The following is a 144179-nucleotide window of genomic DNA, read 5'->3' on the forward strand; positions in this document are numbered from 1 at the left end:
TTTAGCGCCCTAGGCGCATGGCCATTTCGCCGCCCTGCGCACTGGTCCCCGGCTCCAGTGGAGCTGCCGCAGCCGTGCCTGCGGGAGGTCCACCGGAGCCGCAGGAGCACCGGACCGTCAGCAGGAATGCCTGGAGCAGCTCCACCGGAGCCGCGGGACCAGGGGACCCTCCGCAGGCACAACTGTGGAAGGTCCACCGGAGCCGCCTGCCGCCCCCCTCCCAGCAAAATGCTGCCCCCCAATAATCCTGGCACCTTAGGCGATTGCCTAGGCCGCCTAAATGGAAGCGCTGGCCCTGGGAATAAGTTTCTAGGACACCCTACTGTCTCTTTCAGGGCAAGCTGCAGGGATGATTTGTTTCACTGGGGCTATGTCTACACTACAGCTTGTGGCAGCCATAGCCTCGGCCTTTGAAGAGACAGGGAGGAGTTGAAGTAGGGGTGGTATTGGTACAGGCGTGAGCTGACTGAACTGTGTACTTGGTTTGGTAATTGTATTATTCCTATTACTGTAGTGCCCAGGAGCCCTGGTGATGGACAGACCCCATTGTGCAAGACTCTGTACAAACCAGAACAAAGAGATCCCCAAAGAGCTTACAACTTAACTATAAAAGGGACAACAGGTGGATACAGACAGATATATAGAATAAAAGGAAACGGAGACAATATTGGTCAGCATGGTAGACAGGATGTTAGTGACTGTGTACATTTTATTATTCTAAATCAAAAGGTAAAATATATAAAAAGTAGGAGAACCAAGAGCCAGATTTAAAGCTTAAGTTTCACCTGCTCTGCGCCACTGACAACACAAAGGCATAAAACCATCTTAACAGGTGGTTTAAGCAGAGATTGCATCACCAAAGTAGTACAAAGTAGCTGAAGTTTACCAATAAATCTGGCCCCAAGTGTTTTCCTGATGGAGTTCTAAAATTTATTCTTCTCTCGTCATTCCTACTGCTAAAACCCTTGTCCATGCCTTTGGTCATCTTTCATTTTGACTAGTTCAACCTCTTTCTGACCTCATTGTCAAGACCTTCCAAAAAGCTAAAAAAAAATCATCTGCTGCTTGGATCATGTTACTCCTCTGATCAAATCCCTTCACGGGCTTCCTCTCTTCATGCATTAAGTTCAAGACATTTGGCCCAAACTGTTTCCAAATGCATGAATAAGAGATTCTCTTATCCAAAAAACATCATAAGCTCACTTAGCCTGACCTTTTGATTTCATCTGGTTATAGTACCTGGTGCACAGTTCTCTTGAAGTTGTATAGTCATTTAGCTGTAAACACTAACACTATTTTTAAAAAATTGCTGCACTTAAGTTACAAGCACTGGAACAAATTCTGATACCCTTACTCAGACTGAATAGTACCTGAGTTCCATAGCAGTCCCACTGAAGTCAAGGGAACCACTCTGGAGTAAAGTGCTACTCCATGAGAGTTAGGATAACAAGCCACAAATGGAGCATGTTTTGTTAAAAATGGAAGAATTTTTGCAATCTAATTTACATTTTCAGAAGTGATCAAAAATCATGAGTCAGCCCCCCAAAATCTTGAGACTGGCTTTAAAATCAGGGAGGTGTTTTTTTTGTTTTTTGTTTTTTTTTTAAAGACTACATTTGGGGTTTTCTATTAGCTCCTGGTTTTTGAGGCTTTAAATCTGGACTGAGGTCATATTTTCAAGCTTTTTTCCACAGTCATGATGGCTAGTTGGTTTTGGTTTTGTTTTTTTTTTAAATGAAAGCTGAGATTCTTACATATTCATGTGATGTCAGGAACTAGGGCTTTAAGAAACGCATTAAATATTGCTAGACTTGTATTAAAATTATGAGAGCTGTTAACAAGGCTGTCATGGTTGAGGACAACTGCACCTGCATTCCCCCTCAGTGGTGCAGCAAAGGCATCCCCACTCTTATGCTTCTGGTCCCCAGCTGTGGCCTCTCTTTGGTGGAGACACATCTCTCTCCCTTCCAACCAGGGTATGTCCAGTCTGCACAGTTCCCTGACTGAACTGTGATATCAAAAGACAGGCTAACTAAGCAAGCTTCTTTTACCTTCTCTTCAGAGATGGTACACTGTAATTGCCACCATTAGAAATTACCACATAGCTTTTTCTACACAAGCCCATTTTATTCTTTGGTAGCAACATTACAGAGAAAACATTCTAAAAACAACAAAAGAACCTGCACGCATGCTAATAAGCCCAGAGATCACATCAACTCTTACCTACATGGGCTCTGGCCAGTAAGCAGTCCTTTAAAACCCCACACAGGTGTTTTCATGTGGCTTCAAGTTCATAACATCCTTTGCCCAGAACAAAAACCATGATGACACTGAGTCACTCATTTATCCAGTTAAGGCCTTTGAAGAGACCAGGAATAGGTAACCAGTCAGACAATGGTTTTCTGCTCAAGGCTCAGCTTTAAAAGAATGGATTCATAGATGGGTCATTTGCATTCCTCTCATCACAAGTATTTCCTAGGAAATCCCCTTCACAGGTATTGTCCCAAGAAGTCCTCTGAAATTCCTAAAGCTTCCTAGATCGCATTAATTGTGTCTTTCTCCTAAGGAAGTTGTACACAATCCCACAACACTACATAAACATTTCCATGTCTAATACAATGGATTCTTAAAGCACTTAATTTAGTAAATTTTAACTTAATTTCATAAGAGTTGTCCACGATATTGTCATATTTGTCACAACTGCATTACACCATTTACCATATGTTGTCTGCTTACCTTTTTCTATTTCACTCAGCATGGACTGTAAAACACAACTGACCATCTTTTGTCCCCCCTACCCCTCCTAGGAGTAGTTCCACTGATTTAAATAAGACTACTCACAAAAATAAGCTAAAGCGCCTGTATATGTATATGCAGGACCAGGGACTATATTAGTATTATTTGTGTTTCACACATAATGCTGTCTGAGGTTACTTTACCCTATAAAAATGTTTGGTTAAAGACCACTCAATGTCATCTTCCCCTCACTCCTTCCTGCCAAGGGAAAAGAGCAACTTGTCAGAGCTGGTTGAAAAACAGATTACAGAAAATACTTAACATTTTTGTAAAAAGTGAATTTTGTGTGCATTTGATATAAGAAAATAATTTCCCCCCTTCCTCCGCTTACAGTGGCAAAATGGAAAAAAAGGAAGTTGAAGGGAGAAGTGACAGGGGAGGGAGAGAAATTTAAAAAAATTGTCCTTGTTTTTGAAAACCAAAATCAGAAAGTGTTTTTTCTGATGAAAAACTAAAACAAATATTCTCTGGCAAAATTTCCATTTTGTCAAAACGCTATTTTTTCATTGAAATATTGTTTTGATTAAACAAATTTCAACCAACTCTACTTGTCATGTTTGAAAACCTCATGCAGTAAGGGCAGCCAACTGGAAAGCATGGAATGGAATTCAGCACATCTTAGGGGAGGATTTCAATGAAGCCACCAGGGGGAAACATTTAAAGATCCATATGTTTGTTTGGCATAAAACCAAGTTACATTAAATGCTACCACTATTTAGCAACACAAATTTACTCACATTGTGTTTACATGAGGACTAATTTCTTTGCTAGGAATATTGCTGATGTTTATGTAAGTTTATTCTAATGAAAACAGTATTTTCCAAACTAAGAACAAATGCATACTGGTAGCTTTACAGTGGCTTAACCAAAGTACTGGTAGTGCTTCAAAATGGAAATTTATACAATATGCATGCTCCCCAATGCTGCACGTGCTAAGTGTAGTAAGAAGCACCACTAAATCTCTTATAATACAGGTAGATTGCCAATGCAGAGATTAGGTACAATGAAAAGTTTTTGGAGTCAGGGGAATTACAAACAATTATAACCTTGGGAGCCTGCTGGATCTGAGAGTGCTTTTTAAGAAAATCTAGTGTGTGTGTGTCCAGTTCTCTTATGCACTGGACTGTGATATGAAACTGCCTCATCTATCATGACAAGCTCCAGAAATCAAGTAGATTGTCACTCATTGCCAGTATGGACTGAACATCAACACACCAAAGTTCAGATGTGAAAGTTAAAGGCATTTATATAATCCAGAAATCCACATGCCACAACCTAGCTTCCCAATAAGGCTGCCAAATACTTTCACATATACAAATAAATTACTGATTGAATTGTACTATAAAAAAATAGCACATCTTACAGATTTCACTTACTAATTCCACGTGGTCTGGTATTAATCAGACGCTTTCAGAAACCGTATTTCCTTCGTGGGGAAAGTGCTGTTCTTCCAAGAAGGTCACCTTCAGTGTTTCAGATGTGTACATTTTTTCTTACAGAAGCATCTTTTTAAAAACACATTTGAGAAAGAGCCAAAGATGACTTAATGATGCACTTACTCAGACCTCTGCAAATTGTCTATTTTCTGGGACAGACTTCTGCATACAAATGTGTTTTGGCATTTGTAACCGTGGTATTATCAGTCTTTTCTTTTCATCAAGACAATTCTGACTTCTGGTTGTGAGTCACACTAAATTATAAGGACAAATGGAATTGGAGAATTCATCATTTCCAAAGAAATGTATGCCAGCACAACATTAAAAGATACTGAAAGCCTCTTGCTTTTCCTTCGATCAGGTCAACTCTCACTGAAGTTATTTGAAGTAAGCGGGTAGTGTGGCTACCCGTGTTGTCACTGAATGTATCACAGGTAAGTTTACCCAATTGGCCTTATAGGGTATAGCTACACTGCAATAAAACACCTGTGTCTGGCCCATGTCAGCTAACTGAGCTTTGCGGGGCTCAGGCTGCAGGGCTATAAAATTGCAGTGTAGACATTCCGGCTTGGGCTGGAGCCTGGGCCTGAATGTCTATGTTGCACGTGTATAGCCCTGCAGCCCAAGATCAGCTGACATGGGCCACCCACAGGTGTTTTGTTGCAGTGTAGATATACCCAGAGTGTCTCATAACACAGCAAAGCCACTACAGTTCCAAAGCACAGATGAAAAGGGGTGGATGCCAGGAGCCTATGCTGAGGGGTAATCTGTGCTATATAGACTGCAGAGTATGGCTACATATTGTCACCAAGTGTGGCTATGCACAGTAGTTTTTTTCAGGGTGTGATTAGTATGGAGGATCTGCTTCTAAAGGAGACCTCCAAACCTTTCCATTCTCCCAAACATGCAGGAAACCAGGAGGGCCAAAGAGGTACTTCCATCCCCCTAAGGTAGAGTAGAGGCTGTGGAATGCTCTGGTCCCACTGCACAGCCTGGGAAGAGAACAATTCTGCCTCCCTTCACTCCGCACTGAGTTACCCAATACTCAGATGAGTGAGAGTTTGATCCTGCTTCAATACAAGTCAATGGAAAAACTCCTATTAACTTTAATAGTGAAGGATCAAGCCTCTACTGAGACTGGGTACTGGGGGCTGGATTTGGAGCAGTAGAGGCTTGATTTATACAGCTATATATTAGGAATAAGGCTATGATTTCGTCACGGAATCTGTGACTTCCAGAGACCTCCGTGACTTGAGCGTTAGTGCCTAGGAGCTGCAGGGTCTCCCCTGCCGCCTGGGAACAGTGGAGGCCCCTGAGCTCTCAGCCACAGTGAGCGGCAGGTGTGCCCCACAGCTCCTGGCTGCTTCGGGTTCCCGGAGTCACCATGGGTCGCCGGGGTGCCCCGGCGGTGGTGTGGGGACCCTGCAGCTTCTCATTTTGTCAAGCATATTTTTAGTAAAAGTCACAGATAAAATTCACAGAAGCCCATGACCTTCTTTATTGCCTATGACTTACTAAAAATAGCCTTAGTTAGGAACAATTCTATCAAAGTCAACAGAGTCATATCAATGAGAGAGCAGGAAGCAGCCTCAGTGTCAGCCTATGGACAACACAACTCAGTTATATTCATCATTCATTGATCATTCTGGCATTCAGTTAATAAAGGACGAAGTTGTCTCACAAAGTGATCTGAAGGTGGGCACTGGTGTTTTTGTTGTTTAATATAAATGAGGTTTGTTCTTGAACTATATTAACCAGCAAATTAATGATTTAACTTAAATTTAATAACCACCAAAACTAACGATAGAAGCAATGCCCTTGTCAAACTGCAGAAACCCTCTTATAACACTTTAAAAAACAACAATCAAAAACCAAAATCTAATAGGTGGAAACATTACAGTTCTAACTATACAGCACGTTACTAAAACACTTCATTTGCATTTTTTATATAACTGTGAATACTGTTGACAAATATGGTCAAGATTACTTTGGGTATCACTGATCCACATAACTAAGGCCTTGCTTACCTACATAAGGAATTTTACAGAAAAATTCCCATTAGTGCTAGTACTATTTCAGCCTGGGACATCATCAGTGAGTACCGTAGGCTCTGATTGAAGTCAGTGGGACTATTCACATTCTTAACATCAGGCATGTGCTTAAGTATCTTGCTGAATAGGGGCCCTAGTGTAGATACACCTTCCACAGTTGACCATGACCAGTCAAAAGAGCAGCGGGTTTAAGTAGCAAAAACTGGCCTGTCTCATCTAGACTGGTGCTCTCTCAGGTAGCAGAACCAGAGGGAATCTGTTTATAAAATTCTCTAACGTAGACATGGCCTACACTAGTGAAGGAATGTGCAGGGCTCACATGGAGATGTCTCAAACTGTGTCTGACAATTATATCTTTTCACTACAGTCTGATTGTCTAAAGTTCCAGGATTAAGACAGCGATTGATAGCTCAATTCTTCTGGCACAATGGAACTCTCTTCAGTGAGTAAAGCTCAACTGTTCAGGAGACAAGGCTTTCTCAGGGGCTGGTCTGACCTTGTAAAATGTACTCCTCTGAGAACTAAGGACCATTACAAACCTCACCACCTTCTGTGGCAAGCGCAAGTAACTTTTCTTTGAGCATTCTTTCTCCAACATACATATAGCAACACATATATTTATATTTAAAAACCCCCAAATATACACACTACCAAAACAAGACACTCCATTGCACATGCTTCTTCCTTTGGGGAGAGGATGAGAGAACAAACAACACATGACGGATGTGTAGTCATGTGGCTTAATGCACTACTGGAAGGCACTTGGATACTATAATGACATGCCTGGTATAAAAAGCTATATAGAACAGAACGTGCAGATGGCTACCATCTTACACTGTGCCAAGTGCCTTCAGCTACATTAACAAGTGTACCAGTAGGTGATCAATTATCCTATTATTTCTCCTTATTCTTGCATTTCATTTAAAATAAAAAGTCGTTTCAAGGAGCTCATGCTATATAGTCTGCCACAACAAAATACAGCCCCTATACAAAGCAGTGAAAAGATCAAATACTTTTACCTATATTAACTCTAGTCACTGCATTTTTAATTTTTATTATTTTTAATCCCATGTTACCTGGATTATTTGGATCTGCTCTTCCATGTCTGTTCCCAGGACCCTGGCTGCCTTTACAGATGCCATTTGTGGTCCAATAGGGATGTTTAATTCTCACTGTCTCATTTTCTCACAATCAGTACTAAGAGCCAGCAACCAGTGCAGGCTGGGATTTCAAAGGAGCCTATGGGAATTAAGTTTTCAAATCCTATCCCATTTCAGTGGGATTTGGGCCCATAATTCACTTTGGCTCCTTTGAAAATCCCTGCTGTCACTTTCCCAAGTTTATTTTTATTCATCTTCTCTCTCCTTACCCTACCCCTTCCCTTTAAAATGCTGTGTGGGAGAAGCTCGGAGTTGTGTGTCAAAAGGGAGCCAGATGCTTGCTGTTCCAATCCAGCCAATGTTAGCAGCACTTAAAGAGTAGGTAGGGCATAAGATAAGGGAGTTACAGCTAAAATACACAGGCTTAAAAAAAAAAAGTTCTATTTTCCTTCACCTAGAAAATGGAGGGAGAGGGTTTGTTTTTTTGTTTTACTTAGTGACTCAGTCCTTGTTTTGCATCATTAGGCTTTGGTGTCTGGCTTGGACAAAAAAGCCTAACTGCCCAATCAAAGCCTGGCTTTGAACCACCAATATACCCTGAGCCACACTGTAATCATTTATATATGCAAGAATCCTGCATGGTAGTGTCTCTCCTGTGGCGAATTGTCTCAAACACCTAGATCAGGGGTAGGCAACCTATGGCGTGCGTGCCGAAGGAACCACGCGAGTTGATTTTCAGTGGCACTCACACTGCCTGGGTCCTGGCCACCGGTCTGGGGGGCTCTGCATTTTAATATAATTTTAAATTAAGTTTCTTAAACATTTTAAAAACCTTATTTACTTTGCATACAATAGTTTAGTTATATATTATAGACTTATAGAAAGAGACCTTCTAAAAAGGTTAAGATCTATTACTGGCACGTGAAACCTTAACTTAGAGTGAATAAATGAAGACTCGGCACACCACTTCTGAAAGGTTGCCGACCCCTGACCTAGACTGTTGTGCAGTCAGTTGGACTACTCCAGGTGCTCATCCCCTCAATCTGTCAGGGAAAGTTTAGCATATTGGCACAGTGTATATTAAGTAGCACTGCTTTTCCCTCTGTCCTGTAGTAAGGGAGGCCCACTGGATGCATAGTTCCTGCGGGAGTCGTGCTATCTGTGGGTGGACATGAAAGCGTGGGATGGGCAGTAGCAAACACAAGGGATATCTGTGCAGATGTCAGAGAATCTGCAAATTGAAAACAGCCCCTCCAGATTATTTTGGGGACAAACTACCCATAAACTGCATGAACCACTTGTAGGGTTTCCTTTCCAGTCCGCATGTGAAGCCGTAGCTAGCCATCTCATGAACTTGAGTTAATCTACATTAATCTTAGATACAGAGGAATAGATTTATCAAACACTGATACAGAGGAAACTATCACAGAAAACGGAAGGTTCAATTTCTCTTCAGACAGGACATTTTCTAACATCTCTCCCAGCTGTCCTCCTTTGCTTTCCTGGAGAGTCATCTTTGACCAGAAAACAGATACCTACTACCTGCCCCCATCCATGTCTTCACAGTTTTCTGGCTAACATAATTCCAACAGATCCCCATTTCCACGCTTTGCCATCTGGATCTCATCTTTGTGCATGGAACTTCTATTCACCCACTTGGCTCCCTTCATCTGCACAGACCTGTTAAATGGTTTTAAAGATGATTTACTACCAAACCTTGAGTGTTATGATTTAACAGGAGAGATTAATTTAAGTGCAGAACTTATAATTTTGATATTAAAAATAAGGTTACCAGTCATTTTTGGCTTCCCAGGTTTATCAGCTGATTTCAGGTTTATTTGTGACTGTTCTCTGGTTCCAAGTGTCTGCAGCAGCATGCCAGTTAGTCAGGAAGTATTGCAGTTCATAGCACCAATCTATTCACAAATTTTAAACCTCTTTTAAATACAAATTTATAATGGCAGATTAAAAACAAAACACACATTTGTGCTTTGTTTCCAAGCAGCACAGAAAACATTTACTGAGCCCAGAGTAAGCCTAGTTTAAATGAATTTTCTTTTGTTCACTGAATTATGAACCTTACCAAAGAAGCAGCAAGCTCCAGCAGGTATCAGGAACCTGAACAGTTAAATCCATTCAGTCATTTTTCATATTTTCCAAATATAGTTACTACTATAGTGTGGTCATGAAACAGCAGCTGTGGTCTACAATCACCCCTTGGTTACTATCCCAGTAACTAATATCCAACATACTCCCTCAGTCAAAGGGTCTGATATTACCTCTGACATCTCCTCTCACTGCAATCCACCATCATCACAGCAGTCTTGTTCTTTCATTCATGCCTCAACCTCAGCTAAACACTGGCCAGGAGGGCCTAACCACACTGTCCAAGTCAAGCCTTTAACACGTTACTTGTATCCCCCTCCCTGTGCCCGTTTGTCTGTAATCTTCAGAAAGTACTGTAAGATCTGTAATCTTCAGAAAGTACTTCTTAGAGCACCTGTTCCATAAAGATTTTCTGAAAATTAATATTTCCAGAGTTTTTAGATTATTGGATGATTCATGACCCTTTTGTACCATAAAGACTGATTAACATAAAACCATTTCCAGGTTGTGTGTAAATCATAACATATCTATTCGGGAGTTGGATAACACTTATCTACTTCACAGGTGTGATGATAGTTAAAGAGTAGAAATGGGCACAAAATCTATATCCAAACATCTTCCAAAATTTAGTGAAATCCAGATCTGGATCTGACCTTCACAGTTGGTCTCTAATCTGCATAATGGAACTAAACAAAACTCCAGATCCACTATGGTGTTTAATAAAGGGAACTAAAGTAGTCCACTGATATTACAAAGAAAAGATAGGGACAAGAACCAGGATTCATTTTGTAACTATTCCTATTCTCACCATATTTGTTCCAATTTCTTTGAGCTGCTCTGGGATGTCATTAAAAAGCCATAATGGCAGGATGAAAAGAGCTTGTCATCTCTCTTCATCTCACTGCACCTGTCGCCATAATGAGTTACCACCCAATGTTAGTGCTTAAATTCCCATGACAGCAACTGTAGTAAGAGCAGAAAATGGTACAAAAACCAAACTGATGCATCGTCATTACACTTTTAAGAAACTACTTGTCACAGGTTGTAATTATGGGTCTGCTAAGGCCATGTTAGCTCAGCTGCTTCAGCACACACCTGTTTCAACTTAATCTGCGATAATTAGGAAACGTAGGGCAGCAAAGAAAAAAGCTTTTCAGTTACTATTTCAAATAGTAAAGTTTGTGTGCCATTTAAAGTTCTGTTTTTCAGAACAGACTGCTGACTTGCTAATGCCAATGAAATGAAATAATGCAAAATATTTTTAGCAGCAGGAAGTTGTTACTTGCTACTGCCAATTACATGCCTTGTACTTTAATACTGACACTTTTTTCCTTCACTTACTCTTCAAGATAGGTAAAATCTGGCTTAGGGCTAAACACACAAGGGTAGAAAGAAACCTCTCAGCCCCATGGAGTTGGCTGACTCCCCTGAAGTCATAGCCAATACTGGCAGGGATTACTGTGACAGAGCATACAACAGTGTCCTAAATCTGCTCTTCAACAAAGGGGGAAGGAGGGATTAAGCAAGAGACTTGGATGTACTGACTTTGGCAACACAAATACCTTGTCAAGCCAATAAAGCTATTGAATTTGGGGAGGGGGAATTGGGGCAAAGTGGAAAATACAAAGGAAAAAATGAAATAAGAATAGATTTATCAAACACTGACACAGGGTTGAATATAAATAATGAGGACACGAGGTTTCTTTATATCACAATCATTGTTATTTACAGCTCTTTTAAATGCAAACTGAGGACTCAAGCGTCTCCATCTTTTAGTTTAAAATGTGATCCTGCAGGTTCCAAAATAGTTGACACAAATATAAGTCTCTACAAACGCTCTTCCCAAAGAATTTTCTTCTCCAAAAACAGGGTATATTTAAGAACTATTATGGCATCTTTCACTGCATTATTCCCTATACCTAAAAAAAACAAAACAAAAACAAACCAAATACAGCTTTAACAGCTATTCCAAAACTAGATTTCTAAATATCACTACAGTGATAGTAACAACAAGCATCAGTGCTGAAGCTAAACTTCTCATTTTAACACAAACCTTAATGATTTCTGTGAAGTGCAGTACAACCCTGTACATGTGTGTTTCACTTTACATACTGTAAAGTTATGCACACGCTTAAGTCTTTGCAGGAATGGCACCATAATTTTTTCCTCAAATGTAACTTGCCTTATATTACACACTGCTACGTTTGTAGACTGTAAAGTTATTTTTAACTTTTTAAAAAAAATTACAGATTTTTCCATCTTGGAACAAAAACAGGATGATCTGGAAACTCATGGAACAATATATATTAAAAGTTTTGAAGATAGTTTGGCCCATCTATAAATGGTTTTAATACTCTCCGTATCTTCCACAGAATGTTGTAGCTTCATGTTTTGCATACTGGACAGTAAAAACATAGTAAGTATCAGTAGTTTATCATCATCCGAACTAGGTTGTAAGAAAGTTGTATGTAAGTGTCTATATGAAGCTGGATTTGTATTTACGAAATAGATGATGCACCCTTAGAGCCTGTCTAGATGAACAGTTAATGTGATGCAGGCTAGTGTGCAGAAGACACACCCTAGTTTTCCACGCACTAACTGTCTATGTGGACCATGCTGCCATGTACTAACCATTCACTGTGCACTTTGATCTACTCCTGTTTCAAAGCAGGGAAGTAGAGAGGAGGCAGGATTCACACGGACACTTCGTGTGTGGCAAGCTGGGTTGTAGATTTACCTCATACTAGCCTGCTGTACATTAACTGTTAGTGCAGGCAAGTCCTTGCCGTACATAAACATGTTATTTTGAAATGTTAAGTTAATTTCATTTATTTATTTGACATTGCTGTCTCCACAGGCAATTTCTTTAGAATCCAGGAGCTCAATTTTTCCAGTTCAGTTTTGTGTAACTCATGATTAAGATTTGGAAAACTATGAAAAGATGTTGCTACTCCTAATGAGTTTAACATCTTGTTGGTCTCTTCACCCCACGAGTGCAGAACTAACTCATCAGCTGTTCCATGACACTGAAATAATTCAGGAAGGACACTTTCATTTTTCTGTAAAGCCTAGATGGGGGAAGAAAGAAAGAGTTCAAATATGGATTTTAAAAGATGCAAATGTTGAACAGATATATAAAAAGTTTATATATGGAATTCCAATAGGCTAAACAAGCCCCACTTACAACTGCAAAAATCTACATGCAGCGTTTGATCCTGCTCCACAAAACCTGAATAGAAGGATTCATGTTGACCTGAATACGGCAGAATGGAACCCGTGACCTTTATAATCTGATACACATTCTCAAAGAATACGTACAATAATTAAAGATGCCATGTAACTAATCTAAATGGAGTGACAACAAATAATTTGATTGCCTAATGTGCCACTGCGCACTTGGCATACTTTGCACAGTGTAATAGCAGTAAGACTGCAAAAGTAAACAAATAAACAATGTGTAAAAATAAAAGTAGTTTTCAAGCCTTTAGTCCCTGATATTTTGCTTATCCATGTTCTCAGTGCAGGTCATTCCCTGGGGTTAATGACCACCTGGAGTTAATCAATTCCACTCCCCAGGAAATGCCGTGCTTCAATTGTTTTTGCCTAATTATCAGTTTTTGCCTAATTATCAGTTTATCTTTTTAGGTGGAATTTGTATGCGCTCCAAAAGGTATTTGTAAAAAAGACTGGCATTTACTCACCTGGTAAACAGCAGATGTCTTATTGAGAAAGCTAGAAAGAGCAAAGACTCCAGCCACATCTTGATGATACCTGTATGCTAAATGCATTGCCATGCCACCTCCCATTGAAAAACCTCCTACAACGTGACAAAAAAAAAAAAAAAAAAAAAAAGACACTGGGATTTAGTTATGTCTTGCTAATTTAACATCTGACTTGATTATTTTCAGAATTATATTTTGGAAAAATATATATATATATAAAACAAACTAAGATTCAGTTAGAAAGCTGTATAGTCAAAAAGAGGAGGAAAAATTAATAAACCAGAATGGTTCTATTTCATAATCCGCTCATGTAATGGCTGTTTGGACATTGTAGGTGTGTTTTATACACAATGCAAAGCAGAATTCCATGCTGTGGGTAGGGTTGTCAACTCCATTTCTTCAGGTGACTTTTCATACTTTGTTAGTCTAGCACTGATGAAGGATGACAGCATATCACCATCACTGTACACAATCAATTATTCACACCGCTGGACCACCATGCCAGGCAGACTGAGATCCTCTCTTTTTTCACAGGAGAGATATGGTATGGGCAGTGCAGCTAGACAAGCTGAAACATTCTCCCCACAATGTGCCCTATCCCTAGTCTAACGAATCACTTTGAAGGGTAAGTGAATTGATTACTCTCTCTACTCATTCAATCCTCGTCTATCTTTTGAGAGCAATAACTAGGCTGCCACCAGCATTTTCTTTTTTTTTTTTTAAGATGACAGATACTTGCCTGTTAGGAAATTGACTCTATGACCATCATGTTACTTTCCATGTACACAATGTAGATGGTATTTTATTAATGTATCCAGCTAATAGAGGACATTAGAAGTGAAGCACTTAGCTGGAATGACTGTCCTGTTGAAAACTCTCCCAGTGCACAGACATAAGCTGACAGAGAATGGTTATGACTTAGGCTTAATTAAGCCTTTTACTTTTACATAGTTTGCTTATTCGGTGGTGCATCTGGGTTTCATCAAGTAGTTTGACTGGTGCTAAAAATAGATGTGAAATTCTGAGTTTTGAACTTTTTAAACACAAAAGGTGCTGAATATAGATTAGAGGAAAATTAAATGCAGTATGATTTTGACTGGGGCTTTTAAAGGCAGAATGGCAGGTTGATGTCATAGTCCATCCACTGGGTTGACCCAGCTCCACTCTACTTCTGCCCTGAACAGCATTTACACAAAGCTACTAGTGTAGAATTTCTGTAAAGACACTGCACTGAGCATCAACGTAACTCTGCATTGTATAATTTAGGTACTGTGGGCTTGATTGACCACATGTTATGATAGTGTATCCCAAGGCACAGGGCAGAAAAATCTGTCTGAGGGTAAGAGCAGCAATGGTGAGATGACTACAGGGGACCAGTGCTACATCAAAAGTGTGAGGCCCTAGCAGGGGGAAAAGGAAACAGCCAACATGCCAGGGGATGCATAGATAGGTGTGGGCAGGGGTGGAGGAGACCAGAACGCAACTTCAACCTGCACCTTGTACCACCCCAGCTGAAACCCCCAGGAGAGAACCAGTGCAAATACTGCCTGGTCTTCTCCAGCAAGAAATTTCCTTTTGGGCACAGGATCTCCCACATCTGTTTATCACACAAAATGCTAAAGTTCAAAGGCAAAACCGAGGACTCAAAAGACCACCACAGAAAAAACCTCAACTATAAATGCAGGTTTATGGATACAGGGAGGGAGAGAGACACACACACACACTCTGAACATTTAGGTAAAATGTTACAACTACCCAAAACTCACTTCTGTAAAACAGCAATCTGTCTTGGCTGAAGTGTGCTTTATTCTCTCTAGCGAGATCCAATTGCTTCTCACCCACTTCCTCATGCCACTCAGGCATGCCATCTTCCAAACTCATAAAAATAGTGTATTACACTCCAAAAGGTTATTTTATGTGTTTATATCCATACATATATACATATAAATACACACACTATACACACAGATACACATTGTCCATATGTAAATGTAAGCACATTTTTATGTTTTAGAATCTAGACAAACATGTGCATTGAAAAGCCATTACTACTTTGTAAATGATTTAATCTAAAATTTTGCACCCGGTTAGTCACACTCTGGCAAGACTATCTGCAATTACTCACCAGCAGTCTTTGACAATGCAATCACCTTCTGTGTAGAAGAATATTAGGTAATGGTGCTTTCATGTGGCTCGTAGTACTATGAGAAAATTTAATACAAAGGGCTAGTTCTTTGAATTCAGTTTTCCATGGGAAAATCTGCACTTTATCACTCAATACCACAGTAGCGTCTGGGTAAATAATATATTGTAAATGCTTCGCAGACAGTGATTTCAATGAGTATTTATACATGAAGGCAAAATATTATGATTCCAAAAGGATAATATTTCAATGTATGTCTAAGTTTGACATAATACATAAAACACATGTTCATTCAAGGAGTTATTTTTTAAAAGACTTGAAATATTAAAACGAAACAAAAAATCAAATATACAGTTGTTACAGAAAATAAGATCTCAAACGACACAACTTACAAGATACAAACAAACAGAGACGATAACTACATGCAAGTTTAAGTACTAATTATCTCAATATAAGGAAAGATAGCATGGAACATGCAAGACTTACAACATTACTAACCAGATTCTGTTGTGAGTATCAATCAAGATCAATGATGCAAGTTCAGATATTTTAATCTTAGACGTCCAGACCATTCCACTCCCAAGGAGTACATGGAATGCCATTAAAATATTAGAATTTAACAATAGGTTCCACATAAAAAACATATGCAAGTATCACAGATTTTCCCTTATAATTACAATTCGAGAGAGCTGTGGTTAGTGCTTTGCAACAGTTAGTAAATGTCGGCTTTATAATGGATTCTGCTGCATGTCAAGAACAGTGATCAAAAAGCAATATACTCTCCTGTGGCCCTGATTCAGCGAAGTACTTAACTGTGTGCCCTAACTTTACACATACAAGTAATCCTATTGACATCAAAGGGGTGACTCACTAGGGATGTAAAATGTTAACCAGTTAACCAATAAGCATGAGTCTTATCGGTAAGGTATTCCGGTTAACATTTAAACTCTGCTGTGGGACTCTACTTCCGGCCCCCCATGCCCAAGGCTCTGCGTGAGGCCAGCAGCTGGGACACCAGACGTGCAATACTGGCAGTGGAGCCTAACAGCTAAACGTTTAACCAGTATAATTTTAATAGTTTAAACATTTACTTTTTAAAAATGCTATTTACATCCCTATGATGCACATGCTTAAAATTAGGCCAACACCGATTAGGCCCCACTTCAACAAGGCTTCTCCAAAATGAGCACTTGAGATAATACACCGAAACCTGCTCTGATGGGACTGAAGTCTGCTTCTGTAATAGGTCTGCTACCCATATGCGTCCTCTCTGAAACAGAGAGAAGGATATGGATAAAGTGAACTTTTAGGACACACTGCCCATGTGGAGGAAACTGCTTGTCCTTGAAATAGCTAGTTGTGAGCTTTCAGCTGAAATAGGAATCCTTCACAGCCTCACTTTCCAAACAAAGAACCTGAAACAAGGTTGAGCTCTGCATGTGTGATACCCATGCTAAAAGCAAGAGATTTAAAGCAGGCTGTTCTCTAGAATCTCAAGTGCAGTACAGAGTAACTCAATCACTCAAGTGCATGGTGACATAACTTGGGAGGAGTAGGCAGAGACTGTGCTTCCTATAAATATTTTATTCCCTCTCAAAGAAGATTAAATCCCAACAACTGCTGCCATGTTTCTGTGGCAAGTAAATACATTCTTCCATATACAGTTTATAAAAGGACTTTAGGATTTTTCATAATGAGCTGTTCTGTCTAAATGTAAGATCTTCAGACTCGATTCCCCTTAAACCTTTTAATTTCAGTGAGGCTACTCCAAATCGACACCCGTGAGATAAGAATCAGAACCATATGTGAAGTAAAATCTGTTGTTTCAACCACTATGCTTAAACCCAGGAATCGACCAGTTTGCTTACTGTAATACTTCAGTTATATTCATTTCTTTGCATTACTCACGACCCACTATTCACTCAAACAACGGTTTGGGTCTCAAATCTGTAAATGAATGCTTAATTTCGTGACTCAGAATGAAGGATGCCTTATCTAAGGTCTCTCTTACAAGTGCTCTGTGTACCAGCCAGCATGTTAACAATTTATCTTCTGATTTCCCTTGTTACATTGTGTTTTTGATTTCCTATCCCTGACTTCAAAATGTTCAGTTCTTTGCGTCTTAGAAAGTGGAAGAATATATTTTTAATCAGTCATGAAGACTGTACCCCATAATGGGTTCTAGGGGTTCTGTCTCACTAACAGTTTTCTGAAAATGGAAAATGTACTAATAAATTTATTGTAGAAAATAATTTTAGATTTACACTAGAATGGACAAGGTGGCCAGTTAGGTTTTTCCATCTAGCTTTAACGTGTTCAAAGCCACTTGGCTGGAAACTATTCTACAGACCAATCGACCCATACTGGTCAGACCAGTGGCCCACCTAGACTTACAGTATCCTGTCTTCCAACAGTGACCAATGCCAAGTGCTTCAGAGGGAATGAACAGAACAGGTAATCATCAAGCGTTCCCTAATATTCAACTTAAACATTCCCTTTATTTCACCAAGTTACTCCAAATTTAGCATCATAAATAATTCTGCCCTTCCTCCTTGATGTTTCAGTGCTCTGTAGCACTAAAGCCTAGATTCTTCTCTCTCTTACTGGTGTAAATCATGAGTTGCTTCCCTGAGTCATAATCACACTGGTGTAACTCCCTTTGATCTAAGTGAGAGGAGAACCAGGCCCTTAATCATCACTTAGCCAAACAATACATATTCAGCTTTTTAGAATCTTTCCTCATTAGTCGGGCCCCTCTTTGATAATTTTTCCTGCTCTTCCCTGAATTTCTTCAAGTTAATCAATATATCTCTGACAATGAAGTGGCCAGAAATGAACATAATATTCCATATGTAGTCCACCAGCATGGTATGAGGAGAGACAATTACCTGCTTGACCATTTTACTGCCATGATGCACTGTATATTCAGGTCTAATTTTCTGTCCACTCTTTCAACATTACTGATTCCCGGATGTATCCTTTCCACTGAATATCTGAGGTTAGGATAATTATTTCTCAGAAGTATTAGCTAATATTTTTCCAAACTGATGTTCATTTTGTTATTTTCTGCCCATCTTTCTGCCCTCTCTAGGGATGATTTAGGTAATTTCTCTTTCCCTGTTGGTGAATGCAACAAAATATCCTAACAAGTGACCTGCAAAGAGACTCATGTGCTCATTACTTCCTTCTATCAAATCAATATTTCCATAAGCATAAACACACTACAATATCCCACCTAGACAATTCCCCCAACCTGTTACAGTTTGCCTTGAGCCGAACAGCAAATACCAAGTAAGTACTAAGTACAAAAGCATATAATGAGCATATGGCCACTAGCTGAACTGCAAGAGTGGGTGTGGCAGGAGAGAAAGTGCCTTGACAAGACAACATAACGATGGCCTATTATTGTACATATGAACAGTTACTGTGCCCCAGAACTAATAGGGCACATGATTGAATATTACAACAGCAGATGAATATTAATGGGATTCCATACAAAGAACTTCATGAACATAACTGTCTTTTGTCAGGTCTCCAGGGCAAGGACTTTGTCTCCTTGTTTATCTGTAAGGCGCTGCTACATAACTCCCATGCCCACCTCCTAGCAATACAGAAATGTACAGTTTAGAATCCACCGCAGTTCTGTCCTGTTTACTGTTCAATAATTTCTTAATGCCTTTACAAGAATAAATGCAGCTTCCTTTTAGTAGCCAAACACTTTCTCTTTTTACAAATTGGGAGCATGAATAAATTTGTTGTCCAGGTTTCTCTCCTGACAAAACACTCGAGTAACATGACGTTTTCAGCAAACAACTAAGTGGCACAAGTTCATACGTAAAAAAGTATCACTTTTACAATAAAAATGTAGTATTGTTTCATGTTGGAACTCAAAGAAATTTTGCCACATTTTCACCTGATATGAAAAACACATTTTCATGACTATAATTTTTAAAGTTCATTGGCAGAAAAGTAAAGACTAGCAAGAAAGTGTCCATTTGTCTTTCATCTGATCATTTTATTACAACTATGGTTTAACCCCTATTTCTGTATGCCTTTATGAAGATGAGACCATAGATGTGGTACTGGGAAGATATCTGTTAAACGTAACAAGACTAATCTCTTACTGCTGATGACCAGTCCACACAGACAGACCTCTGCAACCATTTACTTCAATGGGGCTGTGCATGGGTGTAGGGATTTGCTCTCACTGATCAGCTGGCAGGATTGAGGGTCAGCCCTGTAACAGTTAATTAAATGTGCTTTTGCTGCTTAGTTTATACCAGCCCTCCAGATGAAATAAGCTATACTAGAAAAAGAACTTTTCCCTCCCTGCATTTACACTTCAGCTTTTACTAGTATAAAAGTGTTAAAAACAATCCCACCACCACTACCTTCCCGCATCGCACATTGTTATATCGGCAAAAGTTTCTAGTGTAGACCTGGCCAAGCACATGGCAATGGCTTGAAACTATAAAAGAAATTCTTCTGCTAATAGGAATTTTAAACAGTGGAACAATATTGCCAAGGGAGGTTTTTGTGGCCTTACTTAACAGTTCAGATAAAAACCTCCATTCATTTCCACCTTTCCAGCCCCATGCACCAACTTTGCGCCCTATGAGTCTCCAAATCTCCCTCACAACCCCACATTTTAAAATCTGTATCTCATTCACATCTTGTACCTTTTTCCATGCAGCTTCGTCACTTGTGAGGTTGTCTCCCTCCTTGTAAGCACCAAACCACCTTTGCTTTTTTCAAGCTTCCTCCTAAAAAATGGTACCTCTTATTCTGGGTTGCCTTTCAGAAATGATCCACTAACTAATACAAGCTTGAACTGTCATCTAGTACGTCTGTACCATATTGTGTCTCCCATTTTGGCCCTAATCTCAAAGACACTTATGAGCATGAATAGTTCCATTTCAACTGGGCTACATTTGAAGGATCAGTATTTACATGCAGCAGAGACTATCTTCATGTAAATCTCTATGAACCTGAGCACCCAGTTGGCACTAAAATAAAATTAAAACAAACAATAGTAAGAGCTGGTTGAAATATTTTGAAAATTGAAAATATATAAAAAAAATTGATGTGTGTAATTTCATACCCTCCCCCGTTTCTTTTTAAGCCAGCACTAATAATAAAACATTAGTATACAGAATAATGTTGCATGCCAACTGCAAAATGACCCAGAAGGTTTTTTCCAGTCCTAGCATCAATGATTGCATGAGTTTATGGAAATGCTCCAACAATGGGGACACTGAAAGGTACATGGCAAGCTGGTGATCCAAATGCTAGAACAGATTCAGGATTGCTTATGACCATCTGGTTGGTAGTGCCCAAGTATTATGAAATCCATATTCTATTTGCTCAAAGCAACACTGACAAATTTGAGAATTGGTCCGAATTCAACATAATGAAATTCAACAACAGTAAGTGCAAAGTACTACATTTAGGGAGGGGGAAAAAAATCAAATGCATAACTGCAATATGGGAAATAACTGGTGAAAAGGATCTGAGGGTCACAAATTTGAATATGAATCAACAGTGTGATGAGTCATGAAAAAGTTTAATATCATCCTGGGATGTGTTAATGGAGTGTTGTTTGAAAGACATGGGAAATAATTATTCTGCTCTACTCAGCACTGGTGAGGCCTCAGTTGGAGCACTATGTTCAATTGCGGGCACCGCACTTCAGGAAAGACGTGGACAAACTGCAGAGGGTCCAGAGGAGAGCAACAAAAATGATCAGAGGTTTAGAAAACCTGACCTCTGGGAAAACGTTAAAAACAAACAAACAAACAAAATCCACCCCCAAAACCTGGGCATGTTTAGTCCTGAGAAAAAGATACTGAGGGGGAATCTGGTCTCAGGTCTTCAAATACATTAAGGACTGTCATCACTTGTTTCCCATGTCCACTGAAAACAGGACAACAAGTAATGGACTTCATCTGTAGCAAGAGAGATTTAGGTCAGATATTAGAAAAAAAACTGTCTTACTATAAGAGTAATTAAGCTCTGGAATAGACTTCCAAGGGAAGTAGCGGAATCCCCACAATTAAAAGTTTTAAAGAATAATTTGGACAAACACCTGTCAAGGATAGTCTACGATGCCCATTATATCTGATCAATAATAAATACACATTTTAAAAAATTAGTTGTGCTATAAAGACATGAACATGGCTGAACTGAGTAACTGCTGATTTTACTGCTGTAACCCTTGTCCTTCCTTACTCCAACCCTTCCCTGCTTCCTAAGCCTGGTCCCTGTACCACAAATATCTAACTTAGATAGGGTGACCAGGTGTCCAGTTTTCAATCCTGGTAGCACCGGTCAGCACCACTGACCGGGTCATTGACTGTCTGGTTGGCGGCACTATGCAGGGAACCACAGCCAATGGGAAATGCGAGGGCGGCACTTGTGGATGGGGCAGTGCGCAGAGCTGCCTGGCCACGTCTCTGCATAGGAGCCGGAGAAGGGACATGTTGTTGCTTCTGCGAACTGCTTGAGGTGAGTGCCGCCTAGAGCCTGCATCCCTGACCCACTCCCTGGCCTCAACCATCTGTCCCAGCCCTGATCCCCTTCCTGCTCTCTGAACCCCTCAGTCCCAGCCTGGAGCGCCCTCCTGCACCCCAACCCCCTCATCCCCAGTCCCACCCCTGAGTCTGCATCTCAAGCCAGAGCCCTCACATGCATCCCATGCCCCAACCCCCTGCCCCAGCCCAGAGCACACTCCTGCATTCCGAAGCCCTCAGCCCCAGCCCAGAGCACCTCAAATCCCTCAGCTCTAGCCCCACATCAGAGCCTGCACCCCAACCCCCTGCCACAGCCTGGAGCCCCCTCCCGCACCCTGAACCCCTCATTTCTGGCTCCACCCAGGAACCTGCACCCCCAGCCCACACCCCTTCCCACACCCCAACCCCCTGCCTCAGCCCGGAGCCCCCTCCCATATGCCAAACTCCTCGACTCCACCCCCCCACAGCCTGGCGCACTCTCCTGCACTCCAAACCTCTCATCCCTGGTGGAACCCCCAGCCCTCACCCCCTCCCACATCCCAGCCTCGAGCCAGCCCGGTGAAAATGAGTGCGTGAGGGTGGGGAGAGCGAGCAACAGAGGGAGGGGGAGATGGAGTGAGTGGGGGTGGGACATGGACAAAGCCTCAGGTGGGGCAAAGGAGTTCGGTTTTGTGCGAGTAGAAAGTCGGCAACCCTAAACTTAGAATGCAAATCTTTCAAGACCTATGTCTTTCTTTGTGTACTGTAAAAAAACTAGCAGATTTCCGGGTGCTGTAAAAATAAAACAATCAGCAAAGACAAAGCAATTGAAGTATATGATCTTGTGGCAGACATTATTAGCCACTGCTATCCATTGCTGGCACATCTATTTGACATTTCTAATGTTCACAGAGATAGGATGAAGGAAGACGAGAAGAATAGGAAAAGATGGGAATATGACCAGTGACAAATATAAAAGCTGGGTCACAAAAAACCTTCACCCCAAAACATAAGTAAAAGGATCATTTAAATCAGTACTTACCAAACTTGACAAAAAAGCATTTACATTACAACAAACTGAGTTAACGTATGGGGAAGGAGGACTGATAGTACTGGTCTGAGTCACTCATTTCTTAGGTATAATTTAGATAACCCACACAGCCACATACTAGATGCTACATGCACACACACATGCACACTAAGTTCTACTTCATCATCTTTGCATTCAGATACTACAGGAATGGGCAGTAGCACACAACCCTAAATTTACCTCTGGAGAGCTCTGTAGTAAGTGTCCTTACATGAAAGACAACATACTTCATCTTCCAATAATTACAAAAGATGCAAGATGAAAGAACTTGGAGGCTGGAGACATAAAAAGCCATGGCTGTAGGTGAAGTTGTTTGCCCAGCATGTTTTAGTGATTTATTGTTGATTTTTCATCTCTCAGTACTTACAATGCCTTCTTTCTTTGGGATGTCTAGTGCCAAGATATTTCTTCCCCCATCCCATTTTCACACATACTGAGAGGGATGACTATGCCAATATTTACAAGAGATGCAACCCTTTCATGTTACTTCCACCATGGTCCAGTAGCTATGTAAGAAGTCTAGTAATAAACAAAAAAGTCGTTGTCTCTCTCATGTTATTGTTATAGTACAAGGGGTCAGGAATCATGCATGTGTTTTCTGGCACATGATCAAGTCTACAGGACTGTTATTGAAAGTTTATTTTCACTGGCTGCTTATACAAGTGACTACAGGTGGCAAAGACCAACGTGCTTGGATCAGCATTTCTGTGGTATACAAAAAGTGACCTGTAAAACTAGGAAAGTAGTAGTAAATCAAGGGGGGGGGTGTCAGCATTTGCTTAGGTATCCAATCATCATAACTGAACTTTAGAGCAGGCTTCAACATTGACACCTCATTTTTAAATCCAAGGATCTTTTTTAAATTCACACAGAACCAGGGCGCTTATACTACAGTGGTGGGTGTAGTATAAAAACCTAGATATAAACAGAATAAAAATTATTCTTAAGTGTTCTAAATTTCATCATGATTTGCATATTTTAGGATCTGCCTAATTTGGCATTAAACACAGAAGTGTATAATATAACAATAGTCACATTTGACCAGTTTTAACATTCCTTTGTATTTTTAATATCCATATAATTCTACTTCTGAGGTTATTTTTAACCAGTAACAGCAAGACTCAACAATAAGAAATCAATGTATGCACACAACTGAAGGTGGAGGGGGGGCATTTGGCAAGAAAATGGCTTTCATTTTCAAGTTCTGGATTGGGTTATACTACACAACAATCGAATAAATCCTCTCTTTCTTTTAAAACATATGAAAAAATTCCTTGATGGTGCTCTTTAAGTTGGAAATCTTGCTGCCTTTGTAAGACTGGCTGTGATGCCTTGAGACCAACTTCTGAAAACTTTTTCTTAAGGAATAAGAAGTATGGGCTGTATACAGCCTTCAGTTGGTGCATGGAACTCCCACAGAACTTGCAACACACTTTACATCAAGTATCAAAAGACATATGTATTTAAAACTGTTAAACTTAGACTGTATATTTGAAAATGAGGATGTGATTAATATTAAGGAAGCTGTTCTTCTGATGTTTAGGAATTAGATTGAGGTGAAGAGGGAGGAGTGGCTATACACTACTCAGGTTCCACCTTCAGGCCAGGAACAGCTGGATGCTTTCTTTAAAATGATGTAGCGAAATGGTTAACAGTGTTGATCATTAAGCCATCATCATTAGGTATCATCGAGATGAATGGTTTAGGCCACGATTCTTCTAGGAACAAATGCTCCTATTGTATCAACAAACCCCAACTCTGTGTAAAACTTGAATCAGAGTAGGAAAGACAGTCACCCTCCAGAGGACCATGATGAAAATGTTAGGTTCTCCCTTTCCATTCCTGGAGTTCCTGTCTCATTTATCCTCCTTTCTTTCAGACTGCCCTCCTGTCCCACTCTACACAGCTGTCAGTTTCCACCCACTTTCTGTCCTAATTTTTACACCTGGCTCTCCCTCCCTTCATAATTTCCGACCTTCATTCTCAACCTGCAACTTCCACACTGACATGCCACCTGACCCCTCATCCTCCTTTGACCTTCACCACTGAATTAAATCCCACTCACTAAAATATCTACTCCCTCAACTTTGTCTTCAGAAACCACGGCTCCTCTGTTCCTTCAACATCAGCGTTCCCACACCTTGACTATCACCTCATTTTCTTCAGCACCCACTTGTCCATCCATCCAGCCTGTGCTGCTTTCAGCCTATTGCCATCGACGACTTATCTGCCAAGTCTCACTCTCTCCATCATTGACTCAGTTGTCTAATCCCCCCACTCCTCCTTTCTACAAAGATGTCCTACTAATTTGCCACATTGCTCACCACCACCACCATTCAATTTCCCATCATCTGCGCCGCTGAACACCTCTAGAGAAAGTCTCCTGAGTAACAATGGCTTCCTCCACTATAAGCTTGCTCTCTTTGACTTCCTTGTCAAAGAGCACTCTACCTCTGCCCACGTCATATCCACGAATCAGCTGTCTGTTCACAACCAGATCCCCTCTTAAAATGCTCTCCCCCATCCAGGTAGAATGTTGCTGGCATTTCCAAAGAGATGGTTGACCAGGTCTGATGTGACTTCCCGCTCCCTTCTCCTCCCATCGCCCTTTATCCCCAGGGAATTCTTCACATCGGTGCAGTCCTTATTTGTCCTCTTAGTGTCCAGAAGCCCAACTGAGATCAGGGTCCTATTGCGCTAGGCACAATACATGCACTTAGCAAGAGAACATCTCTCAAACACCTTGCAATCTACATAGACAAGACAGACGAAAGATGGGAGAAAAGACAATTTTCAATTAATTATAGAGAATTTAAACACAGAGGCTGGAACTTTCAAAAGAGGCTAACGGATTGAGACAACTAACCTCAATTACTTCCTTAGATGATTTCCCAGATTTAAAGTGTGTCTCAGACCCTGCAATCTCACTACTTCTATTTTCCTGAGGTCAAAGGGAAAATCTAGCAGCAGAATGAGTCTGTATGTGGAACATCTCCACCCCACTCCCAGAAAAAAAAACAACACCTGCTCTTCTTCAGCAGTTTCTAGGCCTGCAGGTATAACACAGGAAAGCCAGATCAAAGAGACTGTACTGACAGCCATTCAAAATAATGCATTCTACAGCCAGGGCAATGAGCCGCCAAGGAAAAATAAACAGACCTTCAAAGAGCAAGACAGGGCTTGTTATAACCTTATTCCCAGATCTGGACCTTAGCGTCCAAAATATGGGGGTTAGCATGAAAACCTCCAAGCTTAGTCACCAGCTTGGACCTGGTACCTGCTGCCACCACCCAAAAAATTAGAGTGTTTTGGGGCACTCTGGTCCCACTGAAAAACCTTCCCTGGGGACCCCAAGACCCAAATCCCTTGAGTCTCACAACAAAGGGAAATAATCCTTTTTCCCTTCCCCCCTCCAGGTGCTCCTGGAGAGATACACAGACACAAGCTCTGTGAAACTACACAGAGACTCCCCCCTCTCTGTTCCCAATTCTGGAAACAAAAAGTACTTTCCTATTCCCCCCAGTGGGAATGCAAAATCAGGCTAGCAATCCAACACACACAGATCTCCCTTGATTTCTTCCTCCCACCAATTCCCTGGTGAGTACAGACTCAATTTTCCTGAAGTAAAGAAAAACTCCAACAGGTCTTAAAAGAAAGCTTTATATAAAAAAGAAAGAAAAAATACAAATGTTCTCTCTGTATTAAGATGACACAATACAGGGCAATTTCTTAAAAGAATATTGAATAAACAGCCTTATTCAAAAAGAATACAAATCACAGCACTCCAGCACTTATATTCATGCAAATACCAAAGAAAAGAAACCATAGAACTTACTATCTGATCTCTTTGTCCTTACACTTAGAAACAGAAGACTAGAAAATAGAACTACTTCTCCAAAGCTCAGAGGAAGCAGGCAGGCAGACAAAAGACTCAGACACCCAATTCCCTCCACCCAAAGTTGAAAAAATCCGGTTTCCTGATTGGTTCTCTGGTCAGGTGTTTCAGGTGAAAGAGACATTAACCCTTAGCTATCTGTTTATGACACGCCCCCCAAATTGCAGACAGTGGGGAAGCTCACTGGCGGCAATTTCCTTCTAGAACTTGAAAATAAACAGATCAATACAACACATGCACCTTTACATATACTACTAAGTATATAACTAACAGACTTTTACATGTTAAGAACACTTTTTAACTACTGGATTCTGGGAAACTGTCACGGGAGAGTGCATCAGCAACTTTGTTAGAAGCTCCTGTGATGTGTTGAATTTCAAAATCAAAATCTTGGAGAGCTAAACTCCAACGAAGAAGTTTCTTGTTGTTCCCCTTGGCAGTATGAAGCCACTTTAGTGCAGCATGGTCAGTTTGTAGTTGGAACCGCCGTCCCCAAACATATGGGCGTAGCTTTTCCAGGGCGTACACAATGGCATAGCATTCCTTTTCACTGACTGACCAGTGACTTTCCCTCTCAGACAGTTTCTTGCTGAGAAACACGACAGGATGGAAGTTGTGATCTGTTGCTTCCTGCATGAGCACTGCTCCTATACCACGCTCAGATGCATCTGTGGTTACTAGGAATGGTTTGTCAAAATCCGGGGCCCTGAGTACAGGGTCAGACATGAGCGTTGCCTTAAGCTGGGTAAAGGCTTTTTGACACTCATTAGTCCACTTAACGGCATTTGGCTGGGTCTTTTTGGTTAGGTCGGTCAATGGGGCAGCGATTTGGCTGTAGTGTGGTACAAATCGCCTGTAGTATCCGGCCAAGCCTAAGAAGGATTGGACCTGTTTCTTTGACCTTGGGACAGGCCACTTTTGGATAGCATCCACTTTGGCCTGTAGGGGGTTTATGGTTCCTCGACCCACCTGGTGCCCCAGGTAAGTCACTCTGTTTTGGCCTATTTGACACTTTTTGGCCTTAACAGTTAGTCCTGCCTGCCTGATGCGCTCAAAGACCTTTTCCAGGTGGAGTAGGTGTTCGGGCCAGGAGTCTGAAAAAATGGCCACATCATCGAGGTAGGCAACTGCAAATTCTCCCAGTCCAGCTAGTAGACCGTCTACCAGCCTCTGGAAGGTGGCGGGTGCATTTCGAAGGCCGAAAGGAAGGACATTGAATTCATACACCCCCGCATGGGTGACGAATGCTGACCTCTCCTTGGCAGGTTCATCTAGCGGTACTTGCCAGTACCCCTTGGTTAAGTCTATTGTAGAGATGAACTGGGCACGTCCCAACTTCTCCAATAGCTCATCGGTACGTGGCATTGGATAGTTGTCCGGACGAGTTACCGCATTTAGCTTACGGTAGTCCACGCAAAAGCGTATTTCCCCATCTGGTTTGGGTACTAGAACCACTGGAGATGCCCATGCACTGGTAGATGGGCGGATTATACCCATCTGTAGCATGTTCTGGATCTCCCGTTCTATAGCAGCTTGGGCATGAGGAGACACCCGGTAGGGTGGGGTTCTGATTGGGTGAGCATTACCTGTATCAATGGAGTGGTATGCCCGTTCAGTCCGTCCTGGGGTGGCTGAGAACAATGGGGCGAAGCTAGTGCACAGCTCCTTGATTTGTTGCCGCTGCAGACGTTCCAGGGTGGTTGAGAGGTTCACCTCTTCCACGCCACCGTCTTTTTTCCCGTCGTAGTAGACACCGTCAGGCCACTCAGCATCATCTCCCTGGACTGTAAACTGACAAACCTGTAAGTCTCTGGAATAGAAAGGCTTGAGAGAATTAACATGGTACACTTTAGGCTTTAGTGAGGAATTGGGAAATGCTATGAGGTAGTTCACAGCTCCCAGGCGCTCTTGGACCGTGAATGGCCCTTCCCATGATGCTTCCATCTTATGGGCCTGTTGCGCCTTCAAGACCATAACCTGGTCTCCTACCTTGAAGGAACGTTCTCTGGCATGTCTTTCATACCAGGCCTTTTGCTCTTCTTGAGCATGCTTTAGGTTCTCTCTAGCAAGGGCTAAAGAGTGTCGGAGGGTGCTTTGTAGGTTGCTTACAAAGTCCAGAATGTTAGTTCCTGGAGAAGGCGTAAACCCCTCCCATTGCTGCTTCACCAACTGTAATGGCCCCTTAACCTCGTGACCATACACAAGTTCAAATGGTGAAAACCCTAAACTGGGATGTGGTACAGCCCTGTAGGCAAACAGCAACTGCTGCAACACTAGGTCCCAATTATTGGAGAATTCGTTGATGAATTTTCGTATCATGGCTCCCAAAGTTCCATTGAACCTTTCCACCAGGCCATTGGTTTGATGGTGGTACGGGGTGGCAACCAAGTGATTCACCCCATGAGTTTCCCACAGTTTTTCCATGGTCCCTGCCAGGAAATTAGACCCTGAATCTGTAAGGATGTCGGAGGGCCAACCTACCCTGGCAAAGATGTCTGTTAGGGCCAGGCACACAGTGTTAGCCCTGGTGTTGCCTAGAGCTACTGCTTCTGGCCATCGGGTAGCAAAGTCCACTAAAGTCAGTACATACTGCTTTCCTCTGGGCGTCTTTTTTGGGAAAGGGCCCAGAATATCCACAGCTACTCGCTGAAATGGGACCTCAATTATGGGAAGTGGCTGGAGAGGGACCTTGACCTGGTCTTGAGGCTTACCCACTCTTTGGCATACCTCACAAGACCGGACATACTTGGCAACATCCTTGCCCATCCCCGCCCAGTGGAAGGACTTCCCCAACCGGTCCTTGGTTCTGTTCACCCCAGCATGGCCACTGGGATGATCATGGGCTAAGCTTAAGAGCTTCTCCCGGTACTTAGTTGGAACCACCAACTGTTTTTGCGGCTGCCATTCTTCCCGGTGTCCACCAGAAAGAATTTCCTTGTATAAAAGTCCTTGGTCTATAACAAACCGGGATCGATTAGAAGAGCTGAGAGGCGGTGGGGTGCTCCGTGCCGCCGCCCACGCTTTCTGAAGGCTGTCATCTGCTTCCTGCTCAGCCTGGAACTGTTCCCTTGAGGCTGGGGTCACCAGTTCTTCCTCAGACTGTGGACTTGGGCTTGGTCCCTCTGGAAGCGATGTAGGTGATGGGGTTGTTTCCGTTGCTGGTGAACCGCTTTCCGCTGGTGCACCTGAGGGTATTTCAGGCTCTGGCTGAGCCTTTTGGGTATGGCTGTCTTTTGCTTCTGCCAGTTCTGGCTTGCTGGCGCCCTCTGGCGTTGAGTTTGAAGATGTGGTTGCACTTGCTGGTGCTGGTTGCTGTTCCAGTTCCGGGCCTGGGACTGGAGATGCTGTGGCTGTTTCAGTGGTAGGCATGGAATCCGGGTCCACTGCCTCTGTCTGGGTCTCTGGTAACACAGACGGGGCTTCTGTGGACGGCTCAGGAACAGGAATGGGTCTGGAAGCTTGCCTGGTTTGGCTACGTGTAACCATTCCCACTCTCTTGGCCCGCCTCACCTGGTTGGCCAAGTCTTCCCCTAGTAGCATGGGGATAGGATAATTGTCATAGACTGCAAAAGTCCACATTCCTGACCAGCCTTTGTACTGGACAGGCAGTTCAGCTGTAGGCAAGTCTACAGCTTGTGACATGAAGGGGTAAATTGTAACTTTGGCCTTTGGGTTGATGAATTTGGGGTCAACGAAGGATTGGTGGATAGCTGACACTTGTGCCCCCGTGTCTCTCCACGCAGTAACCTTCTTTCCGCCCACTCTCAAATTTTCCCTTCGCTCCAAGGGTATTTGAGAGGCATCTGGGCCTGGGGATCTTTGGTGTGATGGTGGTGTAATGAATTGCACTCGCATGGTGTTCTTGGGACAGTTGGCCTTGATATGTCCCGGTTTATTACACTTAAAGCATCTTCCATCTGATGGGTCACTGGGCCGAGGTGAGTTACTGGAGACTGGTGAGGTTGAAGAGTAGGGTATCTGTGGCTTTACTTGGGTGGTATGTAGGGTCTTTGGCTGTCCTCGGTTGTAGGGTTTATGGTCTGTGTGCCCCCTGGGGTAATCGTTCCCCTTGACAGTAGCTTTTTTGCTTTCTGCCAGTTCCATCCATTTGGCTCCAATCTCCCCCGCCTCAGCGATATTTTTGGGATTTCTATCTTGTATGTACCGTGTGATGTCTTCAGGAACACCATCCAAGAACTGCTCCATTTGTATGAGGAGGTTCAGTTCTTCCAAGGTTTGAATGTTGTTTCCTGTTAACCAGGCCTCATAGTTTTTTTGCAATGTAGTAGGCGTGTTTGGGAAATGACACCTCTGGTTTCCACTTTTGGGTTCTGAAGCGCCAACGGGCATGATCTGGGGTTATCCCCATCCTGTATCTGGCCTTGGTTTGAAAAAGTTTATAGTCATTCATTTGCGGCTTGGGCATTTCAGCTGCCACCTCTGCTAAAGGTCCACTGAGGTGTGGCCTTAATTCTACCATGTACTGGTCTTCGGGGATGCTGTACCCAAGACAGGCTCTTTCAAAATTTTCCAAGAAGGCCTCGGTGTCATCACCTGCCTTGTAGGTGGGAAATTTCCTGTGCTGTGGAGCAATAATTGGCGCCGGGTTGTTAGGGTTGGCCGGCACATGCAGCCCAGCTTTTGCCAACTCCAGTTCATGTTTTCTCTGTTTTTCCTTCTCTTCATTCTCTTTTTGTTGTTTTTCCATTTCTTTTTGTTGTTTTTCCATTTCTTTTTGGTGTTTTTCCATGTCTCGGCGGTGGGCCGCCTCATCTTCTGCTTGTTTCCTTCGGTAGGCCACCTCTTCTTCTTCTAGTTTTCTTTTGTGTGCTGCCTCTTGGGCTGCCTGTTCTCTTTGGAAGGCTGCCAGTTTGATGCTTTCTTCCTTTTCTTTTATCTCCATCTCTTTTTGTTTTATTTCCAGTTGTCGCCTGTGTTCAGCTTCTTTTAATTGGTCTTCGGCCTCCATTTTTGTCCTGGTAGACATGGTTCCTGTTTTCTTGTGTTGGGGTGCCCTCCGGTGTTTCTCTTTTGAACTGCAGGCTCTGTTGCCTCCTGAAGTCTGCCTAGCAACAGTGCTTTTTTCCCCTTTCTCTCTCTAGCTAATGTTCAATTAAGGGAAACCAGAAAAACCACTTTATTTGCATGCATATAAGTGCTGGTACTTGCCTCCTAATGGGAGGGCTATTGCATGACAAAAGACCCTTAACAGTTTCTTGCTTAACATGCAAGGCACACACTGCCAGAGAGAGCAGAAAAAAAAATTCTCTCTGGTTCCCTTTTAAAACCAAACTGTTTCTCTCTGCTAAAAAGCCCTTAGCAGAGAAAAGAAAAATATAATATTCCTACTGGCTTCTGGATTCTGTCTATATCCCGCCACTGCCACTCATGTTATAACCTTATTCCCAGATCTGGACCTTAGCGTCCAAAATATGGGGGTTAGCATGAAAACCTCCAAGCTTAGTCACCAGCTTGGACCTGGTACCTGCTGCCACCACCCAAAAAATTAGAGTGTTTTGGGGCACTCTGGTCCCACTGAAAAACCTTCCCTGGGGACCCCAAGACCCAAATCCCTTGAGTCTCACAACAAAGGGAAATAATCCTTTTTCCCTTCCCCCCTCCAGGTGCTCCTGGAGAGATACACAGACACAAGCTCTGTGAAACTACACAGAGACTCCCCACTCTCTGTTCCCAATTCTGGAAACAAAAAGTACTTTCCTATTCCCCCCAGAGGGAATGCAAAATCAGGCTAGCAATCCAACACACACAGATCTCCCTTGATTTCTTCCTCCCACCAATTCCCTGGTGAGTACAGACTCAATTTTCCTGAAGTAAAGAAAAACTCCAACAGGTCTTAAAAGAAAGCTTTATATAAAAAGAAAGAAAAAATACAAATGTTCTCTCTGTATTAAGATGACACAATACAGGGCAATTTCTTAAAAGAATATTGAATAAACAGCCTTATTCAAAAAGAATACAAATCACAGCACTCCAGCACTTATATTCATGCAAATACCAAAGAAAAGAAACCATAGAACTTACTATCTGATCTCTTTGTCCTTACACTTAGAAACAGAAGACTAGAAAATAGAACTACTTCTCCAAAGCTCAGAGGAAGCAGGCAGGCAGACAAAAGACTCAGACACCCAATTCCCTCCACCCAAAGTTGAAAAAATCCGGTTTCCTGATTGGTTCTCTGGTCAGGTGTTTCAGGTGAAAGAGACATTAACCCTTAGCTATCTGTTTATGACAGGGCTGGGCCAAGAATATATGAAGGCTGAATGATCCTGGCTCCACTGCTTAGGACCTCAATGGCAAAAGTCAGTTGCCCATGACATCAGAAGTTCCCACATTAAAAGTTTATTCCAACCTGAAATATTTAGTCATGTAAGAATAGAACAAGGAGTCAGGCATTCCTGAGTTCTAATTCCATCTCTGACTTATGCTACTCCTGGGGCCTCAACCTCTCTGCTTCAATTTCCTCAACTGTAAAATAGGCCTGATACAGCACGTTCCTTGAGCGTGCTTGAAGATTAGTAGATATTTGTACAATGTTCTGAAGATGTAATTATCTAGATAAGGGCTAAATATGATGAGTAAATGCATTTGTTACCAAGTTCTACCATTACTGAACGTTTCACAGGACTTTTGTTTTTTCATGACTGAACTCTTCCGAAGCAACCACAGCAGTAGAGAGGATACAGTGTGCAACAATTTGTGTTGTCTAGATCAGTGCTTCTGAAAACCGGTCTGCTGCTTGTTCAGGGAAAGCCCCTGGTAGGCTGGGCTGGTTTATTTACCTGCAGTGTCCGCAGGTTCAGCCGATCGCGGCTCCCACTGGCCATTGTTTGCCACTCCAGGCCAATGGGGGCTGTGGGAAGGGCGGCCAGCCCATCCCTTGGCCCATGCTGCTTTCCGCAGCCCCCATTGGCCTGGAGCAGCCAGTGGGAGCCGCGATTGGCTGAATCTACGGACGCGGCAGGTAAACAAACCAGCCCGGCCCACTAGGGGCTGTCCCTGAACAAACAGCGGAGCGACTTTGAGAACCACTGGTAGATGCTTATTGAAATAAGAAACTACACTTCTTTTGAGAGAACTCAAGATTTACATTCTTCAGAAGCCCTCTAAATATGAAGAGACCAGATAGAAATAGCTAAGTAAGAACAGGCTAGACATTGTTGACTGGTATTTAAATTCCAATGATAAATGAGCAGCTCAAAAAAACAACACCTTACGTTTAATTTGATGGGACAGAGGACCCAGTGAGCCAAATGCTGCATACATTTGCACTCACAGCACCTCAATGAATTCAAAGCAGTTTCAAGGGCGTCAGTCTAATTTGACCTACTGAGGGCTAGATCATGCAATGCACTGAGTGCTCTCAACTCTGAATGAAGGTCAATTGAGACCATGTGCAGGGATTGCTTGTCAAACTTGCAGGATAGACTCCAATGGGAACCCAATGCGAGAGGCTCTCTCATAAGGTATAAACATAAAAAAACCCTTACCTAAAATTATCCTGTTCTTGCTGATGCCATTTTTAACTTCATCATCAATCACGTTTGTAAGCACCTGACACATTGAGTCAATGGTTTCAATATGTTCTGGACACTCATTAGAGATCTTCCATCTGTCAAACCACACAGTGGAGAGGGATCCTCTCATAGGTGTATACGGTCTGGGGGAAAAGAAAAGGAAGATTGATTAAAAATGTATGAGAACAAAGGCATTCGGTATAACCATGGTAAACAACAGAGAATTTGGTGACTGACTGAAAAAGAAGAAAAGGAATCAATTAATTGTCTCTCAATTCTAAATGTGACTAATTTAAACGTTATTTACCACTAGTTATACAAAGTCTCTTTGTTCATCAAGGACTATCCTTAAAGGGTGAGGACATTTAGAAAACTGTTTAAAATACAAATGCAAGTTTCAATCAGCACACGGTCATGGCTGCATAGTTTCATATACTAAGTCTTTTAGAGCACAAGCTTGTCAACAGATCTGCAGGTGTGACTCCTATTCCTCAGCATACTTCCTGTTGAAATAAATGGGAGTAGGGGATCAATACATGCTGACCTATTTTCTATGGGTTGCAAGATCCTCAGGTCACATACTATGTGCGTGTCTTGGGGAGGGGGAGTTCTGATTTTATATGAGGAATAAGGCTGAGATTTTTTCAAAACCACCTTCAGAATTCAGAGGCACAATTCCTATTGAAAGTGGTGGGAGGGTTTTTTGGTTTTTTTATTAATCTTCTAGGCACCTATGGAAATATCAGTCTGTGTGAGTGTCCGTAGGAAAGAGAAAATGAGGGAGTGGTGAGAGACAGTTTATCTTAATTCAGATAACTTCATAAATAAGGCTTAAAAACACAACTTTGCTTACCTTGTCAGCGTGCAGATTGAAATTAGAGATGTAATTATACCATTCTTTACAATAAGGTAGTTAGTGTCAGATTAGTATCACAAATACCTTACATAAGCTGTCCAAAACTCAAATAATCAAGAGAGTTGCAATTCAAAGGAGACACTTTTTTTATGATGATGATGATGAATTGGCCCCTAAAATCCCCAGAAAGATGATCTAATTGTCTTACAATGGTAACAATTCAATACAAACGTACTGCACTGAGGTCAGTGTTTCATGTCAAGGGGGTCAAAACTAAGATCCCTAAAATCCTTAATTGCTATGTTTAATCAGGGGGCACATTTTTCACTCTAAACTTAAACTCAGAAAAGCTCAGATCAGATTACAATAGTTGCCTACAAACAGACAGCCTTTGATAAATTTGTCTGGCTGGGAACCCACTGAAAATGAAAATGAAGCCTTCAGTCTTCTATCTGGATTTTCTCACTACTAAGGTTTAAACAAAATACCACTACCAATCCCAAAAATGCTTAATGAAGCAGCAAATTCTGCCCTTATTTATACCACGGGGTTAGCACATATGTGAAGCAGAAGGGTCTATTTCTAAACCAGAGAGACCACTGCATCAGAACATGTAACAGGCAGTATATTATGTATTTGTATTACTATGGCACCCCAGAACCCCAGTTATGGACCAAGACCCCATTGTGCTAGCCACTATATAAACACAGAACAAAAAGACAAGTCTCTGACTCAAACAGCTTACAATCTAAGTATAGAGGATAACAAGGTGATAAGTAATAGCCAACATCGATTTGTCAAGAACAAATCATGCTAAACCAACCTACTTTCTTTCTTTGACAAGGTTACTGGCATAGTGCATGGGGGGAAGCAGCAGACATGATTTATCTTTATTTTAGTAAAGCTTTTGACACTGTCGCCGGGTGGAGGTGGCACTTGGGCTTCAGTTTCAACCCTGGTTCCCAGCAAGTATAATGCTGGCCCTGGAGACCCCATTAAAATAGGGTTGTGAACCACTTTGGGGTCCCAACCCACAGTTTGAGAACCGCTGGTCTAGAGAAAAGAAGACTGGGCCAGGGGGGAGGCTGATAACAGTTTTCAAATGTGTTAAGGGCTGTTCTAAAGAGATTGTGATCAATTGTTGTCACTTCCACTTAAATTGGACAAGCAATGGGCTCAATTTGCAGCCAGGAAGATTTAGGTTAGATATTAGGAAAAACTTTGATTATAGGGATAGCTAAGCACTGAAACAGACTTCCAGTGGAGGTTGTGGAATCCCTGCCCATGAAGGTTTTAAAGAACAGGTTAGACAAACACCTGTCATGGATGGTCTAGATTTACTTGGTCCTTCTTCAGTGCAGGGGGATGGACTAGATGACTTCTCAAGGTCTCTTCCAGCCCTTATATTTCTGTGATTCTATAAGAGAAGAGACTACATTTTCAAATGAACTCCCACAGGAAAATGATAAAAGACAAAGCACCCCATCACAAAGTGATACCTCCATACCTGACCTCTCAGTCTTAATCCTCAAAGCAAATCTGCACAACACTTTCAAAAGATAATCCCTAAAATCTTAAATTCATAACTCTGCTAGACACCATAGGTGCTGACTTCGTGAGTGCCCTGGGGCTGGGGCACCCACAGGGAAAATATGGTGGGTACTGAGCATCCACCGGCAGCCCACTTATCAGCACTTCCCCCTCCCTTCCAATGCCTCCTGCGTCCCAGCAGGCCCCACCAATCAGCCCCTCACCATGCCTCCCGCCCGCTGCAATCAGCTGTTTTGCGGCATTCAGGAGGCTGGAGAGAAAAGGGGAAGAGCGAGGACCTGGTGCGCTCAGGGGAGGGGACCGAACACGGTGGGAAGAGGCGAGGCGGGGGTGGAATGGGGGCAGGCCTGTGGCCTTGAGGGAAGGGGTGGAGTGAGGGTGAGGCCTGGGGCACAGCCGGGGGTCGAGCACCCCTGGCACAATGGAAAGTCGGTGCCTGTGCTACACACTAAAAATCATGAACAGAATAGGGACACTGGATTTATGGCTTATTACAACAACCTGTCCCACTACTAATCCCTCTTTCTTTGTCCTATGACTGCAGGTGTGTTAACAGACCACACCACCTTAAATGGTCCCTTAGACTATGTGCTAACTACCTATGCTAAACAATCTGTTCCATCTTGTATTTAGCTGTGATGCTTCGAGTACCTTTGCCAGACCTGAAGAAGAGCTCTGAGTAGCTCGAAACCTTGTCTGTCTCCTCAACAGAAGTTGGTCCAATAAAAGATATGACCTCACCCACCTTGTCTTTCGGATAGGCAGACAGACAGATGCAGGAATATAACATGTCTATACAACCCAGATCTAAGCACTGATTCAGGAAAGCACGTTTGAGTTCCACAGCCTTTAAGTTGCTTAATTCAAAGTTAATCATGTATTTAAAGAAATATTGCTATTAAACACATCTCTTACCAGGCCTTAGTTTGGATTTCAAAGGATAAATAGTGATTGTTTATTAAACTAAAGGAAAGTCAGAAAACAGTATCCAATACACAAAAGAAGCTCAACTGAAATCTGTTTAACAAATTTTGTTCTCTTTCTTTCTTCCACTAGGGACTTCACCATTGCTACTGATTTTACATGGAAGGCACTCAGATACTATGAGGAGGTGTAGCAGTATAAAATAATTAAGGATAGATATTATCCAAGTACTGGTTATAGGCCCTCTCTCAAAAACCTTGGCATCAGTGCTCATGGTAAGCACTGCTATTGACAATGGAGCAAATGCCAAGAGACTTCAGCTCCTAGAACCAATGGATTAATACATATAAGTAATTTCAATAGGTTGTTAGGAAAAAAAAAACATTTACAAGTTTTAAAAAAGAGCTTTGTCCTACAGTAACAGGATTGCCCCAGCATTTACATGGAAAAAGTATGCGTGGATATTGCTGAAATATCCACAATACATTTAGTGGTATACAGCTTTGCAAGAGAAACTATCAGATACTTAAAAACATAAAAGAAACAAAACCAAACCACACAACACAGCACCTTTTATTTGACTTTTCCCTATACTGTTTGCGGGCATAACAAACCTTTCAAAGTTGGAAATATGTCCTCACCCCCTTTGGTCTCCCTCATCTGGCAAATGCTTTAATTTGTCAGTGTAGTGATCCCTTGCTCTTAAGTTGGGAGGGAGGCCACTCCGCCTCACTGCAGCAGGCAGGGCCAAGCAGCTTGTAGCCTCCTAGCAGGGACAAACAACCATTAACTGTCTGGAGCTCTAGCCCCGTTGGGCAGTGCAGTAAGCAGTCTTTAACCCAGAGTCTCCCAGCTACGGCTGACACCAATCAAGAGTCTAGGGCTCTGGTCTTCTAGGCAGGGCAGAGTAAAAGCAATCTCTAGCCCACAGCTTCCTGACTTGGGCAGACAGCAATGAACAGTCTATAAGGGAAGCTCTGGCCTTCTGGGCGGGGCGGAGCAGGGAGCAGACTTTTGCCTAAGCGGAGTGTCCCAGGAGTCAGTCCTGGGGCAGGTTTTGTATATCATCTTCATTAATGATCTGGATGATGGGATGGACTGCACCCTCAGCAAGTTTGCGGATGACACTACACTGGGGGGAAAAGTAGATATGCTGGAGGGTAGGGATAGGGTCCAGAGGGACCTAGACAAATTAGAAGATTGTGCCAAAAGAAATCTGATGAGGTTCAACAAGGACAAATGCAGAGTCCTGCTCATAGGAAGAATCCCAAGCATTGCTACAGGCTGGGGACCGACTGGATAAGTGGCAGTTCTGCAGAAAAGGACCTCGGGATTACCGTAGATGAGCAGCTAGATAGGAGTCAACAGTGTGCCCTTGTTGCCAAGAAGGTTAACAGCATATTGGGCTGTGTTAGTAGGAGCACTGCCAGATCAAGGGAAATGATTATTCACATCTATTCAGCACTGGTGAGGCCACATCTGGAGTATTGCATCCAGTTTTTAGAGCCCCCCCACTACAGAAAGGATGTGGGCAAATTGGAGCGAGTCCAGCAGAGGGCAACGAAAATGATTAGGGGGCTGGGGCACATGATTTATGGGGAGAGGCTGAGGGAACTGGGGTTATTTAGTCTGCAGAAGAGTGTGGGGGGGGGATTTGATAGCAGCCTTCAGCTACCTGAAGGGGGGTTCCAAAGAGGATGGAGCTAGGCTGTTCTCAGTGGTGGCAGATGACAGAACAAGGAGCAATGGTCTCAAGTTGCAGTGGGGGAGGTGTAGGTTGGATATTAGGAAACATTATTTCACTAGGAGGCTGGTGAAGCACTGGAATGGGTTACCTAGGGAGGTGGTGGAATCTCCATCCTTAAAGGTTTTAAAGGCCCAGCTTGACAAAGCCCTGCCTGGGATGATTTAGTTGAGGTTGGTCCTGCTTTGAGCAGGGGGTTGGACTAGATGACCTCCTGGGATCTCTTCCAATCCTAATCTTCTATGATTCCTGGCTAAGGAAGCCAACGCACACAGAGTCTAGGCCCCCAGTCTCTTTGCTGGGGCAAGCCACAAACAAAGCACAGGCCTTCTGGCTTAGGGGTGAATAGACCACAAGACCAAAGGTGGGGTTGGCAGCAGAAGGGTAAGAGGACCTGGGCCCACCCTACTCCACCAAGTCCCAGCCAAGGGCTCTAAACAGTGACGAAACTTGAGCAAAGTCTGGTTTCCGTGGGCTCCTTCCTACCCCATTCCAGGTGCAGGGTTCCATAATCCAAAGGTGCTCCATCTCCTCAAGGTACAGGGCTGATGGCAGTCCTGACAATTCATGCCCCGGATTTCTCCTCCGGGGGCGGGGTGCTGCACAGTGCAGTTTCAATTCCAGAGTGCCGCAGTGGGCTGGAGATATCTGCCTCCTTCCATGGGTCCCACTCAACGTTATCCTTCCTGCCCCACCTTGGTACTTCTGTTGAGGAGGATCTGGCTCCTCTCACCAGGCGGAGTGTAGTGGTTCCTCGTTCTCAAGTCCGGAGGGAGGCCACTATGCCTCACTACATTCACAATCAGGAATTACAGCCTTGCAGTTAAAGAATGGTGGTTATGAATCAGGAGAACTGGATTCCATTCTAGATTCTGCCACAGACTATCTGGGTGACCATGGGCAACACACTGAAACTCTCTATGCCTTTATCACCCAATCTCTGGAGTTGAGATAATGCCACTTACCTATATGACAGAAGTGTCGGCAGGCTAAATTAACTGATCTTTGAAGAAACGTGCATTGAGATCCTGAAATGAAAGGTGCTATAGATGCAAGGCATTCATTATTTCCCCATGCAGCCTCAAAAATCCCTAATTTTGATAATGCCATGAACAGAAATGTGAATAACTGTGAGAAATCAGTCACATATCTGCAAGCCACTCCACTTTTAACTCTCTTTTCACAATGACTGTGTTGTTGTACAGGTACCTGACATGACCAAACCATAGGCTGAAGACATGAGCAGATTTTTGTGTCATTAAACCAGAATGGCAAAAACATATAATACATTATTATTATTAATTCTCTTATCATAGTGCCTCGGGGTCACAATCCAGCACCCCGTTGAGCTAGGTGCTGTGCATACAAAGAACAAAGAGAGCTCACAATCTAAGTATAGGACTAGGGACAACAGATGGATATAGGCAGAATGATGGGGAACTACAAAGAAACTATGAAATATTTTAATATATTATATATGTTTGCTACAACTGAAGATGGATTTAAAATTAAAGATTTAGAATCATGGTAAAATCCATAATGTAATATGACTGTACAGTCGATCAAACCTGGGATTAAGGACTTTAAGTGCAATCTTTATAAATCGCCAATGAAGGAGATGGGAGATTGATCCATTTAAAGAGCACAGGAGCAGCCCCTCAAACGGACTGCCAGAATACTTTCAGTTGTCACAAAGATGTCCTCACAACTAAATTGAATTTCTAAGAAATACAATAAAAAATAACTCACATAAAAGAATCTTACTTTTCAGTTTTAACAATACAACCTACTGGCACATCTGTTTTAGTCATTCACCTTGTTCCTTAAATAAATCCCTTTATTAACTAGTATAATACAACTCAGACATTACCACTGTAAACAAATATGTTTGGCACGGAACTATCTGCACAGCTCCAAGAATAGAGCACAAAATTTTTTCTTTGTGGTTTAATTGTCTGAAAAAATGACCCCTATGTTACAGTAACATGAGGAGGTTGCCCTGAAATGTACAAAAAAAACCAAGGAAATTTATAGTGTACTGAAAATTCAGTTCAACACTGATCCTCACCCGACATCACTGCAACAAGGCTCTGAAGCAAAGCAGCTCCATGCCTGCAAGCTGTGTGATCAGTTAAGGACAGCATCGGACCACATTGTCTGTCTTAACTTTAGAATTTCTTGCCTTTGAGAGTCTAAATCAAACCCTTACCATTACTCCCAACAGATTTTTGTGGTTCATGGGTTTTTTTTTAAAATGGCTTTAAAAGTAAAGGCTCCATGTCCCTATAATCTGTTTTTGAAACTCTCTGAATACAAATTTATGGTCCACTAGCAAAATGTGTTTTAAAATGTGGATTTACTTTCTGTACTGATTTTTTTTAAACAGAAGTTATATGAAGTACTTTGGAGCACATGAAAGACTCAACTCTTTAAAAGAAAAAAGCTTCCTCCTGGGCAATTCAACCTCAAAACTCTGGCTTGTTTAAAGAACATAGTCTACCTCTCTCTCTCCCTCCTCCCTCCAAAACAAGCATTAGAAATGCAACATTATACAAGCTGAACTAACTCTAAACACTAAAAAATGGGAGAGAGATAAACAGTGCTAAGGAACACCAGGCACCCCGTAAATGGAATCTTCAAAATGCTTCCAAATGTCTTCACATCTCGCCTGCATTGTTTTGTCTGAATGGATTATTAAGGAATTGTTTTAAGTGTGCTTGTTCAGGGGAATATATTAGGGACTGAATCTATGCTAATCCATAATTTCAAGATAAGAATTCAAAATAGCACACAGGGATCCAGGACTCTGAACGTATGTATAAAAAAGAAATGCATTACGAAAACCTGTGACTGACTGTACCCACAGCGACTCATTTTATTCATTTATATTTTTATTTAAATACAAAGGTAGTTATGCAGATTAAGGGCCAAATTCAAAGGTAATGCATGAAGAAGTGTAAATCAGACATCCTTTAAGTAATTTAGAAATACTTTAGTAATGTGTAAATCTAAGTTGGTGTAATTTATACATCAATGTAGAAAACGTAAGTGAAAGCAGGGAGGTAATTTACACCTTTTCCAGCACTCTGGAGAGTAGATTACACCAATTTAGACTCTAATTTATGCCACTTTAGGTATCACCTTTAAATTGGTCCTGCAAAATGTCACTTGGAAAATAGTTTTAACATAAAAATAACTCAGTACTATTGGTACTGTATTGATTAGTTAATAAATAATTGTACTCGTACAACATAAAACTCAAGATGATATGAGAACATCAATCAGCAAAAGCTTAGTTATAGCAAGAAGGTGGATGCCTCAGGTAAGCAGGGTAAGATGATATATCACTCATTTTAAATTTTCCTTTCTGCTGGTACAGAAGTGCAGTCCAGTCATGGATTGCCGGCTGCACTCTCTGTGTGACTAGCAGTCTGCTGATGAAATCTCACATGCTACAAACCCAGCTAGAAAACTGGAGCTGGCCTGGAAAGGGCAAGTACTAGCTATACCTTTTTCAGAAGTTTTTTAAATGCTGTACTGAGAGCTTGCTGATGTGCTACATGGCATGGGAGCTGGGAATCTGTTGTGAAGCTAAGAACCCTGTACAAAGAAAGAGAAAGGTAAACTTAAAGTTAGTAATAGGCTCATTCTCCGCCCGTCTCCTTTATTCTGATTGGGGCTTTGTACAAGCATTCTAATGCTGGATTTTTGTTGGTTTACATTTATATTCAAGAAAGATCATGCATGTCAGGCAACAGAGCAGAGTGCCAGATGAAAGTGTTTAAAGCTCTAGGGTGAAATCCGGGTAGTGTTGAAGTCAATGGATGTTTTCCCATTGATTTCAACAAAGTCAGATTTCATCCCAGTGCCAAATTTTTTGCTGGTGCAATTTGATCCATTGCAGTAATTTCCAGCAGCAGAGAATTTGGCACATTGTTTATTTTTACTTATTTAAATTCAGATAAAACTATCTACTTGAACCTTACGATGAGTAACTTCATGAGAAAAGAAAAAACCTTTTTATTGCCCTTTTCCCCCTAGTTTAACTTTTTAAACTATTTAGGATGAGTTATGCAAACCCTTACACTCAGGAATAAAGGCACTTAATGCATACAAGGGCTTGCAGGATTAGATTCTCTGTTTAATAAACTTGGTTAAAAAAAAACTACACATTACTCCTGTATCAAAATCCTAAAGCCCAGGGTATATTCATGCCAAATTTATAAGTCCTTCAAAAATGGGATTTATTTTAGAAACATGGACACAAACACATTATTATTGTTAACAGGGCAGCCTTACGGTGTCATACTGCACCAATAGTTACTGCGTTAGATGTGTGTCAGGAGAAGTTCAAGAAAATGAGACCTGAAAGTATACTTAAACAAAAGGGGGAAAGAAAAAATTGCCTATATACATATCCAATTTTCAAACACTTCTAAACTAGGACCCCTCACCATTAGCCATGACTCATGCATGCTGTTCCACAGAACTCAGTGGGCCAGATTCTGATTGGTTCTATTAGTGCAATCTATACTGGAATTGCTCTGGATTTACACCAGTGTAAATGTGAGTAGAATGGGTCAGTTGGAGTAGTTATGTAGCAAGTATTTAGAAGGCTATAGGTATTTTTGTTGGGGGAGGGGTGAATCCTATTACCTTGCACAGAACTCCTGACAATTCTAGTGATTGCATCTTTTTTCCACTGGGTGTAATTTTTGCCTGAGAGCAAGGGGACACATTTATATATATTTTTTTAAAAATCACTCTTATTTTAGACTAGACATCACACAATATTGAAAAAGGAGGAAAAAGCCTTTAATCTCATTTTTGCAAATTGTTGCTGTTTCACAGCTAATCTCTGCTAATGACTGGAAGATCCACTGCACAATAATTAATACTATGAATTAGTGAATTTTTTTTTAAGTCAAGGATAGCACATAAAAATTGTTTAGCTTTAATTGCATGAGAATCCTTCTTACCCTACCAGTAAATGTTTGACAGTACAGTCTGTAAACGTATTGACATTTTAATAATTTGAGGCTTAACTGGGACACTATGGAACCCAGGTGCAACACTCCTTTTGAAGTCAGAACGGAATACACTTAGGCAGGGAAAAAAATCAAAGGCACAACTACAAAAGGGGCAATAACTGGTAATCCTGTTAAAAAGGATTGGGGGTTATCGTGGATCACAAACTGAATGAATCAACAATGAAATACAGTTGCAGAAAAGGCTAATATCATTCTGGGATGTATTAACAGGAGCGTCATATGTAATTGCCCCGCGTTACCCAGCACTAGTGAGGCCTCAGCCTGTCTCCAATTCTGGGTGCGACTCTTGGAAAGATGAGGAGAAACTGGAGTGTGTCCAGAGGAGGGCAACAATAACAATAAAAAGTTTCGAAAACCTGACCAATGAGGACAGGTTAAAAAAATGGGCATGTTTAGTATTGAGAAAAGAAGACTAAGAACAGTCTTCAACTATGTGAAGGGCTGTTATAAAGAGGACAGAGACTGTTCTCCACATCCCCTGGAAGTAGGACAAGAAGTAATCAGCTTAATTGGCAGCAAGGGAGATTTAGGTTAAATATGAGGCAAAACTTTTTGCTTATAAGTATAAACACTTGGATAGGCTTCCAACGGAGGTTGTGGAATCCTCGTCAGCAGAAGTTTTTAAGAACAGGTCTGACAAACCACCTGTCAGGGATGGTCTAGGTATACTTGGTCTTTCCTCAGATCCAGGGGATGGACCAGATGACCTCTCAAGGACCCTTCCAGCCCTACAATGCTGTGATTCTATAACACAGACCTATGTACCACTTAAGTCTCACTCATAACTTAAAATAAAATGTAAGTGGGACTTTAAGTGGTGCTGCACAGACCTCATACAGACCCTCTGAAAAGTGGTGAATTAATCTTTAAATATTTACTTGTAAGTGGAGCGAGGCCATTAGGAATTTTTGGCAAGTGTTATGTGGTTTGGAGGCAATTAGTGGGCCAATGTCTGCTCTTAAATATCTGCAGCAGTTTAAATCCCATATAACTCCATTGTAGTATCTTTTAGAGGTAGTGGAAAAACAGATTAAGTCTATAGGATGCTATACTGGAGTTATTCGGGATTTATATCATTGCAACAAAGCACCATTCTGCCCAGCAAGTTTTATACCATAGTATTATTTTATTGTTTTGGATGTTTCGATCTGCAAAGCACATCAATTTTAAAAATGTCTACACAACTGTAGTATTTACTATTTGAGTTCAAATGGCCTTCTCAGAGACCACCTCCTTCCGAGTGTCCTGCTATTGGTGACTGTAGACCTACTGTCAGTTTGCTGAATGAATATGACCAGGGACATACCAGAAACTCTATCTGGAGCACTGGAAGGCACTTCTAAGGCCTGGTCTACACGGGGGGTGGGGAGGGGTGTCGATGTAAGATACGCAACTTCAGCTACGGGAATAGCGTAGCTGAAGTCAACATATCTTATTTCGACTTACCTCCCATCCTCACGGCGTGGGATCGATGGCCACGGCTCCCCCGTCAACTCCGCTTCCGCCTCTCGCCCTGGTGGAGTTCCGGAGTCGAGGGGAGCACGTTCGGGGATCGATTTATCACATCTAGATAAGATGTGATAAATCGATCTCCGACAGATCGATAGCTACCCACCAATCCGGTGGGTACTCTGGATGTACCCTAAGCCATGCTCTGAAGTTCAGAATGGCAGCTTTCCAGAACTGGTGACAAACAAGGTAGAAGGGATTGGCAGATGACATAGGGGCTCAACAGGCTAATCACAATGAAAGAACCTAATATTTACAATGAGAAAAACATAACAAAAGCTTTAAAATAAATAATGTAACATACATCTCAAACCAACATAACTTGAGAAACAACATGAATAATGCTGCAACAGCAGAATTCTTACCTATTCCCAAGCTGGAGATAATAGGTTTCCCCCTGCACTAGGAAAAAGTTGAAATGAAGAGAAATGGGAGGAAGAATGCCACTAGAGTATAGATAAAGGAACAAGGAACCTGAGACAGAACCCTTATTATACACTGCTTTTCCTCCCTCAAGGTACCAGTTGGAAAAGATGCATTCACTGTATGCATGTATTTCATATGAGTATGTTATCCTGAATGTTAAAATGTTCACGTACTTGCAGCACATAAACAGCAAAGGATACATGAGAAACTAAATGAAAAGACATTCAATTTGCAAAAATATGCTTTCTCCATGCTGCAGAATAGTGGTATAGTGTAAATTCCAAGATAGGTCTTGATATCTATGTGGTCAGAATAAAGGTAAACAGCTTAACAATATCTGAAATTCGTCTATGCGTCCATCAAAATTCCACTTCTACAAGGCTCTTTTGTTTTAAATTTATGAATGAGGTTAGGGCTCATGAAACTGAGGGATTAATAACATTTGCTTGAGCCAAACATAGTACGGATAGGCACGGTGCATGCTCCCCCATACTGCTCTGCCAATCCATCTCAATCTTGACCTGCAACACTCCTGCTGCTTTTCCAACCCTAGGCTTCTCACAAGCAGAGACTGCTGCCAGTGTAGCTGAATGGTGCCAAACTGTCTGGGGGTTTTGTGATGCGGCCAAATGGGGACTAGTATGAAATGAAACTCACCTCTACTCATAAGCAAAGTGAAGATTTCAACCCAGGTGAAAGGCTGGAAGGCTAGCCCGCAGCACTGAACAGCCTTTTAGCAGCCATAAACTTCCAACAGAGGAAGGACAGGATATTTTGCAAAATGTGTAACACTGAAACTATACAGAGCGATCGGTTGGCCATGAGAAGATATGCTAGTGGATGTCAAAAACATCCACAAAATAGTCCAAATTGTATATTTATAGTTTACTTTCTGACTTACAATGGGAAAGACTGTCAGAAGGGAATGCTAGACAGCACAAAGAATCTTTGACCTAGATTTTTCAAGAGAATTATAAAGGTAAAGTATATTTCTTAAAACAAGTGGAGCCTCAATAGTTTTAATTTTACCACGTTAGCTGCTGCAATGCCAATTTAAACTATCACTTTCAATTTTTTTTTTTTAAAGGCTAAACTGGGTGGTATTCAGTTCCCCTGATTTAGATATTCAATAGAAACCGAATGTTTAAGTCATAGTAGTAGCAGTGAAACAGTATTTAAAGCTGCAGCCATGCTGACCCAAATAACGAAGGAAAAAAAGGAAACCCTTTTCCTTTAAAACTGTGAGTGCTGACGTGGCTTTAAGTATTGCATCAGCTACTAGGGCTACAATTTAAACCCTTGGTTTTTAATTAAAGCATGTGCATCAACATTATTGGGGAGAAATCCTAATTCAACCGTGTTTAACAATTTAAATCTGGCTACAGAGACATCAATGTTGGAAGAACGCTAAAAAAGAAGTTAATTGAATGATCCATTAAAATAAAACAATCATCTTTTTCCATATTTTAAGCTCATAGAGATACAACAAAATGTTTCTACGAAAAGGGAAAACTAAAACCAGAAACTTGTAAAATGATTTGGCCTCAGCTACGTTTGTACCTTCTAGAATCCATCCCATTAATCTCCCACACACACACGCGCTCTTCTTCACAGCCATTACGAAATTATCCACTTCTTATTTTATTAAATTAGGGTTTTATAAATGCATGCATTTCTTTCACATTAATAAACAGGAGGCCACATGCTCTCTATTAGCAGAGCATGTTAGTATGTCAGAAAGTAGTTTTAGATCTACATATATAAAAATATTTTCATCTTTTGAAAAGGAATAATGCAAGAACAGACTGAGGTCTTAGACTAACCATGGACTAAGTAGCTCACTCTGGGACCTGGCAGCTACTGCACTGCCCTTATCAAATTTAGTACAATTTAATGTCAGGAACAAAAGCTGAACAGGAACATGGCTGAAGTACTTGTCATTGGAAGGGTTTGTTATGTTTTTTAAAAGAACATTAAAATGAGGCCCTGCATCTCACCAGTATTCGGAGCCAATCAAAAAAATCTAGTGCCACATCAGTAATGACTGAAGCTATTATTGGATGACTGTTTGGTAGTACATTCCCACTTCTTAAAGGACAAGTGACCAATTAAAAAAAGTCCAACATCCACTAATTGGCAGCCATCTTGGTAGTCACAACATATACATCAAGGAATGAGGGTCAAATCCTGCAAGGTGCTCAGTGCCCTCAACTGGTGTCTTCAGTCAACTTTTTCATTCAAGTATCAGAGGGATAGCCGTGTTAGCCCACGTCCACACTACAGGGTAAAATCGATGTTATTAAAATCGATTTTATAAAGCAGGCTTTATAAAATCGATTTTGCGCGTCCACACTAGGGCTACTTACATCGATGTTGAGCGTCCATGTTCCCTGGCGTCCATGTTTTCCCTGAGCGTTGCACTCTGGGTACCTATCCCACAGTTCCTGCACGGGTCCCTGCCCTTTGGAATTATGGGTTACTAGCCCAGTGCATGATGGGATCAAAGTCCCCGTCCTGGGTGGTTCTGGGTACAGCCCCCCCCCCCCTTCCTGTAAACGGCACACAGTCAGTTCGCGCTGTTTTTACTGGCTGCAGTGAGGGAAACGCCATTTTGCAGCAAGCATGGATCCAGGTCTGCTCTTGTCCTTGATCGCGAATGCTGTAAATAATTCACGCATTCTCGTTCTATCACTGCTGACCCATGATGCAGAAGTGCAAGAGAGAATGCTTGAATGTGGGGACGACAGCGATGACGAACTGGAGAACGAGTTTTCTGACACCCCGGGCCCCTGCACGTTGGAGCTCCTGACGGTTATGGGTGAGGTTCTACCCGTTCCGCGCCACTTTTGGGCACGGGAAACAAGCACTGACTGGTGGGACCGCATAGTCCTGCAGGTGTGGGACGATTCGCAGTGGCTGCGGAACTTTCGCATGCGTAAGAGCACTTTCTTTGAACTTTGTGACTCGCTTTCTCCTGTCCTGAAGCGGCATAACACCAGGATGAGACCAGCCCTCACAGTGGAAAAGCGAGTGGCAATAGCCATATGGAAGCTTGCAACGCCAGACAGCTACCGGTCAGTCGGGAATCAATTTGGAGTGGGCAAATCTACTGTTGGGGCTGCTGTGCTGGAAGTATCCAAAGCAATCATTAAGCTGCTGCTTCGAAAGGTTGTGACTCTGGGAAACGTGCAGGCCATTGTGGATGGCTTTGCTGCAATGGGATTCCCTAACTGTGGGGGGGCCATAGATGGAACCCACATCCCTATTTTGGCACCGGAACACCAGGGTGCCCAGTACATTAACCGCAAGGGGTACTTTTCGATGGTTCTGCAAGCCCTGGTGGATCACAAGGGACGTTTCACCAACATCCACGTGGGATGGCCAGGAAGGGTTCACGACGCACGTGTCTTCAGGAGCACTACACTGTTTAAACGGCTGCAGCAAGGGACCTACTTCCCTGATCAGAGAATAACAGTTGGAGATGTCCAAATGCCTATAGTTATCCTTGGGGACCCAGCCTACCCCTTGATGCCCTGGCTAATGAAGCCATACACAGGCAGCCTTGACAGTGCTCAGGAGTTGTTTAATTACAGGCTGAGCAAGTGCAGAATGGTGGTAGAATGTGCATTTGGCAGGCTTAAGGCGAGATGGCGAACGCTTCTCACTCGCTCAGATCTTAGCCAAACCAATATCCCCTTTGTCATTGCTGCTTGCTGTGTGCTCCACAATCTCTGTGAGAGCAAGGGGGAGGCCTTTATAGCGGGGTGGGAGACTGAGGTAAACCACCTGGCCGCTGATTATGCGCAGCCGGACACCAGGGCAATTAGAAGATCTCACCAGGATGCTGTGCGCATCAGAGAAGCACTGAAAAGTAGCTTCCTCATGGGCCAGGGTACAGTTTGACTGCTGATTTTCCTTTCAATTGATTGCTGCCCTCCCCGTCTATGCGGTGTTGCTGCTGCAAGATACTTTGCCTGCAGCATTCCTCAATTGCTTGCTTAGTTTACTTGCGAGAGCTGTCCATTGGAAAACATATAATTCTGTATTTCCCAATTATTACCTACCTCCACCATTAGCTGCTTCCGTCTGCTGCTAGGCACAGGACCTGCAACCTTCCTTAACTGCTTTTTTATTGAAAATAAAGTTATTACTATGTGTTACAAGAATTGTGTTCTTTATTTAAAAACAGATCGTTTCATCAATCAAGCATCATGCTTGTTGTTACAATACTGTGCTTGAAATTTCATAACTCAGCGCTCTATGGGGGACGGAGCGAGGGAGGTTTGGAGGAAGGGGGAGGGAGGTTTGAAAGAAGAAAGTGCATCAGAGTAGACAGAACAAGAATTCTCATGGACCAGGGTACGGTATGGCTGCTTTCTTTGTTTTCCCTTTATTACCCATATCCCCAATTGTCAAATCCTGATGCTGATAACGAGCTTCCGTGCAGCTTTCCAAAGCTGCTTGCTTCAGTTCATTACCAAACTACAGTCACACTTCCTTAATAGCATGACCTGAGAGTAAAAATAGGCAAAGGTGCCATGGGAGAAGTTTGGATCATTAGAGGAGGGAAAAAACAGGACACAAAGGGCTTTTCAATCTAATGAAAGCCTTCTGGTTGGAGTGTCCGCAGCAGTGGAGGGGGCTGGTGTAGAGAGCCTTCCCCCACGCGTTCTTACACGCCTGGTTCTGGAAGGTGTGGGACAGGGTGAGTACTGAGGGAGGTTATACACGGGCTGTAGGGGCATTCTGAAACCACGGAGCTCTTGCAGCATATCACGGAGGATGTCAGTCTGATCACGAAGAAGATCCAGAGTTGCTGCTCGCCAGCGCTGATCTTCCTGCCACCTGACATCATTTTTGGCGTCCCTCCTGTCTTCGCGTTGGTCCCTCCTGTCTTCGCGTTGACTGGCAGCCTCCCTGTACTTTGCGACCAATTGCTTCCAGTCTCCCTGCTGAGCTCTCTCTGTACGGGTCACTGCCATAATTTCGGTGAACATGTCCTCACGCGTCCTCCTTTTCCTCAATCTTCTTATGATACCCCCCCCACGTGGATGAGAAGCGAGAGGGAGGCTGGAGAAATGTGCAGCTGTGTGTGGGGGGGTGGGGTTTGGAAAGAGTGATAAAAGAATCATGAGACACATTTCACACAACCATTCATACAGTCTTTCTCCTCACTGACCTGTGCCTGTTACCGAACCTTGAACATTTTACTTTACCACAAGGTCACCTTAGGATTCCTTTAATACTTATTGCTTGTGGCTGAGGACAGAGAGTTCTGCTCAGACGCAGGTCAGGGAAGCACACAGACCTTGTCCGGAGAAAATGGGAAGTTAATAATGGCTAGTAATCCCTGTAGTAGATTGTACTGGTAATCAAGCTGCTCTCCTTCCCTGCTTTGCTCTCGCCTTCCCCGAACAAGCAGGTCTCCTTGCCTGCGGTTTGCTGGGTGGTTCGTGGAACGGGAGAGCAAACCGCGGCAAGGCTGCTCTCCTTCCCTGCTTTGCTCTCGCCTTCCCCGAACAAGCAGGTCTCCTTGCCTGCGGTTTGCTGGGTGGTTCGTGGAACGGGAGAGCAAACCGCGGCAAGGCTGCTCTCCTTCCCTGCTTTGCTCTCGCCTTCCCCGAACAAGCAGGTCTCCTTGCCTGCGGTTTGCTGGGTGGTTCGTGGAACGGGAGAGCAAACCGCGGCAAGGCTGCTCTCCTTCCCTGCTTTGCTCTCGCCTTCCCCGAACAAGCAGGTCTCCTTGCCTGCGGTTTGCTGGGTGGTTCGTGGAACGGGAGAGCAAACCGCGGCAAGGCTGCTCTCCTTCCCTGCTTTGCTCTCGCATTCCCCGAACAAGCAGGATGGAGACTTTTCTAAAAACCACCTCATGGGTCAGTGTTTTAGGAAACGTAAGAAAAATTACACTCACCAGAGGACGGTCCCTCAGCTTCATTTTCTGGAGTACTGCCTTGAGATGGCTGGCAGGGAACCTCAGTAAGGGTGAGGAAAAGATCCTGGCTGTTTGGGGGGATAAAATGCTCTGTGCTCTCTGCTGGAGCCTCCTCCTCTTGGTCCTCATCATCCTGATCATCGCCATCAAATAAATCTTCTGTAGTTGCAGGAATCACGACGCCCACCTCTGAATCAACAGACAAGGGGGGGTTCGTCGTTGCGCTGTTCCCCAATATTGCGTTAAGCTCGTCGTAGAACCGGCATGTTTTGGGGGCAGAGCCTGACCTGCCCTTTGCTGCTTTGGTCTTCTGATACGCCTGTCTGAGCTCTTTCACTTTCACTCGGCACTGTAACGAGTCCCTGGTATGTCCCCTCTCCCGCATGGCATTAGAAATTTTTTCAAAGGTTTTCTCATTTCTTCTGCTCGAGCGCAGTTCTGAAAGCACCGACTCTTCTCCCCATACAGCTATCAGATCCTGTAACTCCTGTGTGCTCCATGCTGGAGCTCTTTTCCTATTTTCAGGAGACTGCATTGTTCTCTCTGCTGCTGAGAGCTCCACGCTGTGCAAGCAGGAAATGGAATTTCAAAGTTCCCGGGGCTTTTCCTGTTTACCTGGCCAGCAGAAGAGTACCTTTACCTGTGTAGAGCGGCCACTAGAGCACTGTGGGATACGTCCCGGAGGCCATTAACTTCGATGGCCGTCCACACTATCATAAAATCGATTTTAAAAAATCGATTTTGGGGTTACTCCTCTCGTTTTGATGGAGTTCCAAAATCGATTTTAGGGACCCTTAAAATCGATTTTATGCACTCTGTAGTGTGGACGGTTACAGCTTAAAATCGATTTAAAGCTCTTAAAATCGATTTAAAGCTCTAGTCTGGACCTGGCCTTAGTCTGGATCTGTAAAAGCAGCAAAGAGTCCTGTGGCACCTTATAGACTAACAGACGTTTTGGAGCATGAGCTTTCATGGGTGAATACCCACTTCGTCAGATGCATGTACCCAGAAGCCTCCTACTGCAAGACAAACCCAAGAAAGAAACCAACAGGACTCCACTGGCCATCACATACAGTCCCCAGCTAAAACCTCTCCAACGCATCATCAGGGACCTACAACCCATCCTGGACAATGATCCCACACTTTCACAGGCCTGGGTGGCAGGCCAGTCCTCGCCCACAGGCAACCTGCCAACCTGAAACATATTCTCACCAGTAACTGCACACCGCACCATAGGAACTCTAGCTCAGGAACCAATCCATGCAACAAACCTCGAGGCCAACTCTGCCCACATATCTACACCAGCGACACCATCACAGGACCTAACCAGATTAGCCACACCATCACCGGTTCATTCACCTGCACGTCCACCAATGTAATATACGCCATCATATGCCAGCAGTGCCCCTCTGCTATGTACATCAGCCAAACTGGACAGTCGCTACGGAAAAGGATAAACGGACACAAATCAGATATTAGGAATGGCAATATACAAAAACCTGTAGGAGAACACTTCAACCTCCCTGGCCACACTATAGCAGACCTTAAGGTGGCCATCCTGCAGCAAAAAAACTTCAGGACCAGACTTCAGAGAGAAACTGCTGAGCTTCAGTTCATCTGCAAATTTGACACCATCAGCTCAGGATTAAACAAAGACTGTGAATGGCTTGCCAATTACAAAATCAGTTTCTCCTCCCTTGGTTTTCACACCTCAACTGCTAGAACAGGGTCTCATCCTCCCTGATTGAACTACCTCATTATCTCTAGCTTGCCTGCATATATATACCTGCCCCTGGAAATTTCAACTACATGCATCTGACGAAGTGGGTATTCACCCATGAAAGCTCATGCTCCAAAACGTCTGTTAGTCTATAAGGTGCCACAGGACTCTTTGCTTCTTCATTCAAATGACTTTTATATTTAAACATCTTCTGATATCAACATGTCTATTGACACCTGAAGCCAGAAAGCAGTTTAGGCCCACAGCACCTCAAATGAAATACCATTGTATCTTCTGGGGTAAGGATGTACAAGGAAGTTGCTGTCCATGTTAAACCTGTTCTAGGGACGGAAGGCCTTCAGGGTGGTTAATCTAATTCCTTATACCACAATTATTTCCATATATGTACATATATTTTAAAGTAAAACAAATTTTAAAATTATACTTTGTTTTTAGCAATTGAGTGCCAGCCATATTATACAGACTTTTTTTTTTAAAGCAGGCAACTCAGATATTAGAAGGCAGTCAGCTTCCATTACAGAAGTGTAATAATAATAATAATAATAAAAGATAATCTTTCTCCGGGATTTTTAAACCTTCTATAGAATAACAAAGTTAGACCCCTTCTACAGACTGGCTAAAAACAATTATAAAAACTGATATAATTTATTTAGCATCTTATTGCTTTCATCCCTATTATATAAGGCTTTTCCCTGAAGAATTTTACTCTTGGGGGAATTCTACCACTGTGCAGCAGAAAATTCCCCCCACCCTGCAGATTCTCTTTACTTTCTGCAGAAAATGGTTTCTGTGGGGAAGCAAAGAGAAGCTGCATCAGTGCTCACTCACCCCTTCCCAGCAGCTCGGACATGTCTGTTTGGGCAGCCGAGAGAGTGGAAAATCACTGGGGGGTGGGAGGTCTGGGGATGCCTCCCCTTCCACCTCCCTCTTCCCTTCCTTGCACAGAGCTGCAGGTGCTGGGTTAGATCAACCCCCAGAAACTTTGCCAGCTGCAGAAGCTCTACACAGTGTGTGTGTGTGGGAGGGGCGGGGTGAGAGGCTCAGAGGGGGGGCTGGCTGGGGGCGGGGGGGCTGGATGCACAGGAGTTGGGCAGACAGGGGGAGCAGTGCCCTGTACAGTGATTCCTCCCCCCTCATCTGTGCACCCAGAGCCCCTTGCACTCAGAACCCCCCCACTGAGCCCACTGAACTTCCACCCTGCTAAGCCTCACCCCCCGCATCAGGAGCCCGCCGCATCCAGAAACCCCTCCCCAAGCCCCCACTCTGCTGAGCCTCACCCCCTGCATCAGGAGCTCCCACACCCAGACCCCCACCCCACTGAACCCCAACCAGCTGCACCTGAGCCTCCCACCAAGTCCCACTCCCCTAGCCTTCCCACCCCTAAGCACCTTCGCTAGGACTCCCCTGCAGAGTCCCATTCCCCCTGCACCTAGTACCCAGCACTGAGCCCCTGTGCATCCAGATTCCTCCCCATACCCAGACTCCCCACAAGCCACCTGCACCCAGACTGTGCCACACAGAACCCTGGTATTCTTGAGGGAATTCTGTGCCAAAAAATTAAAAAAATTAAAATTTGTAAAGTTCTGCAAAATAACACAGTAATACAACAACAGTGTAATCACACCATCTTCAATTATTTTGGTAATTTATTTCAAAATACTTGTCAGCAAACAATTGAAAATGGTGTGATTGTGTTATTTTAAACAAATACAATACACAGATTTTTGCAGGATTTTAAAATATTTTGCGCAGAATTTTCAATGTTTTGGTGCAGAATTCCCTAAGGAGTAGAGTTTGCCTTGTATCATTCCTCAATCAACAGTAAATCATTTTATATTTTAAAACCTAACCAAGCAGGATGAATATGTTTTTAGGATTTTATTCTGGAGTATGTTCTTTGGTTGCTCTAAAGGAGCTCAATCTCTGATAGTTAGAGTTAAGGGTGATAGGAGTGAGTTAAGCCCCAATATCTCCTATAGGAAATAGGAAGGGAAAAAACAATTATTTCAGTGCTGGAATAAAACAAATTTAAAAAAAAATTCCATGACAGCATGATAAAAATTATACCAGTTCTACTCCTTGTCAGGTCCCTTAAAAATTCAGGCAACATTTATAGACATGCCTAACTTCTGAAGCTTCTTTTTGCTTTTAATCATTTGGGTCAAAACTGCCAATAAGCATTATGCTCTGATGCACAACTGTGGATTGCTAACCTGCACAGAACTACATGGATGTCAACAGAGCTCCACTCAGACACAACCATCCCCTCATAGGTTATCAACCACAGCATCAGGACCTTAGTATACTTGGATACGTACTATCGGATAATTTAAGGCCTGATTTTCAGAGATACTGAAAACCTTAACTGATGCTCAGTACTACAAAAAAAAAATGTAATTAATTAAAAAAAATCAGGCCATATATTTAGGTTCCTAAATATGAATGGAGGAGCCTAACATTTGTCACTCCAATTTGATATTTTTGGTCCTGATTTTTCTTTTCTATGGAAAGAGGGAAAAGAAATCATTACAGACTTTACAAAGTGTATAACATGCATTAGATTTAAACACCAAAATAACTTTTGCTTGGCCAATATAGGTTTTTGTTGTTATTTACATTGCAACCAGTAAAGCATACTTTTACAAACTTCCTCTGTTTGTACATAGCTCCAAACGGTGGCAAGCATTACTGTACTTAAGTGCATCTGTTTTATTTCACTGTGTCAGTTAATGGTGCTTAACAGGAACAAGGGGGCTGTAAAGCAATATTCTATAATGTACTTCTCAGTTACCAATCAAAGACAAATGCACTACAGGTATTTTTCTTTGGATACATCCCTTTCACACAAGGAGAACAAGATGGAAAAATCATGCTAAAAGCTGCAAAGTTGAATCAAATCATGCTTGACCTCAGTTTGCTTTGGAAAAGAATAAGGAGAGTAAACTTGACTGAAACAGGGCAACTATTTATTCATACCTTTTACATTACAATCTAGAATCTTTCTTTACATGTCATCTTTATTGATACCTTTCAAGTTGTGTGCAAGTAAAAAATAGCTCCTTGGAAAATCATAACATGTACTGATTAATCATGTATAATGTTACCTATAGCTGTAGTTATCTACAAAAATAAAATAATAGGTCAAGATTGTGGCTTTGGACACGCTGGAATGGGAAAGTGGAACTTTAGTGGCCAAATAGATGTGGCCTGAGGCATTTTGCCCACCTAGGACACACATAGAAAGGCTGAAGGAAGAACATTACAGAAGTTAATTCTAGCAAACCTGCATCTATTGCCAATATTCATGCAGAGGATGGAGCCTTTTGGGCCCCATGGATAACACTAGCTGCACACTTAGCCTAGTTGTCAGGGGAGCAATATGTTGTTTGAATAAAATCATGCCCATAGTGGAGCTGACCTATTGAACTACCTCCCTTAAATCCCTCCATAAAACACAATTCTTCCACAAAGATTTTCAGCAATGGCCTGTGCAAGTTTTCTCCACAACTCCGAGTTGCTCTCATCCATGGACAATGAGTCAGTTATGTTGCATGCATAATAACTAGACTGTAAACTCCTTGGGTCAAGGACTGTTTCTATATAGATATGTGATGAGCCAAACAAAATCTTGACTGTCTTTTTGTCCTGTGTTTGTCCAGAACCTAGCACAATGCGATACTGGCCCATGGTTAGAGTTCCTAGCAGGTGCTACCATAATACAAATTATTATTATTAATACTTGTTTTTGTACCACCTGAACCAATTCAATGAAAACTCTCTCAAACTTCTGGTCCTTGAAAGTCTACATGAGACATCACAAACCCCACCCCATATACATATTTAGGACAAAAGCTTTCAAACATTGGTACCTAAAATTCATACCTCAATCCATATTTAGGCCCAAAAAATACACATATGCTTCAGTCTCACTGACTTCAATGGAAGTGCTTTCCTGAATCAGGTCATCAGATACTCAGATAAGTGGCCTGATTTTTCAGAGGTGTTTGGCTTATCTCTGAAAATCAAGCCATTTATTTGGATAGTTAAATATGGATTTAAATGCCTAGCTTTAGGCAGTCAAGACTGAACATGCTGGCTCTGGCTTGTAAGCTCCTCAGGGCAAATACCATTAGCTCCCTCTATTTCCTGTATATATACACTCTGAAGCACATTGTGGCACTTTACTGTGACGAAACAAATAATAATGGGGTTTGCAAATGCAGGCACCTGTGATGAGGAAGCTGGACTCAATTTTTATTGAATTCTGTGTCCATTTATTCTAAATTAAAAACCAAAGCAACCTTGAGATTGAAATGTTTTAATTTCCAGTGCTGTCACCAATAGCTGAAGATGATGCTTTCATTGCTCCTAACTATATATTTACTACACAGCAAATTCTCCTACCAGTCACACAGGACTATTGTTCTTCAGAACCAAAGTGTGATATTACGTATAGCGAAGTGTTTGGTTAGTTCTGGTAATAGATTTATGGGAACAATTATAGGTATGGAGGTAGTCTAGAGTATGATTTAATAAAACATGGTTATAACATGTCAGAGAAAAGTCTCTATCTATATTATTCTTGTGAATAATTCAATTGTAATGCGGACAGGGCTTTAATGTGAATTGGAAGAGTATGTCCTACATAAAATTTCATGCATTTAAAAATAGGGTCCTCTGGTTGCAAAGCATTATTGAGCTTCAAGTATCAACAAAAAAAAGTACAGAAAGAATTGCAAAAACAAAGCATTACCTCTACCCAAAGGTATAAGAATATTTTCACAACAATGATTTTGTCAGAAGATTAGAGGAATTTGGTCTTAGTAATAAAAGGCATTGCACAATACCTGGCAGGAGCTGTTGGATAAATTACTTTTATATGCTGGAAAACCAAATCCTGATTCAGAATTTGTTTGATCCATGCTCTTACTCCTGGGCCAGTGTCACCTGCATAATACAAACACACAGGAAATGATATTCCATGTATTTATAGGTAGCACCATATAATGCCAAAAATGTTTATACCTGAAATTCACTTCATTTACAAACTCAATCCTGCAAGCTGCTCAGCAACTTCTAAAAGTACTAAGAATCCTCAACCTTCTTTGAAAACAGGAAGTACTCAACACCTCTCTGATCACACTCTTAAGGGGGCTACATACTATTGCTTTTATAAACATTTTGCTACAGCACTACTGCCATTGATTTCCCAATTGGCCACAAAAATCTTGTGTCCTCCTTATAACCTAGATAATTATCCACTAATAATAAAGTGATAAAAAAAACCCACAGGGGAATGCAAGAAAATTCCAAGTAAAAAAAAACAAACCAAAAAGCTTGTCAGTTGGTGTCCTCATTTAAAAAAATGCATCTTATTATTTTCATTTTTTAAAAATTACAAAGGTTTAAATGAACAGTCCTCAGAATGTAGTTGAAAATAACAACAGTATAATTAAATGTGATGTTTTTATTAGAAATAGACTAACTAAAATCTCAGATCCAAATTCCCCTGAACTCTTGGTAAAAAGGAGTTCAAAATATGAACCTAGATCCAAACATCTGGCTCCTAGAATTATGACAGGCTGATCAAAATCCTAAATCCAAACCAGTCCGTTTCTTAGAGTTGGCTGAGATCAGGGTCTGAATTTTGTAGCTCCGGCCAACATCCAACAACAGTTTAGTCCGTGATCCTACAAACAGGTCCACATGTGTGGATCCTTGCAGATTCAATGTTTTCAAAGTGCCTTACAAACATCAAACATTCATTTTTTCCTCCTTTAAAGCTCTTATCTTCAGTGAACATCTGCAGTGTTCTCAATGAATAACTCGCGTTTTGCCCCTAACCTATCCAACTCTCATCCAAACACACAAAAATGTCTAACTTGAGTTAAGTGTTTCTTTAAATTGGAGCCAGCTGACCAGTCAGGGAAGTGGGATGAAGCTCTAGGGGTACTGACACTCCAGCAAATAAAGCAATGGAGAAGCAGCATCTTGAGTTACAGAAACTGATCAGTGGCTAATCCAATCACTCTGTGCTACTTATCCATATCACTGTGTACTTGAAGTATTGTTTTACAGTCTAGTCATTCTCAATGGAACCAGGCTAACCTGAGTGAGATAACTCCAGTGTATTCACTCAAGGTAACAGTTGCAGTGAAGACAAGCCCTTGCCTGGAAAAGGCTTTTTATTGCTTTAGGTTTCAACAAAGAAAGCTCCCGAGACACTATTTACAAAATAAAATGTAAATAAATACTACTGAGATTATGCTTCAGTTAATGAATGGAAGACAAAAGGACCCTGTCCTGCCACTGCTTACTGCCAAGCACAAAATGTACTATGAATAGCCCTATTTATGTCAAATCACAAATAACTCACAGTAGTAAGTGCTAGCCTCAATAGTAAGTCTTTCCAGGATTGGGCCCAAAAATTGTACACTGTTTATTTTGACTTTGCCATTAAAAAAAAATCTATATACAAATTAAAGACATAACTAGGAACCCGTTGTGAATTTACTCCTGCAAACATGCTCATGAGTAACTTTAATCATGTGACTAGTTAGGCTGGAATCAAAGCAAATCTAGTTTTCAATAGTCAAATTTGGAAGAGATGGGTTTTCTAAGATGCACTATTAAAAAAAATACTTTTAAAAGCTTGAAAATAAAATTCCTTTCCCTACAAATATCTGTCCTTCATTAGAGAACATAAGCCTTGATTCTGCAAATCAAAATTAGGCATGCGTGCTTATAAGCATTTGCAGGATTGGGGCCATAGATCTTTATATGTTTTCTTTGTGATACAGGAGATATCATCATTATCTCCCCTTTCTCTACTGACATTTCAGCTTTGAGTGTCAGCAGGAGCATGCATAAAGCTGGGAATCAGGGCTTGTACACACTACCACTTATGTCAGCATAACTTATTTTGGTCAGGGGTGTGAATAAGCTTCAGTTCCCCGAGCGGCTTAAGTTACACCGACCTAAGCTCCGGTGTGGACAGCACTATGTTGGCAGGAGAACACAGCTACTGCCTCTCACAAACATGATTTTATTATGCTGACGGGAGAGCTCTCTCCCATCGGCATAGAGCATCTTCTAGTGTAGACTAGCGGCTACAGTGCTTCAAGTCTGTTCGAAGAGCTTGCAGAAGCCTTGTTAGTTAAGAGACTTTGACCCTCACATACCAACTGTCATCATTGCCCTAACAATGTCATAATTACCAGGGCTCCCATTTGAATGCAACTAATTTCTGTTATGTAAAAAGCACACATCAAAAAGGACTGGACTTCAGACATTTTTACATACTATTTTAACACTATCTTGTCTTCTGAACAGTACTATGAAGAATGAATAATGCACAACCAATTCAGTTTCAGGGACCTATTTCAAAGCCTGTAGCTAAAATCAGCTAGCTGTGGTACCGATTGCTACCTTTTCCTTTTAAAATAAAAACACAAGTTTTAATTTCCCTTTCCACCATGAGTGTCCAAACTTCTCCGACCCTCCATGTCTCTCTCAGACACATACACAGAGTTGAGTATCTGTCTACAAAATGATTACAGATTTAAGGCCTGACTCCAGACCACTGCTCTTCTTGCTGAACTACTATGTTGCTTGATGCCAACACTGGATTTACTGCATGGGGAGTTCTCCGCTACCTTCCCATTCAATCTGGGGTCAACTCGTCATCTTATTACAATTAACTGGTGGCAACCATTAAGAAAAAAAATGGATTCATGGGATTGCCACTCAGCTGTTGCTCTGTCCGGAGGACATCAATGCAGTGTAACATGCCAGCCCATACTAAAATAATGGACTACCCTTGCTTTGGAACCCACTCTGCAGAACTGTTAAATAAAACCAGATAAAAGAGCACTCTTACTTTTCCTTACAGCTCCATTGTAAATATTATGAATAGAGTTATAACAAAAATGAAAAATTGTACAGTTCTTAAACCATTTATGGAATCAACTTCTAACCATAATCTTCCCCCACTTCTACAAAATAAGAGGAAATTATTTCCTTCAGCATTAAAGTATTAGAGTTAACAGGAGAAGCTGAGCATATTGTATTAACTCCCCTTCATTTGTATGCTTTGTGAAATCAAAACAGTTTGACAGTCCTGGTTTAATAAACTAAATTCAAACTGGATTATAAAAATAAAAACACATATGAATACTTTGTCAAATCAAATATAAACATCATGCTTATACACATATCAGTAAAAAAAACTTTAAGAGATCTAATTCAAGCACTGACAGATGCCTGTAGACACAACAGGATGAATTCCTAAAGCCTTAATCCAGCAAATACTTATGCATACCCTTAATTAATTAGAGACAGTCAATTTCAAGATTACACTTCCACTTGATGTTATTTTTTTAACCTAATGTTGTTACAAACAACACCTGAAATGACTATAACTTATAATGGAGGAAATTATTTTTTCGGTTTGTTCACTCTGTGCAATTAAAAAGCATTTTTGTATAGTCAGTTTAAACGTTTCACCTGTCTGGTCAGGTAGGAACTGGGTTGGGGATTTCAGAAACATTTACATGATACAGGAGCACCAGTCCCACTGATTTAGGGACTTTTGAAAACGTTACCCCGTTCCTGTAAACTTTTTGTGCACATAATTTTTTACTTATGAAGGTGATCCCCTGCATGAATTCAGTTATCCATATACTTAAGCCTTGTCTAGCCTAGGATAAATATTATATTTGCTAACACATGTTGAACTGGTCAAGTTAAAGCTGAGGAGGAGCCTCAGCTTTATGTATATATATTAAAATACATCCCACCTTGTCTACACTAGACTTTTAAAATGCATCAGTTAGGATGTTAGCTACCGCACTTTTTATCCTAGTCTAGACATGGCCTAAGTGTCTGCAGGATTTGTAGCCTTAGTTTCCCTGTTATTTGTGTGCAGACTGCAGCAGGGGAGAGAGAAAAACATTTTTGAAAGGGGAGGAAATTGTGTGCGTAAAACCACAAAAACTAGCATGGGAATTTGGGAGCAGATACAGAACCTCAAACTCATTTTAACTCAGTTTTTTAAATTGTCTAGATTTCAAACTGACAAGAGTCCCTCTACTGCCCCTACTGCCATTTTACAGGTGGAGAATGAGGCATGGTGAGGTCAGGGGTGTGATTTTGAGCCCTTACTCACTGCAGCCATGTCATTAAACGTAGGGGTGCCACTCACATCAGCAAAGCCCTGAGCCTCCAGCCTAAATTCAAGATGGTCCGTACTTCTGCACTAACCACTGCTGGACAACACACCCCTAAGGCCCGAACTCAGCCACCTCCCTGCAGATAGGGCAGGGCCCCCGAGGCTCGCCCCAGCCCAGCGGCCCCCACCCATGCAGAGTGGGGCAGGCTCCCCGGGCTGGCCCCAGCCTAGCGCCCCCCTGCAAGTGCCTGGGGACACAGCGCCTTGAGGCCTGCACCTGAGCCGTGCAGCAGGATCACCGAGGCGCGGTGCCTGCCCGCCGGGGACACAACGCTCCGCTGCAGCGCGACGCTGCCCGCCATGGCCGCGGCTCCCCTCTGCCAAGCGCAGGACGGGCCCTGCTTCCCGTCCCGCGCCTGCGCGGCTCGCTCGCTGTCTATCTCCGCCCCGCGTGGAGCTGGGGCGGCCGCGCGCCAGGCTGCGGGTTGTACGTGAGGCGCGCGCCGGGCTGTGGGAGGCTTGAGGCCGCTCTCCCCTTCATAGCGCTCCCAGGAGCTTCCCTAAACAGCCCTCCCCCCCAAGGCGAGTGTGGCCCAGGCAGGGCTGTGCCAGCTTTGCTTCTCGCCATCAGTTCTGGTTTGATCTGAGCTGCAGCTGCATAGGCACCAGTGCCCCTGGGCCCCTCCATACCTTGCCTAGTCACGTAGGGGTGCCATCTCCGTAGTACAGAAAAAAAAAAACACCGGCCATCTGGGATGAGCCTGACCCATAAAACTGGAGAGCTGACAGTGGGTACTGAGCATCCTTACTGCTATCCCAGCCTGGCTAGCTGCTTCCAATAAAGTGGCAATCCTAGCCTAGGGTGGGCATATAATCCGATCCTCTGGATCCCCACCTGCGCCCTTGTGACTCACTTGCAATAATGAGTTTTGTTATGAACCCAGTTTCCCAAGGGAGCAGAGATCAGGGCAGGCATCCGCTGCAGGGAGCTGCTGGAAGGGGAGTTGGTTGGAAAATTCCAAGGGGGGAATTGCAAGAAAAGGGACAGATTTTTCACAGAAATGTCATTTTTTAAATCATCTGTAGCTGCCACTGTGTGGTTTTAAAAAATGGGGTTGTGGAAAAAAGTACAAGTGGTAGGAGGTGAAGAAATGGCAAAGGGACTGTGAGAAGTAGCAGTGCTATCACCACAAATCCTAGAAGATTAAACGCTAAAGATTCTCATTTTCTCACTAACAGGCACAGAAAGAGAGCACTGATCCTGCATCCCTGGCTGACCATTGAATTTTTTTTTCTCTCTACTTTGAAAAAAAAACCAAAAACAAAACAGGAAATGAGAACCACGCTGACCTTTGTTACTGTCATTTTGGATATTTCTCAAGCCCCCTGCAAAATAAAGTTTCATGTTGCAAAACAGGTCCCAAAGATCAGCACAGACATCACTATATCTTTAGAACAGGGATGAGCAGGAAAATGCTCCAAACTGGGATGCTTAAAGTGCTAACTATTATTATTATTAACCCCTGAAGCCGCATTGTGTGGTACATTCAGAATTTTATATGATGCATTCAGGGTTGCCTTTAATAATCTATCAATACTACTGTTGAAGTTCAGGGCATATTTGACCTCACTCTCTGTTCTAAGTGCCCCTGCTCAAGTGACAGGCCTTGTGTCTTCACTTCCCTCTGGGGTGGAATTCCATGATTCTCCCACTCATAGGCTATGTCTTCACTAGGAACGCTGCAGCAGTGCTGCTGTAGCGTTTCAGTGTAGACACTCATTACAGTGATGGGAGGGTTTCTCCAATTGCTGTAGTTAATCCATCTCCCTCAGAGGTGGTAGGTAGGTTGATGGAAGAATTCTTCCACTGACCTAGTGCTGCCTGTGCTGGGTCAGCTTAAGTGTCGCTCAGAGAGGTGAATTTTTCACACCCATGCACAACATAGCTGGGACCATCTAACTTTTAATCAGACGGGTAGCCGTGTTAGTCTGTATCTGTAAAAGCAGCAAAGAGTCCTGTGGTACCTTATAGACTAACAGATATATTGAAGCACAAACTTTCATGGGTGAATACCCACTTTGTCGGATGCAAGGTATTCACCCACGAAATCTCATTCTCCAATACATCTGTTAGTCTATAAGGTGCCACAGGACTCTTTGCTGCTCTAACTTTTAATGTAGACCTGGCCTCAGGCTAGTTCTTGGACTACAGCCTCCGATGGACCAACCAGGACTAGGTTCAGTCCCTGCAATTCTTCCCTTCAGGAGCTGGTGCATACAGTGACCCAAACAACAGCCTCTGTATTGCTAAATCTAAACAGGAACAAAGCATAACAAGAGAAAGATTTTTAACACAATATGAACAGTTTAAACCCATATCTGTCTTACCTAATGCTTTAGGTAAGGCTGGTTTATCCCAGGTGCCCTACTTCTTTGGTCTGGAGAGGACAGTCAGCATCCATGCAAGCTCGCTCTCTCTCCCTTTTCTTCAGGGGTTGCCCTTTTATCTACTCCTAAAGTCTTTGTCAATTCCTTGTGTCTCTTGAACCTGGTTACACCATTTTACGTAGTCCACAGGGGACCAGGGGGAGGAACAGGTGTATACGTCAAAGCAATTGATGCTCTGCATTAATCTTCTAGATGTCAGCAAATGGGTCTACATGCAAATATTATCGCTTTCTACCTTACATGCTGTCCACTCCTGTTGGGATTAATCCCTTGTAGTTGTATTGGAAACCACACAATAACAATCTAACAGATGGACATACAATATAAAATAATTCAGGCATCACCTACTTCCTTCATAGCTATGTGCTCGATATGTTGGTCTGAGTATTGTAAAAATGTTTATTGCATGCATATATTGGGTTAATTCAGTGTCTGTGTGGTCAGGAAATGGACCCAAGAAGATGAACAATACCCCACATAGGAGCTCTGCAGTAACATCCAGGATTATTAACTGTAATATTCTATTTCCCCCCGCTGGAGGGCTTGCCAGACTAGCTTTCCTAGAATTCAGTCACACGCATACGTCTCCATGAAAGAGGGAAGATCAAAAGACAGAGAAAGCAGCAAAGAATCCTGTGGCACCTTATAGACTAACAGACATTTTGGAGCAGTATTTTTAAATCCCTCTCTGTCTTGCATGCATCTGAGGAAGTGGGTATTGACCCACAAAAGCTCATGCTCCAAAACGTCTGTTAGTCTATAAGGTGCCACAGGATTCTTTGCTGCTTTTACAGATCCAGACTAACACGGCTACCCCTCTGATAAAAGACAGAGAGGGATTTAAAAATACTGCACTCTGTTGATGGGGGTAGATGGCACTGGGATGCCTTGAGAAAGCTTCACCTGCCTAGATCTTCATTTCAGGATGGTCAGATTTTAAGTAAAATAAAATGTTATTGTTTTAAAATTCTCTTCTCCCATTATGCTGCGTTCCTGTTGTTACAATTAAACAATACTTGGTTTTAAGAAGCCTGTTTTGAGTTACTGTATTCACTACAGGTCACAGTTCCAATGGGAAGAACTGGAGCTGCCGAACCCAGTCTGGCTAGCTGAGCAATTGTGGTTGGTACATAGGGGGTAAGCCCAAGACCTGGTCTGTGACTGGGAGAATGCCAGGATTCTGCTCCTGAGAAAGGTGAAGGTGAGAGGGCTGTCACCTGAGAGGGTGCACTTAGAGAGACCAGAGGAGGTCAAAGATGCAGCTAGCGCCAAACCATGACAGTTGATATGAATCCACCCTTGCTACCAGAACAAATCAAACCCTTGTCAGTTCCTTCTATTTGAGACTGGCTCAGAAGCTTTCATTGTTGTTCCCTTTCCTCTGTTTTAATCTATTTATAGAATACATTTTAGGTTTGTGGTTTCTATATTTAGAAATGCCATATGGTAGGCAAACTATGGAGCAAACAGTAAAGGAGGTTTGTTTCTTTCATGTCGCTGTTCAAGTCTGGAAATGTAATTAAGTTTCAATGTGACCAGGTGTAGTTTTACAGATAAAGGCCCAGTTGGCAAATGAACTGAGGGAGACCAGGTGGGAGAGACTTTCCTTAGTGACTCTTCAAGGCATATCACAAAGTGAGGGACATAGACAGACCCAACATTGTGAAAGGCCCAATAGACATTGACAATTTTGCCCATCCTTAAAGCCATCCCTGTACATAATTACTTTGTTGCTTTTAATAGCTTTTACTGTTCTGCGGGTCTGAATACCTTGTGAGAAGGCATAGGAGTTCTTATGTATTACACTTTGTCCCTTGCCCACTTTTATGTAGCATGTATGCTTTCATTGAGGCCATAAGAATATTTTGGTGCTGTGTAGATTAACCACTACCATGGTGATTTGAGGTCCATAGCATTCAAGTAAGGACAACCAAACAAATCCCAATACTGCCATTTCACTGACCAGGTGCAGTGTGATCCAGAGGGTGAATAATGAGTTTACAGTTTAGTTTTGCAGTTCATCATGAAGTATTTGGCAAGCCATACGGGCACACCTGTTAGTCCTTAAAAATGTAATGAAACCTTATAACCCCTTGAGGTAGTGTGTTATTACCTTAACAATGGCTGTGGGTTATGTAGGTGAAATATCAGTGTATGTGTAATATGAAGAACATGTGCTCATATTTCTGTTTGAATTACTCTCTCTTTTACCATCATGGAGTACCATTTCCTAGCATACCTAGGCCATCAAATCTGTGAGCATCACTGTGACTTGCAGTGGCACATGTATATGGCATGCTGCATATCTAAGATATATGCAAATATCTTCACTGTGTATCCAGAAGCATTATGCTGTTCTAAGAGGTATTGTTCCACTTAATTTTATACTTTAAGAAAATCAGGCTTAGCTCTGGTTACATGTTCTCCCTAGTTCAATAAGTAAATAGGAAAAAAAAACAAACCTTTCTGAATTTAATGGAAATTGAATGAATTTACTTTAATGGGCAGAGGACCGAATTCAGCGTTTTGTCAAGCTTTGTAAGATTACAGTTGCACAACACAAGAATGCAAAATTCCAGTAAAGTAGTGGTCACAAAGAAAAGAGGCAAATGTAGTGATCAGCATAAAAAGTGAACATTTGCCAACAGTTATTATCTGAGATACTAATTATTTTCTATTCAAAGAATGTGATATCTCCAATATTGATATTGTTGATTAATATTGACTTTTAAAATGGGTTAACCAGGAATCTTCAATCATTATCATAAGACATATTCATATTTTAATTATCCTTATTTATTAATAACATTACTTCACATTTCATGATTCTGTTTGTGGGTAAATTCTAGTGCTCATAAAAGCGAGGGGTTACCCTGGGCAAAGGTAGGATATAGCTATCTGACTTAGCTATGTAGAAAAAAAATTGTCTATGTCTCTGCCTCTTGTTTTGCTTTTGTCTGAATTTCAAATAATAGAGGCAAGTCCATTTATCTTTATAGGTAGAGAGTTACTCTGTGTCAGTGAGGAAGACTGGATGCCAGAGCCAAACTGGAAAAAAATAATCTTGGGTTTGTTTGGCAATGTATTGATTTGGCATGTTTTAAATTATTTTTTTTAAAGTTAGAGAGGGGGAGGCACAGTCTTGGCCCATGATTTAATTGTTTATTTTTATTAAAAACCAATTAAAGGCTGTCATTAACTTTCCTTGAAGTCAATGGAAGGATCTCTATGACCTCTGTGGGAAGCCTGTAATATCTTTCAAACTTTAGAGATAACCCAACACAAACAATGGAGGTGAATGCTAGCCCAACTGATTCCCTAGGACACTCTTTCCCTCTCTCCCCCACCCCCAGCACTCAACTGCATTCAAGCAGACCTAATGTGACCTAGCATTGACAGCACTAAGTCGATGGAAGAATTCTAGCCCGTGGTTTTATCATGGCAATTATGGCCATTGCAAGCATACAGCTTTACTAATCAGGAGAAGGTTAAATTTGAACAGATTATTTTAACAATATAACAATATATAATAATAATCCTTGACAGGTATAGCCACTGTAGTAGTAGTTTGCAAATTGTGTAGGACCGAGCAATTTATACTGCATGTTCTGATGTAAAAGAAAATTCACTCAGACAGACGTGTAATATGTCTTCAAAGGGTTTATTGTATACCACAATATTAATAAAAATAATTCCTCCCTACACCACTAAAAACCAACACATTTTCTGTTGAGAGCACTACTATTTTTTCCTTTCACTGAATATACACAGTATAGGTATTACGTTTTTGTCTTAAAACAAACTCTAAATAAACGTTTAAATGAACACATAGGGGCATATTTGGCTTTGGTCATAGCTCAAAATTAATATTCACTTTCATTATTCTGCTTCTCAGTATCGAATGCCACCCATCGTGCTCTCTGATATATATGTACTAATCTTCAACCTAGTCAGAGGAATGCACAAGAATTTGACCCATCTGTAGCTTTTTTGATGTGTTTTTTCTCATTTGAAGTGGTTTTACACTTCAAAGTTAATTTTAGCTGAAAACAATATGCTGCAGAGTACTTTTTATGTCAGGGGTATGTAACATCTAGCCTGCTATAATTACATACAGGGATCTGAGTCTCTCTTCTCTTTGCTCCCACCTATAGAAATCTAAATGAAAATCTAAAGGCTCTATTTATTGAAAAATACAGTTTGTGGTCAGCTTGTATTCATTCAACATTTTCTTTTTTATGAGTCAGTTGGCCCACAGGTGCTATATAGATTTTTATTTCTAACGGGTTTATGTTTGCATGCAGATGGAGTTGATATAAGCAGGGATTCTGGTATGGAAATTAAGCACGAAGTATATGTTGGGACATTGTCCCTGACACTCCCACCACTTATAGGTCCCATGTTTAGCATTTGGTGTTCATCCAGGTAAGTTGAGTAAACAGTATATAATTGTATTGCTTTTTTCCAGAACGGAAGGCATCAGAAATGAACCCCAAATCTCTCTGATTCTTTCCTATCCTTCCTTCCTTTTGCCTGTTCATTCTTCCTGTGAAGGCCACCATGCCGGTTACAATGATTAGACACAAATAAACTGCCTCCTGAACTTTGCATTCCCAAAACAGATTAAAAGAAAAGGAAAGCTGTGGCATTGCTTTGAACCACAATTCACATGGAATGTCTTCTTTATTAGTCTTCTCTTTTCTGTAAGTATCATGGCCTTACCTTCAAGAGGGAGTTTTAGCAAACATTTCCCACCAGAACTGCTGCACTTCTGGTAGCAATTGTCTACTAAAATTCTTCAGCGTAGACCTTGCCCTGATAGTGTATGGTTAAGAATACCTTCTCTGGTATATCATATTTCTACACTGGCTTCAGTAGCACTCTAATACAGTCTGCACTTCTGACCACTCGTTCCAGCTAAAATAAAAATAAAAAATAGTTTTCCTCAAAGTTTTCCATGGAAAAGTTTGACTTTTCAGTAAAAAAACAAAATATTTCAATTCTGAAATGCACCACAGTACCTCATTGGAGTTGTAGTTCAAACAGAGTAGTTGGTATCACCCACAGGCTTATCGAAACGTTTGTACAGGCAAATGCAGAAAAAATCCCATTACCCAAGCCCTTTCTAATCATCAGTCAACCTTCTTTCTCTTCAGCCCTCTGTTACTACATCACTTGCCAGCACAAGCAGTTTCTATAAGCTCTTTGCGGCAGGGACTCTCTTTTTGTTCTGTTTGTACAGTTCCTGGAACAATGGGTTTCTGGTCCTGACTAGAGCTCTCAGGCACTACTGCAGTACAAATTAATACATGAGTAAGAATTTATTAATAAAGCCCCCTGGGTTTGCTGAAACATTCTTATTTAGGGTGGAAATGTTCTATGATTTCTTTCTTCCTGAAGGTGATTTATTTTTTAATGTTTGGATAGAATTCCTTCAGCAATTGTTGAGTTATGGGAAAGTGGGAAAAAAATACTTTACCCACAGTAAAATAATTCTAACCTTGCTTATTTTGTACAGGGTTAAACAAAAATGGCTGAAGCATGAACCTTGGAAATGTTCTCAAGGATGCATATGCTTCCCTAAGTTTTGTGTCAGGAAGGCAAAAAGTATAAATAATTGAAAAATCACTTCTGAGAATGCTCAATGGACGTGACCTGAAATTTTATCAGAGCTCAGTGAATTCTCCTCCTTTCCCTTGTGACATTATTGTACGTTTTCTCTTCCCAGACTGACTGGCAAAGAGGCTACTGCTGTCAGACACTTGGGGGGATAATTTGAATGAGTGAGATTGTAAATTTCTCACCGAAGCACACATAGCAAAATCCCTTAAAACTGCCTTAATATCATGGATAGGAAAAAGTCATTGATGCATAAAAATCAGAGATTGGTGATTTTAATTTCTTTCCCCATTTTTGGCTGCACTTTGAAATACTCAGCAAATTCTGATCTTTTATTATGAAAAAATTAAGCTTCTATTTTTTTCCCATTGCAGATTAACAGCTGTCATGGTGTAAATCAATGTTCTTCTCCTTGTTAGCTCAGTCTAGCAGAAAACTAACTCCAGCTAAAGAAATAGCAACAAAGATCTGGGAACTCACCTTTCCTTTGTCCCTTTCCCCTCAATGAGGTGTGAACATCAACACCTAATTAGTACCATTTAAATGCTAACATTATTGAAGTATAAAGAACAGGAGTACTTGTGGTTCTTTGTGCAGATACAGACTAACATGGTTGCTACTCTGAAACCTGTCATTACTGAAGTATAGTTGCAGCCATGTCCGTCCCAGGATAAATAACAGAAAAGGTGGATGAGGTGATATCTTTTATTGGACCAGCTTCTGCTGGTGAGAGAGACAAGCTTTCGAGTTAATGGTCCACTGCCACAGTGTACCTTGAATGGTCCCTTATATGTGCTAACTAGTTGTGCTAAATAATCTGTTCCACCTTGCACTTTGCTGTGATGCTTGGAGTTCCTTTCCCAGACCTGAAGAAGAGCTCTGTGTAAGCTCGAAAGCTTGTCTCTCTCACCAGCAGAAGCTCGTGCAATAAAAGATAATACCCACTCACCTTGTCTCTAACGTTATTGAACACAGGCAAGTTCTCTCACTCTCTTTTTCTCTATTCTTGTCTACATTAAAGAAATTCAAACTGGTGTCAATAGATAAACATAGCTGTATAGTGGTGCAAATGCCTAATGCGGGGACTCTCCTCCAATTCAAAGCAGGTCACTGGTGCAACTTAATCTAGTAACATAGTACAATTGGGCCTGAGGTGATTTGTGCTTCCCCAATCCTAGTGCTGCAGCCATGCATAAGAGGGAATTATATTGCAGCATCTGGAAATCACTGGAAAGCAGAAGCATACTGGTCATACCCTCTTCCCTTTGACATCCCCTATACCATGATCTCTGAGGGGGATAGTTTAGGATCAGGATATCTTATTTAACTCACCATCTCTGGCTAATTTTAAATGCAGTACAAAGCAAACTCAGTGGGTCTAAAATTAAAATCCTTACTCAGTAAAACTCCATTTGAGAGTTTTACTTCAATGAGAGGTTTGGCTGAGCAAGCATTTCAGCATAGGGCCCACAATATTGATTATTTAAATCTATCCATTTAGTCATAAGTCATGCTTTTGGGCCCAGAGATTCTTGATCCTGGACTCAGTGTTGCCAACTCTTGTGATTTTATTGTGACTATCACAATATGTTGTATTTTTCTTAAAGACCCTGGTCCAGAATCACATTATTAGATGAGGACTTTTGTCTTTGCTTTTAAAAGAAAGTAAATTTTTAGCACTCTTGGTTGCAGAGAAAAATTTGAAAATATGAACCATAAAGGCTCTCAACCCAGAAAGCAAAAACAAATAATTCAGATTTTTTTTCTTTTTTAAAGCTCATTGTTTCTGTGTCAATCTCATAATTTTTTGAGAGCTGACTCATATTTCAATGCTGAGGGTTGACAGTACTGATTAGAGTGACCAGATGTCCTGATTTTATAGGGACAGTCCCAATATTTGGGGTTTTATCTTATATACGTGCCTATTATCCCCCACCCTCTGTCCATATTTTTCACACTTGCTGTCTGGTCAATCCTAGATCCAAAGAGAGCATAGTGCTACGTGATGCAGCAGTTCTTAAATTATTACTAAACTTGCTTTTCTATGTTAGTACTAGATTCTGATCTACTTACCCCACTGTCAATCTGGAATAACTCAGGCTGACAACAGAGATGTCAGATTATAACAGAGTTGGTAATCTGGTGCATGTCTTCTTGACTCACTGCTCTCTAATATCATTACAATATCCATGGCACTGTACCTACAGAAAGCACATTTTTATTACACAGGGTGAAATTGTTATAGTAATGCTCAAGTTTAAAATTGTTTTTTAACTGGGATTGCCAGGCGTCCGGTTTTCATCCGGAACACCCAGTCAAAAAGGGACTGTGGCGGCTCCAGTCAGCACCACCAACCGGGTGGTTAAAAGTCCGGTTGGCAGCTCAGTGGGGACCCAGGGCTAAGGCAGGCTCCCTGCCTGCCCTAGCTCCATGCAGCTCCTGGAAGCAGCCTCCAGGTCCCTGCACAGCCCCTAGATGGAAGGGCGGCCAGAGAGGCTCCGCGCATTGCCCCTGCCCCAAGGACTGGCTCCACAGCTCCCATTGGCTGGGAACCATGACCAATGGGAGCCATAGGCGCTGACTCTGTGGGTGCTCCGGGGCTGGAGCACACACGGAAAAAAATTGGTGGGTGCTCAGCAATCACCAGCAGCTTCCAGTGGCACTGCCCCGCCCTCCTGCTCCAGCTCACCTCTGCCTCCTCCACAAGCACGTCGCCGCGTCCTACTTCTACCCCCTCCCTCCCAGCGCTTGCGCCACAAAACAGCTGATTCACAGGGCAGGGAGGGAGGGGGAGGAGGGGGAACATGGTGCACTGGGTAAGAGGTGGGGCTGGGGCTGGGATTTGGGAAAGGGATCAGATAGGGGCAGGGGGGGCAGAGTTAGGGCGGGGACTTTGGGGACGGGGTAGGAATGGGGGCCGGGCCAGGATGGTGTGGGGGCAGGGCCAGGGGCGGGGCAGGGACAGGGACAGGGAGGCACAGGCACCCAACGGCGCCAGGGCTGGCTTTAGGCCGATTCGCCCTATTCCTGGGAATCGGGCCCCGCATCTAAGAGGGCCCCGCGCTTTAGGCGCCTTTTAAATTTTTTTACTTACCCTGGCTGCGGTCTGCTCCGGGGTCTTCCAGGGCCCCGCTCTCCTGACCAAAGCGCCGGCGGGAGTGCGGCTGCCCTACAGCCCCACTCTCTCAGCTGGAGCTCTGACCAGAGCCCACAAGCTCCGCGGCCCCACTCTCCTGGCTGGAGCTCTGGCCGGAGCACGACAAGCCCCGCGGCCCTGGCTGGAGCTCTGGCCGGAGCGCGACAAGCCCCACGGCCCCGGCTGGAGCTCTGGCCGGAGCGCCGCAAGCCCCATGCCCCCGGCTGGAGCTCCTGGGCCCTTTAAATAGCCCCCAGAGCCCTGGGGTAGCAGGGAACTCTGGGGGCTATTTAAAGGGCCAGGGCTCCAGCTGCCTCGGCCACCCTGGTCCTTTAAATAGCCGCCGGAGCCCTGCCGCTCCCATGCATTCCCCAGGGCTCCCACGGCTATTTAAAAGGTCTGGGGTGGGTAGAAGCAGGGGAGTCCCGGGCCCTTTAAATAGCCCCCAGAGCCCTGGGATAGCGGGGAGCTTGGGGGCTTTTTAAAAGGCCGGGGCTCCAGCTGCCTCTGCTGCACCCTCTGCCCTGCCTGCACCAGCCCCACCCCCCGCTGCCTGCAGCCAGCTCTGCACCCCCTGCCCACAGCCAGCCCCTACCAAACCCCCTGCCCTGTCTCCAGCCAACCCCTGCTGCACCCCCTGCGTGAAGCCAGCCAGTCCCATACTCCTGTCTCCAGCCCTGCCAGCCCCTGCTGCACCCCCCTGTGGCCCTGCCTGAAGCCAGCCCGCCCCACAATCCCCTGTCTCCAGCCAGCCCCACACCCCTTGCCCTGCCTGCAGCCAGACCCTACCTCCAGTCAGCCCCTGCCCTGCCTCGAACCAGCCCCATGTCCACTGCTGTCGTGCAGTTCCCAGGCCAGTAACCTGCACACCTGCTTCAATGAGGGGGGCAGGAAGCAGCGGAAAACCACACATGTGCACGCCCCCAGGGAGTGGCGGGGACCCACACATGTGAAATGGCAGTCATTAATAACCAATCAACAGCATATATGATGCAATGTACATAATATACAATTTTATTATTTATATAGTTATGGAAAGTAAATAATACATGGAAGAAATGGAAGGCTTTTTTTTACACTTTTTTCTTTTTAAGTCATCTCTGCCAGGGCACTGCCGAAAGTGTTCAAATTGGGCCCCGCACTTCCTAAAGCCAGCCCTGACCGGTGCCAGAGAAAGTTGATGCGTACGATGGGAGCTGCGGGGTCGGTTCCTACAGGCATGAGGGCTGTACGTGAAGCTTCTCTGGCCACCCCCTCACCTCCCATTGATCGTGATTCCCGGCCAGTGGGAGCTGCAGAGCTGGCCCTCAGAGCAAGGGCAGTGCGCAAAGCCTCCCTGGCTGACTATGCTTCTAGGGGCTGCAGGGACCTGGCAGCCACTTCCCGGAAGCTTCCCACTTCCCGGGGTAAGTGCCGCCAGGACCCTGCACTCCAAATCCTCTCCACACCCCAACCCCCTGCCCCAACCCAGAGTCCACTCCTGCACTCAAAGTCCCTCCTGGAGCCCGCACCCTCCCAACACCCTGCCCCAGCCCCCTCCTGCACCCCAAACCCCTCATCCCCAGCCCCACCCCAGAGTCTGCACCCCCAGCTGGAGTCCTCCACCTTCCCTCCCCCACACTCCAACCTCCTGTCCCAGCCTCAGAGGGTAGCCATGTTAGTCTGGATCTGTAAAAGCAGCAAAGAATCCTGTGGCACCTTATAGACTAACAGACGTTTTGGAGCATGAGCTTTCGTGGGTGAATACCCACTTCCTCAGATGCATGCGAGGAAATGGGTATTCACCCACGAAAGCTCATGCTCCAAAACGTCTGTTAGTCTATAAGGTGCCACAGGATTCTTTGCTGCTGTCCCAGCCTGGAGCTCTCTCCTGAACCCCTCATTTCTGGCCTCACACAGAGCCCGCACCCCAGCCCACAGCCCATATCCCCCACACCCCAACATCCTCTCCCACACCCCAAACCCCTCATCCCCAGCCCCAACCCAGAGCCTGCACCCCCAGCAAGAGCCTTCCCCCCACCCTTCCTCGCATCCCAGCCTGGTGAAAGTGAGTGAGGGTAGGGGAGAGCAAGCAATGGAGGGAAGGGGATGGAATGAGCGGGGGCAGGGCCTTGGAGAAGGCAGGGTAGGAGTGTTTGGTTTTGTGTGATTAGAAGTTGGCAACCCTATTATTAACAGTATTTTGTTAAAGTTGCCCATTCTAGGATCCAACAGGTAAAATATTCTGCAAATTTGTATCAGTTTAAGAAACATATGTTAAATAAAGAACTCCCTGATAGACCCTTCTTATTGCCCTCCTCCCACTTTTATACTACTGGGATCTGATCCTTATGGCTTCCACATTTTAACATTTATTTTTTGAAAGTGGGGCGTAGGTGTAAGTACATTTTTGCCAATTTATGTGATGCCATAAAACAGCATTTTTCATTTTTCAACACTTATTAGCTCAGCTCCCCAGCTGTGCAGCACCACACCCTGGTGTGAAACTTAGAGGCATAATTCTGACAAGTTTATATTGGCCTAAATTTATAGCATTTCATTTGGGAAAATGAGTATCTTATTCACATTACCAGTGCAATTCTGTGATTATTTGACAAGATCGACTCATAACCTTTTTAATACTGAAAAAATACAGGGCATTATAAGAAAATTGATAGAGTGCAGTAGGCAAAAGGAAATACATAGTTATTAGAAAAGAATATGAACTATCCACTTAAATATTGTGTGTTTCTTGTAACACAAAGTGTAGCACATTGCTTCATCAGAGAAAGTGTTCGTATATATTTCTGGTTGTGAAACATTGCATTGTTGTCTGATTGCAGTCTAAACATTCTAGATAAGGAAACGACACTGTGGCTTATCTTTTTCATGTAAAACATAATACACAAAAGGAGTGCCCAATGCATTTCTTAATAAAAATAATATTCCATTAATGTTGAGAGTTAGCATAATATATAAACTCATCAAGCCATATTTTATTATTTTTCTCAATAGCTTATACTGTAACCCAAAACTGCAGGTTTGATATCTTATAATAAGATAAGGTCTGGATGTACTGTGCAAGGTACAAGCAGTAATAAATGCCAAATGTAATAAAGCTTAGTAAAATGGTTGTTCTCTAATGATTTTATTTACTTGGACTTTATGTTTCTACGTTTAACCTTCTGTTGTTGGACTTCAAGTCATGGCCATAGCATTAGCATTTGACCTATTAGTTTCTTGAGAAATCTGAGGGCTGCATGTCTCAAGGGACTGATTCAAACCCGCTTCAGATTGCTACTTATTATAGTCATTGCTTTCTGATGGGAATGTGAAATGAACTAGTATCCTCAGCTCTGTTACTGCTGAACATTTATCCACATCATACAACCTACTACCACAGTTAGGAATAACAAAAACTCTTCTTGTCACCCTCAGCAGAGAAGCTAAAGAAAACTAAGAAACATTAGCAGGTCAGTGTCGAGAAGCTAGATTGGCCACTGTTAATGTTGTAACTTTTCTGAACCTAGATGTGCCACCATTATTCCTGTACTCATGTAAGCACTCAGTCCTGTGAGTAAGAGATACACATCATTCTGTGTCAGTCTGGCACTTTCCACTAGAACCTAGTTCACTTAAAGGTATTCTAAAAATAAAACATTTGGGCAACAATGAATCAGGATAACTCACCCACCACTACTGGACATACAGAGCTAGGTTTTCAGACAATGTGCAAAATCTCAGTTAAATCAATGCAAATTCATACTGAGTCCACTGAAGTCTAGGTTTGTGCCAGTGCAATTGAGAGCATAATTAGGCCCTTTGATGTCTAAGAAATATTTACAAATGGTGTGTGCACATGTCACGTGTTGTGTGAACAAATTCTGCATGAAATATGTGAGTATTTTTAGGTGCACCAATGTCTGGAAATGAGGCCTTTGTTAGATATGTATGGATATAATAATAAAAATGGATATGTGAAGATCAATATCCCTGTGAAGAACTGATTGCTCCAAGCACTCAAATGTTTGAGATATGAAGATCTTTGCTTGGATTTTTATGCTTTTTATTACACTACAATTAGCCTGTATTTTCAAAACGACTTGCATAGTGTCAGATTCAGAGTGCATCACTTAGCACAAACTGTGCGTGGTGCTAATGAAAGCAAATAGTACATGAGAGCAATTACTCTTTTACTGTCCCCAGTGTGCATTTGATGTTGGGAAGTTCTGAAAGTCTGAATATGCTAATTACTCTTTCCTTTGCTCTGTGGTAGATGCTGTTTAACTATAGAATTGGCTCAAGAATCTGCATGTTTTTGTGATGTGCTAGTTGCCATCTGCTTTGGAGATATTCCCGTGCACTTTTGTTGATGCAACAGTTATAGTGTTTTCAAATGTTGATACTATGAAAATGTAATGTGATTGGACTTGGACAGGTGCCTTAAACAGACCACCCATCATATTTATTTTGCTGCCAATCAGGTCAGACAGACTTATGGGTAGAATGTTGAAGTACTTTGAACGTTCCAGATAGTGAATAATTTACATTTCATTTCAAAAGATCTTCTTAACCTCCTACAAAATTCTTGCTTAGCTAACTAGAAGTCAACATTACGGTTCTGTTTTTCAAAGTTTCTGATTGTTGACTTAGATTTTAATTTTACTCACAGATCTGTTTTGTTTTTTTTTAAATCGACTTGCCTGGGAAGGTTTATTTTGTTAGTAGGGACCAGGAGAGATGAAGTTTGTTGAAGTTTAAAACAGCACAGGACATGAGCAAAGGGAGTGCAAGCAGCTATACTGGGCTCCATTTATAAAATGTCTCGATGTAGCAGGTGAATTGTGGGGAGTGTGGAAGGGAATTTCAAGTATTTGCATTGGCACTCCCACCTCGCCTGGCATGGCCCACGGTAGCCTGGGAAGGTTGTTTTGACAGCTCTGAGATCCCCAGTTTCTTTGTTGTTGGGGCGGGAGGAGTGGAGTGTTGTCGCCGTGGTTGTGTGGATGAGGAACTGTGGGACTGCTTTATGACAGAGATGTCTCACCATCAGGTGGGTGGTGCTTGCTAGACAAGGGACATGGGTGCCAAAACCCAGTGAATTGAGAGAGGTTGGGGATTGGTGTGTGTACTTGTTGGTATGGGCCCCTTTTGAGGGCCTGGAACACCAATTGCACATCCTCCTCTCTCCACTGTTGAAGAGCAGAGCTAATTTTGAATCTATTAGGAGTCTATCTAGAGGCTGCTGAGCTGAATTCATGTTAGGCCAATGGTGCACCAGCAGCTGGGCTCCCCTACCACAAGCTGAAATCAGTAAGAGCTGAAATTGCTAAAAGAGCTAAGCTTACTGAGCTGAGATCACTGAGTGCTGTGTTAACTAGTGGGGGAGCCTGAAGATCTATCACTAAGCGGCTGGCAGAGCGGAGCAGTTTGCAGCATGTTGGAGCAGCCCATGGAACGGTGAGCCAAGTGGTTTGCGGAAGTGGCTCATGGGTTGGCTGGAGGAGCGGCACAGCTGGTGGAGTGGAGTGGAGCTGGTCGTGGTGAAGGCTGCAGCAGAATTCCACGGAGAGACGGAGCTGTTGGCCCCTGGCCCATGTAAGGTGCCCCTTAATACTCTGCGTATGCCCCCATTTCCACCCAGGCTGTGGGGGGAAGGGGAGAAACTCTGTAGACAAACTTTTGAACTCTGGGGTGGCACTGACCAGAAACAGAGACTTTTGGGTTGTTGGACTTTGGAGTGATTGGACTTAAGACCCTAAGGTGGAAAAGACATTGGCAAACGTACTTGGAGGTGGATTTTTTGCTTATGGTTTGTGTTATAATTCTGTTTGTGGTGTTTCTCCAATGTGATGCCGCATTGTTTCCCTCCTTTATTAAAAGGATTTTGCTACACTTGGACTCTGTGCTTGCAAGTGGGGAAGTATTGCCTCCTAGAGGCGCCTGGGGGAGTGTTATGTAATTGTCCCAGGTCACTGGGTGGGGGCTTGAGTCGGTTTTGCATTGTGTTATTAAAACAGAACCTCTGGATACTGAACCCAGCCCTTGTTGCTGCCAACTCAGAGAGGCAAAAGGGTTACATAAGGCACATGAACAATATTGTATACACATTGCAAAGAAGGTCTAGTGAGGACTTCTTTGTTCCTGAAACCCTTGCATAAGCTTCTGTTGCAAATCCATATTTGGAAACTGCTAATTTTATGTTTAATGAACATGTTTTATCCTTGTCAACCAAGGAGAGATATAGAAATCAGGATTCAAACTACTAATGGGACAAATTACTACATTATTAGCATGTCAATTTTTTCTTGTTTTACATTAATACTAAAGATAGTCAAAAACTGAGACCTCAAATATACATCCTTTCACTTGTCAGGGACCAACAGTAATAGATTCAAATATCTGGATATAAATGCATTCCCCACAGTTAAAGTAGATCAAAATACAAATGACCTCATCAACATAGGTGGTCAACATGATGGGTCTTGAAGACACATAGCATTACAGCTGAGTGATTCTATTCAAAATAAGGAGCTTGTTATAGTAATAGATGCCATAGTTATCAAAATTTGGTAGAGAAAATGGGATCTGGGGAGGTGCAAAAAGTGGACAAAGTACAGTAACCGGGTCTGATTTTCTGCTCTCACCAGGTGCAAATCAAAAGTAATTCCATTTAAAACAATGAAGTTACATGGATAGAAAACTGGTGTAAATGACAAGAGAATCCACCTGCACTCAAAGACAAAGTATATGGAGCCTTGTAGGTGGGGACATGGAGCTTAATTTTGGGTAGTTTAAGGAAATAAGATCCTGTTTTCATGCAAATATTCCTAGTAATATAAAAGAAATATAGACTATGTACTATAAAATAGAATTGTCGCCATTGTTTTTCATGAGGCATCAATTAATTTTTAATCATTTATAATCATAAGCTGCAAGAAAATTTGGATTTGAAAGTGATTGGAGATGTGGGAAGGAGAGAGGAGAGAAACTGAAGGTGTGGCTGGTCATTTCTGAAAGAAAGATACTGTTAACAATTATTAACAGGATGGACTAATGGCAGAGTGATTAGCCAGAGTCCAAACCAATGGGCTCACATTCTTGCTGAAATGTTCAAATTACATGAACACACTCTATTTTTCCAGATGGGTGACAGAGGAACATAATCATCCCTGTCTTTAAAAATGATGATGGGAATTTCTGAGAAAATTATCCCCCAATTAGCTTGATAAATCTATTCAGACAAGCTACACATAATCTGTCTTTACTAGCACAGAGGAAGAGATGAAAAATGTGTTTTGTTTTGTTTTGTTTTGTTTTGTTTTGTTTTGTTTTAAGAGAAGAAAGAGAGGTTCTTTCTGGGTGGAGTTTTTTCACATCAGCTTATTTATTAAGTAGAGATGAGCAGCAAGTTCTGTTTAATTTGAACCAAAGTTCAAGTGATTCTGATAATAAATTTCTGTTGTGGACCATCTCTAAAATGGGCAAAACTAGGATTTAGTCTTGAAAAACCAGGGTTGGTTCAGTTCCAGTTTTCCTTTTATCAGGTGTTCCCCAATGGTCAACTGTTTTATATTAGCAAAACCAATGAGGAGTCCTTGTGGCACCTTAGAGACTAACAAATTTATTTGGGCATAAGCTTTCATGGGCTAGAACCCACTTCCTCTGATGATGTGGGTTTTAGCCCCCAAAACTTATGCCCAAGTAAATTTGTTAGTCTCTAAGGTGCCACAAGGCCTCCTTGTTGTTTTTGCTGATACAGACTAACATGGCTGCTACTCTGAAACCTGTTTTATATTAAAGGCTCCAGTTTGGTCTGTGAAATCAGAACTTAGGAAACCACATCATTTAGATATGCAGATGCCAATTTCAGTATCAAGGTATGCGGACTGGACTCCTCAGATTAAGCATATCTTGGCATCAGAATTGGATTATATGCTTTTGAAAAATATAAGGGTTCTTTTTCAAAAAGAGACCTGAGGTCCAAGCATAATGTTGTGCATGCATTTGCATATTGCATGTTTGTGTATAGTTGCCATGATTGGTCTAGGCTAATTTGGTATAAATGGTTAGTCAGAATCTGAACTAGCCATTTGTGTATACAAATATTGAATTTGCATACTCTGTCATGGTAATTGTATTTAACAGTGTAGATGCACAGTTGCTCCCATATTTTTGTGAAGAGAATGAGGTCTCAGGTTTTGAGAATTTGCCCTTTACTGACATATTATGTACTTCTGTGTGGTTAACGTCCATTTCCCTTTCTTTGTTTAAAAAGAGCCTTAGAATCTTTGAGACGAAGTGCAGTAAAAGGAGTTGGGAAATACATAAATTAAAACAGAAATCATGGTAATTGGAGAGAGAAGAAATTTAAGATGCCAAAAAATAGGTGCTATATTTGAAGGGAAAAAGACAGATCCTGTAGCCCTTATCACATGAGTAGCCCAGTTGAAATCAATGGACTATTCTCTTAAGATTGCAACAGAATGACTCTCTGAGTTGTTAGACACTCCATCTTGTCTTGTCCCTGAATTGAACAATAATTTCTTATAGTGTAGGAAGCCAAATAAATAATGGCTAGTGGGGGAGGGATTTTGCTATCCGTGGCAATATGGAGGATGCGCTATTCATTTCTGTAAATCACAGATATTAGAAAGGAAAAAAGGAAAATATGGAGTTTCATAGCAGTGAAAAAGTAGAATAAGTTTAAGATAACTTTGCATGGAGACATATGACATTGCCTCTCTCTTGTTCCACGGTCTGGGATATGAGCTTAGCTCCATTAACTGCCCACAGAAACTTCAGCGTTGAAAAGGAACTCACATTTCTATGAACAGAATGGATCATGGAGTTTCTCTAATACATATTTAAAAATAAATGAAGGGTTTCAATTAATTCTGGTCAGTGCATTTATACTGTATCCTCCCCAGATGTACCCGAGGCAACGTCCACACAAGGAAATTAGATCGCTGTAACTATGTCGCTCACGGGTGTAAAAAATCCACACCCCTGAGTGATGCAGTTATAATACTGACCTAAACCCCAGTGTGGACGGCCCAGCGTGGACAACAGTGTGGACTTCTCCCATCGACACAGCTACCACCTCTCGGGGAGATGGAGTACATACAGTGATGGGAGAAGCCTGCTCATCAGTGTTGGTCATGTCTACACTGAAGCACTACAGAGGCACAGCTATGCCGCTGCAACCTTTTAAGTGTAGACTTGGCCTGAGTGATATGTAGTTGGAGTCTTAAAGGCACCCCATTAACAGGAAGATCCTTTGTCTCAGAGTCCAAGGGCTTGGCTACACTCAAAACTCCAAGGCGCTGCCACGGGAGCGCTCCCCGCGGCAGCTCTTTGAAGGTGCGAGTGTGGGTCGCAGCGCCAGCGCTGGGAGAGAGGCTCTCCCAACGCTGCAGGTACTCCACCTCCCCATGGGATTAGCTTGCAGCGCTGGGAGCCGCGCTCCCAGCGCGGGCAACTGTTTACCCTGGCGCTTTGCAGAGCTGTAACTTGCTGCGCTCAGGGGTGTGTTTTTTTCACACCCCTGAGCAAGAAAGTTGCAGCGCTGTAAAGCGCCAGTGTAGCCAAGGCCCAAAACTTAGAAATGCAGAGTAGATTTCTATTTAATAAAAATGAAACATTTCATCCATTTGTATAGAGCTTTAAGGGGGTGAAATTCATCCCTGGGCAGAGGTCTAGGACAAAGCCTATGTACTGCTAAATCCCATTTAAACCCTATTTTGAAGTCTTAAAGTGACTTCAGTGATTCATGAGCCTTGTGCACAGTGATGAAATTCACTTTAATTCTGAACTGCAGTTTAAGAAGGCCTCCAAGAATGACAGTCAGGCAACATGCCCTATAAGATCAGAGGGAGGCTTTTCTGTATGCTGGAAAGTTCTAGAATTAGAGACTAAAAGGTGTATAGGCCTGGTCCTGTGAGTGCTAAGTGTCTTCTTCTCCTATCAATTCACAGGACTGGCACTTATATACCATACTAAACCATCCAAAATTGTCACACTTCATTAAGAGAGAAGCAAGAAAGCTGAGTGAAAATTCCTCTGATTTTAGAGCCAAATTCAACTCTTATTTATATCAAGCAGCAGCTGTTATTCATGCCAATATGTGCTACTTTATTTTGTGGAAGAGTTGCAGATTCAGTTCCTAATTCAGTAGCATTTTTAGGAAGCATAAAGGAACATCTATAAATTCTGTAAGTGGGATTTTTTTTTTGTCACAGCATAGGAAGAAACATTTATCAAGGCTTTTAATTTTAAAGCAGAACCAGTCAGCACAATGAATAATGTTGTATCCTGATATTTTAGATGGACAGGAAACCTGCACTTTGCTCATGCCACCCATGTGTCAGAACATTCGATAATAGAAAAGAAGGAGCTGTTTTACCAAGCTGTTTCTGACACATAAAAACATTAAGATCACTTCAAATTATTTCTCCCTTTAAAAATTCTTAAGTGATGATTTTTCTCCGTACAATAATAGAGTTGTTATATTTATTTCCCAAGGGCATCCAGGTGTTTTCACTGCAATAATGCAATTTTGCTACGTTTCTTTCCTCCCATGCCAAATCCACTGAACTAGTCATTTTCTTCTGTGCTGACATGATTCGAAACTAGAGAGCGATTGGTAATGGGATACAGCTTGTAGGTGACTGCCTTCAAACCAGCCAATGGTAGTCGTGATTAATACTCTTCACCATCTTGTGGCTGTTTAACTATAAGAAATTAGTTGATGGCTTCAGTCCAATTTCAATGGACAAACGATCATGTTGCAAAAAATGCACAGTCATGATGTCAATAATTAGTACCCTCACCAAAGAGGCAAAGGACTGGCTAAAGAGCAGAGATGGGTCCTTCTCATGCCTAGAGGCAGGCTCTCAAGAACAACACCGAGCCTTGTTGTCAGGGTAGCAAAGAAGAAGTTTACATTGATACCTGTTGTATATATCAACAGAGTGGGACTAGAGTCTCCAGTGCTGTCAATTCAGCAACGTTCATGTGCATTAAATTTACTGGAAACAAAAATACTAAAGTATTAACATCATGCCTTAGGGCAAATCTGATTGAGAAGGAGGAGGCTAGTGGTACTGTTGTGAGGAAACGGAACGATAAATGTCGTTTTAAGTAATAGCAGTAATCCCATTCCACTGCCATTTACTTTTTGAGCATGGCTTTTAGATAATTGTCTAACACTATTTTAAAGGACTGGTGTAGAGACACAGTTGGATCAAAGGATTACTCCATCCAGAAAAGGTCTTTTGGCTCCACGTGCCTTCTCCACCGTAAACTTTTGGAATTAAAAATATACAGCTAGATCCTCAACTGGTGTAAACTGGTATAATGCCACCGAAGTCAGTGAAGTTACACTGATTTACACCAACTGGGGACTGGTCCAGGAAGCAGAGCTGAGCAACTAAGTTCAGGGACAGATCCGAACTGCTCCAAAATTTGGGGTTTAGATTTGGGTTCAGGCTTAACTTTAAATAAAACTAAATGGTTCTACAGGGACAAAAAGGTTCTGCTAATTAAAAGCTAAAGTTAATAATAATGGACCTACTCCTGGAAGGTGATAAGCACTCTTCGCTTCCATTGGTCAAGTCTAATATTTCTAATAATAAGGCCTTTATCCTAATGGTTAAAAAAGGAAATTGGGCTCATTCTTGTAGACCTTGTAAACAAACCCTTACTGATAATTCCATTGTAAGCATCTAGCACTCATTTGGCTCTATTCAAACAAATAAATATTAAGTAATAAAACAAATAATAAGCGTTAATTTCATTGTCTGTTTATAGTGATCTTTGTAGTCCATGTTCAGCCTGCATGTTCAAGTAGCCTCCTTTTGCCCCCATTACATTTATTTCACTTCCATCTTCTAGTTTTTTTTATGTTTCTTGACCTTCTCCATAAAACTGCTTAAATCATTCATGCAAATGTGCTTTTATGGCCTAATTTGGCAATTTATCTTATGTGTTGACAGCTTTTAGAGAAAAAAGTTGTTACTGGATTCTCTGTTTATTCTTACGTTTATAATTGTTGGCCTATGTTTCATGGTTGTTGAGCCTCATAGCTTAGAGGAAAGTTTATCTTGTGCTTTATTATCAGCTTCTTTGTTATTTTGAAGCTGTCTATTCAGTCATCTTAAAATGTTCTCATCTCCATTGAAAATAAGATTAACATATATTCTGAAAACATGGACTTTTAGGCCCAGATTTTCAAAAGTGAACGCAATGGATCCCCCAAAGAATATAGGTCTTCCATATGTGCATATACTTTGTGCTCTCCCACTGTGTTTTCTCTGCACTACTGCATCCATTTGTATGTTGCTTGTCTTCTTGGTGTCTGAGCTCTTTAGGACAGTGCCTGGATCTTATAATATGTTCAGAAAGAGTCTAGTGTATTGAGCACACTATCACAAACCAAATAAAGTGTTGTTAATAATATTACAATTAACAAATCCATTTCTTGGGCAGTAGATGACAATACTTCAACTTAGTGATATAACATATTCTATATGTCTTTTGTAATTCTCTTTTCCATTTATTGGCATAATGCATAAGGTAAGCGAACCAGCTAGGAAGCTGATGTCACCACCAGTGGGCTACCTTGGGACTCCACTACTGTAATGGGATCCCCAAGTGGTATAGAGCTATCATAATGGCTTAATACCACCCTCATTCTCAGCCCGCATCGCGGGGCCACATGGGGCATGTGGCCAGAGAATAGCTGCACATGCATCTGACACAGTGGGTGTTCACCCACGAAAGCTTATGCTCCAATACATATGTTAGTTTATAAGGTGCCAAAGGACTCTTTGTTGCTTTTTACAGATCCAGACTAACACAGCTACCCCTCTGACAGCTATACCTCAGTGATTCCTGGCTGCCAGTCCCTTCAGGGTCATTGACAGCCTTCCAAGGGGAGTTTCTGGAACAGCCTTCCAAGGGGAGTAGTGGGGGCAAAAGACATATCTGGCTTTAAGATTAAGCTTGATAAGTTTATGGAAGGGATGGTATGATGGGATAGCCTAATTTTGGCAATTGATCTTTGATTATCAGCAGATAAGTATGCCCAGTGGTCAGTGATGGGATGTTGGATGGGATGGGATCTGAGTTACTGCAGATAATTCTTTTCTGAGTGCTGGCTGGTGAGTCTTGCCCACATGCTCAGGGTTTAGCTGATCACCATATTTGGGGTCGGGAAGGAATTTTCCTCCAGGGCAGATTGGCAGAGGCCCTGCAGGTTTTTCGCCTTCCTCTGCAGCGTGGGGCATGGGTCACTTGCTGGTGGATTCTCTGCAGCTTGAGGTCTTCAAACCTCAATTTGAAGACTTCAATAACTCAGACATAGGTTAGGGGTTTGTTATAGATGTGGATAGGTAGGATTCTGTGGCCTGCTTTGTGCAGGGGGTCGGACTAGATGATCACATTGGTCCCTTTTGACCCTAGAATCTATGAGTCTATGAGTCTATGAAACCAATTACAATTTACATCAACTTTGAGGCTGCTCTAAGTTGCACCAGACTTGACAGACTGGAGTTGAGAAAGATTGGAAAGGTGGCATATAGCCACTTCTGTCTCTCCTCTGCCATTTGGGCAGCTGAGGATCTGTCCCATTGACAGTTTTGTGATATACTTCAATGCATGTAGGATCAGGCTTCAAATCAGGTATTGTAATATAATACTTGTTTTCTCCTTCCATCTCTGTACTATTATTAGTACAGTACCATTTCCATTGCCCCGCATCTCATTTTTTTGTGTTTTTAGGATACCGCTATTATTTTTCCTTGTTCTGTAATGTGAATATAGCTAAAGAGTCCATTGTTGTCAGTTGAAGTATTTATGCAATTTAGCATTCAGTAATTCCATTTGCTCCTTTAATTTGATCCTTTAACTTCTGCTTATTTTTACACAAAGTACTTCCAAATCCTTCACACCAGATTTGTTTATATATTTTTAGAAAGCTTTCAGCTTACTGCTTGTAAAACTCTTTGCATCTCATTCCTTACCTAACCACAATGGCCTATGTTGCACTTTTCCCTGTTTAGATTTAACTGGGAAGAATTTCAGCTGCACTCTCTCCAACAGTTGCTTAAATATTTCCCACTTTTTTTCTAGTAGCTTTCCCACAGCTAGTAGAAATCCAATCAGAAGTACTTTCCACTTTATTTCGAAGTCAGTTACTTTGTTTCTGCTATTCCTTCCAGTAATATTCTGTACTCACTCTTGAAATTATTCAGCCATTTAATGTATTTTCAAGGCAGGATTTTTTAAAAAAATATTTAGCTTTCCCCCCTCTTTCTTCTTCTTGGCTTGAGATTCTCTTTATATCCTTCCATGGAAAAACTCCCCCTTCACTCCTTTTTCTTTTAACCAGGGCTCTGAGATTTTCCCAATGTAACAAAATCACCAGTGGGATGGGCAGACATCTGAAATTAGACATATATTCTGTCTAAGAGGAATTCCTAGAGTCCGTGGGCATTTTTGGTCTGAGCTCTGGACATGGACAAAACCCTCCACTTATTTTTAAGGGGGAGATGGGAGAAGCCATTTTTTAGGCCTTGAAAAGAGTGTGTAGCAGAAAAAAATAACCCCTCTGCTCCTATTCACGATTCCCTTCTTTATGCATCCCAGGAAAACATTAGCCCTTTTGGCCACAGCATTTCACTGGGAGCTGATTATCCTCCCTCCTACTCTAAATCTTTTTCAGCATCATTGCTTCCCAGTATAGAGTCCCCCAACCTGTAAGTATGGCCACCATCCTTTGTTCCTACATATATACATTTATATTTAGCCATATTAAAACATATTGTTTCCTTGCATCCAGCTTACTAAGTGATTTGGATTACTCTGTATCAGTGACCTCTCCTCTTCATTATTTACCTCTCCCCCAACTTTTGAGTCATCTGCAAACTTTATTTGTGATTATTTTATGTTTCCTTCCAAGTCATGGATAAAAATTTTAAATAGGATAGGGCCATGAAACGATCTCTGTGGGACTTCACTGGAAGCACACCCATTTGATGATTACTCCACATTTACAGTTACATTTTGAGACCCATCTGTTAGACAGCTGTTAATCCATTTAACATGCACCATGTTGATTTTATATTATTCTAATTTTTAATGCAACTGTCATTATACTCACTTACAGAAGGAGAAACTGGAACAGAGGGGTGAAGTTACTTGACTCAAGATTTTCTGATTCCTAACACTGACCATTCCCCTAGGCCATATCACCTCCCTAAGGACATGGTCTTGGAACATGCTGAGCACCCTTAAATCAAAAGTACAGGCCAGATATGCAACTGGTTTAAACTGGCACAACTCCAGTGAAGTCAAAATGTAAGTAATGGAACTATGACACTTCATACCAGAGGTGAAGCTGATCTCCGGTCACTATCCCAACCTCATTTGAAGTTTATTTATTTTCTGTCTTTCTTCTTGTCAAAAGGTCCACTGTGTCAGGGGGTGTCAGGTTGTGGGGGAATTAATGTAAAACTTGGGCAGCCTAAGTGATCTAGACTCCCAAGTCACCACGGCTCTGAGGGCAGCATTGCCTAATGGTCAGAGTCCATGCAGCAGTCTTTTGTTGTTGGGCAGAAAGTCCAGAGTCAATAGGATTACCCTTCTAGATAGGGCAGCATGGCCCAGCAGCCAGAGTCAACAGGATTACCCCTGGTGGCAGGACAGTGTGGCCCACTGTCCAGAATCAATAGGACTGCCATTCTGGGCAGTGCAGTGCAGCCTAGTGGCCAAAGGGGATACGTCACTCCCCAGGGGTGGGTAGCAGCCAGGGTAGGGGGACCCAGGCCCTCCTACTCCACAGGGTCCCAGCCTAGGGCCCTGTCTGTGGTGGGGTTATCTGCCACCAACTCAGCAGGAATCCTTCTGAAATACACTGAGTCAAACCCCGGTTCTACATCTAGATGAATGTTTAGTTCCCCATGGCTACTTCCTACCCATCCTTCCACAGCCAGCAGTCTCGGGGGTTCTGCAGTCTCTCCTCCATCTGTGGTGTCAGTTGGCTGGGAGTCAGCCCATCTGGTCTCTGCATCCTGGAGTGCCTGCAGTCTCTTTGCAGGAGTCTGCAATGCACCTCTGCTCCCTTCGGCAGTCAGCCCAGACTGAGCTGAGCTGCTCTTTTTTATATCCTGGTTCCAGCTGGAGTATGGCCTTCCGGGGCAGAGGGTGTGGCCTCCTTGGCCCACAGAGTGGGCTTAACCCTTGCTGAACCAGTGCGTGGTAGGTACATCCTGTCACACTTCTGCTTCCACGCAGTGCGCCAGCCCAATGGCATTTCTACACAGCTATCTTACCTCACAATCCTTTCTGAAACCAGCCTCCAGTGAGCCTTTTATCCATCTGTCATGGTATAATTCGCCACTCTGAACCTTAGCGTCCAAAAGATGGGGTACCAGCATGAATTCCTCTAAGCTCAATTACCAGCTTAGTACTTGTAGCGCTGCCACCAACTAGGAATTCCAGTGCCTGGTACATTCTGGTCCCCCCAAAACCTTGCCCGGGGACCCCCAAGACCCAGACCCTCTGGATCTTAACACAAGGAAAGTAAACCCTTTCCCTCACCATTGCCTCTCCCAGGCTTCCCCTCCCTGGGTTACTCTGGAAGATCACTGTGATTCAAACTCCTTGAATCTTAAAAAAGAGAGGAAAATCCACCTTCCCCCCTCCTTCTCTCTCCCCCTCCCAGACTCCCTGAAAGAGAAAGTAATCCTAACACGGAGAGAAATTAACCTTTCTCCCCACCAATTCCCTGGTGAATCCAGACCCAGTCCCCTGGGGTCTCACCAGAATAAAAAAAACAATCAGGTTCTTAAACAAGAAAAGCTTTTAATTAAAGAAGGAAAAACAGTAAAAATTATCTTTGTAAATTTAAGATGGAATATGTTACAGGGTCTTTCAGCTATAGGAGAAATCTGTGGAATCTGTGGAAAATTGTGGAATCTCCATCTCTGGAGATATTTAAGAGTATGTTAGATAAATGTCTATTAGGGATGGTCTAGACAGTATTTGGTCCTGCCATGAGGGCAGTCCTAGAGTCTATGAGTCTATAGACACTGGGAATACCCTCCCAGCCTAAGTATAGAAGTACAAATTAAAATCTTTTCAGCAAAATACAAATTTGAACTCCTTCCAGCCAAATACACATTTGCAAATAAAAAAAACAAACATAAGCCTAACTCGCTTTATCTACCTAGTACTTACTGGTCTGGACATATAAGAGACTGTATCAGAGAGATTGGAGAGAAACCTGGTTGCACATCTGGTCACTCTCAGAACCCAGAGAGAACAACAACCAAACACTAACAGCACACACCAAAAACTTCCCTCCTTCAAGATTTGAAAGTATCCTGTCCCCTAATTGGTTCTCTGGTCAGGTGACAGCCAGGCTCACTGATCTTGTTAACCCGTTACAGGCAAAAGAGATATGAAGTACTTCTGTTCTATTAACTCTTACTTATCTGTTTATGACACCATCCCTCAATGATTTAACTCAAACTAATTATAAAATGTTGGCAGAATAAGTAGGCGGGTGCAAGGGCAGCACCACCCAATATCACATGGCGACCTGCACCACATATGCAGCTGTAGAATACGTATGCTCTAGTGACCAGAACTGATCTTTCTATTAAAAATGAAAAGAAGATGCTAGGGCTGTCATAAACAGATAGCTAAGGGTTAATGTCTCTTTCACCTGAAAAAAACAGTAACCTGAAGCACCTGACCAGAGGACCAATCAGGAAACAGGATTTTTTCAACTCTAGGTGGAGGGAAGGTTGTGTCTGAGTTCTTTGTCTTCTGCCTGAATCTCTCTCAGCTAGAGAAGGATTTTTCTATTTCCTGCTTTCTAATCTTCTGTTTCCCAGTTGTAAGTACCAAAGATCAGATAGGAATATTATATTTTTCTTTTCTCTGCTAGGAGCTTTTTAGCAAAGAGAAACAGTTTGGTTTTAAAAGGGAACCAGAGAGAATTTTTTTCCCTGCTCTCTCTGGCAGTTGTGGCTTGCATATTAAGCAAGAAACTATTAAGAGACTGTTAAGGGTCTTTTGTCACACAATAGCACTCGACACACATGGGTTTGCCTGGGATCATGTCAACGATGGCAGCATCTCCAGATTTCAAGAATTTAGGACCATCTTCCAATTTCTTACCAGAACGACGATAAATCTTTTCTTTCAGTTCAGCAAACTTGCAAGCAATGTGAGCAGTGTGGCAATCCAGCACAGGAAAACAGGAACCATGCCTTCCAATACAAAAATGGAGGCCGAAGAACAAATCAAAGAAGCTGAACACAGGCGACAACTGGAAAAAAGACAAAAAGAGGTGGAGCTGAAAGAAAAGGAAGAAAGCATCAAACTGGCAGCCTACAAAAGAGAACAAGCAGCCAAAGAGGCAGCCCACAAAAGAAAACTAGAAGAAGAAGAGGTGGCCCACCGAAGGAAACAAGAAGAAGAAGAGGTGGCACACCGAAGGAAACAAAAAGAAGAAGACATGGCCCACCGCTGAGAAATGGAAAAACAACAAAAAGAAAGTGAAGAGAAGGAAAAACAGAGAAAACATAAACTGGACTTAGCGCAAGCTGGGCTGCATGCGCCAGCCAATCCTAACAACCCTTCGCCAATTATGGTTCCACATCCTAGGAAATTTCCCACCTACAAGGCAGGTGATGACACCGAGGCCTTCTTGGAAAATTTTGAAAGAGCCTGTCTTGGGTACAGCATCCCTGAAGACCAGTACAGGGTAGAATTAAGGCCACAGCTCAGTGGACCTTTAGCAGAGGTGGCAGCTGAAATGCCTAAGGAGAACATGAACGACTATAAACTTTTTCAAACCAAGGCCAGATACAGAATGGGAATCACCCCGGATCATGCCCGTCGGCGTTTCAGAACCCAAAAGTGAAAAACAGATGTGTCATTTCCCAAACACGCCTACTACATTGGGAAAAATTATGAGGCCTGGATATCAGGACACAATGTTAAAACCTTGGAAGAACTGCACCTCCTCATACAAATGGAGCAGTTCTTGGATGGTGTTCCTGAGGACATCACATGGTACATACAAGATGGAAAACCCAAAAATCTCGCTGAGGCGGGGGAGATTGGAGCCAGATGGATGGAAGTGGCAGAAAGCAAGAAAGCTACTGTCAAGGGGAACGAATACCCCAGAGGGCACACCGACCATAAACCCTACAATCGAGGACAGCCAAAGACCCCACATACAACCCAAGTAAAGCCACAGCGCCCTATTCTTCCACCTCACCAGTCTCCAGTAATTCACCTCGGCCCAGTGATCCATCAGATGGAAGATGCTTTAAGTGTAATGACTGTGGACATATCAAGGCCAACGTCCAAAGAAACGCCTCGAGGCAGTTCATTACACCACCAGCACACCAAGATCCCCAGGCCCAGATCCTCTCAAATACCCTTGAGCGGAGGGAAAAATTTGAGAGTGGGCGGAAAGAAGGTTACTGCGTGGAGAGACCGGAAGCACAAGTGTCAGCTATACACCAATCCTTCGTAGACCCCACAAATTCATCACCCAAAGGCCAAGTGATAATTTACCCCTTCAGTCACAAGCTGTAGACTTGCCTACAGCTGAACCTGCCTGTCCAGTACAAAGGCTGGTCAGGGATTGTGGACTTTTGCAGTCTATGACAATTACCCTATCCCCATGCTACTGGGGGAAGACTTGGCCAACCAGGTAAAGCGGGCCAAGCGAGTGGGAATGGGTACACGTAGACAAACCAGGCCAAGCTCCCAGACCCATTCCTGTTCCCTGAGCCGTCCACTGACGCCCCGTCTGTGTTACCAGAGACCCAGACAAAGGTAGTAGACCCGATACCATGCCAACCATTAAAACAGCCCAGCACCTCCAGTCCCAGGCCCGGAACTGGAACAGCAACCAGCACCAGCAATTGCAACCACATCTTCTAACTCAATGCCAGAGGGCACCAGCGAGCCAAAACTGGCAGAAGCAACAGTCAGCCATACCCAAAAGGCTCAGCCAGAGCCTGAAAGACCCTCAGGTTCACCAGCGGAGAGCGGTTCACCAGCAACGGAAACCACCCCATCACCTACATCGCTTCCAGAGGGACCAAGCCCAGTCCACAGTCCTGAGGAAGAACTGGTGACCCCAGCCTCAAGGGAACGTTCCAGACTGAGCAGGAAGCAGATGACAGCCTTCATAAAGCTGGGCGGCGGCACGGAGCACCCCACCGCTCTCAGCTCTTCTAATCGATCTCCGGTTTGTTATAGACCAAGGACTTTTATACAAGGAGATTCTTTCTGGTGGACACCGGGAAGAATGGCAGCTGCAAAAACAGTTGGTGGTTCCAACTAAGTACCGGGAGAAGCTCTTGAGCTTAGCCCATGATCATCCCAGTGGCCATGCTGGGGTGAACAGAACCAAGGACTGGTTGGGGAAGTCCTTCCACTGGGAGGGGATGGGCAAGTGACATTGCCAAGTATGTCCGGTCTTGCGAGGTATGCCAAAGAGTGGGAAAACCCCAAGACCAGGTCAAGGCCCCTCTCCAGCCACTCAAATCCCACCCCCAACAAACAAAATACTTTGGTGTACAAATTCAATTAGAAGAGAGGAGTGACAGGAATCCATTAACTATTATAAATCCAGATCTCAGCATAGAAACAACTGAGTTATATTATGTTTTGGTTTTTGGTAGGTGTATATGAAATGGCAAAATTCTGTAATGAAATGCTGTGGGGGAGAGGTATGTATATGTGCACATGTACCACTGCTCTCTATTGGACAGAATCAGAACTGCGCAACTGTGAGTCATAGGTCCTATACTGCTAACAGTAAAAGCTATAGCTGGGTAGGGGGCCTGTGTTTTTGGAGAGGGAAGAATTTCAAGGAGTCATAGTGTGAACATAGTGATAACTGTGAAATCCCAGGGTGGCCACAGATGTCTTACAATATTACTGGTAGGTGTTTAAATCCCCCCAATGATTGGCTTCACTGTCTTTTGTTCGTTTTTTTATTTTTCACTAGTTGAGAAGTAACACAGCAAAGCAATCTGTTGTTTGTGTAAGAAAAACAGTGTCAACAGAAGATTAGGAGGGCACTTGCCTGAAGAACATCTGCATTAAGAAGCCACTTGAAAAAATAACCACTCGCTAGCATGAAAAGAAAACATCTGTGAAGCATGCAGCAGTGGGAGGAATATTATCAGTGGGAGGAGAAGAGGGAGGACAAGTGAGATGGAAGTAGATCAGGGACAGGTAATTCAATGAATGCCAGTGGCATAACCTCCATTATCCCTTTCATGAACCCACCCACATTTAAAGTCAAGTTTAGTGTTGGATATGGGAGAGAGGTGGGGTGTGGAAAGGACAGCTACAATTTATTGTTAAAGGAATTGTCAGAGGGGAAACAAAACAGTACAACAACATCTTATGCTTTGTACACAAAGTACAAATCCCCCTCCCGATCCATGCAGCCAGGAAGTGAGGGTAGGATGGAGGGTAGCTCATCGCTAATCAAGCATGAGGACAATATTTCAGCAGTTTACATAATCAAAACCCGGGGGTGGGTGTGTGTGTGTGTGTGTGTGTGTGTGTGTGTGTGTGTGGTGTGTGTGTGTGTGTGTGTGTAAAGCCTTACTCATTATTTTGCTTTTGTTGTGTTTTACATGCTGAATGAATCACACAAGATTTTATAACGAAAATATTGTTCTTATTAAAATCATATATAAACAAGCCATCTGCCTTTACACATATCTGTAGATTTTTTTAAAAACACTTTCTATTTGATTTCAAGGCAGCTATGCAATAATTCTTTGCTGGGTGTTAGGGAGTTGTGACACATGGCAGTGTCTGAGCCATAAGCATACGTTTGACGTTAATTGATGTTCATATTATACTCCCATGTAAGTAGTGGGATAGCTAGTGTTTATTCAGTTATACCAACACAGTTCCTCAGCAACTTTCAACAAATAAAACATATCACTGAGACATTTCCCACAGCATGCTGCGCACTCACGCTCCTGTTGGTTAACTATTGAATAAATAGTCAAGAATTCCTGGAAATTAAAAAACAAAGACACATGTATGGGAGGAGAAATTAAATTAGTGACCTTAGATACAAAAAAGTAAGATTTGCAGGCATCCATTCTGTCTCCAATTTTTTGTATTCCTTTTCTGATATTAATCAACCCCTTTGATTTCCTCTTGGATCTGATATTTTCCATTACAAATTTAAATGAAAGTGTGGAGTAACTATATTTATCTGATATGGAGTGTATACGCTATCTCGCTAATACATGCACTAATATATGTTTAGACATAAACACTTATGTACATGACATAGATGTATATATATGTATATAATATATACAGATGCTTGATATTTGGTACATGCATTCATGATAAATGCTCAGTAAAATAATAACAATTAAAAAAAACAAATCTGAATTTTTTCAGCAAAGATCAACTAATTTGTCTTGTTACTGTTCTTTTGAGTTTCAGTTACTGCTCTTATTTCGTGTTATAGCTTGAGCAATGAAAGAAGAATGATACTGTGGGTCAGACATAGGCATAGTATTCAAGAGATCCTAGTTCTACATCCAGCTTTGCCACTGATTTTCTGTGTCCCTGGACAAGTCACAGTTGCTGTGATATGTAAATTGACATAACAATACCAGCTTCATCTGGGTGCTTTGAGCCTACATTTGTTAGGCCCCTGAGCCAGGAAAATATTTAAACAATGCTTATTCTGGACAGCACTTAAGGACTTCCTTAACTTCCAGTGCTTAAGTCCCACTGACTTCAGTGATCCTTACTTACGTGCTTGAAGTTAAGCATATATTTATGGGTTATCCTGATAAGAAAGTTTTCCTTAACCTGGACCCAAATTGCTGCTTTGAGATCATTAGATGGAAACCACTATATAGATTCAAATTAATATTCTATTACATCAAATACAGAATGCTGGTGTTTGCTCAGAAAGCTTTATTAAATCTACATGTAAGAAAACAGAGTAATTGCTGTAATTGTAGTAAGAAGAGAAACTTTCTCCAAGACTATCTTTGTCCAGCCTAGGGGACAGTGGAAAGTCCCACCACTGACTGAGCAGCATCCATTGTCACAGGCATACATGTCTTAGTATCCTTGTAGAGTCTGCCAGGTGCTAGTACTGTGCTTCATCAACAACAAACCTGGCTGGGTGCCTTCATCCCTTAACGTATCTTGTGATCATTGGGCGGTTCGCTCGAGGTCTGCCATGCCAGCTGTCTGTGCAGAGCTGAGGTGGCACACAAAGATAACACACATGCAGCCAAACATCTGTCAAGATCTCACCACAGCTGCCTATATTACTTGAGCAGTGGAGCTGCTCTACTGGTTCTGCCTGAATTGATGGCTGCTGCAGGTGCTCCTAGACAGCAATTGAATCATCTTTCTTTGAAGAAACTTGCAGCAGGGCTATTTTAATACTGGCTGCAGTGCAAAGATTTTGGTAATGAATGAGTTTGGTGTGTAGTAATTGACAGAATTTAGTTATTTACATTTATGGCATTCTACCTATGCATATGAATTACTTTTTCTTTTATGTATTTAACAGTTATGTGCTTTTCATAACCATTATGCCACGGTGTGATTTCAAAGCTGTGAAATCTAGTTATATTGTGAAATAAGACTTTGGGCCAGATCCTCAACTGGAGCAAACTGGCATAGCTACATTGACTTTCAATGGAGCGATGCCAATTTACCTCAGCTGACAATCTGACCCTTTCTATTCTAGACAGTGGTCTGGTGTCTATTGCCTAAGTAACATAAGGCCAAGATTTTCAAAAGTGACTGGTGATTTGGGGTGCCTCAATTTTTAATGGGGACAGATTTTCAAAGATGGGTGTTCACCATGGAAATCAGTCTTCTTTAAGGTGTTTCAAGTTGGACAGCCAAAAGTTGGGGCACCAAATATGGTCAGTTTTGAAAATCTTGACCTTAATGTTCATCATGTCTATATATTCATATTCTCTTCTATACAAAATATGATGTATTGATAATTTCTAGTATAGTTCAGATAAGCTTTTGAACTAACCACAATCGGATCTGTACAGGGAGACCCTTATCTCCAAGTGGACTTCAAAAGAAGTCAATAGGGCTTTCTATGGTATCAGGCTTAGCCTGCATTGATCAGATTGTACTATCAAAGCCTGTTTAAAATCACACTGTTTTAACTACAGATGTGCTTTGAAACTGACATAATTAGCTTGGTGCAAAACCCACTGAGGCCATTCTGAGTTTGATGTAAACCTTCTTTACAGTAATGTAGCTTTGCCAGGGTTAAACAGATTTAAGGGTGTGCACCAATTTAACTATATTGATTTTTAAAAACTCCTTTAGTGAAACCATTGTAGGTTTTGAGTGCAAGACAAGACCATAAGCCCTGATCTTCAAAGACATTTAGGTGCCTAACTCCCATGGAAATCAATGGGATGTCAAAAATCTTTGCAGATCTGGATCTTAGTCTGTAAAACTAGGTTATGAATCCCATGACAACATCCTTCTTTTGGGATTTCCTATAGTTCTTTCTTCCATCTCTTTGTACCACACCTAGCAAATGGGGAGCTGCTCCTCATTCTGGCCTCTGGGTTCTACTAAAATATATACATATTAAATAGTAACAGAGCAGGAAATTCCTCTGGAATAACATTTGTTGTGATAATTCGGGACCAACTAAAATCAGGTAGAACAGGTTATACAGAAATGAAAAACACATAAGTTTACCAAACTTTTTAAAGCCTGAGGAAGGCTCATCTTGGGTTAGGATTAGGTCTTATTTTATATGAACCTCATTGCCTATCCCTCATAGAAGACACAAATCCTCTCTGCCACCTGCAGCATCTCTTCTTTCTTTCAGTTGTAGGGAAACAGAGAGAAAACTAATTCTAAAGATAATAAACATTCAGACTCATTTATTTCAATCACTAGTAATCGCCACATAACGATTTACAAAAATTGTACATCCTCTGTTTAACTAAGGTTTTGCCTGTGATCATCATAATTGGTTCTGCCTGTTGGAAGAAATGCATGCTTGCACAGCTTGAAACATTTAAAACCTTTCAAGCTGGACTTTGGCACCTCTGATGGTATGTATTGTGCTTATGACAGTTAATCATGTGAACTGAATTTTTTTCTCTTCACTTTAAAGTGGGTAGATTTAAGATTATCTCCTTTTTAGATATATTATTTCTTCAAAGTTAAGTTGCCAGTGCATGAAACTACCTGAACTGGAAAATAAACACATCACCACACACAGCTTTGTTCTGTAACTGGGAGATGACAAGAGAAATCTGACATGAGTAAATATAAAGATAACACGTCAATTTGAAACAATAAGGCCAGATTTTCCAAGCGAAGTGGTTGGATTTTCAGAAGTGCACAGTGATAAGAGTGGGGACTGCTCGTTATTGAACACTTTTGTTCTGGCTCTGAAATCTAGAGAGACCGAGGATGGATTGCAACAATCATGAAAACGACTTTGAAAAATGGTCTCTTTAGTTACCTAAAAGTAATGAAGATTTTATATACACTATAGGCCTCAATGGAAAAGGTAGATGTGTGGCACGTCTGAAATCAGAGCCTATGAACCAGATCCTCAGCTGGCATAAATCTGAGTAGTTCCCCTGACTTTCAGTGGAGCTACATTCATTTACACTAGGATATGGTCAATAATTTCAAGAGTTTACCAGGTTAAAAACACCTCAATAAGGAGACACTTTAAAGTTACATGAACAATTTCTGAACAGGAAATTTAACTAATTAAAAAAGTATAGACCACTTTCACCTCTGGTTTAATTTGGCCTTATAGGTCCAAGAGGCTTTTGTCTCTGACTGACTGCAAATTATTCCCTGCTCTCGGAAGCTTTTCTTGAATTATAAAATGAACAGTTTTGCATTATGATCCTTGCAAAATGTTCTACATTTTATGCTTTTGGGGGAGGTGGTGGTTTCTTATTTTTAAATAATTTGGTGTTGGGGAGGAAGACCTGATTGACAGTTCTAGAGAACTATGTCCTGTATTTTAACCAGAGACCAGGTTGGACACATGAAGCCTGCTCTTCTGGAGCAGTGGGGCCACTTGGCAGTCTGGTGTAAGCAGTCCAAGGAAGATTACCCCAGTGAAAAGGGGACTGGTATTTCCAACGCCAGACGTTCAAAAATAATGAGCCAGGAATCAGCACTCATGATATTTAAGTCAAAATTTGGCATTCTTTTTCTTTGCCTTGTTTTTTGAGCATTTGTTCTCAAGCTTTTCTCTGCAATGACGAGGGCTAGAGACTTACTTAAAAAAAAGTTGAGAGTCTCACAAAATCACATAACTGCATGACCTTGGGGCTTAAAGAAAATCCCCACAAGTCATGATTGTTGGCAACACTAGGAGATCCTCCAGTGGCACAGAGCTGATGTTGGGCTCTTATGCCTCTTTCCCTACTGCTAGCATAAAATGGAAAGAGGACTTGGCTGGGAAAGAGGGTGTGTGAGCAGACTGCCTGTACCCAGGTCCACTCAGCCATTGCACCTGGCTGTGTATTACAGCAGACCAGTCTAATGATGCAGGAAGAGTGGCTCTAATCTGTATAGAGCTGTAGTAGGAACAGGGCAGTGTAGAGGGACTTTTAGCCTCCTGTGCACATTGCCCCTGACTCTGCATTTTGGCAGCAGCAGAAGAGTTGGCCTAGTCAATGGTACCTAATACTTCCTCATGGGAGTAGCTCCATTTGTCTAGAGCTATGTCCATGCACCAAGATGAATCCTCTCTCTAGTACTATAGGCTTGCAGAGGATTTTCTATATAGTCCAGAATCTACTCAGGATGAGGGAGTGGAAACTAGGCAGGCTGGAGGGAGGAGTGGCTGAGGTGGGGGAAAACATATCATCTCCCACCAGCTCCATCAAATTAGGCAAAAAAGCTGTATTATCTTTTCAAAGAACTGCCCCCTAGGACTCTTGGGAGCAGCTGCAAGAAGGGGAGTCTCTGGTGTCACAGGGATCTCTACTGCGAGGGAACTGGAGCAAGAGAAAGGCACAAACAGGCTACCAGAAGCCAGAGCCAGTGAGGAAGCACAAAGCCTCCACACAGTTAGATCTTGTCCTCCTCTGGATCCCCAGAGACTTCCATAGATTCCTGGGGATCCACTAGCTTTGGGGATGGATCCCACAGCCTTTTCCTCACGGGATCAAATGTCAGCCTGCCCAACAGGACAATGTGGGGAAATACCAATATAGGGAGGAGATAATCTGAATCTCTGGGGCTATTCAGGTGAGCAAGCACTACACAACCTCAGTAAAGGCTGCAGAATCCTGCCCTCAGATAGTGCGTGCTATTAGTCTGGATCCACCTGGACTAGATATGAACCAGGCAGTGACCTAGAGGTGAAAGTTTCTATATGCCATCCACCATCTGGTCCTCCTCAGTCCTCTGCAAGTTAAAAATTCAAGCATGAAATAGTCACAGCTCATATTAAGGCAGCGGGAAGACAATTGCTTAGTCTCAGGGCATGTCTACACTTATTAGGGATCGACGCTGCTGCGATCGATGCACCAGGGGGCAGTTTAGCAGGTCTAGCGAAGATTGCTCTCCCTTGACTCTGGTACTCCACTGTAATGAGAAGAGTAAGGTAAACTGATGGAAGAGCATGCCCCATTGACACAGCGCAGTGTAGACACTGCAGTAAGTCAACCTAAGCTATGTCGACTCCAACTATATTATTCACGTAGCTGGAGTTGTGTAATTTAGGTTGACTTACCCCCAGTAGTGTAGACGAGGTCTTAGAAACATAATGGATCATGACATTAACATGGAAAGCAGATATAGAGTACATAAGAAACTAAAGAATAAACTGGACCCTTTGAGAATGTGTGGGAGAGTTTAATGATAATACACACAGACTCAAATAACTTTTTGGAAACATAAATATTTGGAATAGTCAATTCATACAAGAGTTAATCACTGACCTAAGGACAGGATTAATATCTCAAGTGATTATCAGGCCACCTCCCTTTTCTTTAAACAATGTGTGTGCAGTTTCAACTCAGAATGTAACATGGAGAGAATTTTTGGTATATAACAAACATAACACAGGATGTGGGATCAATAAATTAGTGTTCTGGAATAAGGATATTGTTTTACTTTCCTTTTTCTCTTCATCTAACTATCAAATGCCATTCACTCTTGTATCTAGGCACCAGGCAGCATCAGAAAGTCCATCAGCAGAAGGGAGAAGGGTATCAGAACTATCTGTGTACAATCCCTAGCTTATATAAAACATATTCTTACTACTATATCCTCATCCTTCCTATGCCTTATGGTTATGCCCATATGGCACCTTGTTTAATAAGAGAATAAGTTCTTTGGCCCAAGTACCATTTCCCCACCCTTACTCTAATGAGAGTGGTCAGTTAAGGTGAGCTATTACCAGCAGGAGAGAAAAAAACTTTTTGTAGTGGTACTTAGAATGGTCCATTTGCAGCAGTTGAGAAGAAGGTGTGAGGAACAGCGTGTGTGGGGGGGAATAATCATAGTTTCCCCATGTTTATTTCCCCCCCCCACTACTGTTCCTCACACCTTCTTGTCAACTGCTGCAAATGGACCATTTTGATTACCACTACAAAAAGTTTTTTTCTCTCCTGCTGGTAATAGCTCACCTTAACTGATCACTCTTGTTAGAGTGTGTATGGTAACACCCATTGTTTCATGTTCTCTGTGTATATATATAAATATATCTTCCTACTGTATTTTCCACTACATGCATCCGATTAAGTGGGCGATAGCCCACGAAAGCTTATGCTCAAATAAATTTGTTAGTCTCTAAGGTGCCACAAGTACTCTAAAATAGCAAAGAGTCCTGTGGCACCTTATAGACTAACAGACGTTTTGGAGCATGAGCTTTCGTGGGTGAATACCCACTTCCTCAGATGCATGCCATCTCTAGTATCAGGAGGGTGACAAGACCTATAATCCACTTGATGCTTAACTACTGTGAGTCCTGGTTTCTTGCAGGGTTGAACTGATCATGATATTTATAGCCGCACTGCATTGGAATTTTTTCACTTGACCCCTGAAACAGTAAACAGGGACCATTGGTTAGATGAATATAGGAGAATTCCATCATTGCTTCCCTGTGATAGCAAGGGGCAGAGCGTTGGTCGACCTAGTCTTTTCTACCGTATGTGATGTTTCATGACTTTGGCCACTCACAGATTTCAGACATTATAGATAGTGGAGCTCTGTGGTTTACAGTGTGTATAACCGCACTCTTTTCCCATAATTTTGGTCATAAGCTGAAAAAAGAGAAAAGAGACTATTTTTTTAATTTGAGTTTGTATGGTTCATTGTATTGTATTTGCCTAAAAGATCTACACTTCTTTTTACCCTGTATATTTTGACAGCATCCATCAGGCCATCTATCCATCACTGCCTCATCAGGCAGTAACCATTTTTCAGCATATCTAGTTATGCGGTCCATTCCATCTATGCAACCTGCCATGTATATCTCCTTGACTCTGACCTGGAGTTATTGAGAGTTGCCTACATTTGTATAGATTTTAGTGATGTATTTGGAATCACAGCAGTAGCAATACAATTAAGTTTACAGGATAACTAGTGGTATGCCTAAAAAGCAGAGTATATTCCAATAGATTAGTATCAGATGGGTAGCCGTGTTAGTCTGGATCTGTAAAAAGCAACAAAGAGTCCTGTGGCACCTTATAGAGGCTATAGACTAAAAGATGTATTGGAACATAAGCTTTCATGGGTGAATACCCACTTCGTCACTTACTATCTGATCTCTTTGTCCTTACACTTAGAAACAGAAGACTAGAAAGTAGAAACTACTCCTCCAAAGCTCAGAGAAAGCAGGCAGACAGAAACAAAGACCTCAGACACCAAATTCCCTCCACCAAAGTTGAAAAAAATCCGGTTTCCTGATTGGTCCTCTGGTCAGGTGCTCCAGGTGAAAGAGACATTAACCCGTAGCTATCTGTTTATGACAGTCAGATGCATGTCAAGTGAGTATTCACCCACGACTCTTTGTTTCTTCCAATAGATTGTTCATATATTCATGGGACTAGGATGCTGATTGTGCATTATTTACAACTGGATTTTTCCCATCCTTTCCTGATGGTGAGCCATGTTTCCAGCTGCTCCGAACAATGTTCTTGGCAACAAAGAACAGGTGCCTGCAAAGGTTCTTCCAAGTACTTCATCATTGGAATTACCGTAAAGTAGAACTTGTCATTTGGATTAAATTGACTCTAGGTTCTCTAAAAGAAAAGGAGTGGTGGTGGTGGTGTGGGGGGAGGTTATGACTAGGACAAAACAACAGTAGGGATTATTTTGCAATGAAATGTCATCAACATTTGTAACATATGTGAGTGTAGTTTTAGGGAGGGTCATGCAAAATAATTGCTTTTTCCCAAGTTTGTGCATGTCATAGCTACCATGTGTTATGGCACATCTAGAGTTGTCTGGAACTGTTAATTATGAATTGTTGTGCTGAGTTAGTGTTTGTAAAGCATTCTGTAAATGAAAAATACAACACAAAGACTGAATGTTTAATAAGCTTGATCCTGACTATTTTGTACTGCATATATAACTGTCTCTCATTTCCTCTTGTTTCCTGTGTTGGTAAAAATCTACTAGGTTAACCAGCTTCCATGCATTGCAACAGAGAGAACCTTTTCCAAATCACTTTATAATGCTTGATTCAAGAATACCACCCAGATTAATTGGAACTTTGAAACCTTGTCTCATAGCAACTCTGCCTTGTTATACATGGAATTCATTTACTACTCTCAGCTCAGCCCGTAGTAGACACTAATTCACATCACTTAATTGTTACATGTTCTTCTGCACCATAGGTCACTATTGGTCAAGGGAGAGCTAACTTCTGACTTAATCTCTGGGATCTCAGAGGGTGGTTTCTGTAGTGCAGGGACCACATTCCCTCATGTAGGTTTATTTACAGTTTATGTTGTTCACACACATTAAGTAATTTCTAGCAACTTTGGCTGGAATGCTAGTTAAGAGAGTGAACTCAGATGGTCAGCATTTCTTCATCACATAGACATGCACTACTCATAACATATGGTGACAGCGAGGGCCGGATTAACCTTTTGTGGGCCTGGCACCAAACATATTTGTGGGCCCCCATGGAGGCAATGGAGCATGGCATGGGGAGGTCAGTCAAATGCCCAGCACCCTGCACAACACCACCCCTGCCCACAGCCCCATCACAACTGCCCTGTATCCCCCAGAGAACTCCCACTCCCTAGTGCCCCAACTCCCTGCCCCTTCACCCCCCAGCACCCTCCCATACGCCTCACAGACCCACTCCCCAAGCCCTGCTGGGAGGCCACTGTGTCTGCTGGGCTGAGCCAGCAGCACAGCCAGGGCTGGTCCCAGGGCTGGGAATCACTCCATCCCCTCGGGAGTGGCACAATCAGCCAGGCCAGGACCTGCCCGGCGGGGTTCCTCAAGACGCACTTGCCTGGAGGGGCCCAGCCAAGCCTTCCACATTGTCTCCCTGCCCACACCTGGCTGAGACTAGCCAGGCTTCTGCATCAGTCTCAGGTGGCTCAGCTCCGGGGAGACAGGTGGGACCCCACATGTGGTGGGAAGCAGAGACTGAGAGGAGCAAGGGGTGGGTGGAGGGAGCCAGCGGGGTCTTGGGGCGCATTACAAGCGGAGCAGGCCGGGGCCCCTTCTCAGCATGGGCCCAGCTCCATGGAACCACTGGAGCCATTGTAAACCCAGCACTGTTGACTCAACCACCCAGTACTTTTTTAGGGAAGATGTTTGTTGTCTATTTGCACATAAACAAAGCCCCACTACTCTTCCAGCATGCACCTGAGTTCACATTTTCAAGAGAAATGTTTATTCTACCGTCAAAGAAAATATAACCTTTGAAGGGCTCTATTCTGCTGCAAAAGCCACTGACATATAAGAGGTGATTGTGAGTGAGTGAAGTGGGGCTACATCAGTGTCAGTTGCTAGAAGTTTTGAATTTGATTCTGCTTCTCCTGGAGTCAGTGGCAAAACTCCTATTTATTCTACAGCACAGGCTCCAGTCTCCTTTGGAGTACACGGAGGAATGGCATCTACTAGTGAAGAGTGTATTCCTTCCAGTCTCAGAATGCCAGCTGGTACCGAATGGAGGCTAACGGGCGGAGCTTTGGCCAATCCCACCTTCTTTGGGAAATCAAGTGCCACTGATGATACAATGACTCCAGTATGCCTTGAGCTGAGTGAGGTTAAACCCTAGACCCCAGGCTGCCCTACATGCAGGTGCACATGGCCTCTTTTCCCCATCAAGAAGCTATGCAAGAGTAGCTAGAACTGGACTGTACATTGACAGTTCATCTTTCTTCTTTCAATCTACTCTGCATAATCCTCTTGATAGTAGACTTTGCTCCTGGTGAATGATCGCTATTGTTTTTCCATCTAAAGAGCTGCAACATTTTGGTGCTATGAGCATGTGGCCTACCTGAAAAATATTTAAGCTATGAAACATTTTTCAACTTTCTACTTCTGGTTAAATGTGTTATTAATACTCATTTTGGCATCTGCCATAGTTAGCTGTTGTCAGTGTTTTCTTGGCTTCTGTTGTTCCTCAAATGCTTTTCAACAAATGCTATGGCAAACTTGAAAGGAGAATATATACCCAATGCAATGTTCTTAGAAATTATTCTCTGCATTCATATGAATTGGTTTTATCCCTCTCAGCCTAGCATATCCCAAATCCTACAGTAAAAGTACATGGCCAGGTTCAGAGGACAGGGGGATGGTGGAGTACTGTAGGGTAGGTCTTCTGTTTTGAGGGGCTTGTTAATTTAATTTTTTGAGGTTTATTTTAATTATTTTTGAGTTTTACATAGATGCTCTTAAATCAGGGTTTGGGGGTGGGAGCTCTTTGTATTTGCTATAATGAGTAGATGTTTATATCATATCATATACATTACTCATTACAGTGATATATACTGTAATGAGCAATCGCTTTCTATTGTTCGCTAGGGTGCACCCTAGCAAGATCTACATGGACCAATTAATGCACAGTCCATTAGTACTCTTTAGAAATCACATCTCCCCGTGTCAGCATTACTGCTCCACGTAGACAAGACTTTAAATACAATAACCATTTCTGGTGGAGTTTTTGGTGTTTATTGGATGAACACTGATCTATTTATTTATTTGTATCAATGGTGTTTTATCAGTATTTACCAGTCTAAACCTAAAACCAGAAGCCCTAATTGTAGGTTATATGTCAGTAAGTGGGGATTAAGTGGATGTAAATCTGGAGCAACATCATTGATTTGTACTTACATTGATCTTAACAAAGATCTGGTGCATTAAAGCTAAGGGACTCTAATCTCTGACCTGTTGGTACATAAATTACACCGTTTTAAAGGCCTATTATTTATGTATTGTTCAGAATCAGCATTTTTCAATATCAGCAGGGGAACAAGATAAAGTTACTCTTAGTCCCAGCCTGTCACCACTTATACTCTAAGTATAAGACAAGAGGAGATGGGGACAGAAAGACGGGGGCTGGGACTCCATTAACTAAAATATCAGTCTGGTGTCTTGAATCTACAGTAACAGTTCATCAGTAGCTATGTGAAATGCTGTTTATCTTCATCAGAATCATTCAAATTAAGACCAGGTTTCATCCACAGATTTGTTGGGTGCAGAAATAACAATTCATAAACAAATCCCAGTGTCATTTTTAACATATCAGATTTTGACATATATATATTATACAGAGAGAGAGAGAGAGAGAGAGAGATGGCCAATATAATTAATAAATTGTAGGGAGGTTAGAACTCCTGCCTGACTCCTATTGTAACAACATGTGGGCTTTATTTCTCAGTAATATTAGGGTTAAATCTTGTTTTCCTTGGTTGAATCCTTGTTACTGGCATTTTTCTCTGTTTTTTTCTTTTCTATATTTTACACATTTCAAAATAAAGCCATAATCATTATGTTGTGTTTTTTAAAAGACAGAAATAGAGGAATATGTATGATTGCAATTGTGGATTCAAGAAACGACTAGAATCTAGACTGGCTTCCTGGGTGTATTAATCCTAAAACATCCCTTTTTCCAATATGGGATATTGTCTAAGAGTATTCTGGTTGAGATTTGTCTGAAATCCCAAGGCTTATCTTAGATTTCTGCACATTTTCATAACGGCAAACCTTGACAGTTGGACCTAGAACTTTAAGATCCTCAGATGGAAGGCACTTCAGGAAAAGAAGGGTCTCTTTTTGTCCCTAATATTCTCCCCACTGCTGTGCAACGCAGAAGGAAGCAAAACTGTAAGGGGGTCATACAAAAGGGAAAGGAAGTCACAGAGAATGGTCCCCCCTCACTTCCTAGAGTAGTTTTCAAACCATCTACACATTACTGCAGAACAGATCAAAATATGTAGAGCATAGCTAAGATTAGTTCATGCTCAGCAGCATTCAAGTCTGTAACTCGCCTTAGAACATAAAAATGGTCATACTAAGTCAGACCAATGGTCCATCGAGTTCAGTATCCCAACTCTGTCCATGGCCAGTGCCAGATGCTTCAGAGAAAATGAACAGAAAGGGCAATTTCAAGTGATCCATCCCCTTTTGTTCAGTCCCATATTCTAGCAATTGAAGATTTAGGGATATCTTAAGCATGGGGTTGCGTCCCTGACTGTCTTGGCTAATAGCTATTGATGCACCCATCCTCCATGAACTTATCCAATTCTTTTTTTAATCCTGTTACATGTTTGGCCTTTACAATGTCCCCTGGCAATGAGTTCCACAGGTGGACTACATTTTGTATAAAGTACTTCCTTTTGTTTGTTTTAAACCTTCTGCCTATTAATTTCAGTGGGTGACCCCTGATTCTTGTGGTATATGAAGGGGTAAATAACACTTCCCTATTCACTTTCTCCACACTATTCATGGTATGAATCCTTGATAGATTGGAGGGGAAGTAGGAGCCTAGAAAACTAAAAATTGTTTTGATGTTTTGTGAAATTTGTGTCACTGCTTCAATACCATCTACAGGGCCAGCTATTATATTTAGAACCTGATCCTGTAGTCCTCTCTAAAAGGGAGTTTAGACTCAGTGAGGCCTGTAGTCTTAGACCATTCCACTGTTTTGTCTCCCATTATGTGACAGTTGTTGGTCATATTGCTTGAGGAAACTTGAATTAGTAATCCATGACTCTCTCAAAGCACAGTACTGTCACCATATCAGCAACAAGCTGGCATCACTTTTATACCTAGAACCCTTCCACAAATACCCTAGCAGTAGCTTAATTCAAATCCTAGTCATGGCTTTAGGATGATTTTTAAGAATATATGCTTGGAATTACAATAGTTTACATAAGCACTTTGCATGACAGCAAATTGCAGATCTCTCTTCTGAAGTATTATCTTGCAGGAATTTCCAAGTTGCAATTATGTATCGCAATTATGCATTTTCTGTTTAGAAATACAGTACTTCATTATTGCTACAGGGGGAACTGTTGGCTTAATTTTGCTTTTGAGTCACTGTTGCTGAAATTATTAAGTTAATGATTTATGCTCCTGTGATCCAACAATCTCTTGTGTTTAAATTGGTTACTATGTTTTGTTTACTGTTTATAACTACCACAGTTGTTTTAAACACCACTAAAACTACTTGCCAACTTGCATGGTTTATTCATCCCTGTGGATTTTTACAAGCCACTGATTGATATAGAAATAAAAGCCCTGTAATGATTTATGTTTTTTAAAAAAATCCCATGAGCTATGAATAAACCACTGTTCCGCTATATAGGGGGAAAACACTAGTGACATTGAACAATGGATGTCAAAAACTACTTATGCTAATGTTTGCTTCTGGTTTTATCATGGTGGAAAGTGTGAGTGTTTTTTTAAAAAAAAAGTACTCTCACTACATCAATTTTGGACTATGAGCTCACTAGTTTTTCCCTGGAGAACTTTCTCATCCATTTGCCATGTTCGGGACCCTGATTTGCTTAGAGAGACTTGCAAATGCTTGCAAATGTGGAAAAAAATATTCCAGAGTTCATTCCTTGGCAGAGAGTTAGTTCATTTTTGCTCCTATTGCACAAAGAAAATTCAGGAGACTAATTTACAGCTTCAGGGAAATCACTTGATAACAAAAGCAGGTGAAATTTATAGTTAGTGTAGCTCCATTACTTCTAACAAGAGAAGCACTTATTCTTTTCACAGGGCAAATATAGTTTAGTTAGAACTAGTAGAATTACATCTCACTGTAAAACACTCTATATTTTTAATCTTGTAACATGCTATTGAAGTCTCCATACAGCAAACCTATGCATTCCCCGTTCACGCTGCTAAGAAGCATTGCTTTGTGTGCAGTAAACAACAAGAGAGCTTTTCTGGTCAACACACCTCAGACCTGATTTTCTGCATTACCTGCACCCTTTATACACTTTCGTCCCTTTATCTGTCCTGCTAGTTATCCATATTGCATGTAGCTTAGTCAGTTTCTCACTGGGGAGTTTATGATTGAAACTGGAGATGACACACTAAAAGTCATTTTGTTGCAACCAGCAGACATACAGCACAGCCAGGCCCACCGACATGGGGGGAAGAGGAGTCAATTGCCCAGGGGCCCAGGTGATTTAAAAGGGCCCCGGGCCCTCGGCCGCTGCCGCTGCAGCAGTAGCAGCAGCTGGGAATCCCAGGCCGTTTTAAATCACCCAGGAGGGCCGTAGGGCTCCTAGGCACATGAAGGGTGGTACCGGTGGTGGTGAAGGCAGCCGGGCAGGCATGTGGAAGCCCTGGCCATGCCAGAAGAGCGACCATTGACAGTTCTGCCCTGGTGCCCGGAATTGCTATTGACGGGCCTGAGCACAGTTTTAATAGGTCACTTGACTTGCAGATTCCATAGGTCACACTCTGGACCAGTGTCTGAGCTGCTCTTCATTCAGTTCAGGAGCAGGAGAACTAAGGTGGCCTTTGCACTCCTCAACCCTGGGTTGTCCAGCCACTGACCTGGTTTCCAGGATGAAAAAACAGAGCAATCTCAGACTGTTCAGACAGCCAGAGATTTCTGGGGTGCAACACTCCCCACTATGCCCTGTTGTGCTGGGTTTGACTGGGGTGTAATTATCAGAGTGATCACAGCAGCCTGGCACCCTGGGGACATCTCGCAACATGCTGGATCGACCAAATCTATCCCCACTCAGCATCAGACTAGTGCAAAATGGCTGCAGCGGCACTGAGAATCAAGCCCCACATGTTCATGCGTAAAAGGTACGAGCAATACAGAAAATCAGGTGTAGGCTTTTTTGACTGGAAAAAGTTCTAATGTGTAATTTACTGCTATTGCTACTCCATGTGAAAGCAAGATAACATAGCCAGTAACCGGGTAGGTATTGTTCTTCACACAGTCATGTGATAGGTTTACTGAGAGACAATATATTGGCATATATTCACCCTGAAAGCCCACAATCAAAAGGATTTAAATTGAATTTAGAATTAAACGTCAGCTATCCCTGCAGTACATACCCACCATGATTCTTCTGCTCACCTCTCCCATCATTCTCAACAAAACAGTGCAAAAAATGTGAAAGAGAGACATTAGATGACATACGAAGGAAAACACAGATGTATGAATGAGTAGAACATGCTATCACTATGTGGGGACTGGTGTAGTTCTCCAGGATTTAGTTTTTATGAAGTGTTTGGGCTCAGCCCTGCACACCCTTACTCACACAGGTTGTGAGAAGGCACAGAGATGTGAATAAAGAATTCTTAAGTACTCCCTTTGATGTCAAGGGGCAGTTTCATTCAGGGCCTTCTCTGGGTGCTCTCCATCAGAGAGTCCTTAGGTACCCTAAAAGGGTCCAGCTCTGATTCTCTGAGTGTATGTGTCTGTATCTATGTGCGTGTGAGTGTGCGCACTTGATTTAGCACATCCCTTAGACCAGCAGTTCTCAACCAGGGGTTTGGGGCCCCCTGGGGGGCCATGAGCAGGTTTCAGAGGGTCTGCCAAGCAGGGCCAGCATTAGAGTAATTGGGCCCCAGGGCAGAAAGCCGAAGCCCCACTGCCTTGAGCCCTGCCACCTGGGCCTTAAGCTGAAGCCTGAGCAATTTAGCTTTGCAGGGCCCTGGGCAATTGCCCTGCTTGCTAGCCCCTAATGCCAGCCCTGGCTTTTATATTCAGAAAAAAATATGGTGCTGCAGGTGAGCCATGGAGGTTTTTATAGCATGTTGTTGGGCGTTGAGGGGGAGCTGAAAAAGAAAAAGGTTGAGAACCTGCCTCAGACAGCTTCCATTGATGGTGTTCCTGTGGAGCCTTTTGTGGAGATTAAAACTGCCCTTTTCTAGCAGAAACCCCCAAGGGTACTGGCACCTGCCCTCTCATAGGTGATTTCCCCTGGTGTGTAGCAAAGTGGACTGTCAAATAAAGGGGCACATCAATGAGCTTAAATTGGATTCGAGTAAGATGGCCAAAGATGAACTATTCTTCACAGGGATTTGTGGAGAGATATTCTTTAGGGTTTCTCCTGGGGTGGCACAGTCGTCAGTGAGTATTTCTCAATGTTGGCCATTCATGAGACATTTTTCAAGGAGGCTCCTAAAAGAAATTATTTAGATCGCTGACTCAGAAGAAGAGGTTATTCTGCAGGTCGATGTGACATTCCTACCATGAAAAGAACTTCATCACCCACTATGCACAGACATGCACACACCCAGATAGCTAGAAATGTTTTCTACAGGCCAGCTGAAATTTTTAAAGATGGACTCCCTACACTGAAAGGGACAGTGGGAGATAATCATCTTCAAAAGAAGCTGATAAAAATGTTGAGGGTACCAGTCCAAAAGAAAAACTTGGAAGGAATATTTCTCCCAAACATATGAAAACTTAAAGTGAGGATGATCTTCTACCTCATGTTCCAAAACAAGTGGGCATTAAATGCAGAAGAGTTGGTATAAGTCTGTTCCTTCAGGATGAAAATGAAGGATGATGTAGCACTAGAAGCATTTCAGATAATTAATTCACTGGGAAAGTGCAAACGCCTCAGATCAGCTTTAAATTGCTGGAACAAATGGGGGAAAAAAACAATTTTCAAAGATGAACTGCAAAGTCCGTAATACACTTTAATGCATCACTGTTGATCAGTCAGAAGAGAGCTGTATACAGGAGTCTACAGTGAGGCATGAGCTGTTTTACTGCCTTTTACCAAGAAACAAAATTGCTTACTAAGAGGGCAGTATAAAACTGTATATTTTTAATAATTCAAAAATGCTTTTTTAAAAAGTATGTTTTATTCCTGGATGTAAAATCTGTTATATTAGATGAATGACTATGTAATTACACCTCCAACTTTTAACTGTAATATCAGGAGTTGATTTTCTTTGCAGTCTTTGCTTTATTATGGAATATAAATGCTGGCTTTGCAAATATAATTTTAAACAGCTTTTACTGAAAGAACGTCATAAAACCTAACCTGGAAACAGGTACGGCATTTTCAAATCTTTTCCCTTTAACTCTAGAAACACTCTTTGCCGTTAGGTTTTCTCCACTGTATATAAAAATATACATCTTGCAGGCATAGCTACTTGGGGGATTGGTAACCTTTCCCCTTTATGTCACTGGCCAAAGCCCAACTCAAAGTTCCCATCCTGTAAGGGGCTGAGCACCTTCCACACAGTCCTTGGGGACTGAGAAAACCTTGCAAGATCAAGCCCCAGATCAGTAGCAAAGGAAATTTGTTGCTGTCTGGTGGCTGTGAAGTGGACTATGAGTTTCATGGTTTCAGTCCATTCCCTTGTGGAGAAACCCACATCACAAGACCACTGTAGGTGGCACCAATTGGCACCCTTGTTGACAGCCCCATAGAGAAGCCAAGGAGTAAATGGGAACTGAGATTGAATTATCTTCCTTCACCTGGATAGTGTGTCGCCACGTATGGGTTGAGGCATACTGGCAAAACAGCACAGGAAGCCTGCAGTTCTATAGCCCTATCCTGTGCCTGCTCCATGGAGAGAGGACTCTCCAGGCATAGGTGCTGGAAGTAGGAGTGCTGGCTTGTAGTAGTTTCCATTATATACAGGCTTACAGTTTGGTTCAATGGCTCTCAGCATCTCCCCCATTATACAGATTGTTCCAGCACCCCTGTCTCCAGCATGCCCATCTACTACTCTTCAATACACACACAAATTAAATTACATTTTCTCATTGTTTTAAAGCTACCACTTTGCAGATCTTATGTCATTAAAGTCCTGGGGCCTAATTATCTCCTCCATTGCACATCAACACTCCCCTGGAAGCCACTGCAACTGATGCATTAACCAGGTCCCAGAACAAAACCTGTGATCCATGAACACCTGCATTGATAAACTTAGGCCCTACAACCTGTATTTCATCTGCACAACTTCTGTTCAATCCTTCATGCCTTATTTTGAAGCTATGTTGATTACATAAGCTGAGGATCTGGCCCACTATTTTTATGGGGAGTACGGAAGATATGATCTCTTGCTTTTTGTATTCCCGCTTAGTTACTGCACTGAAATGCCTGAGCCACTTATTAGCCTAGAGATTTTCTCTGTTTCTTTGTGCTTCCCGCTATCAATTAACTTGTCATCAGCAAATGTAGTTTTGCAGTTGCACTCTCGCACTCCTTAAATCCATTTGTAAACATGGTAAACTATAGGAGTTGAGTCCTTGGGTGCTCCGGGGATGGAGCACCCACCCTGGAAAAAAAAGTAATGGGTGCTCAGCACCCACCAGCCACCCACCAATCAGCTGCTCAGTGGGCCCAGCCCATCAGCTGTTTGGCGAACCCCACCAATGAGCTTTTTGGCACTGGGCAGGAGGTGCTGGGGGGAGAGGGCAGAGTGAGGGGGGGAAGAGGGCAGAGTGAAGGTGGGGTGTGCTTGGGGGGGAAGGGAGGGAGGGGGTAGGAAGAGACAGGGCAGGGCCTTGGGGAAGGGAGCAGTGCAGGGGTGGGAAGAAGCGGAGCAAAGGTGGTGCCTTGGGGGAAAGGTGCGGAGCAGGGGCAGAGCCTCGGGGCAGAGAGGGGAAGGAGCACCCACTTGGAAAGAAGAAAGTCTGTGCCTGTATGGTAAACGAACCCAGATCTTATTATTGACCATTGCACCACACCACCCAGTACCTCCCCTACTCTGAACTCTTCACTTTCCCTAACACCTTTTGTGTCTGGTCTGCAAGCCAGTTTTCAAATCTGCAATGTTTGTACTGTCCTCTCACTTTGTATACATGGGGTTTGAGGTGTGCCAGATTATACCTGGCCCTGGTGTGAGGTTGCAGATGTGGGGGAAGAGGCCAGAGGGACCCTTCCTCTCTTGCCTTTCCCCATTCACTTTGGCACCCTGCACAAGTTTCAGGCATAATTGAAATCCCTGTACTTAGGACTGCCCCCTCTGGGCCTTATCCATACTCCTCTGAAGTCAATGAAAAGACTCCTATTGATTTCAATGGGCTTTGGATCAGGTCCTTGATACCCCCACAGGGACACCAATCACCCCGGAGAGGGTGGGAGAGATTGAGGAGGAGGCGGACCATGGCCCCATGCCCTACCTTCCAAAGCTAATCAGGTTTATTGGGAGGAACAGAAGAGCAGGTAGTAGCTTGCACATGTTCTCCTCAGGCCAGAAAACTGAGGAATGACTCCTCCCTCCAGAACACCCTGAGGCAAAGAGGCTCTGCATTGTGCCCTCCTCAGGGCTGCGCTAAGGGCCGCAACCTAAACCTGAATTGGCAATGTGAAGTGTACAGGTGTGTAGCATGTGGTAGTAAAGGACAAAGAATGAATTATATTAAACCTTGTTACCTCTTTCTAAGGAGTAAAGTATAAATGATACTTCAAAAACAGAGACACAACTATCCATAAATAGTTAACACTTCACAGTAGGAGAAACTAGGTTACACCAAGTTACCAAATGCTTTCTATAACACTATAGTCCTCTCCAGTGCACAATTAAAAAGGTTGTTCTGCATTGAAGGGCTGGTGTTGACATCACAAAGCAATAGACTTTTCTATGAAAATTTTGCTGCTCTTTTCCTCCTGAGATCCAATAAAAACTGTCTGCATTGAATTTCCCCTGGTTTCACTTCCACTGCAATGTTAAACACATACTAATATTTATTTATGCTACACTGTCTGAATACATGAATATGTAACTATAAACAGATACTTTTATTTTCCATGGAAGTTGTGTAACTAACATTTTCCAGTTACTGTTTATACTATTTTTGAAAAATCTAACAAGTGGTTTTCCTTAAGGAGCTGGGGGGCATGGATCAGCGTTCACATTGCACTCTCCCTCAGTACCCAGCTCAAGCTGGGGAAGAAAATGATCCAACCAGCGGACCAAATTCGGTAATGAATCCTGGTCATGTGAGCCACGTTCCTCATACACTAAGATGAAGGAGCTTTAGCAATGGTCACGTGGTACAGCACCAAATTAGTTCCCATACATTCGGTGATGTATATTGCACAAACAAGTCAAACTTGCATTCCAAAAGGAATCTTGATGGTCCCTTATTAGAGTATAAAGTTAATAAATCAGATTTTACAGACAGATCCTCACCTATAAATTACCCTGAGAGCTACTGTATAGCTGCTGCTCTCTAGCTCTTCCATATTCACTCCTGCTTCAGGGCCTGATTATCCTCTTATGTGTAAACCTTGTGCTCAGTCTAGTGTTAAATGTCCCAGGCAGTGGGGCTTCCATCATTTCCCTGACAGAACATTTCAGAGATTAATAACGCACATTGTTAGGGAACATCTCTTCCTATTCAGCCTACATTTCCTCCTTAATTTAATTCCCCTATTCCTAGTGTAACCCTTCTGCCAGGTGGAGGCAGCAGCAACCAGGGCCAGGTTCAATATCTAGGGTTCCTTTCCATTGATACAATACAGAACCAGCTCAAGCCCCCACCCAGTAACCTGGGAAAATTAGACACCACCCTAGGGCACCCCTGAGAGGCAATACTTCCCCATTCACAAGCACAGAGTACAAGTGTAGGAAAGAAAATTTTAATAAAAGGAGGGAAGTAACTCAGAGTTAATTTGGGAAAACACCGCAGACAGAGTTCATAATCATAAACTATTAGTAAAAGATTCACCCCCAAGCAGGTTGGGCAGTGCCCTTTTCCCCTCAGGTCCTTAAGTCCAGCAACCCAAAAGTCCTTTTCACATGCCCAACCCTTCTCTGCACCTCAGTCACAGTTGCTATCATTGGTCAGTGCAGACCACAAGTTCAGGGCTGCATCTGCAGAGTTCATCTCCCACCCTGGGTGGGGGGTAAAGAGGCATCTTACTCACTCAGCTAGCAGCTCACCAGCCACCTGCTCACTGCTCTCATTGTACTCCACCAACCACCCAGCACCCTGCTGGCTGCTCGTCATGCCTCTCTGGTGCTGCCTTGCTGGCCATGCTTCACACCTCTCTATTGCCACCCTGCTGGCCCCTTGTCGTGCCTCTCCGGCACCACCCTTCTGGCTGCTCATCATGGCTCTTCACTACTATCCTGCTGGTCACTCATTCACCAACTGACTGTCAGTCACCTTCTGCCTCTCTGCTGTGACCTCTGCACATCAGTCTCTCAGTGATTTTCAGCTCTTTTGCAGACTGGGCAGAAACACTTCCCTTTCTCAAGTGATTTTAGCTCTTAGCAGGCAAGGTAGAAACACAGTCCTACCACAACTGGTTTCAACTCTGATTGAGCAATTAAAACAACAAAAGAAGCTCTCAATGAAGCTTTAGCTCTATTATTTGAACAGTGGGGAAGAACAGTTTAAGCCAGTCTAGAGAGAACCCATGGAACATTGTGCAGCCTCCTGACCAGGACTTCTGTCCCCACCTCTCTTACTTTCACAAGGCTTTAGCAGTCAAGCCCCTGGCTCAGTGAGGTCCTCTCCTCTAAGGATGATCCCCGTAACAAGGTCCTCTGCCCGCCCCTCTTCCTGGGGCCCTCTGCTGCCCCAATAAAACAGAGAGGCTCCTCCTTCTGCAGCACCCATGGCTTTATTTACACATTTCTCCCACCACCAGCAATATACTTTATACAGCTTGCAGACCTTACAATCACCTCTTCTACCCAGAGTCTACCTCAGCCCAGAGACTGACCTTCCCCTGGCCATCTCCCTCCTGGCTGTCAGCCAGCCTTTATAGCTCTTGAACCCTCAGACCTGCAGGTGCAGCCAGTTCTAAAGGCCAGGCACCAGACTTCTCCCCAGTCCCAATCTATTTCCCCTGATTGGGGCTGGCTGAGCAGGGGCTAATTGGGTGCCTTTGCACCAGCACCCTGCTACAATCCCCCATTTGTAACATGTTAAGCACAGTCCTGCTTCCCTGCATTCCCACAATAATCACAACATTGATAAGTGCATTTCACTACCTCTTCATTCAGTACTACCTTGATTTGTGACCCAAGACCAGTCATGTTGATTATAATGAGCAAAACACTACTCCATCTGCTGAATATCTAAGCAAAGCAGGAGCAAACCGTATTTACATGACCACACCAGAGTCTCTCCTCCTCCCAGCTAGCTGTCAGGGAAGCATTCATTCAGATCCTGCTTATGCTAGTGTATATCACTCTAGATATTTCCTTTGCTACTTAGTTACCAGGAATCAAGAAGTACCAGAATTCAAACAGCTTTCCAGCCCTGCTTGTGAGACCCAAGATGGTAAAATACTCCAGATTTCATGCAGATATGCATCCAAAAGTTTGTGTATTTAGCCAAATTCTTGATGGTCAGCCATCACTAACCATGGTATTATAACAAATTCATAACAACTTAGTATGTCACAGTGTCACTGAGCTGCACACTATGGTGACAACAGGAAAGAAATCACCTTACCCAGCAGAAAAAGCACAAGTCTCTGACAACCAGAGAAAGGAGATTTTCTAGGAGCTGTTAATTCTGTGGGGCTCATAACACAGTTATCATTCTGCCCAGTAGAGGGCAGTGGTACACACAGCCCTGCTAGTTCCTTACACATCATCTTCTAAAACAACCAATGTGGAGTGCTAATCAGCAAGAACTAGGCATGCATGCTTCAGTTGTGCAGCCTGAGTTTCAGGATGACACTCAAATGGGAGGTTATTCTGGAGAAGCTCTAACGGTTTTCTGATACTGCATGTGTTTCTCATGTGGAATCAAGAAGCCTGACTGAGCTGTATGTCCTACTTCCCCAGTGTACAGAGAGCACATATTTCCCTCAGGGCTTGAGTTCATATTATAATATTTCCATCAGACTATGGGCCTCATTGTGTCAGGTGCAGAGCATCCTCAACTGCCACTGACTTCACTAGGAATTGAAAACACTCAGCACCTTGCTGGATCAGCCTGCAAATGCAAGCACAGGGGAAAACAAGTTGGCTAGAAATTGACTATGATTTTCAGGGGTATAAGGCCTTAGGCTAATGTGGGTAAATATTATGTCTTGAGTCCTGTACTGCACCTCGCAGGAGGCACAGCCCTAGAGGAGCAGAGACAAAGCCACCGGAGGAGTTTAAGCCAACTTTATACCCCCCTCCTACAGGGTTCTGGATGTTGCCTGCAGCATGAGTCAGAGTGGTGCCATGGGGCAATGGAAGATGACAGTGACTACCTCTCTGCTGCTCTAGAGTAGGAAGAGCACTGCGTGTTCTAGCTACTTCCCCTTCTACCTTGACACAGCCCCTCCAGCCCCAAACCCACTCACCTCATGCCTCAATGCTGGGAGTCTGTGGTCTTTACACTAGCTTTAGCCCACCCAAGGGGAACTCCTCTATGCCAGGGAAATTGCCCCAAATCTGCTTAAACAGGCATCCTGGCCCCTTTTTGTAGACTGAACTCCTGCACCGGAGCCCAGAGTCAGGCTGTCAATGGGTCAGGCTGGCTAATCCTATGTTTCACACCACCACAAACCAAACCAAAACTGACTGCTACATTTTTATTGGCATTCAAATGCAAAGCAAGGAAACAAACAGAATATCTCAGACAATTAGTAGTTAATGGCATGGGAATAAGCAACAGTTTCTCTTCAGTTATGCTGCACAGGAGCTGCAAAGCTTGCAATGTTAAGACAAATTTTCTCCATATAGTGTGAAGTGCCTCCTGATCTCAGAAGGAAAATGTTGATTAAAACACAAACAGTAATAAATATGCTGTTTTGAGAAAAGAAAACCCAAATCTATAGAATGGAACTTGGTTTTTAAAAGTTTATGATTATTCCTATGAAGGATTCACACATAAAGAACAATCTTATCTGCATTACTCAGAAATACCCTCCAAACTGCAGCTCTCTGAATTTCTGTGACATGCAAATAAAGCCATTCTGTTCAATATGCAGTGATATTTCCCCCCCTGTGCTCTTTAAAAAGAGAAGAGGGCTTTTCAATATTTTCCATTTTGCCCAGAAGGGGTCACGAGGCCTTCCGTCTTCCTTTGGCTAAAATTCCATTTTGAAGGATCTTGGGGGAAAAGGGGAAATAAGGAAAGGAAAGAGAGAGGAAAAAAAGAGGATGGATGCTGTGTAAATCAGTGGCATAACTAGGTGGAAAGAAAGAAAGAAAGAAAGAAACTGATATTGTGGTTAATTAAAGATCCTCTAGGAGGATTTGTTAGATGCTGCCACCTAAATATATTTTAAAAGACTATTAGGAGACTATAAGAGAAAAGTTTTCAGAGCTTTATAGGCTGAATGAGAGGATTTAGGACATTACAAAGATTTAATTTGTAACCCTTTGTGTGGGGATTTTAAATACCTTAGAGTGATGACAAGAAGATTGCTATTTAAACTGAGCTTTGGGTAGTATTGCAGCCATATTAAGTCACTACAGGGATTTATTTATCAGGCTGTCATAGATTTCAGTGAGTTCAGGGTCTGGTTTTAAGACTGTGGATCTAACGCTGCTCTCAGTTACAGCAGTGTAACTCCATTGTAAAAAATTGGGTATAAGCTCACTGAACATGCAGAACTGACTTTCAGAATACCCATACAGTTGCTCACCTTTATTCTATGCTCAGTTATACCAGTGCAACCCCCATGAAACCAGTGAAGTTGCAAAGAAGACAGAATTCACCCTTTAATCCTTCTTCTTTTTGAAGGCATGATAAATAAATCCCTGTAGTGACTTAGTAATTAGGAAACCAAAGTATAATTATAAGTTCAACTGGCAAAATTGGAAAATGTTAGTGCGAGTAAAGCCTAACACTCTTCCTTGTTGTTGCAAAAGTACAAAAAAGAGCAAAGACGAGTGCTAGGCTTTACTCGCACTAACATTTTCCAATTTTGCCAGTTGAATTATCCTTTGGTTTGCTAATTACTCAGTCAATATTGCATCAAGGAAATCAAGTCCATCTCTGCTAAATACATTTTCAATAATCTTCCATCTGGATATGTCAGAAATAAACATTAGCAATTAACATGGATGAAAGTTAAAAGAAATATTTTAGAGAACAAAACAAAACTTAGGGGCAGGGTCTTCACAGTGCAACAGAAAGGCTGCCAAGGAGTCATTTATAGCTCCTGGATTCTTTGTCTTAACTGTACCCTCTGTGCAAGTAAGAGCCTTGTGGCTGCTGTCCAGAGTGGCTCATGACTGCCAGTGCCTACTTCAGGGCAGGCTGTCAAAAACAGGGCAGGCACCCCATATTGGTGGTATGTTAGATTAGATTTTACCAACTCCATAACAAGTGTGAATTCCTGAATTACTATAAACATGGTGTCACAGGCATTCTCCTTAGGCTCAGCAATCTATCTTGCCATCAGACCAGCTGAACTTAGTGATAAATGGTCACTTACACACACACACGCACACACAAATTACAAAATATTCAGGTTGCTTCCAGTCTTGAGACTCGTAATTTACCCCAGATCAATTGGTATCCTAGATCTTACACCAAAGACAACGCCTTTAGCCAGTTCTGTAATAAACTATTTAAACATTTATTAACTAGGAACAAGAAATGAGTTATTTACATCTTAAAATAAGCAAACATTTGGGTTACCATATTTCAAGTTCCCACATAGAGGACGCTGCCGGGAGGAGTGGAGAGGGGACTACAGTTAGGGGGTACTGGAGGGGTGTGTGTGTGTGTGTACTGCAACAGGAGGGGCTATTTGGACTGTGTTGAGAGGGTACCTGTGGCCTCACTCTTGAGGTGGGGGATAGTGTCACACTCCTTGTGACAGTGGCAGGGCAGCTGGTGCAGTCCTGAGACACGGCACCAGCCTGTCAGTCAGCACCTCCCAGCAGGCCTCTCTCCTTGCCCAGGGTGGGGAACCAGGGCCTGGCCCTGTCACCCCTCCAATCCCCATAGCAGAGCAGGCAGCCTGGCCAAGAGATGCTTGGCAGGTCCGCTTTCCTGGCAGGCCAGGCTAGGCAGGATCCAGCAGCTGCGGATGCAGGGGAAGGACCAGTCGGAGTGTGGATACCACCAGTCGGCTCTTTCTGCTCTGCAACGAGCAAGAAAAATTCCCAGTCATTTCAAAAATCCAACCAGAAGGAGATCAAAGAACCAAAAAAGAGGTCACGTCTGGAAAAACCTGCACGTATGCTAACCCTAGCAAACACACACACACAAATCGAAATCCTAAGAGTGAGTTGTAGTGATCTGTCAATTCGAACTGTTTTTCAGGGCAAACCCAGGGATAATCATGGGAGATTCTCACTTCAGTTTAGAGTCTTTGGCCCTGTGAGAGTTCAAACAGTGAAGAGACGAGAAATCTTCATGCAAACTATTTTTCTTTCCCTCTTGCAGCATTCAAACGGATGGGATGATGAGCCTTCTGTATATCATTCTCCATGAGTGGATGGGGCAATTAACAAAGCTTGTGTCTTATGATGGCCCACTTAATTTTTGTTAGTCTTCCTGGATGGGGACAGGGGAGGGAACACGATTCCCATGCCTGGGTTCACAAGTTCAGAGCAAACATTTTCAAAGTTATAAAGCAAAACGCACATATTTCCTTATGGCATGGAATACAGACATTACAAGTGGGATTAAATCATGCACCAATTTACAAGCATTTCATAAAGTCTAAGTACTCAACACATTATAGTAAGACTAATACCTATTTTGAACACAAGTAATATAACAGTGAGCTGGTGTGGTTCCAGCTATGAATCTGTCATTTCTTAGCTAATGCCTGCAGCCTTGGCCAGAGCTGGCACTTGGTTTACAAATACCATAGATGCTTCTCTAACTCGTGCCACCCTAAGGGTATGTCTACACTGCCCTGTAAGCCCAGGGTTGTTGGGACTCGAATCAGCTGACCCAGCTTGTAGTGCTTTTCACCATCTTTGTGAAGCCAGAGGTGAGCCTGTCCCCCTGAATGGATTTATGACAGTGAAGGGCTGCTGAATCAGTACACGCAGCCAGAAAAGGCACCTACCACAGCTGGAGCTGGATGCACCCAGGCATCAGAAGCCAGGGATTCTGTGTCCTCCCACAGTATGGGCTTACATGGCCCAATGGATCTGCTTGTGGGGGGAGATATGGGATCTCATTGATTGTGGGGAGGGGTGTGGAATGTTAGTTGCATGCAATGTACTTATGAATGAGATGACCAGCCATGAAATGGAGGGTGAGGGTTATTCACAGTATGGACTAATGAAAGGAAGTGACTGAAGTATGGATTGCGATAGATTGATGAATAGTCTTTGCACACTAATTCCTAATTGCCCCAATCGTGTGTTTTCCTTTATTATTTTGAATATACATCACAATGTGAAGCAGTGATAGAAATAAAGATATTTTTATTTCATCATGAAAGTTTATTTCTAAACATGTATTTGAAAAGTGCAATGTTCACCCATTCCCAGGCAGGCCAGCTGCTATTTCCACAGCAAATTACCAGGAACAACAGAACTTTATGCATGAACAAATGCAAAGAGTGAAACCATGTACAAAATAGAAGCCCCTCTACCATGGCAAGGCCCCTGGCCACCTGTTCTCCTTTCCCTTCTTTCCCCATTTGTTGTGCACATGACACTGTAGGAGAGAGGTGGAGGCATCCATGGGGAGAGGCATAGGTACTGACTCTGTGGGTGCTCCGGGGCTGGAGCAGCCACGGAAAAAAATTGGTGGGTTCTCAGCACCCACCGGCCACTCCCTGCCCCGCCTCTGCTCCAGCTTATCTCCAGCGCTTGCATCATGAAACAGCAGATTCGCAGAGCGGGGTGGAGGGGGGAGGAGGGGGAACATGGCGTGCTGGGGAAAGAGGTGGAGCTGGGGCAGGGATTTGGGGAAGGGATCCAGTAGGGGCAGGGAGGGGGCAGAGTTAGGGACAGACTTTGGGGATGGGGTTGGAATGGGGGTGTAGCCAGGGGCGGGGAAACGGTGGAGTTGGGGTGGGGCCAGGGGCAGGGAAAGGGGCGGGGAGTGCAGGCACCCACCATCACCAGAGAAAGTTGGCCCCTATGGGGAGATGGTCTATATGGAGGACTGCATAGGACAAGGTTGCCCTGCCCAGCTGCTCATGGGGTCCAGTTGCATGGGACACCCAGCCATGGAGTCCTCCAAGCTGCTTTTGGACTGCAGCATAGGCTAATGCACAGGGGACTTAGGCCATGGCGTGAGTGATGCAGCAGGTGATGTTACTTTTGCATGTCACTAGTGATATGAGCCACTCAGACTATCTCTTTCTGCTGAGCACTGTCCTACTCCCTTAGCCACCTTTCCTGTTCCAGGAACTGCAAAGCAAGTGCCTGTTCCTTTGCTGTGCAGCCAGCTCCTTTGCTGTCCTCAAGCTGTGCAGCCAGCCTCAGCCTTTCCACTAGCTGCAAGTCCCTCTGTCATTGGTATTGGGCCTGCTTGTTGGTCTTGTCCAGGACTTTAGCCATAAATTCATCACGGAAACACTTCCTCTTGGAACAGTCCAGAAAGGGACATCGGCCCAGGCTTCTGCTGCGGCGTGGATGAGCTGTGGAGATGCTTCAGCCAGAAATGGTCGAGGGGCCTGGAACAGGACAAGACACAGAGGGTTATTGTCTCAAATAGCTCAGTCCAGGAGCAAAGAAAAAAACCCTTGCGGACTGTCAAGGACACAAACTGAACTTCAATATCTTATGAGAGGGGTGCTTCAGAAGCCCCCTGAAATAGGGCTCAAACCCTGCAGCCCCCCAGGGTCCTGGGACTCTGGGTCTAAGCCCCAAGTTAGCATGATTTGTGTGTGGATGGAAGGGGGTTAGTCTTGAGCTTGAGTCTGAGCCCAGCCTTACATTGAAGGGTAGGCGTACCCTAAGTGACACCAGCTGAGCTTGCTGGAGCAGAATGCACTCTGGCTACTCCCACTCACCACGCCTTCTTGCTCCTGATATGCCCTAGCATGCTTTGCCCTTCATACTCCCTCCAACATATCTTTAGCACTTGAGACTCTGTGGAAAGAAGTAGAGGAGCCAGCCTGGTCTGCCAGATCTAAGCTTGCAAGAGCTACCCCCCCCCAACACTTAGAGAATGCCCAGCAGGTGGCTTGTGGGCGCTTTCTCTTCCCTCTAGACACCTATAAGATGCAGACTGTGGGATACAAAGATGTAATAGTCCAAACAGCTGAAAATGAAGGGAGGGGAAAATCATGTCCCTATCATCATTAACTGTAAAAAAATCATCCTAGTTTTATAATTTGGTATTTATCAATTACCTGCTCTTATGAAGCCCCATGGATGGATCTCTCATTGATTCTCTCTCTCTCTCTAGTTTTTACAGTGCACTAATCCCTTTTGATATTTAGGTGCCAAGATACAGAAAATTAAGACTTACATAAGAATATAATCAAAAGCAGACTCCTCTCTGACAAGGGGTCAGTTGTTGCTTTGCATTTCCTTCTTCCTTCCCCTTTCCCTGTCTTTCCTGGGGTTCTATTATTACACAGGCCCTTTGCAGTTGGGTAAATTACCCCCAATTTGAGTATATCCCTTTGGGTTTACTACTACAAAAGGTAAGATTTTCCACCAAGCTGCAAAGATGATCAGACTACAACACAGTCTGAATTGGGCCTGTTAGTGGATAGAGGGTCAGTGTTGGATGTATAACACTTATGATGTCCTCTTTCCAGCTTGTTCAATACAAGAAGTGGGCTGCTGTGTGTTCTACAAGCTGCAGTTAGATTAACTGTTGCATTAATCCAGCCCTAGGTACAGGGAACGATAGTAACCAGTTGCAAGGAGCCAAACAAGCATATCATGGCTACTAGGCTTCTATCCAGCGGTGTGGGAAGGCTTTCCTAGTTATGGTTACTACCTGATTCTCAAGCAGCAAGAACAAAACTAGAAATACTACAAACTTCTATGCTAATTTGACAGGGGGGACGACACCCTTAATAGGGAGCGTGATCAAGGTCTTGGCTGTTTGCTCCAAGTGTCTTCCCTCTTCTTACCCCCATCTTGCTGGGTTGAGTTTTGATCAGCTGTTTTCCTCTCTCGAGTACTGAGGCTCTAGTCACATTCCCTGAGGAGGATATAAAGCTGGATGTTGTCAGCGTGCTGAAGACAATGGAATCTTCAGAGTCCCACAACAGGTCTGACATATGTTAAAAAACAATGGGACAAGAGTAATCCCTACAGAACATCACATGAGAGACGGGAACTGACCGGAGTGGGAGCTCTGTGCACACATTCATGGTGAGATCAAGCCCATCGTGTAAGTAATTTATAGTAATAAAAATGAGATAAACATCTGATTTATGTTGCATGGAGATAAATTTGAGGCTAAAGTGAAGGACATACTTATCAGAAGGGAGAACAGACTGATATATACATGGGTGCACAGTACCATGTAACTGTGGAATCAAGCATTGCACTTGAGTACACGTGCATGGTAGCCCTGCATAAAATACATGTCAATGTATGGTCATATTTTATAGTGTGTAGGATCAAGTCCTTAGCATGTAGTCTGAGAAGTGAATAAATAAACATGAGTCAACCGGAGCAACAAGTTGTATAAACTCTTGCAATATAATTCTCCTTGCAGTTTTGCTTATGCAGCACTTCAAATATTTCTCATTCCTAAATATCTTGTGTCATCCAAATATATGTCCATTTTTTAGCTATGAATTTGTAAATGGAAAAGTGCCAGAGGGCTGTAGCATGGTTTTGATTTGGAAAACCACCCAGGAGTTCAGATGTTTATCTGATGCGGATTCAGATTATCTGAACCTCATGGGCCAACTTCATCCCTGGTATGGCTCCACTGACATTAATGGACCTGATTCACCTCTGATTTGCACCACCGGCAGACAGGAGTAAATCCATTGCAGGAAATTAAATTAATGAGAAAGCAGCATCAAGCCCGAAGAAGGTACCCTAGGTTGGAATTTGACCTCTGAGCAATTTTACCTCTGAGTCCACAAAAGTGAGCTCTCTGTATGTGAGATTTCTGGCACATCCATTCTGCTCATACCAGAAATACAACAAGAACAGACATTCTCATGATAATCCAGCACTTCCAGTTCTGGTGCTGAGCAGAAAAAAAGAAATTACAAACAAAACATTTCAGAATTCCTCAAAAAGATTATTTGTTTTGATTAAGGCACTTGATGGTTTGAGCATGTGGGGAATCATGGTAGTATTCTTATCTTTTCCCAAACCTATCTTCCAATCTCTATTGAATGGATATTATTATGGAAACATCTGATCAGATTCTGATCTCAGCTTCTCAAGTGTTAATCAGGAGAGAGTACTCCTGACTGAGGACAGCTTAGCACAAATCAGAGTCTGGATCCTATTTCCCCCTCTCTCAGACAAAGCAGCAGGAAGGTGTATTTAAATTCCAGTCAGTCCTGCCATGTAACAAAGGTTTTCAATTAACAGCTTCCAAACACATTTATTGAAAAGCAAATAACACTTTCAGCATGCTGCAGCCTGTGAGACCTTTAGCAGGACCTGCCAAAGTTTTGAACCCCTGGCTGTATATGATGTGTTGAAGTTAAATGAGAATTCTGCTTCTGTCTTAGTCATGTACACTATATTAACAAGGGACATTAAGGAAATATGCTAGTAATGATGGAAGAATTGCAGCTAACATTATGTTTAAAAATCAACACCGTGAAAGGGAAGGGAACATTCATCATGGGTGAACTTTTATGAATAAAAAAGTCACTGTGTGCAAAGTAAAAAAAGATAAAGAGTTTTCGGTACAAGTAGCACAGTTTATAGAGAGATACACAGCATGTCATGTTCCAGGGGTACAAGTTTCATATAGGTATAAGTATCTGTTTGCAAATATGCCATCCCAGAACTAAATGTTAGTCTTATAATCAATATAGTCTCAGTAATGTTTTCTAAATTTGATGTGATTCAGGGCAGGTCTACATTACTGGTTATGTCAATCTAACTTATGTTGTTCAGGAGTGTGAACTTCTCCTTGACTGACACAAGTTTCATGCTGTCCACACTGGCACTATGTCAGCAGAAGACACTCTCCTGCCAACATAGCTTCTGCTTCTCGTCGGGCTGGGGTAATTATACCATTGGGAGAGTGCTCTCCTATCAGCATAGCGCATCGTCACCAGATACGCTACAGCTGCATTGGAGCAGCTTTGCCGACATAGCGCAGTAATGTATTCTTGCCCTTTGGTGTTGTGTTCTGATAAGATAACCAGAGCCATATAGATGTTACTGCCTATTCCTAAACGAGCTAAGAGAAACCAAATTCAAAGACTTGGATATTTTATTTCTTCATCCTGTTTTCTCTCTCCTGGTACATACTTCCCTGTGTTTTTATTATCTAAAATGTGTGAACGAGCAAGAGAAAGGGGCACAGTACAGAGAATAACTCGGAGGGGAAAGTCTCCCTAGAATGCAGAATCTCTGGCTTTGATTGCAGGATACTGTTACCTATGGTACTACAGCTGAGTGGAACTCTTGTTATGGAATATGGAGGGGCCAGCATTCTTCCCACTCCTGGCCTCTTTTCTGCCCACTTGCTTGAAGTGAGGAGCATTGGGCAAATAGACCTTGCTATCCTCCCCAGGGCCATTAGGAATAGAGCTGAGTAGTAGAGTAAGTGGGGAGCCTTACTCTTTTGTCTATCTAAGTAAGGGCTGTGACGGTCTAACCCTTGGGACACTCTCCACTTGCGCCTTCAAAAGTTCACAGAATTCCCATTGTGCGATTGGGGCTGTGTGTGATATCTCGTGATAGGACCAGGCAAGGAGGAAAAGCTAGGAAGGAGACACTGTGTTTCATGGGCATATGTTAACCTGTTGGACCCGTCAGGGCAAAGCTGGAGAAGTTAATGCTACCCATCAAGTAGTGGAATTAATTTCTATTTCCCATCTTCTATCCTGACAGAGGGTAGAAAATGGAGATCGGTCACAGAGACCAGCAATAGCACAGCTTCTGGGTGAGCCACTCTGCAAGTGGAGGGGTTGGCCATGGGAAAGTGCAGAAGAACTAGAGACACACAGAACTGGGACTAGATTTCACCAGGATCTCCGGCTCTCTGTGGTGTGAAGACCAACTTTCAGATCTGGCTGCAAAAGCCTCCCTTAAGACACCACCAGAAACTTGCAGAGGTTTAATTGTGTTATGTCCTTTCCTGTGAGATTCTACTTGGGAGGTGATAGCTTAGCTCATAATGAGGTAGTGTTTGCATTTTGGGTGGAATTCATCCCTGTGCAGAAGGCCAGCATGAAGCCTATGCACTACTTAGCCCATATTTTGAAGATTTGAGTGATTCACAGACCTTACACTAGACCTCTGTACGGGGGCGGGGAGGGAAGCTTATTTCACCTAACAGGCCTGGCAAACAAGACCAGCTCCCTCATACCTGTTCTTATCTATATTGTAATTCCTTATCTACATACGCAATTAAGAAAATCAATATTTATTTAGAAGAAACACAGAAAAATACACCTCTGTCTGGAGGACCCAGTCAGAAAACCTGAATCACTCATGTGGTTTTATTTTTGTTGTTGTTGAAAATACCAGAGTTGATTCAGCAATATTACATGGTCTAAATGGTTGCCAATTTTTAAAAAATGAAAGTTTTAGATTTATGAGCATGAATATAATCTAGTAAATAACTCAGTTTCTTCCCTTTATGTGTAATTTTGCAAATAAATATCTTTGCTGGCTATGGGTTTTTAGGCCAAGTTTCAGCTTGGGATAAAGTTTTGTCTGCGCTATCAGTTTCAAGGAGCCATACAGTGAGAGTGCTGCTACTGATGACTTATGGAAAAATACCAGACAAAGAGCCACTTTCAGACAAAGTTAAAGATGTAAATACACATTGATTCATTTAGAACATTTGTTATTTTAAAATAAAGCATGTGAAAGGCAGGTAATTCATGGCTAAAGTTCTGTTCTATTCTGGAGAGTAACGTATAAATGGTCCTTGTTCACTATTAAGTGTTCTTTATATGTATTGGGAATCATATTTCCTTCCTTTTATGACTAAAATAAGTCTTCACTGCATTTTACTCCTGTTAGCCCCGCTGAGGTAGTACAGCTCTGGGAGAGTGAACTGGATTCTATTTCATCTGTTGCATCAACAGAACTGATTACTGAGTTGTAATCAATCAGACTTGTGCAAAGCCATGGGCAATGCACAGGTATCGCTGGCCAGCAGAACCTTTCTCACTCATGATCAGGGGTGGCTTCAGGCGCCAGCGCACCAAGCGCGTGCCTGGGGTGGCAAGCTGGGGGTGGGGTGGCCTGCCAGTTGCTGTGAGGGCGGCAGTCAGGCTGCCTTTGGCGGCGCACCTGTGGGAGGTCTGCCAGTCCTGCAGTTTCGGCAGCAATTTGGTGGCGGGTACACCGAAGGCGCGGGACCGGCGCGCTGCCAAATCCGCATTATCAGCGGACTTCCTGCAGGCGTGCTTCCAAAAGCCGCCTGCCTGTCATGCTTGGGGCAGCAAAATACATAGAGCCACCCCTACTGGTGATGATGCACAAGTGTGAAAGCACCCAACTTGACCCTCAGAGTCCAGATGGAGTACCAAATCATGCCCAGCAATCAAGTTGTGGGTGCACATCGGTGGAGAGGAAAGCATCAAAGGCCTCCCTTCCTAGTGCTCCCTCATTTACAAGCCATCCAGAGTGGGATAGAACAGGACCATCCCATCTCCTGCATACCTTCTGGTTGAGCTGGCAAAGTGAAAAAACAAGTATCTTCCCAAGGGATGGTACAGCAGGTGTGCTCCCTCTGAATTGCCCGTCAGCCCCCTTTGTGTACATTTCTTAATCACTTAGTGCCACACTGGAGCAAATAACATTTTGCCATAGACCCCCTTTCACACCCAGAATGTAGCCTGCATTACATTTTGTCATTGCTGTAATTAACCCATTCTTTTCTTTTTTAAAAGAGACCAATATACCATACTTTTATATTTTTTAATAACTCCGTGCAAGCATTAAAACTTTTCAAATGTTAAAGTTACGGTGCCAAGTTCTGATGCTAGTTTACAATGCTCTAAATCTGGAGTGATTCCATTAAACCGTGTGTGAGGTTATGCATTTGACTTCAAAATTAGGTTTCTCATCATAATCCAGTTATAATCCAATATACTGATGTTCTATGTACTATTTTACTCAAACTGTGGTGAAATGCAGCAGCTGTTCAACACTGCATAGCAATGCTACACAATAGTTTATGAAAGGAAAGGAAGAATTCTAGACCAGATTCTCCACTCCAACAAGTTTTCTCTGTTATAAATCCACTGATTTATATAGCGTTACACCTAACATGCAGTAGTATGAATGGAGAATCAAGCCTACTACTTAACCCTTGAAATTAAAGGAATTTTACTTAGACAAAAGTGTAATTATTGAAGTTTGCATTTGTCCTTTCCTTTGGGGTTAAGGTTAACACCCCCACTGTTGATTATTTAATATCACAAGTGGTCAGGAACTAGGTTTTCTATTGCTTCCTGAATAGGACACTTCCAGCAGTACAGTTCCCTTTAATGCAATGCTGGGAGATCGGATCAATAACTGACTCAGGGAGATTGCTGCTGTATATATAGTGCTAACACAAAATTACTTCTCTAAAAGGAAGGCACAGTATGTGATCATTTGGTAAAACAGTAAACTTTCAGTGACTCAAACATGAAAAATACTAGGAGTTGCCTTCTTCTGAAATTTGTTGACTAGCTAAAAAGGATTTTGTCTGCTAATGCTAAGAGAGTTATTAAAACATTAGTCCTCTTAAAGGAATACCTGCTAAAAGCTTTTTTCTGTAATAATGCAATGAACAGGTGTTTTAATTTTCTTACTGTAATCAAACAACAGAGTTGGATTTTTAGCTGTATATAATTCAAGTGTATTATACTTGCAAATATAATTAATTTGGATTTTGAAAGAGGTAGTATTTCATTACTAGCACACATCTGCATTTAACATAGTGGAAGCTGGTATTTTCATCATTAACATATTTAACGCTTAGGGAGCACAAATGGTTTTCTACATGATCTCATATATCAATTTAAAGAATGGTTAGTATCCCCTGGCTTTCCTAAAAGGCCACTGAGGTTTCCTCTTTTGTTCAGATGGAATCCATTTAATCTTATATTCATTAATAGTTGAGCACACACCTACAATGCTAACATGAGCACACACAAAAACCTGACAACCACCCTCCCTTTTATTTTTTTATAATAGGAAATTGCTTTGTGTCAGATATAGAGCCTTTCCCCTCTATATCCCCACTGTATTTCATTTCCAGTCATTAGTGTGAGATGGTTGTTCCCATCTGTCAGAAGGCAGGCTGGTGTCATATGAGAAAAGCAACGGTGATGTGAAGGCAGCCTTCACAGAAAGAGACCTACAGCACTTGAATTGTCACTAGCTGGCCAGGAGTGGCCAATGCCTAGAGCCTGAAATACCTTCTCAACTACGGAGATGATCACTTCATGCTAGCACTGAAGCTCAGTAGCAGGGGAGGGCACTGCCATTGCTTATGCTATGCTTGGTGTGTGGATAAATAAGGGCATGTTTCATGAGCACTAAAGAGTCTTTCAAAAACAAAAGAAAACAGCAAAATAGAAAAATGAAATTAAAATAAAAACCTTAACTGCAGTGAATGCCTCCAGCCTAACTACTGACATGGGCAGCAGAAGTAAGAGGAAATGGGTAACATTTTGTTCAGCATTTACACTTCTCATGCTATTGCTGGCGCACATGGCTTTCTGCATAGAGAGCAAAGGACTGGCGTCCAAAACAAGGTTGAGATCCATTGTGCAGCTCTGATGGTACAATTAGGCCATGGGATGAGCTGCCACAGGATCAGGCAGTGCAGTACCAGCTGCTGTTCAAATTTGAACTTCCATGTCACTGCCTTTAAGACTAAAGAGCCTTCTGGTGCCACTGGGATCAACACACACCACCATCCCCGGCCCGGCTGAATCAGCAGTGTTAGCTAATGCAACACAGTGGAATGTGTTGGCATGTTGCTACTGCCGCCAGTGGCCACAGAAAGACTTTTCTTTTAGGGAATGATTGACTAAGAGGAGAGAGGTACCCTAATCCTTTCCTTGGTACCTCTTCTCCTCGGTAGTAGTGTTATTCAGGCAAGAGATGTGGGTCAGCTAGTCATCTCCATTCTTGCTTCAGCTAGTAATGGATGCAGCTCAAGACTTGAATGCCCTCCTCCAAATGCAGAGACTTTGGGAAGCTTTATCCAGACCATTCACAGTATCAAAGGGGGCACCTGCCTTGGGCCACCACCTGCTGGCCAAGTGTGCCTCTGCGGAGGCCTACCTCAGTTTCCCCTCCACTCAGCGCCTGCTTAAAAAGTTCACTCACTCCAGAGATTCAAAACATTCCACCTTCTGCTGTCCAATTGAGCCCTGCACAAAGTCTTTCAAAATAGAATTCAAACTTACACAGTCTTCATCCCAGTTTCAGCTGGGCCCAGCCCCCTACTCCCTGAAGGTCTGTTCTCTCTTAAAAATTGATTTCTTTCATCCCAGTCCAAAGCTAGGCACACTCTCTTCCCTGAGGATCTGTCTTCCTGCTCTAACAGCAAGTCTTGTCTGGAGTTTAGCCTTCTCTACAGGCTTTGCCTGCTAGTAACTACTGACTCAGAGCCCTGCAGGAATCTACTGCTAACCTGTGTCATCTCCTTCCTTATAATGCACAGAGGCCTTCCTTTAAGCCCTATTGGGCATCAGGTAATCAGTCCAGGGGCACTGGACCCTGCTCCCTTCTAATGGGGCTGAACACCCTGTGACAATACCTTTTGAGGTGTTTCCACAACTAAGCTGAAAATATCACCAAAATCAGGCTATTTCCTACTTCTTGTAGGGCCCAAAATACTAACCACATTCCAGCACTCCTACTCCTAATCCTGCCCAGATCTAATCAGTGTACAGATGGGTGATGAAGATAAGAAAATAATGACAAAGCTAATCAAACTTTTTACAACCACATACAACATTTCAATTCAAGTTGTGAGTTAAGTTCACAGTCATTTCTTATTTCATCCAAACCTGTTTGCTCAGCCCAAATACTGGCTGCTGAAAGTTTGAAAGCACCATTCTTTAGGGTCTGCTATTAACTAACTTTGAATTTGCCTCAGTTTTGTAAGTTCTTTTTGTTTTTTAACATATGTATCTTCAAACCATTTAAAGCTTGTTTTGAAATACATGCAATTAAAATCTGAAGTGGCTGATACATAAATTATACTTTTACTGGAATTGTGGAATGATTAATACAGAAAAAAAGTGTGTCTCTCTAATTTGTTACTAGCTGGGAAAAAGCACTAATTAACACTAATGAATCACCAATTTTATGACTGAGCCAGTTCTCTAACATTGCCAAAATGTAAGAATGATTTAATTTGTGCTGAAGGTTTTAGTGCATGCATTTTTGTGGAACAATCTTTTGATACTAGTGACTATTTAATGTTATTTGCAAATCTCTTAAAATGTTACTGAATGCAGATTTAGCTTTCTACTTTACTGCAAACAATAAAGAGTATGCTTAGGCAGAAATAAGTGCTTTTGTATCTTTCTTCCAGAAGAAAGACTATTTTTGGTAGCATAATAATTACATAAACTATTTTGTTCTTATGATATCTTCTGCTTTGCTGTGAGGATTTATTACCTCTGAAACAGACAACTACTCTGGGCTCAAAATTCAGATGTTGGTGAAAAAGTTAATCCATAAGCCATTTAGTTTAACATGAATTTTAGATTCTGACACACTACTCTTCTAAGAGTAAACCGTTCTTTACAGTTGGCCTGGACAACTATGCATGCTTTCACATGATAATCCCTTCTATACATGTGGAAAGTTTCAAATGTTTCTGGCCAGACATTAAGGTAGCCAGATTGGGGATGATGTGCAATCACACCAGGTGTTTTGGGAAAGACTGTGCCCAAGGTTCCCAAAAAACTGAGGGCAGAGGGTACAGCACATTTGCCATCTCTATGCCAGGTAGTTCCACATATTCGTGCAAAGGGTCTGTAATTCTGCCTGACTATTTTCAAAAGCTTTAGTCACCTTATTTCAAACAAAAACCATTAGGCGGTTTGTTTTCACTATAGCTGTATTTATATAACAAGATCTATTCTAGAGTTTGGGATGTATGGGTCAAGCTGTCCTGGAATGCCTCAAGAGTATGAGTACCAGCTACAGAGCAGACTGTTAGGAAGCAGTGCACAAACCCCAAAATGGTTGTGAGTTCACCAATCAATTGTCAAGTGTAAACTCTTCAGGCACTATAATAGCCCTAACATGGAGAAACAGACCGTCACCTTGGGTACTCTGATCAGCCTTGCCACCCAGGTGAGCTTATGTTTGTGATAGATGGTCCCTTACACCAAAAGAAGCAATATCCAGGGTACTCCCAGTCCCAAAGGACCAGTCACTTACCCCAGGTCAATTGCACCTTAGATTTCATACTGAAGACAGTGCTCATACCCTATCCTGTAATAAACTATATAGAGTTTTATTAATACAAGAAAGAAACAAGGAAGTTATTTACAATGTTAAAACAAGTAAACATACACACATAACTGAGTTACAATTTCAAGTTTTCAAAGTATTGGAAGTTTCTATAATAAACAAGCTCTATATGTCCTTTAGGGCTAACCCAGGCTAAGCAGCTGGGGATCCCTTGCTTATGCCTAGAAACCTTGCCGCCCAGAGTACAAGCAGCATAGAGATCCAATTCCTTCTTGTTAGTGTTTTTATTCCCTTTCTCCCATGTGCTCTGAATTGTGAACTCAGCTGATAGAAGGAATCCACTTGCATGACTCATCTTCATGTGGTGGGGAAGGGGAGCAATAAAGTGTTTTATCTGTCTTAATATTCCATCTGGTGTCAATGGCTCTTCCTTGTTATCCAGGACGTATCACCTTCTGTTGGAGACCAGCACTTTACACTAGTTAATGTCTCTCTCCTGTCTGGTGATTTACAATGTCACAGAGCCTTACAAGACAAATGCTGAAATATTACCTTACAATACGGGATACAGAGTTTAATGAATGCAGCAACTCACAAGCATTAAATAAAGTCTTAACACATTTTTAAAATTCTAATGCCTATTTTAACAATACAAACACATAGGTTCAAACTAGCTATGGGAATAAAGGGAAACAAGAAGACTTTTTATCAATACATTAGAAGCAAGAGGAAGACCAAGGACAGGGTAGGCCTACTGCTCAATGAGGAGGGGAAAACAGTAACAGGAGACTTGGAAATGGCAGAGATGCTTAATGACTTCTTTGTTTCAGTCTTCACTGAGAAGTCTGAAGGAATGTCTAGTATAGTGAATGCTTACGGGAAGAGGGTAGGTTTAGAAGAGAAAATAAAAAAAGAGCAAGTAAAAAATCACTTAGAAAAGTTAGATGCCTGCAAGTCACCAGGGCCTGATGAAATGCATCCTAGAATACTCAAGGAGTTAATAGAAGAGGTATCTGAGCCTCTAGCTATTATCTTTGGGAAATCATGGGAGACGGGGGAGATTCCAGAAGACTGGAAGGGGGCAAATATAGTGCCCATCTATAAAAAGGGAAATAAAAACAACCCAGGAAACTACAGACCAGTTAGTTTAACTTCTGTGCCAGGGAAGATAATGGAGCAGGTAATCAAAGAAATTATCTGCAAACACTTGGAAGGTGGTAAGGTGATAGGGAATAGCCAGCATGGATTTGTAAAGAACAAATCGTGTCAAACTAATCTGATTGCATTCTTTGATAGGATAACGAGCCTTGTGGATAAGGGAGAAGCGGTGGATGTGATATACCTAGACTTTAGTAAGGCATTTGATACGGTCTCGCATGATATTCTTATAGATAAACTAGGAAAGTACAATTTAGATGGGGCTACTATAAGGTGGGTGCATAACTGGCTGGATAACCGTACTCAGAGAGTAGTTGTTAATGGCTCCCAATCCTGCTGGAAAGGTATAACAAGTGGGGTTCCGCAGGGATCTGTTTTGGGACCGGTTCTGTTCAATATCTTCATCAACGATTTAGATGTTGGCATAGAAAGTACGCTTATTAAGTTTGCGGACGATACCAAACTGGGAGGGATTGCAACTGCTTTGGAGGACAGGGTCAAAATTCAAAATGATCTGGACAAATTGGAGAAATGGTCTGAGGTAAACAGGATGAAGTTCAATAAAGATAAATGCAAAGTGCTCCACCTAGGAAGGAACAATCAGTTTCACACATACAGAATGGGAAGAGACTGTCTAGGAAGGAGTATGGCAGAAAGAGATCTAGGGGTCATAGTAGATCACAAGCTTAATATGAGTCAACAGTGTGATACTGTTGCAAAAAAAGCAAACATGATTCTGGGATGCATTAACAGGTGTGTTGTAAACAAGACACGAGAAGTCATTCTTCCGCTTTACTCTGCGCTGGTTAGGCCTCAGCTGGAATATTGTGTCCAGTTCTGGGCACCGCATTTCAAGAAAGATGTGGAGAAATTGGAGAGGGTCCAGAGAAGAGCAACAAGAATGATTAAAGGTCTTGAGAACATGACCTATGAAGGAAGGCTGAAGGAATTGGGTTTGTTTAGTTTGGAAAAGAGAAGACTGAGAGGGGACATGATAGCAGTTTTCAGGTATCTAAAAGGGTGTCATCAGGAGGAGGGAGAAAACTTGTTCACCTTAGCCTCCAATGATAGAACAAGAAGCAATGGGCTTAAACTGCAGCAAGGGAGATTTAGGTTGGACATTAGGAAAAAGTTCCTAACTGTCAGGGTAGTTAAACACTGGAATAGATTGCCTAGGGAAGTTGTGGAATCTCCATCTCTGGAGATATTTAAGTAGGTTAGATAAATGTCTATTAGGGATGATCTAGACAGTATTTGGTCCTGCCATGAGGGCAGGGGACTGGACTCAATGACCTCTCGAGGTCCCTTCCAGTCCTAGAGTCTATGAGTCTATGAGGTGAGCCAGACTGGTTCCTGCTATTGATTTGTCAGTTTTCAGTTGGGACATGGAGACCTTGGCATGAGGTGTCATTTTGTTTGCCAGCATCTCAGTATGACCTTAGAGGCATCTGAGAATCCATGCTGGAAAACTTTACTATTCATTCACAGCACAGCGGCATTTTGTGGGAATGATCTTTCAGCACTTGAAATGTAATTGGCTCATGCTCTAATGCCATTCCCAGAACAATTTTGGTGGTTAGTACATTGTACTAACATGCAAAAAATTTAGGGCTGATGCACTAATCATAAGGATTCTTCTAGGAATAAAGAGGGTTGTGGATTCATCTGTGTAGTCTCACGTTTAGTCCTCAGTGGTGCCATGTGAGAAATCGAAGTGTGATTCTAAGTCCCAGTCTCCTCTTTTGAATGGGATAAATGGGATGCTTTAGGATATCCTGCAAGGGACATCATAGAGTGCTGTTCCCCTTCATTTGTTTTGTAATTGAGTCTGTAAGTCTTATTCACTACTCCTGGGTTATAAACTAGCAGGCCAGGCAAGCAATTGGCACATCTCAACCTAAAGTACAAAGCAGTACTTCTGTGAAGGATACTTCAATGCCATAGACTGGTGTATCCATGGACATTGTGGTGGGCATCAGTAAGAAGTCAATCTTCTAGACTCTGAACTCTTCAAGTTTTCAGATCAAAAGTGAAGATATTTAATTCATCATTAAGAAAATTAAGGCTCCTAGAGTCACAGTTGCACTGGGGAGGAAGAAGACAGTGTATTGCCCAGGTGGTGGTGGCTGAAGGCCTTTTGCTGGAATGGGACAGAACCAGGCCTACTGTCTCCAGGGGTGGAAGGAGAGCTCACTCTCCAGGGGCACATACTCTCTATCTTTTGGAAAGGTGCTCAGGATACTTCATCTTGGATTGATAAGGTTAGCCCATTCTCCTGAGCCACACATAGCATTGTGGACACACCTCAAGGGCTCTCTCAAATAAATGTATTTAGCCTTATATTGGGTGACAACTCAATGTACCACCACCTAGATCAACTACTGATTCCTTTAATTTTATCTGGCCAGCATTCTGTTCCCAGATCTGTGACAAGTCATTAATTTCTGTGTAATCACACCTTCCCAGCTACAGTACCTATATATCTAAATTCTTTTGCTGTTTCCTCTGCGAAAACTTTGGAAGCTTACACATAGCATTTGAAAAACAATGAGGAGTCCAGTGGCACCTTAAAGACTAACAGATTTATTTGATCATAACTTTCATGGGTTAAAAAAACACTTCTTCAGATGCAAGAGACAGAACCAGATTGCATCTGAAGAAGTGTTTTTTACCCATGAAAGCTTATGCCCAGATAAATCTGTTAGTCTTCAAGGTACCACCGGACTCCTCATTTTTTTTGTGGATACAGACTAACATGGCTACATGGCCATATGGGGAAGTGACAGCTCTGGTAATACAGGAGTTTACTACCCTGCATTTATCCTTAATTAGTAACCCAGATGTGTTGCTAAAGAAAAGGCAATTTAAGTCCCCTCCAGCACACCTTTGTATAACTCTTAGACCATGAAGAGGTGATAGCAATGGTGTGATTTTTTTAATGTAAACAAAGCTTTAGAGATGGACCAAAACCAGAAATATATTCATCCTCCACCCACTTTAACTTTGAAGACTTGAATAAAGTGTCAGTTTGATCTAACTCTCCCCTAATATTGATTTTGCAAAACTAAAATATGACCAACAAAGTTTCAGACCCTAGATTACCCCAATGTTGTCCATTTCTAGTGCCTTTTGGGTTTGCAGTCACCTTCTCACTCTAGTTTCTTTCCTTCCAAGACCCCCTGTTGCGACCTTATTTTTGGCTTAAGAAGGGCCAGCAACGCTGCTCCTAGATCAGCCAACAGGAACTCACCTGCTCTTAGCCCCCTCTAGCCCAGAGAGGTAGGTATGCCACTATCACTAGAGCCATTGTACTGTTTCCATTGTAAACCTGTGCTTCCAAGGATTTGTAACTCAAATGTACACATTTATTTTGGGCTGAAACCTAGAATATAAAGTCTCAGGCTGTTGGGCTCCAAGTTAAGGAAATGCAGTCACAGATTTCCTAATCTACACCTTGTCCCTGTAGGAAAATTATAGGTCTTGGTTCCATCTGTGGCAATATATAACACGTTTTTATGTTTACAGATACTCACAACAAAGGAGAGAGTGCCACATTCTGCTTTCAATTTTACGCATGCAGTCTCGTCAGAGAATAGACTTTCGCCCATTATGTTCATTTTTTCAAAATTATTGAAACATTCCCACAATGTTTGTTTAAAACAAACAAAAATAAGGCCTGGCAAATAATTCACTTCTGAAGACGTTGTACCAGTCTCTGGGGTGAAAGCTATGTATTTTATAAACTTTCATGACAGATTTTTTCTGTCTTAAATAAACAAAACAGGAAATTAAATTAAAAACCATACTTAAATAACATTAAGACCATGATATAAACCAAGACAAGCCCAGAAATTCAAAGCAAGGGATGGAGTGTAAGTCTTCACTTAGAATTTCCTGACTTTTGCCAGTTTGCGTCATAACTTTAATTGTATTTAAATGACATATTTCACTTACCGTGTGTGGGTTAATAACTTGAGAGGACTCCATTCTTAGTAAACCAGTCAAGCTTTATTAAATCAGCTATATACAGAGCTGCTCCAACTGCAGCTTTACATCCCTGGACATCTGCAAAGAGACTGACTTTTGTGGAGCCTCCTCAAATCTTTGTCGTTTTGCAATCCATGCTTTGCCCTCCAGATTGTAACGTATAAGGGATGCATTTATATTTTATTTATATCAGTTCACCATCTCTTTAGCACAATTTGCAGCAGAGGCATGATGCCCACTCCCAACACAGAAGTAGGGGGATAATGGAGAACAGAGAAGGAAAGGGTTTGGTTTTTTTCATAAAATCAAGGTGCTTATTGCTCCATGGAACACAGCAGTGGTTAACATACAGATTACCTGACCTAAATCCCAAGAATATCCACAATGCAACAGTAGTTTAAAAACCACAGTCTATTCAAGTAGCACTCTACTTGTAGTCCCCAGGGGTTCTGCTCCCATGAGTTGTATTCATGACTCTCTTCTATTAATTTTCTCCAAATATTTGTTTACCAATAATTTTGTTTATAAGGATATTTACAGAAAGTGAAAGTCTTGTGAAAAAATTTGCAAAGATGTGTTGCATGAAGGTTAGTGCCAAAGGTATTTGTGCGGTCACATTGGCTTCTTTCTGTCTGTTAATCAAAAATTCAATCATCCAATCAGACGGAAGAAACAATATTGTATTATGTAGGTTATCGGTCACATAAGCAACTAATATTTTAAGCCTTTTTTATCCAGGACCTAGAAAAGTTGAACAGAAAATGGAAAAAGATTGGCTGTACACTGAAAAGACTTGCCACATTACAAGTGACAACTTTTGAAACCTTACATTATAGTGCAACTGCTTTCTGACAGATTTACATAATAGAGATCTCTATTAAACTGTCTGTAATCTTCTCTGGGTTTAGAAACAATGGGCCCAGTTCTGCTCTGATTTATTCAACCTCTTTGCTTTCATTGGGTGTTAGTAAACACAGATTTGGCCCAAATAATTTTTGTCAGGACCACATCTATCTATCTATCTATCTATCTATCTATCTATCTATCATCTAATCTGTTATTATGTTCTTCATGAAAGACTGGCAGTTCCAGTATACCACTTAATAAATGCCTATGTAATAACATCTTCTTTGTTAAAAAAATAACATAAACTACAGTGTTATAAAAGGTATAGAAAAGTTAATTAGTTCATTTTTTATGTTTCTTTTCTTGAGAAGACTTAAGGGTATAAAATTTAACATTGTATGCCAGCCTAAGGGGCATTTCTATACAAAATGAGCTACGGTGCTTGGTTAGATGTCTGTTTGCATGGCTCTCTAACAGGTGAAATGAAATAACGTTTTCTTTTGGAATTTCATTTAATGTTATAACACTGCTTTGGTAAAAAAGGTGGCGTATGTGTGTGGTACCAAGGTGTTATGCGACATGCATAGTAGCTAATGATCAAACCCTTGCAAGGCTCTGTACATGGCTGAGAAATGTTGGAGTCCAATTAGGGATATATTAGTTGATTTATAGGAAATGTGTATTTCTGTAGTTTATGCTAGTGAACATCATCACAGCTGAATCTTATCCTGAATGATGTTTATCAGGGCTTTTCAGATGTGAATGCAGCAGTCATGGCTAGTCAAATTATTTCCCTTTAGATATTATGCCATTATCTTGTCTCATTTTCCTTTGATGATTTGCCTAATTTGAACTGTGTTTTCTCAGTCCATGAGAGCAATGGTTGAAACTATAGTAAAGAACAGAATTATCAGACACATAGATGAACATGATTTGTTGGGAAAGAGTCAACATGGCTTTTGTAAAGTGAAATCATGCTTCACCAGTCTATTAGAATTTTTTGATGGGTTCAATAAACATGTGGACAGGGGTGATCCATTGGATAAAGTGTACTTGAACTTTTAGAAAGCCTTTGACAGGTCCCTATTAAGCAAAGTAAGCAGTCATGGGATAATAAGGAAGGTCCTCTCCTGGACCAATAACTGCTTAAAAAACAGGAAACAAAGGGTAGGAATAAATGGCCAGTTTTCAGAATGGAGAGAAGTAAATAGCAGTGTCCCCCAAGAATCTGTGCTGGGACCAGCGCTGATAAACTTATTCCTCAATGATCTGGAAAAAGGAATAAAGAGTGATGTTTGCAGATGATACAAAACTACTCAAGATAGTTAAGTCCAAAGCAGACTGTGAAGAGTTACAAAGGGATCTCACAAAACTGGGTGACTGGCCAACAAATGTCAGATGAAATTCAATGCTGATAAAAGCAAAATAATGCACATTGGAAAACATAATCCTAACTATACATATAAAATGATGGGGTCTAAATTAGCTGTTACCACTCAGGAAAGAGATCTTGGAGTCACTGTGGATAGTTCTCTGATGTGCTAACAGTGTACTCCTATCACAGCCTTTACTTTACACTATGATTATTTCTAAACAGGACATTCTGTGTCCCAGATCCAGGTACTATGATACTCAGGGAAAGAAAATCTAAGACTACAGCACATTTCCCAAGAATGGGAAATATGTTAAAGCAATAAGCTATTGCATTTCACAACTGTGATTTAAGATCTAACAGGCTAAAAGATAGTTTAGTACTTTGATGAGCATGAATTGTGGCAATGTTACTAAAATGAATGGGTGTTCTCTCTTTTGAGGATTCCAATGCCTGTGAACAAACGATAACTGTCTGACACA

At 42.4% G+C, this 144179-nt stretch overlaps 1 protein-coding gene across 1 annotated transcript; it reads right to left on the reverse strand.

The window, feature by feature from the left end:
* Positions 1-11345: 11345 nt before the first annotated feature.
* On the reverse strand, positions 11346-63661 carry LYPLAL1 (lysophospholipase like 1). Its single transcript, XM_030557488.1, has 5 exons — positions 63543-63661; positions 58944-59043; positions 34336-34505; positions 13191-13306; positions 11346-12557 (listed from the first exon to the last, which is right to left on the reverse strand). Exons 1-5 carry the CDS (start codon positions 63625-63627, stop codon positions 12318-12320), a joined length of 711 nt encoding a protein of 236 aa, XP_030413348.1. The 5' UTR covers positions 63628-63661; the 3' UTR covers positions 11346-12317.
* Between the last annotated feature and the right edge of the window lie 80518 nt (positions 63662-144179).

The sequence above is a fragment of the Gopherus evgoodei genome, chromosome 3, assembly GCF_007399415.2.
Source record: "Gopherus evgoodei ecotype Sinaloan lineage chromosome 3, rGopEvg1_v1.p, whole genome shotgun sequence".
NCBI lineage: Eukaryota > Metazoa > Chordata > Testudines > Testudinidae > Gopherus > Gopherus evgoodei.

What these genes read in the sequence shown, in the direction of transcription:
- LYPLAL1 (XM_030557488.1), bottom strand. Translation starts at nt 63,627, where the DNA reads ATGGCGGGCAGCGTCGCGCTGCAGCGGAGCGTTGTGTCCCCGGCGGGC. An exon ending in GATCCTGCTGCACGGCTCAG is followed by an intron (nt 59,044 to 63,542) that starts GTGCAGGCCTCA and finishes TGTATTATGCAG; the next exon opens with GTGACACTGGCCCAGGAGTA. An exon ending in AGACATCTGCTGTTTACCAG is followed by an intron (nt 12,558 to 13,190) that starts GTGAGTAAATGC and finishes TCCCCCATCTAG; the next exon opens with GCTTTACAGAAAAATGAAAG.